This window comes from Rissa tridactyla, chromosome 13, assembly GCF_028500815.1.
Source record: "Rissa tridactyla isolate bRisTri1 chromosome 13, bRisTri1.patW.cur.20221130, whole genome shotgun sequence".
NCBI lineage: Eukaryota > Metazoa > Chordata > Aves > Charadriiformes > Laridae > Rissa > Rissa tridactyla.
Window position 1 is genome coordinate 416,811 of NC_071478.1, and position 144,179 is coordinate 560,989.

The window sequence follows — 144,179 nt, forward strand, 5'->3', positions numbered from 1 at the left end:
CATGTAGAGCCCAATGGGCATTAATGATTAATTGTGCAAAAACACCTGATAACCCATCCCTTGCAAATGCACCCTTACCCTCTAGGCCTCTATCATCTGTTCTCTCTACTAGAAGTGTGGACTGCATCCTTATGCAGGAAATGAAAGAAACTCCATCTCCGAGGAACAAAGGGAATTCGTCTCTTCATCTTGTGGAACATTTAAAAGATGTTAAGAGTAGCAACAGCCTCACACCTGTGGCATACCAGATGAGTGCTAGCGGACACACGTGGGGAGGTCATTTCAATGTGTGCCCTTAAAAAGGCTACAGAGAATAAATCAGAGCGTGGCGGTGTCTGTCAGCACTCGGAACGAGGACTCCAAACATTTGTGCTTCTACTTGGTTCAGTTTCTCTTAGTCCTGTGTATTAGCTCCGTCCTGCAGGGATGCTGGCCAGCCTGGTGTGGACTTCAGGAAAACTCTCAAAGCGCCAGAAGAGGAAGGTGTGAGCCATCCATGACAAATTCATTGATCAGTTCAGTGATCTTGTTTCCAGAAGTGACCTTTGTGGGAGTTCCCAAGGAAAACTCCAAAATCAATGAGGCTAACAAGGTACCTTGTAAGGCAGTAACTGCTCTTGAGTTTTGAGGACAGGAGAGGTACCAGCAGCATTGCACGTTTTTGCCTGGCTGATGGAGTGCTCTAAAGATCTAATGAACAAATGATCGAAAGATGCTATCTTTAATAAAATTTCTTTAATCCTTAAAAACCCCAAATTTAGTAAGCTATTCAGTCCTCTCTTGCAAAGTGGGATTAGAGGTAAATTGGATGTGTTAATTAAACATGGAGTAAAAAATAATGACCTTTGTCAATTTTAAGCGTTTTGCCTTTGGAATTCCACTGACCCTAAGGGAATGTATATCTTGCTATGCTGTTCTGCCTGAGTGATCAGCTCTTGCTTGAACATACATGGAACTTTCCAATTTGCTTTAAAGCTTTAGATGAGGGAAAATATGGGCAGGTACCCTAGCTAAATGCCACAGATTAAGAAAAAAAAAACCACACCCAAGAAATGCAGTAGCTGTGTGCTCTTGACTCTTTTGTCCGTTACAAATTCTGATGGCATGAAGCATAACAGTGGGCATTCACAGGTAGGTAAAGCTGTGTCTTTAGCTTTAGCCAGGCTCCTTAGTGAGGGAAATATATTTTGATTTAAGCCTGATAAGTAGCTTCTTCATCCTGGAATTTATAGCTGCAGATTCTTGGCTGCTCTAGGGGTGCAGTGCAGTGGCCCCTGTCATACCCTGCTACCCAGAGATTGGCAGAGCTCTGTATATAGCTACTGCCACATCCACTATGCCAAGGGCAGTCAGAGGGAATGAAAAAATGCCAAATGGATTGCTTTGGTGGTGTTAGGAGACTCCCTGACATCTGGTTAAGTCATCTCTGCAGTCTCTTTACCCCTGGAGCAATACAAAGTTACCCTAGATAGGATCAGAGTTGGCTCATGAGCAGTGTGTAAGCTGTTCTGCCCAACTGCCTTCCTTGCACGCTCATTGCACCCAGCAGGTCTCTCAGTTCATCTAATCAGTATCTACTGCAGACTACCAGCAGCACCATCTACACTAGCAGGACATCTCAGAAGAGCAAAGAAACAAAGATTTTGTGGTTCTTTAAGAATTAGCTAGTACTGAAGAGAAATACATCTTCTCTGCATTGCTGGGAATGTTGACAGAGACAGTAATGAAGCTGTGTCCATCTTTTGCGACTAACTGTAATGCTCATCAGCAACTGTGTTGAGGGTATCGTGTGTTCTTTGAGGCTTACTCCCAAAATGAAGCTGAGCACAGTGTTACTGGTAGGAAACAGGGCTACTGTTAGCACTTGATCTGAGTTCAGGTTCCGATGCCCAAGAGATACGTCCTTACTACTGAGATGTGTTGAGTTTATACAGCATTTTGCAGCACGAGTGCACACTGGGTAGAACTAGTTAAGTCAGGCAGTGACCTACTTGAATTGATGCATCACAGACAAGAAACTAGTACAAGCTCTCCTTGTCTGGAGTGGATAAATTCAGGTGGTAGCTACTGCAACCACTGCCTTTCTTTAGCAAGCCTGTTAGCAGCTGAGGCACGAAGAGTAGGGGATTAAAGCAGAACTGGTGGCTTGTTTCCTTGAACGGTGAGCTTTTGAAATCTAGGATGAGTTTGCATGTCAGGCAGAAGCCGTGGGTGCCTGACACAGCCTTTCCTGTGGTCTCATGGAGAGTCTGGGTCTGGAAAGCTGGGCCTGCAGCTTTAAAAAGTGCTCATCCGTGTAATTTGATGATGTGTTTTGCTTCTACAGTCAGGAGGGATGTCTTTGCCATCTCTTGATCCTTATCCTAATGATAAGCCTGACCTGGACCACAGGTGTCACCCAGCATTCAGTTTCTCAGTTCTGACCGAATCCACGTTGGGTGGGATGACTGAACAGCTCTGCTTTTACATGCAGAAGTATTTGCCATGGCAGAGAATCTTGCGGGTGTGAGTGTGTGTATTTATAGGGAGGCAGATGTAAACCACATTTGTCCTGTGTTTCTGGCAAAGAGAGAGCGTGAAATATTTGTGACCCGAGTCATTGGCTTTCCTGCCATTTGTATAAAAATTTCCAGATGTGATTGTTGATGCCTCACCTGGGACCAATTAAAGAAAGAAGGAATATCCAGAACCAACTGTGTTCATGTGGATACTTGACTTGTTTGTGTGTGTGCGTGTGTGTGCGCATCTCTGTTGGATTGTGTGTGTTTTAAAGGAAAGCAGAATTTCAGTTCAAAGCACTTCTGTCCTTCCAGGGCCTTCCTTTTGTCTACGTTATTCTTTCCTCCTCAGATTGTCCCTGTCTCACAAAGCATTAGCAATTTGGATTTTTTAGACACTTTCTCTCCTCATATTCATCCTCACACCCTTTCTGTTATACATCCTAATAGCTGCTTGTGGCTCACCTCGATCCCAGGGCTCTTCCATGCAGGCACGGCGAGGTTACTGGAGAAGGTTTCTGAATGCTATAAACTTCTAGAAAGACAGTGTGAAATCCCTAGTAACACAACAGCAAGTAACCAGAACAGGGTGCAGCACAATGCTTGCACTGCTGACCACCAAGTGAGCCCTGATGTCCGGTCTGCCTCCTGCCCTCACTTTTCTCATCTATTACTTCAGCTGTCAGTCTACTACGTCCATATTAGACTGTGCCTGGACATTAAAGTCCTGGCTCTCCCTTTCCAGGCTGTTTCCAGAAAACCTTTCTCCTGATTGCCCGTTTTGTCTCCATTTTCTTCACTGTGCTCATGACTGGAAACTTCTATCCCTCTTGCTTGTTTTCTGTTGAGTTTCTCTGTACTTTTTTGTCCCTACCCATGGTCCTCCCTGAGTATATTTACCAAGCTACCTCCCTGCCTTAGTCATACTCTGCTGGAAAGCAAATGTGAAGTCATCCAGTCTTCTTTCCTTCTTTTGTTGTTGTTTTTGCAAGGGGAGTTCAAACAAATAAACACCACCCCCACCCCCCCCAACATCTGGTGCCTTTCAGGAGCCTTAAACTCATGGCCAGAATGAGCATGTGGAAGGATAGGATGGGATTCCAGCTAGCTTGCAAAAACTAGGCATGGACCCAAAGACACAGATGTATTCTAATTTAAAGTAACCAAGAACAAAATTAGTACTTTTCTGCTTATCAGTCATCCCCTTCAGCCATGATCAAACCCATTTTCTGTACTTCCCTCCATGCCTGCTGGTGTCACCCACTTTGTTGTGTAGGCACAAGGCCTTCCCTGTGCAAGCATTTATTCTAAAAAGGGAGGAATGCAGGGTCCTCTCTGCATCAGGATTCATTGAACAAAAGGTCTGGAACCAGAACAGTTGCTGGAGAGGCTGTTCCTGTGTAACCTCAAACCCAGCGTGGCAAGTATCAGGCCCAAAGTGAATTCTGCTTTCTTCTGTCTCATTTTTTAGTGTTCCCCAAGTAGAATTGGATACGTTTATGCTTCTTTTCAACACGGAGGATAATTAAAATACAATTGTGAATGTTAGTGTATGTTTTACACAGTCATTTGTTCATTAACAAGACGTTTCCAGGGTAGTTATGTTTTAGCACTGGACTTTCAGGTAGGGTTTTTTTTCCTCTAGCAACAAATATTCATAGCTAGACTAGAATTGACAGTCTTATTAGATGACATGTTAAAACAGGACTACAGCTCAAGTGTAGATTTAACTTTTCTGTGTCTGTTGGGGAGATATATACACGTGCTCTAAACAGCTGATTATAGTATTTCTGAAAGGTTATTTTTGTTTCCATGGAATATAGTGAAGGGAAATTATTCAGTGTATTGTTGTTCCATGGAAAGTGTCTTTAACAGTTAAAATTGTTCTGCCTCATTTTTTATGGTTTCAAAAGGGACAATCATTCAGAAAATAAGGACGTGGCATTTACACAGTGAAGCTTTTAGGTGTCTGTATGTATTTGAAGTGGTATTGTTCTCTTCTCAAAGTTCTAGCTGGCACGGGTGTAAACCTCTCAGACTTTGCCCATAGCTTTATGCTGGCACCCCAAACCCTTAACACAGTCAATTTTCTGCAGCATGGATAGCTGTATTTTAACTTCGTTGTGATACTGTGGGTGTCAGGCGCTCCAGCTGCGCAGTATTGAGTCTCTCACTCTCCTTCTGTGTTGAAATCAAGTAAAAAAATAAATGTGGTGCTATGTTATTACGCTATCTGCTCTGTTTCCTTGCACACATTCCGGCTGCCCTGGGCTTTATACCATGCTGTGCCATGGGGTATGCTGCATACAGCTAGTCCTGGAGAGGAAGGGTAAAGATAAACTGGAGCAGTGAGTTTAGCAATGCATCAGCCAGGTTATCTCAGCTTCCTGCCTGGTGCCAAAGCTTCCCTGAGTTGGCTCTTTGATGCTTGGCCTCTTTGTCTAGGAAGACCAGAGTGGTGGTTTTCACCCTTCCATGTGCTATGAGCCATAGGCCTCTCAAAGGAGGGGGTGAGACGACAGGCCCAAAGGGCAAGTGTAGGAGGAATGAAGGTGGGCAGCTGGAAGCCAGGGGGATGGGACACCAGCGGCTCCTGGTGCAGTGAGCACTGTGATGGCCCTGCGGCAATGTAGGAAGACTGGGGTTAGAGTGAAAGGTCTAAAAAAGATCAAATGGAAGATAGAAGTGCATGAAGAAGATTCATGGCTATATTAGAGCAGCAGACCAAAGTGCTAATACACTGGTAGCATGATCGGGTATCTGGCAGGGTTTGTTTGCAGTGAGGCCAAGCTGAATATTCTGCTGCAGAAATGATTCGTTGCTTTGCAGGGGAGTTTCTGCCAAGTCCCTTCCTCTTCTGGCTCCCAGGTCTGGGTGTCTTGCTCAAGTTGTGGGGCTTCCAACCAATTTCCTGGCCACTGCAGACTAAGGTGGTGCCAGTACTTCTAAAAACAGCCTGGGCGCTCTCCTCCTCCTCCTCTTCCTCTTCACTCTGGTGAATTCCTGCCTCCTCCCTTCCAAGCAATGCTTATTCAGCTTTCCTTGCTAGATTCTCACCCGCTCTGGACCATGCTGAGCCCTGACCTGAGGAGTGGAGTAGGTAATGCAGGAGGGGCAATTTTAGGAAATATTCAGCCTTCCCTGCTATTACGAGACAGGTCTGACTACTTTGAGCTGCTTTCCACATTCAGCATTTGCTTGTTTGTGCCAGCAATGCTTAAATGAACTCTTTTAAAGCTTTGGTTTCTCCCCCTCCTCCATCTGAAGGGAAAATTGTATTGATCTGTTGAGGATCTGTCCCAGTTCCTGTGTACAGTCAACACTTGGCTGTGCTTTAAACTGGAAGGACTGGGGGGCAAAGACTCCCGCAGGTCCGTAGCACCCACTGATGGGTGCTGGTATGGAGGGTGCTAGGAAAAGGGAACCTCAATGGTGGCTGCAAGCTGGGAAGGGCTCATGCCCCACTGCAGCAGGGCCACGGGCAGCCTCTCTCCCGCCACGTGAGCAGAGCTATTGCACTGGTGCAGCAAAGGTCGCAGGAGCCCTCCAGGCTGGTGGGAGGAAGGGGCTTCGCTTCACCCTCCCGGGGCTGGGGGCTGCTGCGTGCCTGAACAGAGGTGGGTGACGGCCCGGAGCAGGGCCCGGGGCCGGGCTGCCTTCGGAGGCAGGGATGGCGCCGTGGGGCTGGCGTGAGCTCTTCCAGCAAGGCGGCGCCCGTGTGGGTCGGGGGGAGGCCTGTGGGCGAGGAGGAGAGGCGAGGGGTGCCTAAGGCAAGCTGCTGTCCGCCTTGTCTTGTGTGTCAGACTTGATTAGATTTGGCTGTGGCGAAGGCCTCCGCGCTGCGAGGGGTGGGGTCTGGCTGGAGGGGCAGGCCCAGGCCCTCCTTTTATGTGCTGCTGAAAAGTGGCCTTTGTTGTGGGGTTTGCAGGCTTTGTCCCCTCCTGGAAGCAGTGCCCCTTTCTCCCGGCTTCAGCCCCCGGCAGAGGTGAGCAACCCTGTCTTTTTGTGTCAGAGCTGAGCTCTGCCTTGTGCCTTTGCTTGGGTGTCACACTGACCCCCCGGGGGCCGAGAGAAGCATTTTTCCTGCTAGTTTGGAGTTGTTAATTTGAAACTGTATTTGGCGAGGATCCAGCAAGGTGTTAAGCTACTTTCAGTCGGGACTTCCCCCCAAGTCCCTCCCCTGTTTCTTCAACCATTTGTGAAAGGTTTAGAAGAAAACTGGAGATAGAAACGCAAATCGAATGTGCTGGTCCAGGCCTTTCTACAAACATGTCCCCCTCAGCCTGAGTGATCTGCAGTCAGCAATTTCCCATAGGGGTTTCCATCTTGAGGTTTTGGTGTGATAGTATTAATTTTAAGCAACATAATAGACTGGGGTAAGCAGCCCTTAGTTGACTTTACAGATCCCTGAGCTCAGGGATGGGTAATTGTCCAGCCCCTACAAACTACCTAACAAAATCTTCCCATGTCAGACAACCGCAAGATATATACCCCACAAACCAGAGAGCTTGGTGAGCGGGAAGGCAAAAGGTGGGTGTTCCAGGGAGTGATTTTCAGATTGTGGGTCCCAAGGGTCTTGCCTCTCTGCTGTGGGATAGAGCTGGACTGGACATGCAGCTGTGTCCAAGGGCGGTGCAGTCCTGTTGCTGAACTGCTTCCCAGTACGGAAGGCTTGGGTTGCCCAGCTGTCCTTGTACCACTACAGTCCCCTTGCTGTAAGTCATCTGAGCTACATGTGAACTGCTTTTGGGGTGCGTGCTGCTCAGAAGTGCCACAGTTTACCTGCTTATGCTCCAGTGTATATGCTGCTGCGTGCTGTGGGTGCTTTATTTTCAAAGCTGTGTAGAAAATACGGCCCTTCAGATCACTTCCTGGACATAACCTGCATGATGGCTAACCAAACGTTGGGTCTCAAGGCTGAAGCGGGGAACCCTTCCTCAGGCTCCCCACACTGGCCATCCATACTCACCAGGGCAGCCCCAGAAGAGCTACTTCGGCTTCTGGAGAGGAGTGGGTAGGTTGCCATCTTCTTGCCCGTTGCACCTGCAACACATGGGTCCCTATTCTGTGCTCTTCAAAGGGTTTTCAAGCATTATTTTAGCTTGTCCAAGGCCAGGTAGCAGAAAGGCAACGAAACCATTTCAGATGACATTGGTTTTATGATATTTACTATGTGTTTTCATTACTTTGGTTAAAATAATTTTCAGAGTGGAGTAGCTGGAATGCTGGCTATCTGTCTTTAGGCAATGGATCTTTAATATGACACGTCCCTCCTGTGGTGCCTTTGGGAATGATGATTGACCTAAAGATTTCTTCTCTGCAGACTAATGCTCTTATTGCCCTGGGCATGCATAAAAGTTTGGCACTGCAGGGGTTAAATAGCTCAGGAAGGGTGGAGGATTCTTCAGCCAAACCCAAACTGATTGCACCTGGTTTGCTCAACCTGTGTGTAAATGACACCATGGTCTTCCCACCCCCACCCCAGCAAATGCCACAGGGGCTGCCAAGGAATACGTGCAGGTAGGGCTGTGGGAGCAGGTGTGGGGCCTGCAGCGGTAGGAGGCTCCTCGCCCCGATGGGGAGCAGCCGTGCCAGTCACACGCACACAGGAGCTGTGTAAGCTGCAATCGCCATAAGCCACTGAAATGACAGCAAGCCAAAGTGAAAACTTCCCTTTGTTAAAATTTGCAGCCTCCTGTTAAACATACGTGTCAGTTACTGACAGGGTGCAGTAGGTCTGTTCCCCCTGAGCAGGCAAAGTGCACGTTTTGGAAAGCATGGGTCAGGCAGCCTGCTCAGCCCTTGGGTGGCTCTGTCGGGGCAGTGCACGTGGCTCCGAGACCCCCGCCAGGCTGGTCTATGGCAAGACCCGCTCCTGTCCCTCTGGGACAGCGCTAGCTGAATGTGCAGAGGAATTGGAAGCAGGGAGGTTGCTTATGCATGTGAGTTGCTTTGCTGTCCTTGGGGAGGTAATGAAGGGTTTGGGGCCATAGACTTGGGACTCAGAATTTAGAGTCTTTGGGACATCTAGAGTCTTTGGGAATTGCTAAGGAGGCAATGAATTTCTTGCAGGAAAGTTGTCTGGAAGTGTGTTCTGGGAAACTATGCTTCTTTTAGTGTGGGTGCCTCGTGCAGCTCTGAAAATTATCACTGTCATGCAGCAGAGAGGATGAAATTATTCACATTTATTCTCTCTTCCTTCACCCAGACTTGAGGCAGTGCCGTTCATTCCTTTTCCAGTCCACGCACAGAGATGATCATCACTGGGTCATCCTGCTCTGCAGTAGCGCATGCTTTTTTACATGTCAAGCAAGATATTGTTAATTTCTTGCTTCTATGTCCACCATCAAGACCCGCCTAAATCTGTGGGTGTAAACAATGCCGTTCTGCTGATTTCAGTAAAGTTCTACCCAGCTTCAGTGCAGGGAATTTGTCCCAGAGCTCCAAGGCTGACCTGCATATGGGTTTTCTTTGGCATTGTATAAAGGCTCTGAGGTGAGTGCTATGGGATGGGGAGGTTCCGTGTTGTGGCCCAGCTGGCGTGTGCAGCCACAAATAATAATTAATTGGCTCTTTAAGAAGTCTTGCAAACTCTTTTTTTTTTTTTTTTGTCTGTCTGTCTTAAGCTCCTTTTAATTAACTTCAGTCATGTCCCAACACATCATCTTGGCTGAATCATAGACCTCACTGTGCCAGTTTTTCACATTCCTGAAATACACAGGCCGCCAGTGTTGCGAATGCAGCTCGGAGGCAGCAGCTCTGAGGAAGTCAGGCAGCTCTCCTGGAACTCAGAAATTTTCAGGAACTGTTGTGAAATTGAGAGGCTAAGCAGACCAGCCTTTTTGCTTCAAACTCCTGTGCTGCCCAATTCCCAACAGTGTTGCTGTCTTGCACTTTACCACTGACTCCAGGAGCAGCAATTGTAGCAGGCACCTGTGTAAGAGCATCTTTGTTCCTTTAGAAAGCACCTTATTTGGGTTACAGTGCTTGGGGCATACGGCCTTTTTTTTCCCTATTCAAGAGCTTGTTTCTTTGTCACACTTCTTACTGCAAAGGGTCAGCTTTCGAGATGGTAGGGCATGTTAACAAGATACTCAGGCATACTTAGTCACCAAACAAAGTCTGTGTGGCAACAGGACAAACTTTTGTGTCTCTTCACTAGAAAGCTTCAAGCCTGGTCTAAGTACCATTGTCCTTCTTTAGAGGAATTTGGGGTTCAGGAGTGTCTGTATTGCATTATAACCTAGCTGTGCTCTCACCAGTGCTGGTGGAAATAATCCCAGTGTTTCCATTGACTCGAAGCTGTATCAACACTTATCCCTTGGTCGGTGTGTTTTGAGTTGGAGACTTTTGCATTTGATAACTCAGAATCAATTTTAGCACCCCATTTAGCAGTATGTTTAATGTACTGAAAAGAGGGGAGGTCTTATTGTAATCTCTTGTTTAGAGAGTGCAGCTTTGATAATGGAGTTGTCCAACTAGGTAAAAAAAAAAAAGGTGTTAGTATTCAGTGGTTAAAAGCTGGAGCTCAGTAAATTTAGGTGAGAAAGAGGGTGCAGCATTACAATGGTGAGAATCTTCATCCATTTGAATATTGTACCACTATATTCTTCATTCCTAACCATTTTTGAAGTCAAGTTTGGAAATAGTCTCCAAAAGAAATTAACGTATTGGAGAAAAAAAAAGGGAATTTATTCAGGGTACTTCTGTGCTCTATGCTGAGGAATAAAGGATTGCAGTTTACCTTCTGCCCTTAATGAGATAGGAAACAGGGCATTGGGATAGGAGCTTCAGGTGGCGTGCCTCCAGGCTGCAGGTGAGGAGCCCTGAGTTGCCCAGAAAACTCTTCCAGCAATGCTTGTGTTTCCATAGCAGCTCAGAGATTGTTGCTGTGACACAGTGGTGGCATGTTGGATTGCTATGGTGGTGAATTTCGAATAGGTGTGACGAAAACATATATGGTAGCTGAGGAAAAAGTGCCTCAGCCTTTTGGGAAAAGGGTAGGAAAACCAGGAAAGGTAATTACAAGCAAGCACCAGGTTGGAGCATGGGAGCAACACCTGGATTGCTGGGGACTGTACGGAAACTCTTAAGACATAGGGACATTTCAAATGGATAAGAAGCAGGAGCATGCCGGTTCTCTGAGTAGGGGCAAGGCTTCAGAAGATCACTGAGGAGCGTGCTTAAATCATATCGTGATGTAATATTTTCAGCTATGAATTTCTTTCAACAGACTGCTTTTGCCTAGGAAAACGTCAAGTGTTGATAGTAAGACTGTTTATTCTGAGGACCCGGTGTCATGCATCTGTTTATAAGTAAAAATATATGCACATTTGTCGCAGCTTTTACACTGCTCATCATTGCTTTTTTGAAGCGATACTACTTTTTCTAAGTGAAGGAGTTAATATAGCTCTCTTTCACACCAGGTGAAGACCCCATGCCTCTCAGTGATGCAGGAAGAGAAAAAGATCCTTGTACAGAAGTTTGGGATTACATAATGTGAAAAGTAACCAGTGGTAGGGAAAAAAGAAAACAGCTCAGATAGCAGCACTCAGAACTGTGGTCTGCTGACTAGCCACTAGTTGCCTTGGAGAGCTGACAGGGCGGCTACAGGCTTGCTGACCTCTTCCAGTGAGCCTCTTCCATAAAAAAATTAGCTTTGCTTCCCTGTGTTTGCTATGGCTGTAGCTCCCGTAGGGATTCCCCAGCCCTGTGTGTGCATGATGTGCTTCACAGTACAAAGGCAGCTGGGAAGCTCTGCTTCCCAATGTTACTCTCTCTGCTTCCATCTCGGGAGGGTGGTTCTCAGATGTTCTGCATGGTTGCGTATCAGGCTTTTTCAGCCTACGTTTCCAGTTCCAACAGATTTCAAAAGAGGAAGATACTCCCATTAATGTTTTGCATGATAACGAGTTAGGCAAGCATCATTTTTGGATGCAGTTGATGGAAGACTGGTTACTGCCCGTGCCAAGTGGGCGTCTTAGTTGAGACTATCAAATTATGTCTGTTGTATTAAATGCTTTGTTGGATTTCCTGCTTGGAAAGTGATGTATGTGCCAGCCAGACAGAGTTTTCTATTTTGGCATTAAAGCAATCTTGGCACCCAGTGCAAACTGTTTACTTTAAAAGCTTAATTTTAAATATAGTTTTGGAACACAATTGGAAATGTCTGCAAATCATCCGTAACAGAGAGGAAACTAGAGCATCATGTCCTTATCTCCTGTGTCTTTTTGAAATACCTTAGTCTACTCTGCTTTATGCGAGCCCCTTCTGGTTTGTGCATGATTTATTCACGCATTGTCTTGTGCTGAATTGGACAGTAGCTGAAAGACAGGTAGGAACTGAGAACACAAAAGAACATAATGCACAGCAACATTTAAAGTCCTTTTAGTATCGTTTAACCCTTTCTTGTGATTTACCACTGGTGGAAGGAGAACATACTCCATCTTGCTGAGCAGTCAACAGAAGTAGCCTGTGTTAGGATCTTGAAGGGCACTCTCCAGTCTGCTGCAAAGCCAGTGGACATGCTGACATGCAGTGCCATTAATTTCCACCAGAAAGGTTCTTTAGAGTGCCAAGCGTGACGCCAGAATACAAAACACTTCATTCATCAAAGCCGTAAGTAAGAAACTCTGTGTTTTTGGTTTTAGAAGTAACTTTTGTACATTTATGACTTTTTCCACATTAAACATCATTTATGGTTTGGAAATTGTTCAGGCAAGAGGCATGTGGTTTCTGCTCCTGAATATCAGCAGCAGTTTTGCTAGGTTTAGTCTCTATTTTATGTTGACATTTTTTTGGCTTTTCATTTATCTTTTGGGTGGACCTCTTTGGAGCAAGTTGCCTCAAGGAGAGCCCATAACCTTCTTTCTAAATGAAGACTAAGTGATCTGCTTAAGGTGAAGAAGATGACATTGGTATAGGGAATTTGGGTTTGGAGCCAGACTTCTGCATAGTACCTGGTGAAGAAATACCTTTACTGCAATGTTCCCTCATCAGAGCAATTGCTGGAACAAATTGAGAAATAGGAATTTCACACCTGGACTTTGAGACATGAGTTGATAGGTTTTTCCATAGGCAATGTGAGAAGTTATGGAGTAGCTGTTGAATTTTCAGTTAATTCTATTTGTGCTGAATAAATGGTAAAGGGCTGATGCAAGATCTTGGTTTATGACCTAGGAAATTTTACAAATTTTGCTGAGATTTCAAGAGCCTCCTTTTGCAGGCCTTTCTGTGCATAAGTGCCACATTTCAAGTGAGGGTGGATGGAATTGCATAAATATGTTCCCTGTGTGTATTGAAACAGAGGAGACTGTGTGGGTCAGATGTACTTTCGTTCCTGCAGCATTTTGGATTCTGGTGCTAATTCTTTCTTTAGCTGACCAGGCAGGACAGGATTTAGAAACGACCACCAGTTTTTGCCTTTCTATATTCAGTGCACTGTACAAGAAGAGCAACATTTCTTTCCCCTGTCTAAACGCTCTGCGAGGGCCCAGTTCTGCTCCATGCCGAGTCCAGTTACTCCACTGACTTACTCTTGACAAATAAATGCTATGGGGTGCTATGCCGCTCTAGTGGGCTGGTTCTGTCCAACCAAGGGGTTTGTCTCTGGCAGCGGTAGCAGGAGATGCTATTTCAAGCCTGGCCACTGTCAGGGCTACGGTCACCATAGACTCCCCAGACGGTGACTCACGTCTGCTCCTGTTGTCCTCTCCCTAGAATCTCTGCTTTGGAGCTCTGTGCCCCACCTGCTCCTGAGGATTAGAGCCCCCTTTTCTGTGAGGAAACCAGTGCCATTGTGTGGGATCCATCCTGCAGAACTAGCAGTGGTAGAGGGAATCCCTGCTGTCTCTCCTGAGGAGTGTTACCAAGAAAAATAGCACTGAATCTTATTTTCTTTCCCTGCTCCTGCCTGAATAGGGAATGAATAAAGACATGTCCTGGGATGTGTTAGGGAAGTTTCTTTCACTCTTTGCCCCTTTGCTTCACGGCCCAGCCACCTTTGGTGCTGGGTATCTCTGTCTGTCCTCTGGCAGAATGATCGTTGAGACTGGCATTTGCAAAAGTTCTCTCCAGCAATAGCCCATGTAAAGTTGCCTGGAGCACAGCAAATGGTGCCTAGCGCCTCTAGAATTTGGCATAGAAACCTGCTTGGAGGGGAAGGGTGTTGCAGCTATATTTTTACATTTGTTTCCTCTTTAAAGTTTGATTGTATTCTTCCAATTTCTGACCATGTTTATCCATCTGTCTGTATTGAGGAAACAGCAGTGCTATATTTCAAGGAGAGAAAACAAAATTTTTGTTTTGTTTCCCTCACTCGGCCAAAGTTTTTGTGTGCGCCTACTTTGTATGCCAGCTGTTTCTGCAAGTCTAACATGCCCCAATTTCTAAACCCAGTTTCTCCTTCCTGGTGCCCTGGGGTAGGGGCTTGGAGCGTTTATCTCTGGCCTTCCATAGCAGAACCGCCTGTAACAGTGGAGTTCCATCCCTGTCCTCCCTGGGTCAGGACTACAAGCCTACACGTGGTGGTGCAAGCTCTCCTAGCTTAGTCTGCGTCTTGATTTGTGATTGTTTCCCAATAATGGGAAGAGGTGATGAAAGCAAAGAAAGATGCACAGATGGAGAAAGATATCTCAGGGCTGCCAGGGCAGCTGATTGAGATCTCTGAATCAGATGGAGACAGCACTTCACCACCCTCAGCTTCCCCACCCTCAAACAAGCCATCTCCCATGTGTAAAAGCAAAACCAGCCCCACCCCAGCCGTGCCATTTTAGCTAATGGCCAAGTTAATAAATGGCAAGTTGCAAGGGTAATCCTGTCAGTGTCTTCCTGACATCCCCATTGACAATATTAACCACAAAGTGCTCCCCTGCTCATCTGATTAATACCAGAAGAATTCTACTTGATTAGATCATTGCTGAGGGGAAATGTAGGAAGACAAATATTCCAGGGAAAAATCAGGCTTTAGACAAGGGGAAAGGTCACAAGTTCTGTAAAGTTTTTTCACCTGGTGGAGAGGGGAATGGTTTGTGATTGATTGTCTTCTGCCCTGTGACAGCCCTTGCAAGAGTACGTGTGTCCCAGCCTTTCTTCTTTGCCTGTAGCTTATTCATATCATGTTGATATAAGCCAAGCAAGTACATACATCTTTGAAGGGTTGGAGACTTTGAATGTAAAGTCCCAAGGGCAGAGACCTATGTAATTGTTACCTTGAAAAGTCTGGCAGGATCAAATTAGTGCAATTTGGGATCTTGTCATACCACTGAGAGGGGAGGGAGGAGCAGAGTTCTCTATCTCCACCCTACTGTACTCTTTCCCTGGAAAATCTGGGATAGTAGTTTGGAGGCTGGGTAAGAAATCCAGTATTTTACGAAAGATACTGGGCTGCTGCTCTCTTATCCTTTCTTATCCTTTCCGCACTGTGGTTCTTAGTTATCTTGAGGTAAGTGACACCTATTCATGCTTCTCAGGCTGCCTGCAGATTCAGGTAGGCATCACAAGATTCCTTACACATGGGCTTTTAAGTATTTATCACTTCGCAGACACAGGGAGTAGAGCAGTTCTTCATCCCTTTCTTCTGATGCTGGCTTTGATACCTATGGTGCCTGCATCCTTGTTTCTTCGTCACAAGGTTTGGTCATGTACATATGATCAGAACAGGAGCAGACAAACACTTGGGCACACCTGAGCGGTTGTTAGCAGTGTGTGTCACCCTGGCAGCTCCCTAAAACCGGAATCTGCTTTACTGACCAGAGCAAGTATTAATGGGAAAAAGATGTTTGGAGGAGAGAAAAGAGCAGGTGTTTGGAGTTGGGTATGATTAGTTGATGTGTATAAATACTTGATGGGAGGGAATAAAGAGGATGGAGCCAGACTCTTCTTAGTTATTTCTACTGTAAGGGTGTTTGAACATAGGAACAGGTTGTCCAGGGAGGCTGTGGAGTCTCCATCCTCAGAGATAATTCAAAAGCCAACTGGACATGTCCTGGGCAACCTGCTACACTTGACTCCACCTTGAGCAAGGGGGTTGGACTAGACGATCTCCAGAGGTGCCTCCAACCTCAGCGATTTTGTGATTCTGTAACTAAACTTGCAAAATACCCGTTAGAGGGTAGTTGTGATAAACTGGCTTGGGAGGTGAAATTAGCTTCAGAAGTTCTCACAGATCCCTGGAAATATCCCAGTTAAAACCAGCTCTCCATATTTTTTTAAAAAGGTGGTTTTTTCCAGGCTGTGTTGGAACATAGCCTGCAGACTAATAGACAATCACAACTGGGGAAAGGGGTGAACTGTAGTACCATAGCAAAGCCAGTGGAAAGAAGACATTTTTAAGCTGGCTCAGTATTAGACAATCTGGTGTGTAGCTACACTTCAGTCCCTGCCCCCCAAGTGTGGGGCTGTGCCATTCTCTGCTAAGACAGCAAACTTGGCATTTGCCTTAAGGTATGAGAATAGGATCTAGGAGGTCTAGAAGAGGAGAGATGAGAGACCCTGCGGCTCGTAAACAAGAAGAATGGAGAAACGTGATAACATCATGAAGTAGTAAAGGGCTGAAGGGACAATACAAGTAATACAAGTAATACAAGGAGAATGGGTATAATTTGTTCTCCATATCTAGGGCACATAGGACAAAATGTCAAGGTTCTTAACTACAGCAAGACATTTTCCCACTCTGCTCAGTGCCTCTCAGGCCACACCTGGAACACTGTGCAGTTTTGGTTCCTGCTATACAAAAAAGATGTGGAGAGGCTGGAGAGAGCCTACAGAAGGGTCACAAAGATGATCAAAGGACTGGGAAGCCTGCCATATGAGGAAAGGCTGAGTGAACTAGGTTTATTCAGCCTTGAGAAAATAAGGCTTTGGGGAGACCTTATCACCATGTTCCAGTGGCTACAAAGAAGATGGAGACTCCCTTTTTACAAGGAGTCACATGGAAAGACAAGGGGTAACAGGTATGAATTACTACTGGGGAGATTCCAATTGGACACAAGAGGAAAATTTTTCACAATGAGATCAATCAGCCATTGAAATAATCTCTCCAGGGAAGTGGTGGATTCCCCAACATTGGACACTTTTAAGATTTGTCTGGACAGGGTGCTGGGCCATCTTGTCTAGATGTCTGTGCTTTTGTCAAGAAAGGTTGGACCAGATGATCCTTCAGCTCCCTTTCAAGCTGGTATTCTATGATTAGGAAAAAATCTTTATAGCACTAAAGCTAATGAAGCCCTGGAATAAAGTGCAGAGGTGGCTGCAGGGTCTATGAAGGAAATATTTAAAACATAGTGTAAAAATTTCAGTCGAGGATGGTAGTCTGAGCTGACCTGCCTTGGAGAAAGCAGACAGATGGAGCAGAAGGGTCCTTTCTGTTCTCAGTTTCTGACTCCCTGGACAATGGGAGTTAATATGCATCTGAGAGCTTGTCTGTAGGAAGAGGCTCCTCTTACTTTCCCTCAATTAAACTAAAACTCACAGGGGAGAACAACAGGGATCCATTTTACCCTGTGGTTTAAGATTTACCCTTGGACCTTCTCAGAACATGAGATGCACCAGCTTGTGTGGCTTTTCACATTTGCTGATGTCACCAAGTTCAGAGGTAGTCATGAGTCCAGCTCCCCTCTTTGCAGAAAAGCTCAATACTAGAATTGGCCTTTTTGTTGTGCTGAGAGCTTTCCAGTCAATCGCCTTTCTAGAAGACCTGTGCACTGAATAGTTTAAAGACTAGCACTCATATAACTTGCTGCCAATGTCAATGTGTGTAAAAACGTCGTTATACCCTATGGTGGCGCCTAACATGGAGCAATTCCTTAGGAGAGGGAGTGGGGTGGAAAGGCAAGCAATCTAGCTGGACTGAGAGACAACGACCACTGCTTGTCAACTGATCTTGTCGGAGGAGGGGAAGTAAGCTGATAAAAATAATAAAAGGTCGTAATGCACAGTAATTTGGCAATCAGTTCTTGTACAAGAAACATCTCTAATCCAGTGAAGGACCTTCAATCCTGATTTTACACATCCACAGGGAATTCCCCACCAAATACGTCTTATTCCCTTCTTACGTGCACCCTCCCACAGCCCGTCCCAGACCACAGAGAATGTTTTTTAGGCATGCTCTGAGTAAGCACAAGGGACTGGATCCCACTGGTAAAGCAGGCTGTTGGGGAGATGAAGTTTCTTGCTTTGAAACGTCTTCTCCAGAACCTTCCTGGCTTCAAAATTGGCGTTGGGAATTCACTGGCAGCCGAGCAGGGTTTTTCTGGCTTTCGCTGGGTTCTAAAGAAACTGAAATCCCTGAAGAAAAGAATTGTCCAAGTCCCTCTGAGGCTCCAGTCATAGTACCTTTTCAGACTGTCTTCCATTTGTCCCTTCAGTGGAAGGCACTGGCCTCAGCTGTCTTCTGCTTTTTTGCAGCCTGTGCTTTAGAGGGGGCTTCTCAAGACAGCATGGGTTAGGGTCACGCTGCCCTGAAGAGTGAAAAGCCTGTAACGTGCTGAGAGAGCACACTCTCCAGTCCTGGCATTTCTTTCTATTCCAGCTCACAGCCATTCCCTTTCTGAGAAACCTAACCACTTTGTCTCCTTTATTCCCTCCCTCTCAGCTCCCTGGACGCATCTACTGCCATGAGATGTCTCAGCCAAGGATTTTAAGCCAAGATATGAAGGAAATGGTTTAACCAGATGTGTACCCGTGCCTGTGACATTGAACTTTGAGATGCTGATATTTAAAAAGCTTGCCATCTCCCCTGCCTCATAGCAGCAAGGTAAGTAATGGGTGGGACAGCAGCATATCCAGAAAAACACCTCTTTTTCAACGGGAAGGAGAGGAGGTTATAATTCGACTGTAAAAATTTGCTCCAGGCTGAAACCTTGTCAGACAAAAGCTTTAGGAGTGATTTAAAAGGAAACAACAGAAAAGCATAAAATAAATCAGGGCAGTCATTTTGGGTGGAGATGAGGGTCCAGAGCTTAAAGATCATTCTGTAGTGGGGGAGAAGGAATGGCTCAAGACAGAGTTGCATTTGGCTCTTAGCCCTACTATAACTAAGCTTTTCAAAGCCAGGAGAATAAACTGAATACATGTCCAGTCCCTTGCCTCTCCCTTCACCCATTTGTCAGAGGAAAGCAAGGCCCTATGTACTCTTTAAAGCAGAGTGGATGCAGTGGTGGCATTAGCTGAATTCCTCCTATTGCCGCTTTCTAAATACGGATTTCCGTGTACCTTAAATTGTAAAAGCACATAAAGTTCTCAGAACAGGCCTTCTTTGAAGGGCAGCACAGCTTAAACCCCTCTGGATTTTCTAACAGACTTCGTAGTTTGCTCGCACATATTTTTGTGTGTATTCACAGATCCTCCCTTCAAGCACCTCAAGGTTGTCTGAAGAACTTAGTGCTCTCCAGCAGCAGATAGTGCAAGGCTTTGCTTCATATAAAAGAAAAGCACTTTTAATTCTATCCTTTCTCCAGGGCTTAGCGAGACAGGTAGAACCAGCCAATACAGAAACTTTTAGGACTAGATCTTTCTGTTAAGAAGGCTTGGAGAAGCTTTGCTTTGTGCTTCTGGAACCGTTCTTGCAGTATTAAGAGATCTCTTACCTATATTGGTATACTGCATAATTTGAGATCAGGTTGTCAAAACATCACTTTTCTGAATATCTCAGTAGAGTCACCTCTACTGAGATGTGGAGGGGGGCTGTTCAAGAGATCTTGTTAAGGGGAAAGAAGCCCCGTCTTTTAGTCTGCTCTTATGTTTCAGTGCTCCCACTTTAGTGTATTGTATTTCTAGGGAAGACTGAAGCCACTGAGCATGGAATCCGGCCCATCTTCTATGTCCCCATGTGCAGTAAAACCATTTGTGGACTGATCTTCTACAGCTCCTCTCAAGCACTAGAATTTCCAGGTGTATATGTTTTCAGGGCACAAGCAACCCCAGGAAAGCTGCTTTTCAAAAGGTATGTCATCTCTTGTTTAGACTAAAAAAACTGAAAAAGAAAAGGGGGAAAAAGAAATTTTAAAAAATTACCTTTGGCATCAAAACAAAGCAAGTCTTTCTTTTCCCTAAGCTTCTTTAACTGTGCCTCATACAAAAGAACACGAAACTGTAAAAATGACTTTACAAAGTGGGGTTGTCCTTACAGACAAGATACTGGCATTGGAGATAAAGTTAAATCAGAGGCCATCAGAAAAAGCATGGCAGTGGAAGAAGTTTAACAAGTTCATTTTATGTGCCACCGTGTCATGCATCCCATTGTTGCTCAAGAATGTTGCTTCACTGGTTCCTAGGGTGTGAAGGGGCCATGCTTCTGGGAGGATGTGCCCCACAGACCATGCATCAGCCACTGTTGGGCTACCTGATGCTGACGGAAAGGGTGATCCATCTGAAAATTGTCGGTTTACTTGTATTACAGTTTTGCAATGGACCAGGAACTGGTCTGGACTTTGTGGTCAGAGGTCTTCTGTAGTATGATAGTTTGCAGAACAGTACTATGCAGGGCCAAAGTGTGAGAGTAGGTAGGCCCTCCAGCCAAATCAAGGGAAGTTAATAGGTCTCTGCAGAAAGTATTCATAGTGGTCGGGAGGTTTGGAAGATGCCCATCGTTCAGGAGTTCGGGAGATTAAGCAAAATGCTCTCTAAAATAATGGACATCCCCTCTCGCCTTTGCTGCCTTCAAAGCAAAGAGGCAGGACAAAGCACTCATAGACTGTGTTGTGTGTACACATATAAAGCAAAGCTCATGAGGAGCCTGACAGACCTTGTCGGGAAGGGTAGAGTACACTGTGAGTGTGTGACAAGCCCTGGCATATATACACCTCACCACTGCGGTCAGTGGCGTGAAGCCAGGCTAGGTCAGAGTTTACACCAAGGACTGACATCTCTCCCTCCTGCCTGTGTATGTACACATCCTAAACTGCTATTGCACAATCTGGTATGAGTGGCATGCTCTGCTCAGAAGAGACCTGAGACTGGAAGAGCAAGCTACATCTGTCTGTTGGGCAGGACTGCAATGCACTGCTAGGGACATCTGAGCCTGATTGCTTTCCTTCCTCTCCTCCAGTTCCCACTTGCACCCCCAGCCCTGGAACAAAGACTCCCACTAAAAGTGAAGAAGTAGCTATAGCAGAAGATTCCCTAGTTGCTGACCATGTGTCAACTGCTGCTGCAGGCTGCGGCTTGTGCGATGACAGCAATGATTCCGTTAAGTGATTTTTGAATCCTTCCTATTATGGCAGTAAGTCCTTTGTGTAGACACTCTTAAACCAGTTAGAGTGGCGAGGAACTGATCAAGTGTAAATTTGTAAAAGAAAAGAAGGCAGAACTCTGACTCCTCTTTTTCTGTCTGTTGCCTCTCTCTACCTACATGCACAGCCAGGCAGTTTGGGGAGGGTGTCCTGCTGCTTTTCAGCTCTGCCCCTATGGGAGAAAAACCCAAACAGAAAAAGTGATCAGCCCCCTTCATTTCTTCTGCTCTTGGTGATCTCAAAGCCTGCTCTGGAGCACATCTTTGTGAGCTCCAAGGCCATTTATCATAACTGCCCCTTCTACCCATTCCAGCCTAAAAGACCATTTACAGGCCTTTGCTCTAAAGGACCACACTTCACACGTAAAGGACTCGGAAACGCCAAGGTATGACTCCTGTAACAGCTGTAACTCAGACCTTATTGCACACATACTATTTTATTTAATTTAGATGGTGTTAACATTAATGCCCGCATGCTTGAGGAAGCTAGCTAATTTCCAGGTTGATATGACCAGGGACCTGGCTAATTTCCAGTGTTTTGGGGTGAGAGCCAAGAAGTGCAATGCCAGGGTGTTTTTGGCTGCTGGTGTTCCTGAGTGGAGCACATCCGGGTCTGCACTTTATCCTGGGGTTCCACCCACTGTCTGCCACCCCACTGTCTGCCACCCCATCATCCTCTGCTTGCACTGTGGGCTGTGTGTCTTTAATGGCAGGGCTACAAGTTACTGAGCTGCAGCTGCGTGTCATGATACCATCAACCAAAACACCTGGAAGGGGACAAACTAGTAGCTTATTAACCTAGCCATACAAAACTGGTGGCTTAAGAAGAGACAGCCACATTGGTCTAGGGGTTTTGTGTAAGATACAGCAAAAAAGTGGCACCATCACCCGTGCACTCGCAGTTGTTACTGAAATGTGAATCTAACCAGGAAAAGACCGTGGCAAGTGGGCAGGAGAGGAAAAGGAAGGGGGGATTTCAAACACCACAGCCCAGAGAAATCCCTGCGTTTGTGCTTGCGTCAGTAGCCTGTCTGTGTGCTGACCCCAGGCTCACCTGAGCCTTGGCAAAGCTCCCCTTTGTTCTGTGTTGGCGTTCAGAATCCAGAGTTATCCCACAGCCACTTTGTGACCTGTTCCACCCAGACAGCCTGCCCATGATTGCTTCATAAAGCAAGACCCAGGAATCAAAACCAGGGCATGTTTCCTGAGCAGAGATGGAAAACAGCTGTGCTGGAAAAAAGGAGGGGTTTGCTGGCTGAGCAGTGGAAAATACAGATCAAGGCCTCGTAGTGCAATCTTCCCTGGCTGGCCTTTGCCTGCTATTGTGGCAAAGGGACCAGCTGGAGTTGGCAGGAGGCTGCTGCCAGGCTATGCCCTGGGTAGCAAGAGCCTCCGATGACAAGGCTAGAAACCCAGAGCTTAGTTCTGTACGTTTTACAGATGCCTGGGAGGCTAAGTGACATCTGGCGCTGCTCCCTCTCCACTGTCCTGTGGTCAGATCTGTCCAGCCAGTTCGAGATGGCGTTTGAATGGCCAGGCTCATGACTGCGAAGGCACACAGATCTGTAGGACTACAGCATCATCTTGCCCACATGTGGAGCCACGTTCCTGTCTAGTGCTCATAAAGTGCTTGCTGTGCGGCTGCAGCCAGGGGATGTGGTTGTGTAGTCTGGCCAGGTTCCTGCGTCTGAGTCCTCAGTGCCCGTACTGGGGAGTAGGTGCACACCCTACAACTAGGCAGCGCACACATGTGCTGTGCAGGGAAGCTGACCAAAAAACCTCAGCATCTGCTTTGCCGCTGCTGTCCTCTGAAATCAAGGGAAGGCTATGTCATGTTTTTACTAGCCTTAAGTGCTGCTTGCTTCAGGTTGGGCTTCTGGACGAGTTCTTGATTTTTATACAATTCAAAATCTAAGCACTAAGTAAATGAACTGTCTGAGTCTGAATCCAGAGGCAAGGGGTGCAGGATTCTGTCTGTTCTTTTAAAATGTAATTATTGTGTACAAGGAGAGGATGGACAAGAACAGAGAGGGAGAATTAGGCCTCTGCTTCAGAGCCAAATTAGCAAAAAAAAGTACCCTCCCCTGCTGAGAGAGCCCCACAACATCTCTCCTCTCCCAGTGCTCTCGGTAACTAAGCAAGAAACTAAGGTAAGGGGCAAAATGGTGAGAAGGCAGAAAGCAAAGGAGGTAGGCAGGACCATCAATCACCTCCTAGGCTGATACATACCAGCTACGTTGGCCTCTCTTCTTAGCACCTGGAACAACAGAAGACAGTATGATGAATGTTTTTCACTCTATAGTATTGGAGCGATGGATGCACGGTAATTGCAGGGAGATTGTACTTTCTTATGACTGGCTCAGCGTACCAAGCTGAAACATATGGATTCAGACCTTGCTCTGCAGCAGCTTCCAATAGTGCTTATCACTAAGACAGCACAGCTGCAGAGAAAATACCCCAACAAACCCTGTCACTGATACAAAGCCCATGAAGGGAAAGAAGGAAGATGTGGTGTGGTGACCTGTTGGAGGGAGGAAACTGCAGAATTGAGGCAAGAGCAGCACCAACAAGAGTTGTACAGGGAAGCATTTTTGGTCTACATAGCAAACTCTCGAGTATTTTTGGCCCTCTGTGCCAGGTTTTGTAATCCAGGTACCTCAAGATGAGGGGTAGGATGGGTGTCGGCTTCAGATGCTGGAAGAACAGTCTTAATGAAATTAACATCAAGAAACTATGTGTTACTAGCAGCACGGCCTGACCTGAGACAAACAGTAATATGCAGAGATGGATGAAAGCAGCATTACGTTTGCAGTCTAGGGGCTAGGCTCCCAGCTGGATGCAACCAGGGCATTATTTGCATCTTAGGGAGTTTGTTTCCTGCTGTAAAGGATCCCATAGTCCTGAGTTGGGACCTGAAGACTATATATACACCACAGGGAAGGAGTGAGGAACTTAATGGCTCTGCTGACAGCAGCGTCTCCTGTGGGAACCCCTTCAGTGGGATTCTCAAGGTGCAGCTTCCGCGGGGGCTGCAGGAGGTGGCTCCCACTGCGCAAGAAAAGAACAGGACAAAGAACGATGAGTTTTGCTAAGGCAAATGCACTAGCTTTAGCTATTACTGGTTTAAGCCAGGTCACGCTGAACTTGATACACAGCAGGCTTTGCACAAGTGCACACAAAATCAGTTTGTTTAAACCCGGGCAACTTTATAGTGCATCCAGACAAACAAACCCCAGATAGATGCACAAAATTAATAGCTGGTAACAGCGTCAGCATTTTTAGAGTTTTTGAAAATTTGGCATTACTTGCAGATAAAATCTCCAGTGCTTTGAAGTTTATTTTCAATACAAAACAGGATGAAGGCATATTTTAGAAATAATTTGCAAAGTGAGGTGCTTGTGTTTTGGCTTTTACTGACCTGATATATATATTTTTTTTTAAAACTGTCCTGCCCTTTTAAGTTCTTAATGCGATATCAGTCATCAGAGTTCTCGTGAAACAAACAGACATTCTGCAACTGTGTCTACTATGCAGGGTCCAAATGGGACCTCAACAGTGGCTGAAACAAAATTTCATTTAAAAAAAATTACAAGTTTTGTTCCCATAGAAAAGTTCCAATTTTGATGAAATTATATTTCCTGCAGAAAAGCAAAAACCAAACCTGTCATTCAAAGGTTTGACCTGATGTCTGTTTGCCCCTCAAGAGGGAGAAGGGTAGTGGAGAAAAAGCAAGTGTGGTTTTGAGAGAAAAGAAGTTCTACCAATAAATGGGGTCAATGAAAGCAGAGGGAAGAAAATACAAATTCCCAGGCATTCCAGACATATCTGGTATCCTTTACATCCTGTGCTCGGCACTTCAGTTGTACATATTTCAGTGTTCCACCACAGAGGCAGCTGCGTTTCGGTTGTGAGTTATTATATGAAGAGTTTTGTATAGTTGTCACAGACTCTTAAGAGATAAAAAGGAGCTGACCACGACAAAGAAAGTAAAACAGAACGTGCATTCTATTAACTATGCTGAAACCACTTATGCCACAGAGAAATGGGTGCCAGGAAGCAAAAACTTCCAGAAGAAATTAGAAATAAAGGGAAAAAAAAAAGGAAAAGTCAAGTCACCGGTAGCTAGGAGAAGAGTACAGGCTCATTAGCACATCTGAGCTGTTGAAAAACAGCCTCTGGTTTTCTGTGGCTCTTCATCTGTTTTTCTGTTCATTTTTGTCCTTCTCTTTAACCTTGCTGGGTAAAACACATCTCCAAGGACAAATAAAAATTATTTTCTTACCAGTGCTGCTGACTTAGCAACCTGTCAGAAAACTGACTAAACTTGAAGCTCCTTCAGTCAGTCACTTTAAAATATAGTCAGCATTGTGTTTAAAAAAAAAAAAAGGGGGAGAAGCAGAAGAAAAAAGAAATATATGAATTCAACGCCAGGATTACTCTGCTGCATATTAAGGCATTCCAGCAGGCTCTGGGAGAAACAACAAAACTGTGATGATGAGTAGTGGGAAGGGTTGCAAAATATTAGGCTTGGCTCTTGCATTATGGAGAAGATGCTTAATTTGTCTTCATTAAATAGGTATTTTATTGAAGGATCCTTAGATGCAAAAAGCTGGCCTGGGAACCAGGAAACACCATTAAGAACCCAGGCCAAGGGTATGTTAATTAGTTTTGCTAGGGTCACACTTCAACGGCCCAAGGAAAAATGTCTGGATCTTAACCTTTGAGAGGTTGAAATCTGCAGTGTGTGCTTTTGTCATTACAGCCATCTTCCCTGGAAGCATTTCTCCTTTTTACCTGCACCACAGGTGGATGGAGAACGATAATTTCTTTTAGGAAACTTTTCTCTGCTCCTCAGAGATGTGCCCAAGGAGCCAGACTTAGAGCCCAAATAGACTGAAGGGATTTATGGATCAGCAGGTCCATCTACCATCTACTGTCTCTGACAAACACTGCTCTCAAACTGTGGTTAGGACAAAGCAGGGGTAACTTTCCAAAACCAGCCTCAATTTGCTCAGGGTGACAACAAAAAATGTGAAATTATGATTCCTCCATTATTCATTGCCTGCACGTTTACTGTATGCCACCCTGGCCCGTGCAATTCATCCTTTCTTATATTCTAACGAGTGTCAGATCTTGGCTTATAAGCAAAGTGCATAGGGGCATAAAATGAGAAATTGTGTGTGGCTCTTCAGGCTGTGTGAGGGTCTGCTTCGTGAAGTAGCTGGTTCAGATGCCTGGGCAAGAGTAAAGGAAGGAGGAGAAAACATGGAGTCAGCCAGCTATAGAAAAAAGGTGAACTCTAGAGCAAGAGCTATAATTTTTCAATCAAGCTTTTAATGAAAAGATCATAAAATAACAGTTTCTCATCACTGTACATTAAGACTGCAAATTTCTGAATGCTGAGATCATATTATAATTTCTGTATCTTCTTATATGACACTTGAGTTGAAGCCACAACTATGTGTGGCTCTGACCTGAATTCAAGCTCTTCAAGGAAATGAACAGAACATTGCAGCAGGAATGTTGGCCTTTCCCTTGCCCTCCCCTCCTCTCCCCCTCCCCAGGAAACATCCAGGGCTCCTAGACTGACTGATAAGTTAAGGCTTAAAATTAAAAAAAAAAAGAGAGATTCAATATCCCTTTTTCAGCTGTATTTAAAATACTAAAATAAAAAGGGGAAAAATACCCAGCCAGCCAGAACAAGATCCTCTCCTCATAGAAAAGTTATCCCCAGCCAGTCAAAGCTCCCATGGAAGTCAGAGCAACAGTCGTGCTAGGTGCTTCGATTGGTAACTTGTAAATGAGAAAGTTTAAAATCGTCCCACTCCTCAGGAAAGCAAGCGCTATGAAGTGTGTCCCCTAACTGCCAACGATAGTAGCATGAAGTATTCTGTTTTAGACCTTCCCTGTTGCATCCCACAGGGTCTGCTCTGGTCAAAAAACACTGATCCATCTATCCCTGCGTGTTCAACACTGGGCTTCAAATGCTTAGGAAAATTGGGGAAGGAGGGGAAGAAAAGGATGGTGATAGCCAACTGAGCAAAAAACGCATTTCTAGCTCTAAACTTATGTTTCAGTATTTTTGAGTCCAGTTAGTTACAACAAGGAAAGCAGAATAACTAGCAATTCTGCTGTGGCACAGAGATGAACTAGGGCTGAAATGAAGAAGCCTTTCTGACCAGGAAGTCCAGCTATGAGTCTTACAGCAGAGCTGGAACTGCCTCACAAGGGATCCCAAATCTTTTCCTTTTACAAGGAAGGCAGCAAATTTAGTGAGTCTAATGGCAAATCATCAAAGGTGAAACTTCTTACCCCACTCTGAAAAAATGCAAAATACGAGGAGTGGAAGGGGGCTGAGAATCAGCTACTGCTTGGCTGCTTTAAAATCCAGACAATAAAGTACCACGGAACTTAAAACATTGCAACAAGCTACTTACAGCTATTGAAAGCAATCCCCAAATTTTCTTTCTCAAGAAGATGGCCAGTTGTGGAGTGCAAGAGTAAGCTTATGAATAGAAAGGGAGAGTACTCTCTCCAATAGGGAGATTAGAATAGAAAGGGGGGTATCTCTCCAGTAAATGAAGAGATTTTGCTGATGTTGAGCAAATCGTTAAGTTTAAACACAAACTACAAAAAAATGCTGGAAGTCTATTTAATTGTTCCAGAATTACAGCTCAGAGCTCATTTAGATTTTAAACCCTTGCTTAAACAAATTTTTATTCAAACATGCCATCTCAGTGATGAGCATTTCTGCTGTTGGGGGTGAGCTAGATGTTTACTGTCTAGAGCCTCTCAAACCATTTAAAATGTAGGGAGGTTTTGTCTCTCTGGTTTTTATTCGCTTTTCCCTTAACTCCAGCACAGCTGATTGCAAAGCTTTCTAAATTTGGCAAATATCCAGAAATCAAGAAACATCCTTTCTTCATGCTAATTTTTAAGGCTGTAGTAGGTCCATAACTGCTAACGCCACCAATACTGGGACAAGAGGCTTTGTAACGTACAGCTTTTCCCAGGGACTCAAACCAACTTACACTATCGGGAATCTGATGCTTCAGTGGTTTGCAAGGCCCATCACAAGATGGCACAGAGGCTGTTGGGTTTGGCACAAAGCTCCCTCTGCCTGTCTCAGGCATCGTCTCCCCACTTCTGAGATCCTTATTGCTACCACAGTAAACGGTAATTGAGGGATGAGGGGGCTTTAGGAAAGGAGCTACATCCTGTCCTTCAGGCAGGGCAGTAGCCTTGTCTCAGTCACAAGCTGCAGTCGGAAGCACACAACCATTCCTCTGATGACTTTCACCTTCTCTGGATTTTGCCAGCAGTCACCTCAGAATTCGTTTTGTTTCACAGAGTGCGCTGGATGTTTCCCTGGTCAAGACCCATACTCCTGCTTTTCAGAACTGAAGCAACATGGTAAAATACTGCTAACCCAGACTTTGAACCTGCACTGTTTGAAAACAGTGCTTTCCACACACACGAGAGAGAGAGGAAAAAAAACACAAAAACCAAAACAGGAATCTTAAAAGAGTGACACTGTAAATGGAAACATTTAAATACAGCAAAACATAAATTCCTCTTCTATGCAAAGCTACAAAAGTCCAGTCTTTGTATTGTCTTCACAGGTTATGGTTTATGGCTATGCTGAGAGTCTCTGAGATTCTTTTTTTTTTTAATATATTTTTTTCATTTTTTTGAAATCCTGTAGAGAAGACCCTGCGGACACATCTTTGTGTTTGCAACTTTCTGAATTACATTGCAAAACTGTGCATACAGAATCTGAGAAATAAATACATTCATTACTGCACATACATATTGATACAAAAACAACACTGTCAAATAGTGTTTGCACCATCTTTGTTAGATATTAAGACCAGGCAAAATTAATATTTCATTTTCCATCAGCCCTCCCCTCAAATGTTTGAGGTGGCTTTGGTGTAGAAGGTAAAAGCTACAAAGGGGCAAGACCAATGATGGGGAGCTTTTTTAATTTTTTTTTTTTTTTTTTTTTTGGCTTCAGCGGTATTTTAGCAAACCATCTTCATTGGTCATCTTTAGACTGTTCTAACATGCAAATCAAGCGTAGGTTTCCACCTAGGTAGGTTTGCACATGACTGTAAGGTCTGGAGTGACTCAGTCCAGCTGTTCAAATTAAAAGGTGGCTCAGTCGGCCCGAGCAGTGCAGCTCCGGCCGCAGCACAGCTCTGAGCAGGGGGAGGCAGCTGGGCGCCTGCGCTCTCGCCCCCACACCAGACCATTAAAGCCACCCGAGCAGCCCCTGCCCAGTGCAGAGGGGGTTCAGGGTTGTGCGTATTCGTCCACGTCAGCAGCCGCAAAGCCCCACAGAAGCTGCGTGTCAATAGCTCTTTGGTGTCTTCTGTGATCGTTGTGGCTCCTGCTAACTCCCCCAAATGCACAGAGCTAGGCTTTTGGTTTTCTTTTTTTTTTTTTTGCCAGGCATTTGGTTTTGGAGGTTTTGCAGTAATGGACTGGAAAAGAGCTTAGCCCAGCTCCCCATGGCCAACATTAAGGAGATGTGCTGGGTACAGCAGCTCCCACTGTCTGCTGACAACATTGTTCTCTATCTCTAGAGCTTCTTGCATCTCTCTCATCCCTCTTGGTACCCTCAGATGCCTCTGAGGAAGAGGTAGGCTGAAATGCCTTTGCAATAGTGCCTAGGTCTCATTCCCAGCAACATCTCTCATGGGTTAAAGAATTAAAAATAAATCTACGTGCCATATTTCTAATTGCCCACTCTCTCCCCCCCCACCCCTCAGCCCCGAGCAGAGCAGTGCTGGAATGCAGGCTGGGACACGGCTCTCCCCTCCCAAGCTGGGAAACGCTGCGTAGCCCTCAGAGACAAACCAATGGAAAAAGCAAAGATTAATTTTGACTGGCCCCTAGATCTGTTGAGGTCTGAAACTGTAAAGTTTATGTAAACAATGAGATAAATATATTAGTACTTTTCTGAGCCAAGTGAGGTTCCATACTCATTCAAATGTGCTTTGGTTTAAAAAATAGTTTTGTGAATTTGGGTATGAGCTTCTTTATTCTTTTATACAACTTTTGCTATTTTATCTTTTTTTTTTCCTGTTATTCCGAAAACATTCTGGAACTAAGTGACTAAAGCATATATTTAAGCTGCCTGGCCTCTTTTTTTTTTTCTTTTTGTTTTTTTTTTTTTATGTTTGTTTTTAAATTGTTTTATTCCTCTTGAGGCTCTTTGTGTATTAAAAAAAAAAATTTAAAATAAAAAAAAAAAACCAAACTCCCTCCCCCCCACCCTAAAACTCTTAAAATCTTAAATATGAAACTAGTGTTTTGCTTTCTCATTAAAATACAGAAAAATGTTTGATACAATACTATGTCGTACAAATGCAGTTGAGTGTTTAGGCCCCAAGCAGGCCTGAAACAGTCCCTGAAGTTTTGAGTATTATTAGCTATTAATTATTACTGTCACAATTTGGAAAATGTTGTTTATACTCAATCTATGGAACACAACTTTACACAGCTACTTGAAAAAAAGAACAGACTTTCCTTTTGTACAATACTCTTGCTGTACACAGACTTTATGTCGTATTGTTTAAGTGCTGGGGAGGGGATAAAGTGAAAAAAAAAAAAAAAGCTCCAAAAATTTTTTTTAAAAAAGTAGCATTGGGTCCTGAAACTTCAACATGATTCTCAAGGCTTAAGAAGCAAATGAGGGGGGGTCTGGGGCGTGAGGCTACATCACCCACATACATGCTTGTAAAAATGGAATTAAGTGAGGGGGAGCAGGTTATTCGCCTGCTGAGGAGCTCACTGCTTCTGTGCGCTTTGGGCTGCTCCGTGGCTTGGCCAAGTCAGTCACAGCTTGAGCTGCTGTCCCCAGGGTGGCTTCTGCAGAGACACCCACCTGCTGTCCCCATCACCAGCTGGGAGCCACAGCGGTGCAGACCCATCTTGGCAAACAGCAGGGCCACAAATGAACAGGGGAAACCCGCATCCAAAACCCGCAGCAGGGGACAGGGCAAATCCCAGGATGTAGCCTTCTCACAAGGGAGCTAAAAATTGTTTTGAAAATGTGGACTTGACCGGTCCTTGGCCGGCCGGCAGCAAGGGGAGCCTGCTTTGGCTGCAGCCTGAGCCAGCCCGGGGTTCAGCTCGACTCTGGGATGGTCAGGGGGAAGGTAAAGGCAGGGTGGAAGTGCCTAGGACTGATCGTGCACAGCTGTCCCTGGGCCCTGCTGAGGCTTGCTCTGAGAAAAAGGTAGATGGCAAGGCCTTCCCTGTCCTCCCCAAAGACTATCTGGGGACATTCTCAGGGGGGTTGGCAAGGAATCAAGGAGAAACGAATTCAATATATCTGTTCAAAATGTGGAAGTGCTAAAGACACTAAAAACCCACTTAACCCCCCAAAAGAAAACAGCGCATCTCAGCACAATTAGAGAAGAGCAAAAGTCCACGCTCCCCTCTCACACTCCACAGCTCGCAGGTGTCTGGGAGCAAGCAGACAATAGCACTGGGAGAACTGGGAGAAGCACACTGGAGCGCTGGGGTGAGAGGGGCGAGCGTGTTCCCTGTAAGATGAGACACCAGGCCAAGGCTCAGCGCCTTTGGGTTGTCTATTGCTTGGAGCCTGGGTTCCAGTTTCCTCAGTTCATTCAATTGACCCAATAACTTCTTATGGACTAGTCTACCTTAACAAAAAAAAAAACAAACCCAAAACAAACAAAAAACCCCCAACAGAAAACGAAGCTTATATTTCTTTGTTTTAGTCAAACATGCTCACTATTTTCTTTTTTTTTCTTTTTTTGGTCAAAACTTAAAAAAATTGGTTTTGTTTTTTTTAAAAAAGACAAAATGTGAGGTTTGGTAAACCTTACGCATAGAGCCTATACTGGTTTGAGTGGGGGGAAAAAAAAAAAAAAGAAAAAAAACAAGTGTAAACCTTACTCAATTCAGAAGGGATGATTCTACTGGCTGTGAATTTTTACCACCACAGTCACGGGAGGCTTGAAATAAGCCATAGCTTTCCACAAGGTCACGCCAACAAAGTCAAGGGGGCCAAGAATTGGTGGGCTAGGTTCTCTGTCTTCTCTCCTAAACCAATAGCAGCTGTTGGCTGTGATGTCTTATGCAGATGTTGCAAGAACATTTTGTTTCTTTTTCTTTTCATTTTTCTTTTTTTTTTTTGTGTGTGCGTGTTTAAATTGTCTAAAAGGGAGGATATGAAACACTTTGGTTTGCTTTTTCCTCCTCTCCCCCACCTTATTGCACTCTGGATTCTAGTAAATTATAGGCTGCTATGCCCTCACCCTCTGTCCTGCCAGGTGTTTACAGACTGACCCAGATGTGCTGGGGGAGTGGAAGATGAGGGGGACATTTTCCCCTCCCCATAGTATCCAGATTCAATAAACAAAGCTGGAAAGGGCCCAAAAAGCTCAGAGAAGTTTTCTTCTTTTAGATAAAAGTGACTACAAACAGCCAAGAGACTGCAAATGAGCCAGTCCAAGCAGCCAGCACAGCCTGTGGCTCAGCGTATTTTTTTGCTTTGTCTTTGGCCAAGCTTTGCTTTAACATTTCTCTAGCTGACTTTCGATGGAAGGACGGGGTGGTAAAAATCCCTTAACTTTAATTTAGCTTCTACTTTTATACATTAATTACTTACAATAAGAGAAAAAAAAAAAGCCTAATTTCCACTAACCATCTTATTGTTCTCATGAATTCAAGAGGTAGCAAAGGTAACAAGTCTGTCCACACAGACTTGCTCTTTAGTGAGGGAGGAAAGCTAAAAACATACACACACACAAAAAATAAAATAAAAAAATAATAAAAAAGTACCTAAGGAACTTGTAGCAAGTCCAGCCTACATCAAAACCCCTCCCCACCCACCCACCCTAGAATTAACCTCAGACCTTCCAGTTCAAACATTCACATAAACGTTACAATGGTTTTTCCTTTAATAAAACAAGTACCTCTAAGCAAAGAATATTCATACGAAAACTACTAGAAAAGTAAAGACGACCCCCTGCTCACTGAAAGAAATTCCCAGGGCATCCAGTCCCTGTTCAGTCATGGGTAAGGCAGAAGAGGTTTGTACGTGTTGTGGGAAAAGGCGGCATGTAGTTATGCGTGGCAAGGATAAAGATCAAAACCAGAAGAGGGAGGGATGGTGAGGGAGGCATTGCCATTTCTTTAAGTGAAGAACTCAGGCTGGCGCACACCTAGGTAGACTGCTGTCCCCACCATCGCCAGCCCGGTCGAGGGTGGTGGGTTCCACCACCGCTCTGGCTTTCCCACAGTATCTGAAGGGGCTGCCAACCCTGCGAGATGGTCCACAGACAAAGCTTCTGCGCTTGTGAATGCAATGCTATGTTATTTCACAGCTCCTCAGGCCGCTGAAAAGGTGTACTTTTTTTTCTTTTTAATGGCAAGAAATGCCCCTACTGAGTTTGGTTTTAAGAGACGAGGTGACAGCAACACGAAGGAAAGAGGCAGGGAGGGCGGAGCCAGCAGAGGCTGAAAGTCCTCCGTTGGTCCCCCTCCCTGCTCCAGATAATCAATATGGCAATGAAGCCGATGTGTGCAAAAAGAAGTGGTATTTCTTGCCAGATCACCAAGATTTGGAGGGAGAGTTGGACTAAATGCATCAGCTTGGCTGTGGACCTTTCTTTTTTTAAAAAAAGGGAAAAAATGAACTTTTTTTTTAAAAATGTTAAAGCTACATTTGTTTAGGCCTCCCATGACTGAACAGAGTATGGGGAGTTGCCCCCTTTTTTGTTTGTTTTTTTCTTTTTTCTTTTTTTTTTTTTAAGCAGCAAGTCTACAGAGAAAGGTAAATCACTGCGGATGGGCGTGAAGCTCATTCTGGAGTCTTTGGCTTATGTGGGAGAGGTATGCATTCGCAGGTGGCTGATCAGATTGCGCTGCTGGGTGAATTTCCCACCACACAGTTGACATTCGTAAGGTTTTTCTCCTGAGTGGACACGCATATGCTCTGTCAGTCGGTACTGCCGGGTAAAGCGCATCCCGCATTCCTCACAAGCAAAGGGCTTGAGCCCTAAGTGGCTGCGCATGTGCCGTGTCATGGTGCCCCGCTGTGTGAACATCTTGCCGCAGATGTTGCAAGGGAAGGGCCGCGTCAGCCAGTGAGTCTTCTCGTGCTGCCGCAGCGTGGCTGGATCCTTGTAGCTCTTCTCACACACTGAACACTTGAAGGGTCGGGACTCCGCGGCATAGGACTGGTTGGGGTTGGACAAATCCTCGGCTTCGTCCTTGCCGCCGTACGTGCCTTCTTCCTTGATGTAAAGGTCTTCCTCAGTATGCGTCTCCACATGGGCATTGAGCTGCTCGGAGCTGGGGAAGCCTTTGCCACAGGGGATACAGACATACAAGTTGTCACCATAGGCCACTGGCTCAAACCCCTCCTGCCGGTAGACATAGTTGGCACTAGTATGCCCGCCGCTCTCGCTCTCACCACTGTCATCACTGTTCTCCTTACCGTTTTCCACCTCCTCCTTACACGGGTAGGGTAGGTCTGTGCCGTAGGCCCCAGCCAGGCTCCGCTCCACAGACTTGGACAAGGGCCCCAGGAGGATACCGTTGGGTAGCCCTTCACCTTCGTCCCTGTCTTTGCCCCCCTCCTTTCGGTCAAAGGCATTGTCTTTCTTCATCCACTCTTTCTTGCGGGACGAGTGCCGGAGGCCCTTGCGCTGGCTGCTCTCTGTCAATGAGTGGTGGCACTCTTCGCTCAGATCCATCTCCATGGGGTCGCTGCTGTCTGCCATGCTGTGAGGGGCTCCGACTCCAGACTCGTCGAACGATGAGGCACTGTTGGCTGCGGGGGCTGAGGCAGATTGGGGAGAGCCATGCTGGCTTTCGCTGTGCTGCGTGTCATCATGGGAGGCTGCAACAGGGAGTGACGGGCTTTTTTTGGACAGGTCGAGCCCTAGCTCCTGGTCGCCAGTGCTCCCATTTGCACTGCTGCCCCCACCACCATTGTTACTGGCTCCCCTGCTTAAGGAATGACAATTCTCTTGGTTGGAGCTGCTGATGAAGACCTCGTCATCGGAGAGCTTTCCCTTTGACAGCTCCTTTGAGTGCGAGCCCTTCAACCCCTCATTTGACCCTGAATAGCGAGCTTGGATGACCGAAGCGGTGGAAAGTCTCTGACTCCTGGCAGATCTCCCGACACCAAGGCCACCGGCCTTGCCAGCAAAGGACTTGCTGTTCCGCTTCAGCTTCTTTCTGCAGAGAGCTGCCAGGTCGTGCAGTTGGAGGTAGCTTGCTGCGGTGAGGAGAGCATTAAAGTTCTGTTCACCGGGCTGGTCAGTCGTTAAGAGCTTACCAGTATAAATAAAGTCCAAGATCTGCCGGAACACGGTGGGGTTCACCATGTCCGTGTCTAGGTTAATCAGGTTGTCATGCAGGACAAGGGATTTGAAATACATGCTGCTGGCTGCCAGGATATTCTTATGGGCACGAAACAGGGCATTTTCTACCACAATGATCACATCACAGAGGAAACCTTTGGCTCGTTGCTGGTTCAGCTGCAGTAGCAGTTGTTTGGCATGATTTGGCAGTTCCATCTCCACCTTCTCTTCCTTTCACCTTCACCTTACCACCTGCAAAACAGGAGAACGAGAGATATGAACCTGCTGTTTCCACTCAAACGGTGGCTTAAAACAGTGCTAACAGGGTGCAGTCTGCGTTCAGCTTGACACTGACTAAGGAGCTCTGGGTCCATTCAGCCCTGCAAGCTGTGATCCTGCTTGGAGTACAGAGAGAAGTATTTCTCATGCTAAGATTTGAGTAAAGTCTTTAAAAAATCAGATTTGTAAGTATCTTTTTACAAAAGCAATCTTTGTTGGCTGGAATTACTATCCAAAAGATAACAGCAGGAAAACAACAGTTAAGTATAGGGGAAAGCCATTTTCCCTCTCGTGACAGAAATCTCTTCAGAGGAACAAGAATAGAAGGAAGAAAAAAGAGGCATCTACTTCACTGCCATTTGCATATCTGAGCATGTAAAATAATTAGCATAAGCTGCAGCTTCCCTACTTTAACATGTAGTTTGTTTATTGGCTCTTACATGTTGAAATCTTACAACACCCGGCTGCTCTGGGGTTGAGAAAATGACACGTAGCAACTACATCCATTGAAGATGGAATTAATCACGCTGAGGTGTGAACGGGAAATCTCCTTAAGACTATGAAAGGCTGCTTTAAAAACTGCCCCCCTGGCAATGTCCGTATCCCAATTCATTGACATGAAGAGCTAGAATCAACCCTAAACTGGCCGAAATTCAGGATGTTGAGCTAGGTAAATGCCACCAAATGTCTTCAACAACCTGAAAGCGTTTTCTGAAGTTGATTCTGCCCTGCCTTTAGTTTTGAAGGATTTTTGTTTAAACTGAGAGAGTCAAGTAACCTATCTCAAGTCACAGTCTCTCTGCCCTGAAGTACTGGGAAGAGAGGAAAATTGTGGTTGCCTCTGTGTAGTTCATGTATTTCAAAACCAGTATTCACTATATTTTTTAGTTTAGATATTTATATTGGCTTTCCCAGTAGTATGGACTGTACGAAATACCTAGTTTGAGGCATATCAAAACTAATTGCAATTGCACATTTGATAGATACTACAATGCATTAAAAAATGGAAATCAAATCTGGGGCTGCATTCAGGAATCCAAGATCAATTTTTAAACTTTTTTTTCCACGAGTTGTTTTTTGTTTGAAATTGCCAACGACTACTCATAATGGGCATTTATCTGTTAAGGTTGATTTAAAATAGTTTCTGAGGTTCAAATGATAGGAATTAAATACCAGCCACCTTTAGCCTTCCACTTCCTTTCTTCTTTTCCCAGTTCATCGTATTATTGAAACAGATTCCTCTTATTGAAGGAGCAAGCCATAAGTCCATAGGAATGAAGAGCTTAAATTTTCTCTTAAAATCACCATCAGTTAATGGTTAATGTTTTTATTGCTTGTGAGTCCCATTACCACGTTCTGTCCCATCAAATTTCAAATGATGAAGCATTAGACTGCATTATCATTCCTCTGTGTAAAGTACGTGTACACAAGAAAATGAAATAAGGAGCGATACTGTCAATATTAAAAATAACTTCCGTCAAATCTGATTCTCACTAACTGGTGATAAATAGAAAGATTTAATTTGGCAGAAAGGTGGTAAGTTTACATCGTCCATTTCTGCACACCAAAAAGATTTTGCTTTATGAAAAAAGTTATCAAAAAATAGATGAATGCAATTTTTTCTCCAGTGTCTGACTAGTCTGGTACTTTTACCAATGGATCTGCCAAGTAAGTGCCTCCCTTCTTCCACAGGACGCATTTTTCGCTCAGTTAGCTGGTCAGCCTGGTACTTGGTTACACATTTGGTAGAATTTTGCAGCCCCTGTTCCGTGCACCAGCACCTAGTTCAGTATCTGCACAGACGTTAGTGGCTCCTCACCTTGGCCCACAGCTAAAACAGCTGCTCTACTTTTCTGTTCTATATTGTCTCAGCAACAGATGGGAACCCAAGAAGATGGTGGATTCACCGCTGTGCACACTAATGTTGTTCCCAAGGGTGGCTGGCTTTAGAGTGGATGGCAACCAAAAAGGGGAAATACAGGCTTGCCACCGTGGTGCTAGCCAGTTATTTCTTCTCCATCTATAGTGTTTCTCTTTCTGAAACTCGTGCTGCAGCATCACAAAAATGCGATAGAGACAGGGATTACCACCACTGAGCAGTGTTGAGCACTTTAAAAACAAAGTTTTGCTGTAATTAGTTACATCAGAGTTGCAGCATGCAGGCAACGCGTCTGGTTCTAGTGGCTTGCTTCCAGAATTGCTGATTAAGAGGAAGAAGCAACAGCACAGAGGCACCAAATACCCACTTTTATCTAGCCAGGCCAGTAAAAGCACTTACTTCTGGGTCACTGAGATACATTGATAGGGAAGGACAAAAACATGGCTTGCAACATAACACAGTGTTTATATATATAAAAATGCATCCTGCTCAAGAATAGCAAGAGACAGCCTACTACTACACTTATTTTCACTACAGACATAATGGTGCGGTGCTTTTCCATGCATATAACAAACAAAATCCCTGGATATGAATTTTAAGTGTTCCATAAAGGACAAATATGGGAAAGGAAAGGAAACAGCACAGACAATATTTTTTGTCTAAACAGACTAATTTAAAAAAAAAAAAAAGCAAGCTTATTTCCCATTCATGTGGCACTTGAAGTAGAGGTCTAGAAATCTCTATATATGTGTTTGTCTAAGCCTTTGCAAAGAGCCAAGGCTTGCTGTGCTACCGAATGGAAATATTTTTAGATTTTCTTTCTTTCTTTTTTTTTTTTCTTTCTGCCTTAAATGATACTGAAGCCAGGTAATGAGCCTGCAGGGAAAGCCCTGGAAACGGGTACAATTATAGTTCTGCTTTCTACTGACCTTCATGAGGAAGATAGTATTATTATTAAACCTCAGTATGTTCTGCAGCATAAAAATTAGCATAGTACAAGTTGTTTAAATTACCCCTGTTTACCTCACATGTCGAATTTTACAGAAGTATTCATGTTCAGTAGGACATAAGTATGAGGTAGGTTCCTTTAGTAGATTTTAAAAGCAGTGGTCAGGTTTAAGCACTGTAACACTGCCTATCAAATCTGAGTTTGTTAGCTGAAGTCAACATGGATTTAGCAACCCCAACAGAATGAATGTTATGAAACAAGGCAGCAAAACCTTCAACCAAGTTGAGAACCCCATGTTTAAAATTTTGCCAGAATTTCCCACCAAGGGCTTTTACCAGGACAGCAACATGGGTCAGAGAACACACCTCTGACTGACGTACCTTTGTTACCAAAAGCTTCACAGCATCAGCCTGGCTTGTGTATCTTGTGCAGTCCTGAACAAAAATAAGTCCATTCCAGATATTTTCCAGAGCTGACCAGTTGCAAACCCTTCTTTAGCAATGATGAATTTCAGATGTGGGGAAAAGAGGTTGGAAAAGTGTGTTGGAAAACTTGTTAGCCAAAGAGAAGCGGGCATTATTCCTTAATCTGTGGCATTCCTAAAATCTCACTTCTGTCTGAAAGCATGGGACCAAAGGCAACTACGCAGTTAAATCCAGTATAAAAGGTAGCAGATCTTCCCAAACAAATGGCAGGTGTAGCCTTAGGACGACCTTGCTATCCATTAGTTTGCAGAGACTGGCTCTTAACAATCCCTGAACATTTGGATAACATCACCACCACCACCACAACAAAAGCCCCAAAGCGCCCTGAAAAATTAAGAAAAAAAAAACCACCCCCCTGACCTCAGGAATATGTAGATGTCCATCTAGGGCCACAGTCTTTTATTGTTGAATTTGGTGTGCAAAATTTCACTCCTTTGCATTTAAAACAGGATCACAGAAGGCTTTGGACAAATAGCAGTAGAGATGGTCTTTTTTCAGATTCGGGTTGCTTTCTAGTCATTCAAGACAGACAGTTTTCAGAGCAATGAACCTGCTCAAATATTCTTGTGCAAGTAGGGAATGAAGCAAGACTGAGGATCCTCACTGCCTCCACCATATCCATGACACTGAGACACAGTACATGCAAAGACATGAAAAATACAGGGCACAAATCACAGAATACAGTAATGCTGCAAGCAGATGCCACACATCAAACAAAGGTTCGCAAGCCAAGAGCCGATAGCATCTTCATAAGCAATACTGCCCGAGAGGCCAGGTAACTGCGAGCTGCTGTGCCCAGCCTGGGGCTCACCGTGATCCCGCGGGCAGACTGCAGAACACACAGGCTGCCCCAGGAGCTGTGCTGCTCTCGCTGCAAAGCAGGAAAAACATTTTTTTCTCAATTTCCACAAAGACTCTGGACATGACACAAAATTAGATTGCCAAAGTACAGGAGAACAGGAATTCCTTCACCCCTTTAAATAGTATAAAATCTAAATATTCATTACAGATTTAGTTCTCTTTAATATTACTAAGTCTCTTCCTAAAAGTAATTGCCGAATGAATGCTCAATGTGTTATCTTAGCAACCTCTGGCAGGAGATGCTGTTTTGTTTCATCTCTGAGTTACAGATGGCAGCGTATGAATATTGTTTACCTTTTAAGAAGCAACACCAGTGAAGCAAAGAATCAATCAAAAACAGATCTAAGGAATCACTCATTTCATGTAGAGGATTTGTGGATGGATGAGAAGCTAGACACTGAGCACCTGAACAGTGAACTAACAGTACTGCAGATAAAGACCAACAAATAGATTAGATGTGATGTATCAAATTAGATGCTGCTAAGCGTTATCCTACTGTGCATGTTATAATATACCTAGGAAAGACAGTGGCTTGCCTGCTTGCTTATTTCTCCATCTTTGCAAGCAGTTGTGCTGCACTGAGCAGACACTGCAGCAGTGAGCACGGGGAAGAACAAAATAAATCGTTTCCTACATTGCTCTCTGCCACCAATTTACTTCTGACATTAAAAATGCTGTGTCTAGCTGCTACTGGATCTGGGTGAAACTGAAACAGATGACTTCTGCACCCTTCAGTTTCAGATGAACTAACTTTTTTAGAGCACTTGAAGCCCCCACTGGGAAGAGAGCTTTCCTGTTGCTCACTGGCTTGTCTGATCTTCCTCTCCCCACATCCCAGCAGAACATATTTCCAGGACTCTTCTGAGGTACCAGTGAAGTGGACGTCATGGCCACTAACCTTCCCCCCAGGAGCTGCAGCTGGCAGGTCATTGTCCCATGCCTTCTAAAGGTATTCACATTCCAGAGCAGCGGAGGCATAGGGAGGAATGCAGGAACTGTGTTAGCCTACATGGTTCCCTATCCCCAGCCCTTGTGAGCAGGCAAGACAGCAGAACTCGGAAGCAGAGGCAAGAACATGCATTTTCATCATTGGCAGCAGAGCAGCAAAAACTCTGTAAGATCATCTGAAGCAGAAAACAGGATACAGCACCCTTGTTTCTCTCACAGGAATACTTCCCACTTCAAAATAGGTGAGACCAACACGTCAGGGTACTCGGGGAAAGGTCTGCAGAGCTGGGGAAGAGAGAGAAAGCGACATGCAGGACAGAGCAGGATGTGCAGCTGATGTTGCAGGTGTGGACATGGAAAGGAGAAGGAGAATGGAGGATCATTTTGCAGAGGATACCGCCTCAGCAAACTTAAAGTGGCTCGTTTAGTTTGTTACGTTCCAATTAGGGCCAGTCAGAACTGCCCTCTTGGCTCCCTGAAGCAGCTCTTGCAGGACCCCCGCAGAAATGGTATAGCTTTGCATATGGACACAAGCACCTGTTTGGTACCTCTGTACGGCAACATTTGGACATTAGGTATGTGGGCAATACATGCTCAGCTGCTACCAGCTCCTGGCCCAAAAAGGAGAGAAGAAAAAGAGTCAGATGATTTCCCAGTCCCTTCTATTTCCTGTTCTTGAATACCAAGGAGAGCCTGACATGGCTCGGCCCTTCTCTACTGCATGGCAAACTGCCCAGGGAAGGGGAATCTCCATGGGTGAAAAGGGTAGGGGCCCTGTGTGCATGAAAGCACTAACATCAGGAGAGCAAAGTGATTTCTAGTTAGTGCAAGGCTGCAGCAAAGCAGGAACACTTTGCTATACAAGCTGAGACTACAAGCAGTAGAATGCAGATTAACCACTTGGTTGCCGCTTACCATGCCAGGTACATTGGGCTAAAGGCACCTCCATCCAGTGCTGCCCGACGTGCCAGGTACATCCCATGATGTTCCATTGAAATCACAACAGGCCATCAATAGAACGTGGCTGCACGGATGCAGAATGGAGAACCAGCAGGGACGCTGTTAAATGCAATTAAAAAACTGCAATCAAAATTGAAATGTACATTTTAAAACGGCCACCTGCCTTAAATATGTAACTACTAGAACAACCTCCCCTCCACCCATCTCCCCAGAACTGCGGCGGAAACAGAGCAGAAGGCCTCTGCAAGTTTCTTGATCACTCTGGCCACTTTCATTCAGGACTCCCAACGGCACTGAGCTTCAGGGGAACCAGTGCATATATATCGAAGAACAGCAGATCCCAGGATGTCTGCACCAGCCTCCTTCTGCCCAGAAATTCAGGCAACTAAATATCACCATTTAGAAACGCTTCTATGGCAAGAAAAGCCTGGTGCCAGAGATTCATGGTCTTGTTCCTCACACCATACAGGCAATGGAAGAAACACTTAAATGTTGATCCTCTGTGTTGTCCCCATTTCCCTGCCCCGCTTCCAAACCCTTTGAAATCCTGCGCTTGTAGAGATGTTATGGCATTGAGCCAGGGGGTCCTTTGGCTTTTGTTAAATCTGTGGTGCAAGATGGGAAACGAAAATACTGTATGCCCTCTCCTATTTATAATGATGCTTTACTGGTAATTTAATCTATGTTCTTGGAGACTGGAGATGAAGTTGATGCATGGTGAACTGCAGCTGGTACGAGAGTCGCCAAACTTAAGATCTATAATTGCACCCTTCCCTGCCCAAAGGAAAAAGCAATCGCATCTTTTCCATGTCAGGGAAAGGCATATTCCACAGATACAATCAGCTTGTCAAGCCTAGGGTATGTGTATCCCCTGCAGTGCGTATCCTCCTTCCCCTAGAGTTCCTGTAATAAGCTCCAGCAGGATTATGAAGGAGGACAGCCTTAGGGTAGATGCTCAGCACAGGTCCCTCTCTACAAGTGGTGATGCTGCCCTAGTGGAGGGAAAAAAATCCAACCAAACAACAAAAACAACCAAACCAAAAAACCCAGAAATAATCCTGCAGCCTTGCAGGGATTCAAAGTAGGTTTTTAGATCCTCATGGCGAAGTGAAACTTCTGCATAGCTCTTGTCACATTGATGGCTGCGTGTCTCCAGCTGTGCTGCTGGAGATAGAAATCTTACATTTAAAAAGTTAGACGAATACTGATTACCATTTCAACCTTGAAAGATAAAAGGCCCAATGAAAAAGACTTACAATAATTAATGTAGTTGGATCAGAGAGGAGGAGGAGGACACTAGCCTGGGAAATAGAAAATGTCTTCATGAAAAGGACACTGAATGTAAGGAGATAGTTCTTCGTTCTTCCTGGACATCTGCTGGACTCCGGCCCAGGATAGTGTTCCCATCATTCGCACTGTATTCATGTCCCCACAGTTCTGGAATTAAATCCCTTTCACACTGAACTAATAGGTCTTTTGTATTCAGATTGCCCTGTTTTGACTGCTATAGACTGAAGATGTTTAAATCTCAATACTAGGAAGAAGTGAAACACAAGTGTTTGCTTACTGACCTGGGCTGTGCTGAGCCAAGAGCATTTGCTGAACTAGTGTGAACTGACCACTGCCAACATGAACAGCCCAACCCACATTTAAATAGCATGAAACTTTAAGTATATCAGGCAAGAGCCCCAGGGATTTGGAGCTCCCCCCTCTCCGAGAGATCGCACACTCTAGACTGCGTACAAGCAGTACCACTACTGGCTGCATCTGCCAGCATCAGGACTCTGCAAAACACTCAGCAATACCAGCAATACTCAGCTTAAGAAAGGCTGAATGTTGCATAAAGGTATTTCTTGGACAGTAGCTCAAATGCAGATTTACACCCAGATTACAGCAATTTGCTCCTGTGAAGCAAGAAGCTCTTCTCCATAGTTGTATTTCCCCTCTAGGGCAGAGAGTAGCAGAGAACTGCCTAAACCAAAGCTGTTTCCTACTGTTAGAACATCACACTGCAGTCAGAAAAGAAGCTTCCTGCCAATTCCTGAACAGAGCCCTTGTATATTGTACATTTATTTTCAAAGCTGACATGAAGGAGCCTAGGAATACCCAAACCTTTTAGTGGGAGGAGAAGACGAGAGGCATGGACGTTGCAGATCTTGTCAAGCAGAGCCAGGCACTAAAAATTCCTGCATATCTGCAGAGCACCGTTGATCTCAGGAACACAGCAGTGGCACAAAACAAACAAAGCCTCAGAAACTAGCGAGCAGCAATAGATGTTGGGCTGTTCTGCAGCCCTGCAACAACCCAGCAAGCTCAGTTCCAACTGTATCTGCATTGCAAGTAGTAAAGGCAGCTCTGATGTCCCATGCTAATCAAATGACTCCTCATTGCTCTAAAATACCCTATATTCAGTGGAGTAGCTCAGCCCACAAGAGAGGAAGGATACCCTCTACCCATCCACCAGTTAAGGCCGCTTTGGTATGCAAAATCCCTCTGTTTCCCAGCTACCTTTGAGCCTTGATGTACAGAATTCTCCCTTTACAATGCAAGAATTTAGGACATGACTAAAGGATTGTTGCTAATCCTAGAGTGTTAGGCAGAATCAACAACCCTATGAATTATATGGAGTGAGAAGACGCTCCTGGTCCTAGAAAGCTTGGTCCCTGTCCTTCGGTATGGTAGGCCACAGTTGGCGGGGAGTGCAGAGAGCAGCAGCTTCGTGCTGAGCACTGCTCTGGGGGCAGGAGCACACAGCACAGTGGAGAAGGAACGTCATGACCCTTTTCCAGCCAAGACTGTCTTATGGCTCTGCTTTAGGGCTCTGAGTCACCACAGGTACAAGCTGATAGCCGAGTTGTGAAATGCAGCAATACTGGAGCAAATTCCTGGCCCTTTCAACTGTCCCTGCAACTGGGGAGGGATCTCCAGGACAGGCATGAGGCAGACAGCTGGGAGTGTTAAATCCACTAGTGACTGTGACGCAGACCCCTTCATTACAGGGTTTGTTAGAGCAAACAAGGCCTCGGAGTACTGGGAGAAACAGGAGAGCGTTTGATACAAAGATACTCCCAATTGGCCTGCTTATTTTTATTTCTTGTGTGGACTCGGCAAACTTTTCTGCAGAGGAGCACTCTGCACAGGAGCACCTGCATAGATTACTGCTAATACGAACTTGTTGCAATAGGTAACACTAAGCTCCATGCTGAGGGGTGCAGGAAGGACATGGGTAGTTGCCTTGGACCAAAATGTCATCTCTCTCACCACATAGCAGATACCAGCGAGCACAGAAAAAAACCTGCTGTCTCATTTTCTTCTATAAGACCAAATGTCATTCCCTTATCTCATCTGTACCTACAGATGCAGCACCAACAGTTCTCCTCAACATAAATAAACAATGCCTTAAGTACAGCACCTTTTGCACTTTATCTACCTTTTTTTCCCCCGCGCCCCCAAGAACTGACCATGTACTCAGCCCTGTACTTCCCAGAGAAATCTTTGTCTCTATGCTTCACTTCAGTGAAGTCTTTCAAGCAAACCACTGTTTAAGAACCGGTCCTGGCAGTATCAAGACTGTACTGCCTGCCAAAAATCCGTCCAAATCAGATGCTTAACTCATCACCCTGAACCCTCATATATTTGGTTCTTTGCAACCACCAAAAAGCGTTTCTGAAACTCTGAGCCTGGCAAATGAGAGGATGCCAGAAAGCCACTATTGCTTGTAGAAGCAGAAGGCCAAACAACTCAAAATTTTGCAAACTGTCTGCATTGTATCCAAATCTGAAGATAACGTGAGGGGAAGGCAGGGATTACTCATTTTCAGAATTCTTCGTTTCTTTGGCTGCCTCCACTAAATGACTTCTCATTTTCACTGTTTTATTCCCCTGCCTTCTTCGCTTGAGACTTCAGACATACTTTAAATTCAGCTCATAGGCTGCAAGGAGGTCACTCCACATAGGCTTCCAAAACCCACCTCTTCCCAGCAAGGCTCCCATCTTGCCATCTTTATCCTGCAGCACTGCACAGCAGTGGTCCAGGGCTGCAGAAGTCTCATGCGCATTTGGCCAGCCTTCTCTGGCAGTTTCTCAGCTTTGGGGGTTACAGCCTGAGGCGCATTACGAAAGGCAGCCCAGCAAGGTCATGGGGTGTTGCAAACTTTGCTACAGCATCTTCCTCCTTTCCTTCCCAACACACTGTTCTTGTCAAGGTCAAGGATTTTTTGGCAGTACTCAAAACACACAAGTTACAGGCTCTTGTCATGAGTCAAGATTTAAAGCATCTCTCCATTTAAAAAAAGCAGAAGGAGAAGAGCAAGGCAGAGGGGAAGGTACTTTTGCCCGAGATTTGGTTTTGAAAGGGGATTGACAGCCTATGCATGTGCTTTACCCTCTAATCTGAAAGCTCCTCAGGACAGGACCCTTAGAAGCATTTTATACCAACATAACACCCCAGAGCCAAAGAGCCAGCGGCTCCCCGCATCCATTCCAGTCTGCTCAGCTTCTCCTAAATCAACACTGCCAGAAGGCAAGACAGCACTATAACAAATTAGCACCGCTCACAATTTGTTGAAGTTGCTGCTCCATTGTTTGTTTATTTAAATCACGCGTGTGCACACACACACACAAACCTCCCAAGCTTGCTCTCTGCTGCCATCACCCAAACTCCAGATTTGTAGTCTCAGAGAGAGAGGCGAGCAAAGGCGGTGGATTAAACCCATGCAGAGCAACAGTCACTGCACTGGGACGCTGCTTGGGTTTTGCACTTTCACTACAGGCAGAACAAAAGAATGGCCACACTGTTCCAGCCTGGAAGATCAAGGTGTTAAAATTCTTATTTCGGCACTTGACTAGGAAAGTGTTGTTAAAGAAAAAGAAAGAGCCACAGGCTTGAAAGGAGCCAGCACCAATAAAACTCTTAGTGCTAATACTATTTATGAACATCCAAGGGATAATCTGCACCCCTTATCAGCCCACAAGATTATAAGATCTTTAAAATAGGAAACATGTCTTACTTCATAAAGCACTGTATAAGTTTACAAAGGACAATATTAGTGGCAATAAATAATTGTCAAAGTCGAGCAAAGAGGGTGTCTGTAAAAGCTGAAACAGTACCACCCTTCCCATTTCATTCTGAGCTCTGGGGAGTAATACTGTAGGTTGACTGGTTGTTCTGAATGGGTTTACTCTTATGCACCAATCTGTTTTTACTCTAAGAGATTATTTGGGAAATGTGCTATGCTTTTATTTACACTGGAGAAATTAATGTTTTATCATGAGGTGATCACAACAAGGGTGATTTTAAAGAGCTGTAGTAGATTCTTATCCTTCCGCCAAATAGAGTCTAATTTGCCAGCATGCATCAGTGTGCCAGCAATGATTCCTTTACACAGCATTTCTATCCGTAGGCACTTACTGCGCACAGAGCACCCTGCTATCTGAGCAGTTGCTCAGCGGTTGCATCATGTAGCCTGTAGAGACAGCTTCTCTTTCATTTCTTTCGGTTTATATGACATTAAGCTCTGTGTTGCTGCAGGCATAGTTTAAAGGACAGTAAACTCAGCATCATCACCTCAAACCCTTATATGCTTTCATTTAGGTTTTGTTTTGTTTTGTTTTAGAGAAATTTTTCTGATTTATGAATGCTCTAAGTGTTTGCGTCTTCTGGCTGCTGTACCATGTGCTGAGAGATAGCTGCATCACCCAAAGCATCTCTACTAGCCTGGGTTGAGCACGGTTTTGGTTGCTAGAGAGGTGAACTCTAGATACCACAGTTACCTCCACCAGCCTAACATCAATTAAAGAAATTACTAGATTTTTATACTCAGATTGAGACCTTTGCATGGAATTCTGTGGGTGCCAAAAGAATTACAGTTTTATTCTTCAGATAATACATGGTTTATCAAATGTTTTAAATACTCAAGTATTTCAAAAGCTACTCGCTTTACATTTGTCACTGAAGGAAATTGCTAAGCAATTTGTGTATTTATTTCCCATCAGAAAAAAGCCTCAAAGAGCACAGCAGAATGGATCACCCTCCTCCTTTCGGCACTATTAAAACCACCTCATTGGTAATTATTCTCCTCAGGATGGGTGTGAGGGAGTGAAAAGCTGGAGCAGATTCTATTTATAGAAGATAACCTTGGGAAAAACAGGAGGTACCAGAGAAACAGGCATGAGGGGTGAAGTTGTGACAGTACTGAAACTAGCAGGTGTACCAGGTGTCTGTGCCAGAGAGCTCTGGGAACACAAATGTGGCCGCGCCTCCTGCAAGATTTAGGCTTGGCTGGCAAGTTTCATAGACACTCAGATGAGAATTCACAGAGACAATTCACGTATTTAAAAGCTTGAGCAAGAGTTAAAAAAAACCAACAAAAACCAACCCACACTAAAAGGCTATTTTAAAAGTTTGCTGGATCGCTTCCCTTAGAGCTCTCCCCTCTCAGCAAGGAAAGTGGTTGAAGAAGAAAACAAAACACCAACCAGAACCAAAACAGAAAAACCAAAACAGCCCGAGAGACTGAAACCTCCGTTACACAGATGAAACAACTCAGCAGTTTTATAGCTACATAAATAGGATCAGAATCTGGCCAAAGGAGTGATACATGTACAAACTACTGCTAACAGCCGCAGCAAACATTGATACTACTCCTTGGACTGGAAGGTAAAAAATAAAATTCTTACATCATTACCACTTCCAGCAGAGCCCACTCATGTAACAGCATCAGTAGACTCCCAGAGGATGCAAAAAGTATGTTTAGTGAGGATACGTGTGGACTAAAACCTCTCTGTCTTGGCATTGTGCATTCCCAAACACCTGTATCTAGCTGTTTTCAGTCCCTGGCCTTCGGCTCCACGTTCTTCAGCCACACGCAGTTCTGTCGTGGAGAAGGGCTGAATAAATTGTGGCGTTGTTATGCCACAGCGCAGGTGCTCCAGAACACGCACGTCCTGAGGCTCATGAACTTGAGGAGAGATATGCCTCATCAGCCATAGCGATGTTCTGATGCCATCCAGCTTTCTCTGACCTATCAAGTCAGTCCATCTAGGGTTAATGTGCTTCCTTCTCCAGGCATTTTTCTTGGCAGGCACCACCTCACTCAAATAATATGTTTTAACAGCAGGAAAACTACCCCAAAATCCAAGCTCAAACAACAGTCAGCTCCTGTAAAGAACCTGAAAAAGTGGCATCATTCTTATCGTAAGGTATCCTCCATCATGGATGCTAACATGGCTTTCACACACGTTTCTCTGCTACCTCTGTGTAAGAAGCCTGATGATAATCCTAAATCCCCAGAGCCTTCCACAACCAGTCATTGCACACACAGACCCATTCCAGACAATTAAAGTCTTATAACAGGGTACATAATGTAAAAGCCCATTTAATCTTGTACAGGCAAGAAATAGCAGGGACTTGCCTGTAGAAAAATTAAAAGTATATAGTAATTCATCAAATTGATTTAATACAGCCAGCTGCATGTGAGAATGCTAGCCCAGGCAGAAATAGTCCCAATAGTATGCATTTGCTTACAAGTAAGCAAGGTGCTTTGGCACAGCTACTACATCCTTCGAAAAAGTTGGTTTTGACATGTTGGGAAAGGAATTGGATCTTCCAGCTGCTCTCTAAGCAGGAGGCAATTCAGCAAATGCACCCAAGACCTGCAGCAGACACCACTCTAAAATTTGTCTTCATTATGTTCTAATTTTCACATAACTTTCTATTATTTGCAACAGCCGGGAAAGAAGTACTGATTAAATTTTTCATGTTTCTAAAAACAGACGAAAGGTCAGGAAAGCACTGTTACGCATAATTTGTTCTTTCTCTAGCAGTAGCCATTGAGAGTGCTGGGCCATGGTTTACGGTTCACATTTTCCCTGTTATTCTTGAGCCACCAAATCAAATAGACATGTCAAGTTTGGTAGCTTTCAAAACAAAAGGTGTACTGGAAGGGTGATTATTCTGTTTTGTAGTTTGTGTTTTTTGGTGGTTTTTTTTTTTTTTAAAGACACTTATTCATAACAAAGAGTGAAATTGCTGAGAAAATCAATTCTGCTTTGCCACTTTGCAAATATTACTTCTTCCCCCAGGAAGAGACTGGGTCCCTGAGATCTGCAAAACTTCAGATAGGACAAAAAACTGTGCTGAAATTTACTGAGGTGCCCAAAAATGACCAATGAGTTTGGGTCTTTCGACAGGATGAATGGCACAGTAGAAATTCTTAGTCATGCTAACTTTCTTCATATGTATTTTTTAATTATTATCTGTGTAAAACCTTCATTATAAAAGACAAAAGTATGGTTATTAGAAGACATGTAAAGCACACCAGAACTTCAGAGGGGAGCCCCAACTCTGTCTGCCTTTCATGTGAAAGAACGGATGATTATTACAATCCACTTTTTTCTTTAACTTAATTTTTATTTTTCTGGGAAGTGTGAAAAAGCTTTTTTGTTCATTTGGTTTCTAGTTTATCATATTATTTAAAGGACTTAACAGGGAATCTAAAAATCCGCATAATAAGTGTTTGTTTCCAGGGGGAGGGGGGCGGGATTAGAAAGAGAAAAGCCTCATAAAAACAACCCCAGCCCCTCCAAACACAGGTTTTTTCCTCTGCTGCACACACTCACTAATGACCTTTTGCCTCCCCATGAGAGAAACAGATCCAAAAGCTCTGGCATAAAAGGCCTGGAAGACACTGCACTAAGTTGGACACATGGTGGAGTGATGCTGGGAAGCAAAGCAGCAGCTGCAATTATATGGGAATAACAACAACATTCACAGAAGTTCCCTTTGGATACATGTCAGCATGTGGGAATGATGGATTAAGATTGAGTATTTGCATTTCCCAGTCAGATGCCAAGATATCAAAGCTGGCACGCTAAGGTGTTCTGGCCTTCCTTGAAGGGAGTCTCCAGCCATCAACACTGCATGTGTACAGAGCTCTTCTGCTTGCAAGTATTTCTCTCTCTTTCTCTCTCTCTCTAATAGTGCGTGCATTTTTAATTTTTTTAAATATGTGATCTAGGTTAGTGCTCATAAAAATTAAGGATTAACAGCTACGGCGTAGCACAGGCAGCTGGGCAAGCTCTGCTGACGGATCCCTGCCAACACAATCAACCCCCAATTAATCCTGCACTGTGCTTCCACCCACACACAGCAAGCAGGTAGTGCCACGGTGCCAACTTCTTCAGTCAACATGTAGAAGCAAAGAAGTGCCATGTTATTACCTCTTCTTCTAAAGGCCACTTTTTATTGATCTTTGCATACAATAGGCCCATAGACGTGTGAACAATTAAAAGTGCAGAACTGAATCCTCTGTCAGACATGGTTTTTAAAATAAGATGTAGCACTTCTGCATCATTGCCCTCTACAACAGACTTCAGTGCTTTCGTGTTTCTGCCTTTTTTTTTTTTTAAAGCCAGCATTAACATTGCCAGGGGTACATTGTCTTCCCAGCTGGAAGAAAAAAAAAAAAACAAAAAAAACCCCAAACAACAAACCAAACTAAACAAGAAACAAAAACAAAACAAAACAAAAAAAAACCGCAGAGAAATAGATCCATCATTACAGATGATGAGGCATCATGATCTGTTTTAACCCGTCCAAGTCAGGGCCACCAATGAAGAGACTAGGTCTTGCCCTCTTCCTGCATCAGCCCTGGTGTGGCTCAGCCTTAAAGCCTCATGGTCTTCAGGGGTAATGCAGCAGAGCAGGCAGGAAAGCACAGCGAAGGACCGGGAACACTCAGCAGCAACGCTCTCTGCGAAGCCAAATCCCATGTGTCAGAGGTCACAGTAGTAACTGAGGATTGTGCTTCAAACTCCTAAATATCCTCCAGTACCCAGGAAGGGCTGCTGGCAATAGGTGAAAGATGGTAGTGAGACAGAGGAATAATGAAGAAAAGAAAGTTCTTGCAAATTATTGCTGGCACTGCGTGGTGCGTGTGCAATGAGAAGATGGAGCAGAGCAGCACTTGGACCAGGAGGAGCTTCTCTCCCATAGAGGGAGGGACAGAGGGCAATACTCCTCCTGCCTTTGGGCCTGAAATCCTCCTCTCCGACACCCCAGTTTGCGTAGTCACAAGAGAGATCAATGCCTAACTACACAAGATGCTGCCACTTGCAATGATCTTCATTTCTGGATGCTTAATAGTTGTTGACTTCCTCCCTTGGAATTTTGTAACAAACCAGCAAGAATGAAAGTTCAGAGGTCCTCCTGAAAGTCCCCAAAACACATCAGAAACTGGAATCTGCTGCAGGGCTGCAGTACATTGTCTTAGTAGATTCAGTCAGTAACGAGGTCTTCTAAAACTAAGCGTAGTAAGTGTTTCTGCCTGGACTTGCCAGAAGACCTTAACGAAAATACAACTCCAGGAAAATTAGGGTGGACTGTAGTGACTGCCTCCCCCTCAGGGTTGTTTTTTTTTTTTTCTTCAATCCTGATGAAATTCATTACAGTTGCATTTAAACTGAGGTTGTGATTTAAATTTTCCAAAGCAGGCAGGGCAGGTTTGAAAGCCTGATATATCAGAGTTTATGTGCTTCCTGAAGAACGAGGGTGGTTGCAGAGCCTTCCCCAGGGGGTGCCTGGTTGGTCCCTCACCCCCTTGCCATGTTTGCTGTCACACAGGCCACTGGATTCCTGGCAGGTCGAGCAGGCTTGCGCCTTACAGCCGAGCAGCCTCCCATTCACACATGCCAGTACTTTCCTTGAAGGTATTTACAGTTAGCTTTTTAGTGCTACTTTAAGTTCAAAGGGGCTAGTAAAGCCCCATTAAGCCATTTACATCAAACTGGTTAGTTAATTATCCTGTTGCAGGCTTTAAATTAGCAATTTATAACCCCTTCCCTAGAGATGCCAGTATTTGGAAACAACTCGGCAGGGACATTTTGCAGGGTGCAGTTATGGAACAACCCCCCCCCCCCCCCCAAATCCAACCACCCCCCTAGAAAACCCTGCAGAATAAATCTTCTCAGTTTTAGGTTGGGAATCGATTAACGCTGGGCGAAGCCAGTAGGGGCAGGGGTGGGAGAGCACCCACCATTACCAGCTAGCAAGGGCACTGAACCGTGTCTGCCTTACGCTGTACCTGTGCGGCAAAACGCAGTGACGTGCAGATACACAAAGCGAGCCTGGGAGGCACCACAGCTAGATGAGGGTGATGTGTCCCTCACAATGAGATATTCTGCTTCTTAGTGTCATAATCAAAGGTAGTTTCGCATTCATACGTACCAAAATGTGTCTGCCCACAAATTTGAGGCTTTGGGGCTGGTCAAGCTGTGAATGCTAGCACAGGGACTCAAGAGCACTGCGGGTTTTGGTGGGCGCCTCTGCTCACCCAAGGAGGCTCTTGCCACCCTGCAGCCATCTTTCAGGTTAGGGTTAACAAGACTCAGATTTATAACCCTTTGCCAAAAGGGTCAGTGACCTGCTCACAGTGAGCCTACCCGGTGAGACAGGTGAGGTTGGAGCCGAGGAGTCTCCATGCCCAGATCCTCTCCCCTACCAGCAGCATTTCATTTCTGAAAAGGAGAATCTGTTGTCCCCTCAGGGTCGTCTTATTCTGGTCCACCCCATCAGAATTCAGAGCTGCTATAGAAGGGAATAATAACCACTTTCCCCCCCTAAATACCCAACTGCCCAAACTGACCAGGTCCTAGAGTAAAACATGCCTCTCACCCCTCTCTTCCTTATTTCCACCAGCCATTATTAGTTCTACAGATAGTTGGCATACTGTATATTTATTGTCAAATTCTATTTAAAATAAAGATGGGAGGGAAAGACTGTCCAGTTCTTACTATTTTCACACAACAATCTATCGGGTACGGGAGAAATCTTGGCCCCAGTCCTGGTAGCCGTCCCAAACCAATAAGCACTTAAAACCTCACCAAGGGCAGGAATCCATGGAAAGATGGGGCATATGGAGTGAGACCAAGGCAAACTAGGAAATTCCACATTAACATAAAAAAAGGCACATAAAAAAGGAGTTTGAGAGAAAATTTCCATTCTACTTGAAAGACAAGACAGACGGAATCAAGCCATATGACAGACTGACATTTTTTTCCCTCCATCTTAATATATCCCCATTTCAATGGCAAAAAAATTTATCTTCTGCCAAACAAGTGTCAGATTACCTTAAAACAGAGATAAAAATCTTAGCAAGTTAATTTCTTTATACTATGCAACCACAAGATTTTGCATTTGTTTGCTTTTTCTTCCATATGGAAAGTAGCCATTTCACAACAATTTTTGGGATGGGGGGCAGATGGGAAAGAGAGGGAAATCCACTCAGAGATTTCAAACTAAAGGGACAAAATATTTTTGTACAAAATTTGGTAAGATGATACCACTTTTATGTAATTCACTGCCCCAAATTGCAAGACAGGGACCTTATAATAAAAGTACAGGTAAACACAACATAAAATCTAAACTATCTAAAGGACTGAAAAACCCAGCCCCGCACATAGATGACATTCTCCGAATTCTCTGCCCTTTCTTGGGAGCAGTTACACCCAAACCATCACTCAGCCCAGAAGCTGTTCTCTCCTGCTAATCACTTTGGAATCACACACTAAGGTAAAAAAAGTTCAAATGCAAACGCTAGCCTGGCCTTTGAAACAGCCCGGTGCTAGCAGGCCACAGGATTGCATAATATTAGGAAATTATAAAATAATGTGAATCCAGGGAGAAAGAAGAAAGCAAAGCCCTCCTGTGGATGAAATGGGAGTCTTTCCTGCTCCACAAAAACCTCCCATTTCCGAGGCATGCAGTACCCGGGGCTGTGCCCAGAACAGGTGTGTCTCCTTAAATACCTCGCATGTCACACTTGCGCCGCACGGACACAGTCCTGCGGGATTATATTAGTACCAGCGCAGGCCAGCTGTAGCTACCCCCAGCGGTATCCTGTAACTCCCTGGACGGGGGGAGCTGCTCTCCGCAGCGTGCGGAGCCCCTTGCCACATGGCTTTCTGGAGACAGACAGCCACCCTGCCACTGCAGGCTCCGAGCATTTGTGCTCCGGGGGCCGACTGAAGCCAGCACCGAGCAAAAGACTCCTCCAAGAGCAGGAACCAGGCGCTGCCAAGAGAAAGTGAATGAAGGGCTCCAATATTCCTTTCTTTCCCCCCTCTGCACTTACTACCAGCAAATTCTCAACTGATTTATGCCAAATAGACACTCTGAAGATCTCCTTTAAATAAAAAGAGATGCACAGCTAACAGAGCAAAGTCCACTCAGCCGTTCCCAAGCAGAAAACGCTGACAGGGCACAAGGCAGATATGGCTAGTGCAGGATGAAGGAAGGACAAAGGAGAGTGAGCCTCATACATCCCTAAGTCAGCGCAGGGAGAGAGACCCCTTGGCAATTTCAACCTAATTCTTCCCTAAGCCTTGGAGGATACTACCTGCTGGCCTAAGCAGCTGAAAGAGACAAGAAATTTTTTAGGGCAGCAAATGCATTAACGGCATTTTCTGTGTCATATCTTCATGAGTGGCACAAATAATAAAAAGATAAGAGCTACTTGCTTGAGGTACACAAATAATAAAAAGAGAAGAGCTACTTGCTTGAGGTATAGTTCTGCATCACAACAGAAAGGTGCTCTTCAGCATGAATAAGAACTGCCCCCATGCCACCCATCTCATGAAAAGCATCCTGTAGAACTTAACACGGAGCTGGAGCACCGACAGATGTGAGAAGCTGCCGACCAGCATGCATTGCCTCAGAGGTGGAAGACCACAGGGCCCTGTAGGATCCTCCCTTCTTATTCCTCCTTAACAGCACAAGTGCTCTCATTTTCCAGTGATCAGCCCTTCCATTCGGGCAACAGCTTTTAGGAGAGATTGTTCACGAGCAAGAATGCACGCACCGATCTTGATGAAAAGCCTGATTTATGAGGAATCCGCCACATCCATAAGTTATTCCGCTGGTTAATTAATTCAGATTTCCAGGTTTGAGCACATACCAGGTTTGTCTGCTCATCCCTCTGGCAGACGGCCCCAGGCATCATGAGCAGCACTCAGGGATGAAGGCAGTGCCAAGCTGAACTTCTTCTGAAGCGGCACAGTTAGAACTTTTTCAGTCCACCTCTGCTGTATAGCCCCTTGAGGGCTGGGTGATGCAGTGAGTTCAATGAACCCAACTCATCGGTCCCATGCAGGTCGAAAGCAAAGCTAAATTCTCACACTTTACATCCCAGTCATCTCTTCATCTCACTGGCCATCTCTGTTCAAATGAATCCAGAATAGGGCCATTCCTTGATACTTCATTCTCAAAAAAATGACAGGACCGCAAAATCCATCTACCCCTAGAAACATGTACGCTTCTTACTACTGGTATTTCTCGTTTTCAAGAGGTCGCAGGTCCATAGCCATAAAAATCAGCATTAACTGCCAGGTGAACTCTCACTCTTTAACCAACTGGGTCTGTTGATTATCGGGCAAACATCTGTTGCAGATGCCACCCTATGTTCTCAGACACCAGGAGTTTAAATGTTAAGCAGTTTCCCATACCCAAGATTTAGCATCTCTATGTTTTCTTTATTCTTTGCCAGCCACAGTGTTAGTGACTTCCTGGCCAGTTAGCCGTCAGCCTGGTAAGAGCACTTAACGTTACACATTTGTCATGAGATCGTAGAATATACACTGTCATGTCTTTCGTGAGCAACTTGAAACCAAATCACAAGAGCAGATCTGTGTCCCCAACAGACAAATGGAGGCCCAGCTGTATTTCATAACTGTGAATGTGCACTTCCAGAAACCTTCATACCAAGTAATGCATCTAATGCAGAAACAATTGTTTAAGAAGCCATTAAAGAAAACCCCCACATTCAGTGTAGGAGTTCAATCATTCACTTCATTTTTCCACAAACAAAATTTTCAGACTTTGGGAAAACGAGGTCTTCTTACGAGCAACCTCTGCGTATACGCAGATGGAGCGGTGTGTTCCCATAGGGAGATAATGGCATGTGCATTTTCTTTGAAGACTCGGAAAGTCTGAATTTCTTGTCCATGAGCCTCTGTACAGGCCTCCATCCGAATGCTCAACTCCCATTTAATGCAGCAGAGGTTCTTCCAACCTACAGCTATTTTGTGACATGCCTGTCTTGGGACATAGAATCCTAGACAGCATCCCCTTAAACCAAATGCATTTGTTATATAATTGAAGTTTTGTGGGGGAAAATGGCAAAAATCCTACTGTTATTAAGAAGAAAATTAGTGATCTAGTGCATAGCAATGATTAACCAGCTAGCTGTCCTTTTTTATTGAGGAACCAGACTCATAACTAAGGTGTTTTTTTCTTAAGATAATAATATATAACAAATTATTGGAGAGTTTTGCACAATTTTAACCAGTAGAATTTCAGAGTTCAAATGAATTACAAGCTATTTCACTGTTGGACTGTATGCCTCTAAGGTCGTAATTAATTTTAGTTTTTGGACGTTACAATACCAAACATGTGACCAGGAGTAAAATAAGAAAGAACTCTTCAAGGTTCTCTTTCAGCTTGTATCAAACATACAGAAGACAGGAAAATAGGAAGCCAGGTGCACTTATCTTCAGAGGCACCTCACACACCTTGAAAAGTATGTAAAACATGACAAATTCATAATTCACTTGCCCATTTCAATTTTGGGGGAGGGTATTGGAGGTGAGAGACAGAGGACAGGGAGGAAAAAAAAAGCAAGTGTTACGTTAGTGACTTCATATATGAACACACAGAGGGAGTTTCCCTTGTCTGTGTATCACATCATAGAAAATACCATACCAAAAAAGCCATGGCAATGCCATGCCACCAGCTAAATGTGCTTTTACTTATTTATTTATTCTAATAGCAACGGTAGAGGAAGGGTGGATTTGAATGAAAGTAATTTAAAGCTACCAATTTTAATCTTGTTTTACATAAAGGATGATCAGTGGCTGCTAACTACTAAGCCATATTGATTTGCAACTAAATATAGTCTGCTCTGAATTTGGTGTTATTTTTTGCTAAACAGAGAGCTGCACTATCCCCAGTTGAAACATTTATTCTATTTTACAGGTATTTATCCAGCTGACATTTTTCCTCCTTTTATTATTTTAATAAACAGCCAATTAGTTTCATTAGACATTTTATTTTTCTCGTTTGAATTTGCTGCCTGAAAATCTAAAAAGTAACCATCCATCGAGAATTTTCTGATTGCATTTTTCTTATCAAGCATACTAGACATTTAAGTCCAACACGTTTAACATTTAAAACAAACCCTGTATTAAAGAGAATGTTGTATTAAAGAGAATGCTGTAGCTCACTGACGGTTTAAAACTGAATTCTTCTTGCCTTGTCCTTAAAAATCTAGAGCTATCAGATATTTCCCTCAAGCTACCAGGTATTTGCCTCCTATTCTATCTCTTATTCACCAGCTTCGAAAAGGGAAACAAGCATCCTAAGATTCTTAAGCTTTCATTGTTTCTCAACCAAAATCCCTTACTGCATTAAATAAACTAAAAAAAAAAAAAAAAAAAAAAAATTGCTGCAAAAGCAGCCTCAAGGTCTCCCTGCAAAAGCAACTACATCTGTCAAAAGCCCAGTACTTTCTTACAAACTCATGCTCCTCATACTTAGGGACAGACTTTCTGCAGTTCAGCGTTCTGTCTTTCCTTAAACCTTTGGCAGAAGACGAGTATTGCCAGAATAAAGACGGAGCCAATCTCACTAAGAGCCATGAAAATTGTTTAAGGCAGCTATTGTAACTTCAAGCAAGTAATTTTTCCTACTTATTAAGAAGATTGTTCAGTTCAGTAGCTTTTAGCCACTACATCTACGATGCACTTGACTTTTGCTCAATATCCCACAAATTCCTAACATAAAGACTACTAAAACACAAACTGAAGTAAACAATGATGGGGAAAGAGAAACACTTGCACGCCATGAAAGCAAAAGGTACCTATCAATTTCCTGCAGTACGCATTGTGCTTCCCCTGGTGTGGCACACGTACTGAGAGGCTGTGATTCTGTCTGTCCACGTTTTGTTTAGCAATTTATGCTAGAGAGAAATCTTTTTCCCCAAAAAAATCTCAATACACATGCCAAATGTAAAAAGATAAAGCTTAATTTGCTATCAGGAAGATGGCAGAGGAACAGGAGACAGACCTTCACCTGGATCAGCCACATTGTTATGTGAAAAGCGCAGAAGAAACAGGTATTCATGAAACACTCTCATGCTACTTACAAATTCGTGTGTGTCTTCACAATCCATGACATTTCGCAGACCATTTCTGCACTAAGTTCCTTATTTGTTTATTCCTTCCTAAGGTAGCACTTCCATTTATAAAATTCACACCTTCATCGCTAGCATAGACCTGCCTGCCTGTCAAGCTTAGGAAACCTGAAATGAAGTCTTTCCTTTCGCCTGCTGCGGCTCAGACCTGGGCAACCCGCTACTGCTTCTGCAGCCCCCGCAGAAGGTCCGTGTTATTTCTTGAAAGCAAACACTTCATTAAGTGATGAGACACAGCTATGAGCTCGCATGCTGCCTTCTTGCAATAATGTGTGTACACTTACATGAAAGAGTAAAAAGCAATAAAAAGTCAATACATTTACTGTGGCTGCATGAAGGTCAAAGCAAAATGAACCATTTGTTCTTAAAGTCAGGAGACGCTCATCCTGTGAGGAGGTCTGCCTAACAGTTTTCAGTACGTAAAACAAATGCAAATTTCACCTGATTATCCAATGGTTGCTAGCAGGCTAACGGTGACTCATATTGCCACCGACAGAACACACCTCAGTTACATTTAGAGCAAGACCTGTTGCGCTTCAGCCAATCTAACCGCAGTCTTAACCTGCAGGGGTGCACCATGCATGTAGCTACTGGTTTCTAAATGGTGGAGGATCCTCTTCAAGCTCAGCCATGACTGCTGGTTAACCATCCAGTAATCCGTCTGACGTGATTACAACGGGAGAAGTAGTAGTAGTGTATGAGACGCAGCGTCCTGGTCCTACGTCGTGCTGGACAACTTTCATATGTGTAACTTGGACATTGAGAGAATCTCCCTGGATAATTTACCAGTATTGGTGGATTTCAAGTTGTGGATAGATAGCAAACATGCAGAACGAATTGCTGCATTCTTACAGGTTTTTAAAAAAAGAAAGTCTGGATGCATTGAAGGGATAAAGCCAATAAAACCTTTTTGCTCCTTGCTATAAACGTCAGATGTTTTGCTGGTGTGAGGGGAGAAGCAAGTAGGGGAAGTACAACTACACCTCCCTCTTTTAAAAGGAAGATGACTTGGTACATCAGAAATAGCCTAATAATAACACTACTTCCCTTACCTAATAAAGTTCCTTGCCCAGTATTAGGACAGTAATCTTTCAGTAGCGTTTCAGCCACGTCAAAAGGCAATTTGAAAAAATAATGTAGGGTCTTGATGTTTAAACAAGCTTTTCCAGCAATTACTTGCTAATAGCGTCCAGAGGCTCCAAGTAAGAAGCATGACCCATCATCCCAAGCAATTTATAGTAGCAATACGTAGAGCGAGGCAGAGGATTTGAAGGGAGGGAAAACACTGGGCGCAGGGAGAGGGAAAAGAGTTAAAAACCACAAGTAAGATTGCTAAGTATATCCAACATCTGAAAACTGGAATAAAAGCCAATGCCATGCAACCAAAGCTCTCTGGAATACAAACTTTTAAAAAAAAAAAAGAAAAAGAAAAAAGTCATTACATCCTTGTTTGCCCAATCAGATCAGACCCCACAGCTTCCCTGCAGCCTGTGCTTTAGAGAGCTCCAGCCTTTTGCTACCCCTTTGGCAGCCTTGTGCCCTGGCGTACTGAGGTGTGCCGTGCAGTGACAGCTGACAGGCACAAGCTCATTTGCCCCAGGGCTGCCTGGCACATGAACTCAGAAGGGCTCTGAGCCGGAAATCTCCCAAGCGAAGAAGGAAACTCTCACTATTTTGCCTAGAAAACCCTCTTGTAGCCTTCCTCCAGGGAGCAGAGCCACGTTGTTTGTAAGGTGCGTTATTCGCACTTGTGCTGCAGCCCATGCTCCTCCTCAGGGCAGGGGAATGCCACGCTGCAGCGAGCGAGCTCCCAGGTTCACGTGGAAGCATTCCAAGCTACTCAGCTTCTGACAGCTCTCCAACTGCTCTTCCACACTGTATTGCTTTATGTTACATTGCTTTCCCTGCCAGGAGGCACTGCTGTATTACAATACAATTGTCTAGCAAAACGTAAAACTGATTTTTTCACCTCCCAAATACCAACTGACTGTTGCAGTCACAACTATAAGCCCCGCTCTGTAGTAGACTTTCCTGCTTTTGTGGATATACAAGAGATTTTAGTATCTTGCCTCCTTTTCAGCCTCCTTCCCAAAGCTCTTCCCTCCCTCTCATCCTCTCCAGTCCTTTCCGTGGAGGGCAGCCACCCTCAGCTTCCAGCCCAAGGTGTCACTACTACTCAAATTAAAATGCCTAAGCCAGCTTGTTAGGTGCATTATCAGGCAACCTGACTGACTGCGGCCAAACACAGAAAGTGAGAAAAATAACTAGAAACATTGTAGTGACTCACAGCTTCATTAACAATCTCAGCTTTTTGTTAAGTCAGAATTTTAACAAAGAAAGAGGCATTTTATAACACATTTTTAAGGTATTAGGAGGCATTTGGCTTCTAATTCTCTTGATTTCAGTGTGCTTTACATTACTTGTGGGCTGCAAGGCAAAACTAGTTCCCTGCGCTGTAGCTAATTTCCTTTCTTTTTGAACTATAAAAATAGCTGTATTATAAAAACAAAGGTCTAGCTCTCTGTCTGTTCTTCAGGAGTAGCCAGAATACGGAGGAAAAGCAGTGAAATAGAGTACAGTCTCACAGTCTTTTCCTTTCTTATACTCTTTGCAATTGTTAAAGATCTCCTGATCCAGAGGTTGCAACCAGGCCATCATTTTTAACAAGAACTTATCTGTCCTTCATCGATTTTTCAATCTGTTTAGACTTCTGCTATCCATAACACCATTCAGCAATGAATTTCACATGGTAAGTGCTGCTCGACAGAGTGCCTCCTCTCTGCCTGCTTTGAGTCAATTTAGTTAACACAGGAACCATGAAGAATCACTCCCTACTCTGCTTCCACACCCCATTCATGACAGTACAAAACACCTGCAATTTTTGTGATAGTCATCTCTTCTCCACAGCAAAGAGAGCAATCATGTTGACTGAGACCCATCTTTGGTGGTCTTCTCTGGACCTTCCCTAGTCCTCCACTACCTTCAAAAGGTGGTAATCAGAACTGCACAGTGGTTAAGATACTGGCGCACCATGAATTTACATAGCAGCATACTGATGGTTTCTATTCGGTTTACCAGCTTGGGTAAACATCCAGAGAGTTTGCTGGTTCTTCAGGGAGCGTAGTGTTTCTTCCCAGTTGGCCATTAGTCTCTCTGCAAGAACTTTTTGGGGACTCACTTCAGATAGTGCTCTTAAGTAGTCTGCTGAGGCAACAGGTGAAATTTTTCCTCTCCCAACAACTGCTGCCACAGATCTCTCAATTTTTTTGACCCAATTCAAGGCAGTCAAACTCTCACATTTCAAATCCCTGCCATTTCCACTCCCCCCTCCAAAGACTTCCCAAGAGCACGGCAGCTGGCAGCCGCTCAAAGCTGACGGACACTTCCTTTCACCCGTACACCCAGTGAGAAGTCCCACAAACCAGAGAAGCAGAAAGTACATGATTCTCCCCAGCAAGACAGGAGAAGCATTATTGCATTAAAATCTATACCAACCAACCCAGAAAACTTTCTTAAGCCTACCCTGGCGAATATCCCAGTCTTAAGAAATTTCCTAGACGTCCCCATGTGAGTGACTGTCCTGAAGGATCAGTCAGGCTCAGCACCGTGGTACACAATTCACTGCCTCATGAGCCCCTGCTAGTCCCAAGAGACACGCTTCACCAAATAGAGCTGCTCCATATAATTGCTTGGCTTGTCTCCCCTCTCTTAGCTGAGCTACCGTGGTTCCAAAAGCCCTTAAAATAAATGACAGGTATGCTTGCAGATTAAAATCCATCTACCTGGGTAATGCGATGTGCATCACTTGTCCAGCACTGCCAGTCACAGTGCTCAGCTGCAGCTTCTCGATGCTTTTTAGCAGCCACTCAAATACTGCCGAATTAGCAAACGGTGGGAGAAACAGAAGTTTGATTGACCCCAATTTCAGAATTTCTGGGAAGCAGCTGTAACGCACCATAAGAAAGATAACACGAAAAAAAGTTATGAGCTGAAACACTATCTCGGCACACCTGACCAGAAAACTGAGCAGGCAATTTGGGCACAGGCTCCTGTGAACATGCAGTTAACAAAAGTAGCTGAAGAGAGTTTACCAAAGTAATAGCACAGACACATTTCACTTCCATAGTTACAAGCCTCTGAATTTGAATGAGCAAACTATAGAAATAACAACCTTTGAACGTCAACAAAACTCTACTACTACCCATGAGCGTAAGATGGCATGCAAAAGCTGGGCGAATAATGTAAGCCGGTTGAAAACCTAAAGCATATTGAAATCTAAACCTTCCTTCTGGATATCTCATTTTCTGAACATTTTTGCATACAGTGCCTGCAAAAATAACACTGGGTGTGTTAAGTACTGAGGAGAAGAGTCCCTTTCCTTCTGTTTCCTAAGGAAAATAACGCGGGATAGAACATCACTTTTACTCAATAGGATGAGAAATTCCACGAAATCCCTTGCTGGAGCTCTGACATAAAGGCAATTCAGAAAGTCAGCCAGAGACTTGTCCGCATCCATCGCCATTGCTTTCCAAGACTAGAATGAGAAAAAGTCGCGTTTAAATTCTGCACTCAGCCTCAAACATTAGTCACCTCAATTCTCTCTTTTGAAATATACACGCACTACGTACACACACACCACGTATTTATACACACACACACATAAATCACTTCTGGTGTTTCTTCTGAAATACCTAGTCTGACTCTTCTTGAAGTGCTGCATCTAACAGATGGCTTCCGCAGTTATTTTACCCCCTGTATTGTAAAATCCTGCCCTCCAACGAGAGATCAGAACCAGCTAGGAGCTTGAATACAGAAAACACAACAGTCTGCTCACGATGAGCAGAAGAATTATCATTGTAACGCAGTTTACAAAAAGCATCTTAAACACTATTACAAGAAGGTGGCAGCCTGTACAGAGCTACGCCGGTCAGGAAAAAAGTTTGAGTCCCAGGGCTAGTTACGTGCTGCTCTTGGGGCAGGTGTGCGCACACAGGTAAGGAAGCAGTTAGTATCTCTGCCACGCACTGGACTCCTGTCCAGGCCTTGTGCTACAAAAAGTCAACATGTACTGTTTGCTCACATCCCCTTTCTTTGGTAACCAATTGAGAACATGTTACTTAGCTTTAGCATGAGCCAAGAAAACGCATTTCTTCGTAGTCTAAAAACATCTAGTTCCAACTCAACTGGTTTCAGAGAAGATTTAGCCAAGAAGAATGAGAATGCCCTCCTCCAGATAGATGTTCTGGGCTCTTGTGGGCATAACTCTCCCAGCAGGACTTGACAATTGATAATGTTACTGTAGAAAATGCATTTAAGCCCAGTTCTGTTAATATGGTCCTCTCCCAGTTGAGACCAGAGGATCTTTGTACACGTGGTATCCTCGGCATTTATCCTGCCGTCGTTCCAGAAGCAGAACTATTACTGCTGAGGAAAAGTTACCCAAAGTAAGGGAATGGGCTCTTCTTCTAAGCCACATAAAGAGGACAATGGGTGAATTTACTTTGCAATTTGAGAAGAGTACTTCTTATCATCTGGGACATTTGCATAAAACAGCTTCCTCAGCTTTTGGTTTAATGAATAAAGGAATCAAATCTTCCAGTGCATATTCCAAGTAACCACAAAGATTTGCCACGTGAAACAGCTATACCTGGCGCTCTCTCCATACCCGCCACCTACAATAAACATTTCTCAAGTGATCATCTGGGAGAGCTGAACGTGGGCAGAGCTCAATGCCTAGACAAGTTGACTCTTCAAGGAGAAATTCGGACAACACGGCGCTGAAAGTCTTGGAGATACTTTACAGTCACTTCACTATGTTCATTTTTTCCTCACACCAATGTTCTTAAGATTTTGCTAGCAAGCTGGTAATTTTTCTGCTGTATCAAATTTCTTGATACCTACCTTGGGAGAAAATTGAGTTAATACAATAACATTTGCATGGCACATTTCTTCGTGCTGTGCAAAAAGTCAAGTGAAGAAACTTGCCCCAAAGTCACAATGGCAGCTGCAGAGCTGAGGGGGGATCCCCATCTTCACGCCCGTAACTCCTTGTCATTTTGCAACTAAAGAAAAGCACAGCCAACAGATGAATGACAAACCTGCACAGCAATCTGGCTTCAACTGCTTGACCTAAAGCTACTCCTTACAGTCAGTGGCAGAATCACGTCCATCTCCTCTGGGGTCAAGCCGAGAGCCACCCAGCATCATACCCTGGTGACAGCTACAACCCATGATCTATCCACGGCGTTAGGCAGAAAGTGGTATCCAAGGTACCTATCGTGGCAACATCTAAATGCAAGTATCAGAGCCCTTTACAGACAAAAAGGTCTTTGCCCCAGGCTGTTTAAAATTTGCATGTTCCTGTGTAGCACCGAAGATAGCAGCAATGGTGATTCATTAAGATAATGATTTAAGTAGGAGGCTTAAGAAAGTCAGGGTGGATTAACATCCAAAGGGCTGCAGTTGAAGCTTCTCCACGCCAGGATGGCACCTCCCCTGCCTCCAAAAATCTGGAGAACTATGAATTAACCACAACTATTACCACAACTACAATGCATTAAAGCCCAAGAGCACCATCTCTACTCCAGCCCATCCTTCTTGGCAAGGTTGAGCACAAAATGTTATGCTGCGGGAAAATTTTCATGGCATTATAAATTATCGGCTATCCCTTTATTTGATTAGTTTGTTAGCGTAGGTTCTCCTCAAAAAAAGATTGTGCATATTTATTTTCAACTAATTTTCTGTCCACCTTAGAAACAATACAAGTTTTCCTGCAACCAATTGTCTTTTCCCACTATTGAATAATCGGATGGGTTTGATAAATTGATTGCTTCCCACGTAATAATGTAAATATACATATTGAAAAAAAAGCACACAAGTCCTTTCCACACCCCAAGATTTAATCAAATTGTAATTAGTTACAAGTCGAAACATGCATTCTGTCCATAACACAGGGTTAATGCTCAGACAGTAACAGGCAGCTCATACTTCATCCCTGCTGAAAAAAAGAGGCCTTTGTATCGCGATTTTGATATAATACTCCGGCTGCCTGCACACCTCTAGAAGGCAACAGTTCTGCTATGCCTCTGCTCACTCATGACAGTTGCAGTAGGGCACCCCGGCGTATATCGCCCCACTGACCACTGGCTGCACTTGGTCTGAACACGCTCTAGGCACCCTGTCCCATGGTGACTCAGTACAGAATAGCCTCCCGGAATGCAATGACAGAAAGGAAGGGTTTGTCTTGAAAAGGCATTATTCCAGAACAGCTATTCCTTCATAACTATTCCCAATCGCCTCTTTGTTAGGATGATGAAGTTAATTGGGAATAGCTCTTCCACTCAGATCTGTAACTTACCTTGGTCTGAATCAATGGCCCTGTTCAGATGAGCCCTTAGCACAGTGTCATACAATCATAGCAATAGCTTCATCAATAAAAACAGACGCATAGTTGCAATGAAAGTAGAGCTGCTGCATGGACACATCTCAGCCGAGTTTGTTGTAAGCTGGGCAGATAACAGGATCAAGAAATACGCAAAAAAAACCCCAAACTCGTTCCTATAATGTTAGATGTTCTGAGTACTGCATGTGACATTTTGTACTTCACAAGTCTCTGGATCTGCTTTGTTCAAACTTGGTTTATTCCTTAGATATATGGAGACCTTAACAGCAGGGAAATTTTGAGTTCTGTAGCTTCTTTGTTTATTAAGTTCTTAGCTTGCAAGATTTCTCATCCAAAAAGGGCTGAGAAAGTACCTGGCACATCTTGGATTCTTATTGAATACATTATATAAATCAAACGTTTTATGATAAAATTCCACTCCCCCACACCAAACAGATGTAGGTGCAAGTCAAAGAGCCTTGAAAAATTGCACTAAAATTGATTTTGCTCCAGTTTTCCCCAAAGGAAAAAAAACTGTGTGGGGGTTGAGATGAAAACATGGAAAGTTTCAGCTATCATGAACAACTGAAAAGAGAAATGGAGGAAAGACAGAAGCCAAAACTGAACTTCACATTCAGAGTGCATCATTTATATTCTCTACAGTGTTCTAGATTATGGGCGTTCCTGGACTTGCACATACAGTGGAAGTCTTTTCCTTGGGCTCATCGCACTTCTAGAGAAAAATGCCAGGCAGCTTAATGCTGGAGCCTCCTCGCCTGCTCAGGGGAAACCACAGAGCAGAGGGAAGGTTCTTTGCTTCATTTCAGATTCCGAGAGGCTAGAAAAGATAGGACCCAACATAGCTGAGGACGTCTGTCACAAAAGTGGGGGGAAAAGTTACTTACAGACACTTATCAAGTCCCGCAGCACAAAAATCTGAGAAAAATCTTGAACACCTACAACTTAAAACTATATACAAAGCCATCTCGTTTTGCATGTATTAGAGGGAGGGAACAGAAACAAACCATAGTTTAAGGTTGCTTCTAGGCTGTTAGAATATGGCTTGATCTGCTATACCCGACTCTTAAACATCATCATCTGCATGGTTTTCCACAGCTGAGGTCTGTGCCCAGGCAGCTGGGTTCTGGTGAGGGGCACAGGGCAGAGAGTTTCAGTGGACAGTTCGGTCATTTCCAAGGACGGTACTGGCATCTCAGAGGAGCTCTCTGACAAAGACAGCACAGAACTCAGTATATTGGGGCAGCATTCAATGGCCAGACCCACAAGACCATTTCTTGTGTCCTTGCAATTCCTTATTCACACCACACCTCCCACGTTCACACTGACAAAGCTGGTTCATCCCGTACACGGAGTGAATCAGGGATCCTGTGTCAGAAACAGCAGGTGATCCAGCTTGCCATTACCTGATCGCAGTATCTGTGTAACTATCGGTCTTCCTTTGCATATATAGCAATCTTAGTCCACGTATGTAATATTTTATAAGCAACTTCTTTGGGTTCTTTCCACCATAGGAGAGAAAGTTAAGAGAGACAAGACAGAAAGGGGAAAGGGCAATTATAAATATATGCAAGTCAAATAAGGCAAGAAAAATAAAAAAGAAACAAACCACTTCCAGTCTCTCTCTCCAACAAATTCCACACTCTCGTGGTCTCTGGCACCACTTCACAGTAACCCCAGAAGATGTTCACCTGCTCCCACAGCACTAAGAAACAAACAGTGAAACAGGAACAAAGAAGCTCCCACCTAGGCTGACCAGCGTAATGCCCTGACAGTGCATCACGGAGGGAAAACCTTATCATTAAAGCAGAAGAAAAACAAACGAATGCACACACACACAGAGCTCTACTGCTGTGCGCTATTAGCATCTTCCCCATTTTCTATACGCATCTAATATCAGGAGATTTATATTCAGGCCAAAAGCTCATGCTGGCAGGAGAGGAAAGTACTTCGGAGAAGAGAGGGGAAGGAAAAAAAAAAAAGCCTACAGTTTCTTGGCTTGTGATCAGCAGGCTGGATGCATTCTGTGGAACTAGGCCAAAGTGTTAGTTATTATATTCAAGAGAACATCTGAATCCCAGCTCAAGGGAGCAGAGTTTGCGGCTCTCATTTATGCTGTATATCAATTGAATATCAAACCACATTTTCCGCCTTCTGAATAATAAAGCTTAATAGTTTGGGACTCCCATATGGTCTATTGTTAAAATATTTCCAAACACTGGCTGCTGTTTTATTTCTGAAGGAAAGATTCTCTTTCGTCTTCAAGCTTTACTTATTTAAAAGATGCTTGTAGCAAAAACTAAATATATTCATCTTTTAAATATTTCCAGAGTTTTAAGAAGGGATGAAAAATGAGGGGATAAGGAAAAGCGAATAAATTTTGAAATTGGCTTTTTTTAATGTCACATGCAAATGTTTGTTCCAGGCAGAAGCAGCTGGTGCCACCAGGCTCTGCTGTTCAGAACAGGGGGTGCAGAAGCTTTCAGAAACCATGAGCTGCCCTAACAAAGGAGGACCACACAGACTCAAACCATTCACAAAAGGACCCAGGCCGATTATTTGACTATTACTTACAAGGAAGCTTGGCCAGTAACATAGGCAATAAATACTGGAGAAACCTGTTCTGCGCATAACACAGGTTTGTCTTTTCACAAGTCCTGCTCTCTAATTAGCTACTCATTCCTGGAGGGCATTGCTGATGGATGGAGTGTATCAATTTGGTATATTTAAAAAAAAAAAAAGTTAAGAAACCTGTTAAATAATAAAAGCATCAGCATAATAAACAGTCACTAGCGCTCCTTCACAGTAAAACCAGAAAAGAGTATTCCTGTTCTTTCTACATTGAGACAAAGAGTTAGCGGCAGAGAGATTCTCTGCCTTCCTAGCGCTGCAGCGCCCTGCTCAAAGCCCGAGCAGGAACTGAGAAATGCTCCTCTTTTGGTCCTGCGTTCACCCCCGTCTGACCAGCACAGAAGGACCCAGCTGCTCAGCGAGCAGAAGTGAAACACACCGCGCTGCCCGGTTGTGCGCTGGTGTGAACGTCACCCGGCTCTTGCCCTCCCCATGAAGTGCTGCAGGCTCTGACAGCAGCCGGCTGCGGCACCAGCTCGGTCCCCTGGTCACGCAGAAAGCGGGAGGTGCTGAGCGAGACGCAGCCACCAGCACAACACGGCACAGAAACGTAGCAGTTCCTACGGCCCAGGGAGCTGAGCAGAAGCTTCTGCTCTCTCCTCACTCTTCTGCTCTAGCCCTCATTGCTGCTTCCGATTCCCTCTCCTACCTCCCTCCTCCTGCCTGGGCGATCCCCTCCCCTCCATCACCCATCTGCCCCACCATGGCCTGCTCTGCCCCAGCGTATAGGTTTTCAGAGTCAGCTCTCCTAACCCTGAAACTGGTTGCTCAAACTCATCAGATGCCTTCTCCCCAGAAAGGAAGAAATTCCAGTATTTCAACATTCGCTTTCATCCCAATTCAGGGAGAAAAAACTGAAATTGCAGACTCTTTGTAGAACGGAAGTTCACAAGTTTAAAAAAAAAAAGAAAAGAGAACCCTATTTGTGAACACCAGTGCATTGTGTGTCATTTGAAATGGAATATTTTTACCTTACTGAAACCAAAGTTGGTTCATTTTGGTTTGGTGACCTGACCCGACAAATTTTGTTCTGAGTCAGTACAGTATTGAACTGACTTTATTCCCACAATGCTGCACTGCCGCAGACCCTGCAGTCTGGCAGCTTGATAACCCTGGTCTCGCTTCTGGGTCAGGCTCCTGGCTGGAAGGCAGTTCCCACAGCACGCACCGAGGCGTCCCGTGGCACCGCACGGTCTCCAGGAGAGCTGTAGGGTCATATGGGAAGGCCAAGGCCCTTGGGGTCCAGCAGAAGAGGACGGGTACATCAGCCAACAGCTCTCTGAGCACCAAGGACTGCCCGGAACCCAAGACAATGTTTTGAAGCAATTCTGAGTGAAGCCTTTCAGACCAGTTAAAGAAAAGCAAAACAAAGAGGTACTCTCATTCAGATAATGTAGATGGGTTAATGTAATATTTCTGGTAAAAAGCTAGTTTATTAATTTTACAAGTGATCAGAAATCTAGAATTGGGCTTTTCTAGAAAAAAAAAAAAGTCTCTATTTTAAAGAAACTGTATTCTTCCCTGAAAAAGCCACTCCAAAAAAAAAACCTCAAATCAGTCTCTTAACTGACCACAGCGGCATTCTTACAAACTATCTTAAAAATAACACAGTGAACAAAGCTCACTCTTACAGAAAGTTCCCCAGCAGGGAACATGTAGCAATATTGTCACCCCTCTGCCTCCCACATAGCTGCTGCTGTGACCCAAGGACTGTAGAATTAAGGTCATCAGCCAAGTATAAGGACTAGTTTAGAGTCTGAAAGTACTGAACGAGGGGTTTTGCAACAGATGTCTGAATGGTCCGTCCCGCGCTGCTTCTGGCCAAGGCACCAACACAGCTTTTATGACAGTTGGGTAGAAGCAAGTGCTGGTGGAGCAGGTGAAGGCTCCACGTTCTGCCCCAAACATTAGGGATGCCACCAAATCATGCTGAGGAAACAGCTCTTAAAACAAGTAGAGAGGACGCAGTGGGAGGATTAGCGTGCATTCGCAGAAAGCTATTTTAGCAGTTTTCCTGTAGGCTCTATAATGCTTCTCTGGTAACGTGTATTCTTACCCGTAGGTCTGTGTATGTGAGAGAAGGTGGAGAGCGTGTGCCTGTATGGTTTTGATTTACTTCAGAAAAAAAGAAAAAGGAGAAACACTTAGGCTGTAGTTTCAGTGTTGGAAACTGCAATAAACCTCTCTTTTTAAACCCCATAACCTTGTGACTGTTTTATAGTTATAAGGAATCATAACCAGAGAAAGATTTAGCCTAACAGTGATCTGCCCTGAAAAACATTAATCTGTCACGTCTAATAGAGGGGGAATAAGGAGACGAACCTTTCCTCTCAAGTAATTCAAACAGATGGCGCATGGCTTTGGTGGGAACTTAACTGTAAGTTGCCCCTGTAACAAGGGTAAATTTGGCAATGCTGCACACCCAAAGACGCTGTTTACGAGTCAGTGTGAAAAATACCTCTGCATGATTTCCTTGTGTTTTAAAACCTGAATTCTCTATGATCATATCTCACCACTTTTGTGGTTGACACATCCAACCAGCTTTTCACCCGCTTTTTCACCCCCCTTATGCCAGTAAGATTCATTCTTTTTGTTTGCTATTTTTTCCTCTTCTCAAAGTAATTCTTTACTTTTGAAGGATCAGCAGAAGATAATCAAGTGCGTCATGCCAACATGTTAAAGCACAGGTTTCTATCAGTATTTCAAATACAGCTTTGTTTGTCTGGGCTCCTAGTAGCTTCTTTCTTACCCCGAAAAGCAGACAGAAGTCTTCAGGTTAGTTTCTCTTTTCTTTCCTTCTCCTTGCCTTATATGGGAAATAAACGGTTTATTTTCTTTCCTTTCCTTCTCTCTTCTTCGTCTAAACCTCAATCCTCAACTTCTAGTTTTATCATGCAAGTTCTCTCCCTCCTTCTATTATCCACTGTGTTTCTCCAGACACACAGTAAAAAGCATTTCTGTATCGCCTTGCTCTGGATTCCTTCCTCTCCTCCAGAGAAGCAACAAATGGCTCCTGGGACACTTTGCTCCGTTTCTTCTCTTGGAAGAAAGCCAAAGCTTGCTCAACTCTCTTTTTCTCAGGTCTGCCATTCAGCCCACTAACCTATCCCCATCTTCCACCCACACTGAACAAGCCGTAAGGCTTCCAAACTTGTCTGAAGAGCTTAATCCTAAATTCAGCTTGATGTCCTATAAGAGACCAGACATGAAACCAATACCAATGCTTAAGAGTTCTCATGATATCCCAAAGCAGGTGAAGACCATTATTGTCGGATTCCTAGCGTGCATCAAGGCCGACAGGGAGCACTGAAAGATACGGTGCAGCAAGAGACCAAATTCACATGCAGTGGGAGTCCCAGCAGAGTACACTGAATTCAGAGGAGCAGTAAACTTAGACACTGGTTTTCCAGACCGGTCAGGGGAGGACTGGTATTAGAAGACCCGAGGGTAACCCCCAGATTACCCTTCAACACGCTCACAGGGAGCAAATGTCACTTTGCATGGTGAAGCACGCCAGCCAGGGAGCATGCTTTATGTTTCATGTTAATGAGTATTAGCATGGAACCTCACTTCCTTCCCCTCCCTGCTTTTGATATAATTAAGGACTAGAATGAGCATTTTGTTTCAGTCTACAACAGCAACAGACTGCAGCACAGCGGAATAACAGGGAAGGGAGAGAATGACAAAAAAAAATACCCAGGTGGCAGACACTTACTGCTCTGACCACTGCACGAAATGAAGGCTCGAGTGCACATTTTTGCCTGATTGCATAGCTGTCTCTGCTACCCATCTAATCTGCTTAGAAAACTGGTTTTGAAGGATATGCTTCAGACATACCACTCGCATGGGGGGGCGGTGGGGGGAGTGATGAGGGGGGAAAAAAGTGCTGCAGCTGCAAAAGATAAAATAGAGACAACTAATTTTCTCAGAGGTTGCAACACAACCTCTCCCCCTCCTCCACATGCAGTTACTGCACTGGCAGGATGAGCTGGAGATTCTCCAGCGTAAGCAAGAAGGCACAATGAGGTGTGCAGGCCCTTCTCCACCCCGATACCCACAGCCCTTGGGGGTACCACAGAGAGCAAAGGCTGACAGCCCAGCCGCTCGAAGGGCGGTGGTGACATTCCTCCGCCTGCTCATTTCAGTTGCATTACCACTTTTCAGAGGGGGACGTGAGAAACGCACATTGTTAGATGTCATGCGAAGACAATAATGAGCGTAAGGGAGTCGCAGACTCCTGCTGTACCAATTGGTGGCTGGTTTCTGAACTCTCATTGTGTGATCCGATTTCTCCTGTCATCCAAGCCATTTTGCAAACTCCAAGCATACGTTCATTTAAGCCATGTGTCCCGAAATCTAAACAGCTGAAGGTGATGGGAGGGGTAGGGAGAGAGGAGAACCTCTGGATTTCTGGTGACAGTGGCTAAAATACGCATTTGCACAAGGAAGTCTCACTTTAGACAGTCACTTAGCAAAACAACTACAGCTGCTGACAGGCCAGAGGTACAGTTTCAAGTGACCATCAGACATAAAATAGGCCAAATAAATTACTGCAGTCTAAAGGGAGTAGGTGGGTGTGCTCCCACAAATGTAACAGAGATAACAAATGGATTACCAATGGGTGCCCCGACGTCAAGATTCCGAGTCCTCATTTCAGTTACGCCGTGGCAGGGACATTACCTAAGTTCTAGCACAAGTCAAACGGAAATCAGAGTCTGACCCAGGACGTCAGGGCGGCAGCTGCTTTAGTTTTTTCATGCCTACAATTTCAACCCAGTTTGCTTTGTTTCAGGAGTCTAAGCTGCCTTTGGCAGAGGGGCTAGCAGCCTCTGCCAGCTGCCACGTGATCTGCAGGAATGTTTTCTAAATGGAAGTGGGGTTTTATTGAGGTGGTGATGGGGGAGAAGAGGTGGGGGTTGTTTGTGATGAAGGCAGACAGCACAAGAAGTATATTGGCATTTTTTTGTCCCTACCCTCAAAGGTGTATTTTCCTTTATTTCCATTCCCTGCCCACATGTACACTTACCCTCTCCTCTGTGCTCTCCTACACATAGACCCATCTCTTCTTTGAAATTATCAAGAATGCCAGTTCTGGTCTTTGTGGGGTCTTTGAGGAGACATTGCGCGAGTGCTTATTCCCCGACCGAAGTAAAACGCAAGGGTTTTTTACACGTATGTAAATAATTTTTAAGCTTTCCAAATATTAATTGCTTACGGAAATTAAACATCTGCTAACAATAAACTCCCCATACAAATGAGAAGACAGTTTCAGTCTGACTAAAATGCTTTCCCTTGCTAATTTCTAGGAATACTATTTTCTTGTCTTTTACAATGGCAATTTCATTAATTCTCCAATTATCAAAATATTTCAGTCCTTTCTCTTTCATGACAAAGGAGAAGGTCCAATTCCCATCTCCAACTGAACCTTCAGGGTCCTGCAAGACCAAGTGAGAAACTGGCAGTTATGACCAGCCACAAGAAGTCCTTGGGCACAGACCGACTATGTGGGCTGCAGAGTCCACCTACAGACCTTCTCTCCCCCATGAGTCTGCCGAATTTTCACAAGTGTTATATTACAGAATACATCCGACTGTGGCAACTAGGTACTGCAAATGCAAAGAGGAGCTGAAATGCTGATAACGTGAGAATGCTTAGAATAACTTGATGCCACGGGGAGACAAGGGGGCCACCGGCTGCATCTGCGTCACACAGGAGGTCAGTCGGTTGGGTAAAAGCCCCCATATGGCTGCTTGGGAGCACAGAGCTAAAAGGGCTTTCACTGCCTGGAGAACTGCGGATCTCCTCCAGCTTCTCATCTCATTCTGTGCAACTTGGTGCAGAAACATAATGAAAAAATTCCAAAACCCCACAGTATTTTATTATATAGGAAAAGCAACTAGTCCTTTGCATGAGTATGTTTTCTGCACTCAGCAATCTTAAAGCATATAGCTACAGTATTTGCCCTCTACCCACTTAAGGGCTGAAAGGCCAGGCCTAGCTCACTCTAGGTCAAATAGCAAGTTCAGCAGCAAAAGATGACCAGGACTTGGTTACATCCAAATCCCATTCAACCCTTCCACGCATTAGACTGAAGAGATGCTAAACACCCTCATGCCATCAAGAATGACTAACGCCCTCCCAGGTCATCCCGCGATAGAGAACTGTGAACTCGCATATCTCCTTCCTCTGCCTCCCACTCCAGTGTTGTTCCAAAGCCCACTTGATGACATTTTCCTAATCAGCAATTAAACGGTTAATGCTTACATTACAGCAGATGGAACAGGAGTTGCTGCAGGGAAGGTATGCGGAGGGAAGCAGTAGAAGAGACAGCAAGGAGGAAAACGAAGGCAGAGAAACAATCCTGAAGGAAAGCAGTTTTCCCACTAAAAGGGGTGATTAGTTGACTAAACAACATAACCCTTAAGACTTTGTCTAGACTAGGATAAAATGCTATATTGTTGAAGGCGTTTGAGAGGCATAGCGTAGGTAAGGCTTGTGGCCTTTGAGCATGTGGTAGCCAAGGTAGAGACTAATTAGGACATGTTTGCTAACGTGTCTTAATGTTCTACTTTCAAATCGTTGCCCAAGAACTCAAAGCTATGCAAAGCAAAGGTCTCTGATGGTTATAAAAGCAAAGCTACAACACAGTGCAAAGAAATCAGAATGTCGAGGAATCGCTGGAGTCTCACATCCAGCATTTTTCATGCGCTCATTCAATGCCTATGAACGTTTGCATCTTAAAATATTCACCAGCATTTTGCTGGACAACCTGCTATGACATTTTTCTTCTAAAAATCTAATCAAAGCTCCAGATGCCAATAGGCAAAGAGACTACAGGCTAACAGCCTACACTCTTGTGAAACTTTTCCTTTTGCTCCTGTGTTTGCTCAGGGAGATTTGAGAAGGAGGGGGTATGGGGAAAAGCCAAGAGGACGAAGAAAAGTGTGCCCAAGGCCGTAGCAACACCATCATTTTGATAATCCATTACCAGATTTGTAATTAAAATCAAGTCCCACCTCACTAGGCAGCCAGATGCATCCACAGAGAACTTGTTCACAGAGTTGTTACAATAAATACCAGGAGAATTACGAATGTTGTAGCTTCTTCTTAACCCTTCCAGCAGTGTTTCAGAGAACTACCTGTCAATTTGGAAGACTGATCGTTTTGCTCTCAGCTTGTTGCAGGCTCTAGGTGTGCCCCTAACCAAATAGGCTTACCACTTAAAAGCTTAATTGCACCTGTGGCTTAAACCTTATCCCAGACAGCACTTGGGAGCATTTGGATTTGGGCATTTCAGGTGTGGGACTGGGGCCTGCACTCACAAAGAGAGCTCGGCGAGTCAGAGTAGGAGCCCCTGGTAAAGCAGACTCTCTACGCCAGGGAGCAAGGGATGAGGACGAAAGAAGTGCTTTTTCCATTTTGATCACATTTATCTGTATTTACATTTCCACAGTCAGGTTTGAGTAATGTCCACCTCCTTGTTTGTGACTAAGGGCAGGTTTCACAGTCTCAGATTTCTTTTCCACAACAAAAAGATCAAAGTTTGAGCCACTTGTGCAACTTAGGTGTTTACAGTGAACTGGTCTAATCGCATGGCAAGCCCTCCCTCCCGTTATCAGTCTCACACTGAGCGAACCTCCTTCATTCCATGTGCACCAGGAAGGGCCGAGAAGAAAGAGCCCACGTCTGGTATGGATTAGAACCCACCATCCCTTCTGTCTGCTCTTACGCAGAAACTAAAATACAGCATGCTAGGGAAGGGTTTGACATGTTCAAGCCAAGATTCATGCAGGCTCTTTTCTGCAGGGCTGACAAGCTGTTTCCAGGTTGTATTTTTAAAGAGGCTTTCTAAAGAGCAAGTAAAGGCTGTGTGAAGAACCACAATGAAAGAGTAGGTTCCCTTCACTCATCTTCTCAGTACTGCCTAGGTAGTACGGGCTCATGGTGCATCTTATTGCCGAGGGAAATCTGTGCTGTCTTTCCAAAAGGTACTGGTGAAGGAAAGATAAAGAAATATGGCGTAATAGGAGTCCACGCCTGCAAGCTTCCACATTCCTAATCCCATTCTGTCTCATGCAAGGACACACAAACTTTCTCGGTCTCAGTTCTGTAAGCTATGAAGTGGAGCTAAATTTTAGGGTTTTGTGAAATTGTTTTAATTAATAATTGCAAAGGGCGCATCTTCAGATGGAAGGTATCATATAAATATTAATGAGCTCTGACTACTGGCAGTACGTGTGTCTCTAAGGAATCATAAGCACCATGGATGGATCAAAGAGGGCATGTACCTCTAAGAGACAGAGTGGTGGGAGTTGGCTCTGTGTTTAACTATATTTTAAAGTAGATTCTCAAGACTGTTGTGGATATTCCCTATCAAGTTACAGCAGCTTTCAATTAAAACTACGCTTTTTCCTTAGGCAAAATTCCACAGTGTACCTTTTAATATTAGCCGGGCACATTTTCACACATGTAGATCTTTCTTCTACATACATGCATTACTAGATCTTCATAAACAGGGGCCAAACCAGCTGGGAAATAAGGATTTTCACTTCGTTCTCATCTAAATAAATGCCCCTTACCTAGTTACATTACCAAACAGCTTCCTGCTGTACTGGTGATGGCGTGGCAAGAAGTGGGACGAGGGCACAGCAGCTGTTTGCTTCGCCGTGGTCATAGGGCAGATGAGCCTGGCAGCACTTCAGACACGGAGCCATCCTTTGTCCTTTGAATGAATGCGGCAGAAAACGCCACTTCCGTTTTCCCGAGCAGCCGTCTCCCGAGCAAGAGCAGCACAAAGCCTGGCCACGGAGAGGCCCGCGAGAGGCCGGGGGCCCCGCGGGCCGTGAGCGGGTATCCAGGGCAGGGCAGGGGGCAGCTCCACGGCCCCCGCAGCCCCCACCCCTCGGGAACGCGGGAGCGCTCCCAAAGAGGTGCTCACATTTTTTTCTCTGAGGGCCCAGCAAACCTGTGCTGCTTTGTTGTTGGGGGTGGTGTTGCTTTGTTAGGTGTTTTTAAAAAACATTAGAAGACGACAGGGGTCATGGACCAAAGGTTTTTTCTTTCCTTGAGGAAAACTCAGTCTCATCAGCTGCCTTCTTGCCTCTCTCAAGCTGTAATACCCCATGGACAGCTTTCTGCCCGTTCCTCGGTGCTTCGTGAGCCAGACGCGGGCCAGCCAGGGGGACCCCGGTGACCCAGCTCCTTCCTGGGGCTGCGTCGCGTTTCCTCAGCAGAGCCAGACTGACGGCCCTCTGTCCCGCTCACCTCAGGCACGGCTCCAGAAGCTCTGCTTTCTGCAGCTGCTGCCAAGGCAGCGCTGTAGCTGCCTCCGGCTTTGTCTGCACTGGGGCAACTGGGACTGATCGCTTAGCGCTGGCAGCAAGAGCAAAAATCCAATGGTGTAGGCATACTCAGTGCGGCCGCAATGGCGTCTCTGAGCTGCTCGGAGGGAGTACAGCAAAGAGATGGCATTGAGAATCCTTACCACTTCTTTGTCAAAAGAGGAAGACATTTGGAAGACCTTGATAGCTAGGAAAAAAAATAATTTCCTCCTGGGGTGCCAATAAGAGAAGGGATGTTCACAACATATGGTGAGTGGTGGCCAAAACAATGGTCTAATAGCTTGGATCTACTTGCTGTGTTCAGCGTTAAAAGCTTAAGACAGAAAACATGGCTTTGTTTTGATACTAAATAACATAAATCTGGCCACAGTGGCAACAATTTTTAGGCAAGGAACCATGAACCCAAACTAGAGGGATGGGAGGTTAATTTCTTCCCCCGGCCACACCAGGGAATTTTACACCTCTCTCTGAATAATGTTTTTATAGCAAACCCAGGCATCAGTCCTAGCAAATACCTCTCTGTAAACTCTAGCCCAAAAGAATCACTTTGGAAAAGGTCATACCACCTCCTGTTCCCAGAATTAAGTTAATTAGCACTTCTCCCTCTCTGTATAAGGTCAGGGATCCTCCCACAAAGGAGGTACACAACCAGATTGTTAAAAGATGTATGTATGCCCTCTTAAGCAAACAGGCTTCTTTGTAGTATCACTAAGATTCCCTCTGGTCATCCCTGTAGAAGAACTCTCCATTGGAAGGGAAGCAGACGGGGAGATTAGCATAACCACTGCTTTGCCAGGTACAAGGCGACAGTACAGGTCAACAGGCGTGCTGGTATTTCAGTACCAGGTAGCGATCTCTCTCCATCTGGATGATTTTTATCAGGTTCAGCGTCAGTCTTTCATGCAGAATGAAATATTTGTACTATGGAAATGTTTTCGTATTGAATTTGAAAGATTTGCAGTGCTTTTTCCCCTCTGACACGCTTTGTTTCTTCTTATTCCATCCAGGCGTTTGTGCTACATGTATTATTGAAGTATTTCACTTCCCCTCCATGTGACCAGCTGCGCGCATTGAGAGAAAGTAAATCCAGGTAAGACCTGCTATCAGTTACATCTAGGTGCAACTGAAGTTTGATCAGCAATGAAAGTCAACGTGCGGTTCTGTATTTTCTGTCCGCAAAAAAGTTACGCGGTTCACTTACTCAAAGAAGGAAGAAACAGCCTAGCCCATACAGGTCTTGGGCACAGAAACAGGTTGCCTGACACAGTACTTACTACTGGTTTACAACAGTAGTTTAAAAACAGAAACCCAAACCCAAGTGTTTAATTACAGACACGTCCATCCTAATCTAACTCTAACATAGCATAAACTCTGTCGGATGCTAAACCCTACTTCTTAAGCTAGGAGCCGTTCTGACAGCCAGCCGTGACGGCGTGCTCTGCGCACAGCCCTGAACCTGCTGAGCAAGAAAGGATTACACGGAGGAGGACAGGCTCCGGCTCCCCAGGCAGAACACTGCTTTGCAGGCCCATAAAAAAGGGTCCAGAGACTCTTTGTGTCAACTCCCTAAACCACAAACCACAGCTAGCCCTCCCTCTGAAGCACTTGCATGCTGCTCCTTGCAAAGCTGGAGCGAGATATTTTGGCATCCAGATCGCCGCCTTCAGGGGCCCACCCACCCCTTTTGGTCTCTCTCCATGCCTTATCACAGACTTGCAGACCCTCTCCCTGGGCAGCAGCAGAAACCGGGGCACATTTGCCTCCGGGTTCAGCACCCTCCTGTTTTACCGTCACCCTGTTCTTCTGACCCAGGGCGCAGTTTACCCACCCTTGCTGGATTACACTGATACCAAGAGTGGGGTAATATGTAGAGAATCACACGTAAGAAATGCGAAACGGGCAACTCTGGCATTTGAAACAGAACGGGAATTCAGGATGCACTTGGCGTTTCAGTTTTAAACTTTAAAATAAACAAGGCAAAACTGAACTGTAGTAAAGGAATGGCTTATGGGCAGCTCAGACTTGTCCTAGACTTTCAAGCCAGTCATTTCCCAGAAATACTCATAATTTTAAACATAAGAAAGGGGGAGAAGAGACAAAACAAACTGAGTCAACTGCTTACTGCCTTTCTGATTCAGAGTCCTCAGCAGATGCAAGACAGAAAATTATTCTAGGAAAAAGTTCCTTTTTATGTATCTGGGACAGCCCCCAAAATTTTTACCAGAGGGGAAGAAGAGGACAAGAACTAAACTGCGAACTTGTCCGCACCCTAGCAGGAATTCACCCATTTTTCACCTCCCACAGGTATCATTAGCATGCTACTGAGAGCAGAAAAAAACGTAGCAAAGATCAAACACAAGCTAGTAACAAAGCTCTTCCTCTTGTGATCCTGTGATGGGCCAGAATTTCTGGCTGCAGCTAGTCCTTTACTGGAAGGCTGGGTTAGTTCAGAGTCCCTTTTAAAAGAAGTGCCACACTCCGAACGTGCTACAGCTGCGACACAGAGCGTGCAGAAGGCAGGAAGTCTGACGTTCACACCAACCTCAGCCCCTTCACTCACACCTCTTTTCAAATAGCTTTAGCACATGGAGCCCACATTTTCACATTCTCAGAACTAGCTTTATCTATCACACTGCAAGTTTAAGAGAATTTTTTGAAATTGTACAAGTCCCTCTTTCTACATTCAAAGACTCCCTCTGCTGAGAGTAATTTTTAAATTGTTTTTATGAACTGTTCTCCTCCGAGTTTCGCAATAAATTGCTGCGCTCCCTTTTAAAACAATCTATATAATTTTTAAAAACTAAAATACAGATTGAAACACCATACCAACTGTTGTCACAGTCCAGAAATGTCCGGATTTTCAAACTTAAATCCACCCCTGTATGAAAGGGCCACACACATGTAGGTGTCAATCAGAGTCGGTGGCAAAACAGAGGGACCCAGGCTGAGATTTCAGAATGGCACAGACTTTCCTGGACAGAAAGAAAATGCCAGTCCTCACCCATCTGGAATAATTTCTGCATTTTTCAATGCAGACTTTTGAAATTTGACCTCAAGAAGCCAGGTGCTTGATTTCTGCATCTCCTGCTTTCCAGTGTTTGGTGATACAAGCAGGAAGAGAGGGAAACAAATAAAAATGTATAATTTATAAGGCTACACCATAATTATACCTCATGTTATCATTGCGACTGTTTTTGCAGGCAACTCAAGAAGTCTGTTCTGTGCCCAGAAATTCTGTAGCTGATCCTGTGCGTTTTTATTCCATTCTTTTAAAGAAACATTATCTCCAATTCCCTCCTCTCAGCACCAGGTTTAAAATAAAATAACATTCAAAGTATTTGTGGGAAATGGCAAACAAATGGTAGTAAAGCCTGGAGATTGCATGGCAGCAGAAAGCCACATGCAGAAATTAGCTATGGCAAGTAGCTGAGTGAGGACAACAAAACCCAGCATTGTCCAGCGTTTGGACGCTCATTTGAAGACTGATGACTGAGTGGAAAGAGCCAACGCCACATGATACTGCAAGGTCTCAAGTACTATTTCGAATGAGGAAAACTAGTATCTCCTGTACCTGTTCCAAAACACACAGTAATACATACTCTCTGTTCCTACTAAGTCTGCTGGCTGCTCAAAAAGTAGCATCTATCTTGGAGAAGATCTTGCATTTTCTACTGGTCTCTGAAAAAGGATCCCAAACAAGTGGCAGAGACACACCGTTTGGGAAGCCCTTGCACATTTATCTTTACTGATAAGCCTGCAATCTTTGCTGCGAGCACATCAGCATGTGTCTGCAGCAAAACCTTATTCCACTCAATGCCTGCCTTGGAACAGGCTTCCTCAGAACTGGTCCACGTGTTTTAACCCCTCAGCAGCCAATCTAAAGAGGCCTTGGTGTAGAAGACTTATTTTTCCTACTCAAAGACACATCATGTTTTCATACATCTTTAAAAAACAAGCAAGCAAGCAAGCCAGCCCTGCTTTAGACAGCAGCAGTGCAGATTATGTACCTAAACGGATACGTCAGGGGATTTTACCCTAAGAGAGCTCCATCTCTCCAAGCAGCCTCTAGTTCTGTGCAGATCAAAAGTATTGTCCATTTAAAATAAAGGGATACAGCTACCTAAATTGCAGATTGAACGCATGAAAATTCATTAAGAGGACTTGTTGAAATTATTGGAGACTGTCAGCAGGATCTATTTGGATTCCTGGAACTGGAGAATCAACCATAATTCCAAGATATCTGATCTTTTTTCTAGTAGGTTGACTAAACCTGCTCATGCAGCTTTGTTAATACTTGCATTCTCAGTTCACGCACACATATGCATGCCAAGGGCAAATATCCAGAAAGTCACTAGGGATCTCCCAAAGCTGACATGCCAAGAGCTTGGACAGCCTGAAAATTACAAACAAGTGGCTTTTCTCTGACAGCACGTTCCACTTGCTCTTTCCCCATCTGCTTCCTACACCCCTGAGTCAACCTTCACCAGGCAAGTTTCAGTTAAGCCTGTGCTTTGCCAGAGGTGTTTTTAAATTATGTTTTTTAAAGTTTATTTATAGTACACATGCACAGTGCATGACGCTTTCAGGGCTTCTGAAGACTTCAGCATGTCAGACATGACTTTGCCAGGTGGAAGGAACATGAATGCCTCAACTGATCCACAGAAAACCCACCTCCCCTCTGTTTGCCTACCTCTGTACTCCAACTCAAAGTTGGAGCTTTCACTCCATAATTTTTGCTCGGTTATCTCCTACCCATTATTTATAACATGATCAAGGTACTGGAAATTCCAACTGAAAAATTTTAGAGGACGCCAACTGAACCTCCCCAACTGACTTTTTGGCAAAACCAGCAGCCCATGAGACAACACAACGATTCTATGAATAATTTCCCATTAGGACAAGAGTCAGAAATTGAGTCTAATAAACAGAACTGGGTGAAACTTGCAGTCAAAGTTCGCGTGGTCCAGCACTCCTTGCATGTGGCACGCAGCAAGTTTCATTAGGCCGTGTTTGTCCTAAATGGTTATATTTGACCCATGTGACCAGTTTCTCCTTTCAGAAGGAAAGTGTAACATGACCGTAAGATCATTTCCAAGCAGAAAAGCGTGTATTTCCAGAAGCAAATCTCTGAGCTTAAGTTCCAACCCAAAAGATAGTTGTGCTAATGGTTTGGCTTTTCTGTCTACATGCAACACAAGTCGGGTTTTATTGCGTAAAACTTTGCTATTGTAGAGAGATTCCACGTCCTGCATCCTGCTCCACATCTGGCCTGGGCAGTGAACGTCCACTGGACAGGCCTTTCAAATCAAAGGGTATGTTCAGGGCTGGATTTAGGATGCGTTTTGACTTCCCTCGTTCTGAAATGATGTAAGTTGCTGAAATACTGTTTTCTCAGCTGCACAGCAAATAAAAACAAAGCAAGTACTCAAAGTAGTGGCTCAGAAACCTCAATATTAGAAGGTGGCACAGAGGCGTTCTGGGAGGAGAAGAAAAGGATGTGGTAGACAATTTGCTAATGCCCAGAAACTCTCTGAAAAAGCTAGCTGCATGCCAGAATGCCTCAGGACAGGGCTGAGTCCATTGCTCTTCCACAAGAGCAGCTTTTTCTAAATGAAGAGGTCTTTACACGCAGGACTTGGGAAACTTGATTCAGATTAACTGAAGTTGTGAATTTAAAGTGAATTAGCTAAACCACATTATATTTCTGTACAGACACACTCATTCAGTATTAAAAGGGACTTTAATTTGGTTTATCTCATTTTACTGAATTAAGAGCATTTTAATTTGAAGAGTGCCCATGCAGGGATTAGTGAGTTGAACGACGGATGAAGTTACATGCTATGCTGGAGCTGAATGTGGCATAGTGTCCCCACTTCCATGCTAAAGAATGTTCATTTCCCCACTTAAAAATAAGCTAACTAAAATTAGAAATTAAATTTTTCTAAGTATCCATGCCTGCAAATCTCAAGCTGCATTTAAAAAACCCTACCCCTGGCTCTGCATTTGCCTTTTCTTTCAACCTACCGGAGCATATGTGTTGTTTAAGAATGAAAATATCAGAACGAAAAAGGACATTGATATCATAAAAAATGGGAAAAGACAACAGCACATAAGAAGCATTCATGGCATTACTTCACATACAGAAAAGACAGACACCAGACCCCAGCGACATCTGCACAACAGTCCGCTTATGGACCTGCATCTAGATTTGGCCTCCACCGTTTCCATGAGCTACTAGTCTCACCACCCACCAGAGAGGACAGTTCTCAAGTTTTAGAAGCGAGATGGTTGTGCTGTTTGTAAGCAGCTGGGTGTGTTTCCAGCTCACCTAAGCAGTACAGACCTCTTAGGGCTTCATCAAGGGCCATACAGCACCACAATTCAGCTAGTTGCACAGACAACGTTTTTTCATCAAAAGGGCTCAGCAAAAGTAATTTCACAGAGGAGAAATGGCAAGTAATGGTAAACTTCTAGCTGCTGTTCAGGAAAAGAGACTTAACCTCTTTGCTTCGGTTTACCTAGGGTTGCTGGGAAAAACTTGCTGCAAATCAGAACCATAGACTATAGAAGTCCAGTGAGCACAAGGGAGACCGACCAACTGATTGAAGTGAGAGTGGTCTAGTAACTGTGGTTACTAAATAGACTGAACCCAAAAGATCTTTCCCCACGGAATACATGCTACTTTCCATGCCACTGCTTTTTGAGTAGGAGAGGAAGGAAAAAAAGGACAAAGAATTTTTATTATTGATACTAAGTAACAACACTCTGACTCCATTGCAATCTTCCACAAGAAGGAAAACCAACTTCTCAAGCAAGTCAAGATTGTTAAACAGGAGACAGATGAAAGCATTGCCTCAGAACGCAAGGAAATCCCAGGCTGGCTGGCTGGGAAAGAATTAGCAATACATAATTAAAAAAGCACTCTCGCCTTCCTTGTCCCCAAGGTGAACACAGGTCCTGCATAATATCGACTTCTACATCAGCACCAGAGAATGAAGCTATCGCTTCAGGTCTGTCTTATTTCCAGCCAGGCCTCTCTCCCTCTTGTTTTCAGTTGCTGGAGGCTATTTCACAGCAGTTACCAGCGCTGTTCCTATGCAGCAGGACATGCTGTTCCTACGTGCAGCTTGTGATGAAAGATTTAGCCACTGGAGAACACCAGGAGGGAAGGAACTAGATAGTAGTTCTTGACTCGCAATAGAGTTTCAGTGGTCCGTTACTGGTGGCCTTGATTGAGCACCAATGGAGCCAACCCTTCTGCTCTTGTGTTTAGAAGGGAGGAGTAGGGAAGAGCTCAGATCATACTTTACTGAACAGATTAAATCCTGTCATTTGGTAATATCGCCTGAACACAGTCTTCCAGGATCCTCTCCAGCAAGAGCTACTGGAAGACCAGGAACGTCTAGTATATTCATCAGGCCTAACACACAAGTAAGACTTGAGACGCCGCACAAAGCCGTATACAGCGTAGAAAGACTTCTGTACAGGTAGAGGTAGAAGGGACCAAGAGCAGAGGATAGAGGCATGCAAAACGGAGCACTACAGAAAAAGCACACAGGCAAACACAATTCATGCCTTTAGCACAAGAGGCAGGGGCTGCTGACAACAGGCAATCGAGAAAAGCCAGCAGACAATCAAAACTAGCAAATAAAATAGAGAGATGTGAATGACAGCTGCCCAGAGCGATCGCTGGTCTACAGGCAACGGTACCAGTGACACACGACGGAGCAATATCACACCTTGCTATCCCTGTGCCTCCAAAAGTTCGAGCCTGGGGACCACTCAAACACAGCGTGCAGTGGTGCAGCTGACCTGTGGGTCCCCAATTCAAAGAGGCAGCGAGTCGGCAAGTGCAAGTATGTTGTATGTGATGGAGAATGCCCAGCTACACCGAACACTCCTGTAAAGGCTAGAAACTCTCTTGCCTTAGGGCATAAGCCAACCACTAACTTCCTCTATAGGCAAGTTATTCCATAGTTGTTTGTTTTAAGGAGTTCTTGCACCTTTCCCTCAAGCATCCGGTGTTTGCCTCTCTTGGAGAAAGGATGCCAGACTAGACAGACAGATCATGGCTTCTTTCTGGTACGGCAATTACTGCATTCCACCCTGGAAGGGGGAGAACACACCGGGGAAAGCAAGGAATGTTAGATGGCAAGTTCCCATAACACATGGCCTTCTGTCTATATCTGGCCCTGCACAGTCATGCCAGCAGCACGCCAGGAACACACAGCAGCACAACGTGGCCCTGTGCATTCTCAGAGGGTCCTGTGTTCCACTGCAGAATTTGGGAACGAAGCTGAGCAGGGCTCTACTCTCACCCTGCAAGTCCTCACGCGTTCAAGAAACGAGATGTTCCCATGCAAGTAAATGTGTTACAAAACCAGGGGACAGAGCAGAATGGTGGTCAGCAGCTCAATTTAATACAAAATGCAATATTAAAAAAAATCCAAACAGATCTCAATAGGTCCCTCAGCATCAGGCTAAATCAGTCATTGTCCTATAGGACCTGTGCCTCCAAGAGCTAAAAGAAACCAAAACACATCAAAGTTTACCTAAAAAACCAATTCTCTGCAACCTTTCAGTAAGTCAACCCACTTCCAGCAGGATAGTAAATACCGGTATCAGCCTATGAACTAGGGGCTTGGGATAGCGTTTATACTTGAAATGGGCATTCGGCAAGGCCTCTTTCCTCCTTCTCTGGAGCCAAACAGCTCCCAAGCTCCCCAAGACAGCTCTAATCTGGGGAAACTTAGACCTGCCTTTCTACCTGAGAATTCTTCTCTCTGTTGACTTTGGCTTTGTGCCAGTTTAGCCTTCAATGCCAAGTCTCCCAATCTGTGTGTCAGCAGAAATTGCTAGTAGATATCCATCCAGATTAGCCACTCAGACACCATTGTGACCTGCTTCATGGACACCCTTCTTGGAAGCAGCTGCCACTGCTGCATTTATCCACTGGAGCCCTCGTTTCCTTACGGCCCATCTGCTGCAGGGGAGGCAGAGCCACGCAGACAAGACACAAATGACTGACAGGGAAGACCCTGCCACACCAAACGATAAAAGCCAGGAAATCCAAAGCCTACACCTACCTCGTGTGTTTGTGCTGGTTTCTAAAAGCAGCAGAATAATGTGGATAAGCAAACACAGATACAGTTGAATGACTTCTCTAAGTTTAGACAAGCAGTATCCAAATAACGCTGTTTTAACTTATTACTGTAAAAAATACAAGAATTGATTTGTTGGCTTTGTACGGTAGAGGTCTGCATCAATGGACCAAGACACTAATTCTATTACCTTATCAAATCAGTGTATAATAATAGAACTTTTCCATGCATTGATGGAAGTAGGCTTAGCTTTGCATCGGAAAATAAACCGTGAAAGACAGTCAATGAGAGAGTATAGAGCAGGAACTCCCTGTGACTGGGTACACAGTTGTTATTTTCTTTCCTTTTCAAAATATTACTAAGTATTATCCTCAAGGTATTGCATGACAAGAAATTTCCTCTGATAATCTTTTATTGCTTGTTATTTAATCTCCCTCTATCTTTCTGAGAGGTAGTCAGTATAATTCTCCAAAAGACTTAAGTAAAAGGGAAAGAACTACTGGTGCATATGCAGATCCGTTAATTGTAAGCCTACAATAAAGCTTTTTCCATCAAGGTACAAGCAAAATGACTTGCTGACATTAACTGGCAAGTATTTTGCATTCGTATGGTATCTTTCATCTACAGACTTCAAAGCATCTGACAGGAGGCAGGCAAGCGTTTCTTCATCCATCCAAGGAAGAGACTGAAGCACAAAGTGGCAAGGTGTCCCAGAGAAGGTAAAACCATTAGCAGAAATCTAAATTAACTGATTCTCAGTCCTTAAAAATGAACTAATTTGCTGCCGGTGCAAATTACATGTGCACCAGAGAGCAGAACCACCGCTCATCCACACCCCTCTGAGACTTGCTAGGGATTCTTTAAGAATTTAAATTTCATTCATGAGAAACTAAACAAACATAGAACACAAGAATACTCTTCTACACACAGGGAAATGATGTGGATCTGAAACCAATCCAAATCTTAAGTTCTGTAGTGCTCTGAGGAGGAGCGCTCCTTGAGCGAACCTGCAGAAGCACAGGTCTTCATTCATGAGGAGCGGAAGGGAAATCCTGCTACATAATCTAGCAAGTGTTTAAATAAACCTGTTCAGACGAAGATCTCTCCTCTCCATAGAAAAACTAGGACTGTAAGGAAGGTTATGGAAATAATTTTTAAAATTCCATCTTAAAGAGAGTAAGCCTTGTTTCCAGTCTTCACCTTGTTCTTACAGCTGAAGACATGCTGACTGCCTAGAGCACTCAAATGGTCAGCAGAAACTCCTTTTAAACATAAATAGGGGAAGAAGATGCCTTCACAATTCTGTTTTAAAAGAAACATATGGATTCCTGTAAGTTTGAAAACAACAAACAAAAAATGATGCTGAGGCAATCTCTGGAGCAAACAGTCTTTCAGCATTAGTCAAAAAGACTGCAATAGAAACATCTGAAAGTGCACTCTCTAGTTATGAGATATCTCACGGCCTGTGGAGGCGGATAATATTAGAGGCCACTAACTCCTAAAGTTTATTTTTCTTAAAGTTTTCACTTCAAATAAAGCTTTGTTTTAAAATGTATGGGGCCAACTGTTAGAGCATTGAAGTCCTGGTTATTAGCCAGCTAGAGCCCATGAATTATGTTTAGTGAGAAGTTTATTGGCTCAGTAAACACCGTTCCAGTTCCCCTCACCCCTGAACTGTGGAGGCCAAACCAAGAGATATTCAATGCCATGTTACCACCAGCACCAGAGCAACCATTATCTGATTACAGGCATTTTATTTTTTATAAGGAATTTGCTATTGCATCATTTAATACACGGAAGTCTTTAAATTTACCAAGGCAACACACAAAGAGTAAGTAACTGTTTGGTCCTGTTTACCATCTTCTTGAGCAGGAATATTTGTTTCCATCTCGGAGCTTTCTGAGTCCAAGCACTACAGAAATGCAGTCCCTCAAACTCTGAGTAAGGCAAGCTAACGAGATTAGAGTGGGCAACCACAGAGCTTTCTGATAAAACCACCCTATGGAGCCAGGGCAGAGTACAGGGCAGTAAGAAGTTGCATTCGTTTCCTCTTACTGCCACTTTGTCTTAAGGAGACTCATAAAAATGGAGTCCGTTCTGTGTTCCGAGAGTAGGTGGCCAGAGCTCAGACTAAGTCTGGTTGGATTTGGATGCTGTTCTTTTAAAGTTACACAGTCAAGAGCAACTCACACCATTATGACCTAATGGGAGAGCCGGATACAGCTCGGACACGGTCCGGGTAAGATGCACGTGCCCAAAACGGCGCAGAATGACGTGGCACTAGCACTGCCCAGCCTCACGCCGCCTGTGCACAGCGCCAGGAACCCAGAGAGCGAAAGAGAAGGTGGGCATCTCCAGAACTAGCAAGACTGATGTGTAGCTGTGCAAATCCAGAAGCGACTTCTGCCTGTGTGTCTGGTTTTGGCCTGTGCACAAAGGTGTTTCATCTGTTACCTCTCACTGCCATGAGCTAAAGCCTCACATACAGAGTGAGGCAATGATCAGTCAGTGGGCAGTAACTTGTTTGTGTGCTTCTTGTTCCAATTCTCTGCAAGAGCTAAAATACACCAGAAGACCATACAGGAACTGTGTCAGTGCTCGAGGCAAGGAAAGTCAATTTAGTTGGAAGAGTAAGGATGCAAAAAAGAGTGCTATAATAACAGTAGTCTGTTCTGGTAGCAAAGTAAACTGGAACTGAAGGAATTTAGGTTCTCCTCCTAGTTCTCTCCATCTGTCACACCGCCTTGGCTGAATAATGCTTCTCTTCGTGTCTCTGCTTCCTTTCTCACCTTTTGCCTGTGCTGTCCATTTAGATGGTGACATTCCTCAGGGAAGAGATTGTGCTTGTCCAGAACGCAGTGACAGCCTTAGGGCTCTGCAGTCCCTAAGCCAAACAATGCTTTTGTATAAGGACTTTGCTATAGACCAATTTACATAACATCAACTATGAAATCTCTTATTCTCATGTAAATGCTTCTTCTGATTCCTGAGAATCACAATGCCAGAATCTGGCCATACAACAAGGAAGAACCTTGGCAGTACGGATCCTTAATGTCCAGTCTATCCCACAAGGACGTGCCAAGGCCATATCATCACACCCATAACAAAGCACCTCTAGGGAGCAAGCACAGTTAAAATCTTTCCACCCCAGTAGTGGTGAAAGACAAGATACCCTTTTCTTTAAACTTAACCCTCTCCCTTCCAAAGAATGCCTGGAATTTCTACTATTTCCCAGCAGAGACTGGAAGGCAAAGACTTGGCATGGGGCAAGCCAGATAAGAGCAGTTGCCTTCTCTAGGTTTTGTTAACTCCGCATAATTGCTTAGGGCATGTGATGGTTAGAGAGAGAGACACACACACGTCTGTCAGAGACAGACTACAAATCACTAGCATAATTCCAAGCAAACAAAATCTAGTTTACAATGTGGCTGCGGTATATAAAACACCTCTGTAAAACTACAGTATAATTCAACTGCTGCAGGTTTAATTTACAAAGTAATGATATAGTTTTCCCTCTCAAAGACTGCTATTTAGGGTCACTAAGACGTTGAATAAAGTCTTTGCTGTCTTCTGGGACACATGGCGAAGGCTGATTGTTGTTGAAAGCCTCTCTAAGCAAGCTACATTTAAATACCATGTTTTGCAAAAGGGCCCATATTATCTTGCATGCGAATTCCAGTTCCTTTACCAGTTTAAAATCTGGGTCAGAGCAATTTGCTTACATTTGGAGTCCTTTTCCAAAATTAATGGTATGTGGGATTTAGAGTTGTAGATATAAGACAACCAGATAAACTGCTATTATCTGCTCTGCATCATGCACGTACCATCTACGGTTTTCCTGCTAAGCTTTGTTCACATCTACGACCCACTTCTTCAGCAGTTGCACATTCAGCATACTAATGATATTATTCTTGGCCATCCTGTTAAACTCACAGTGTAAGTTAAATGCACAGTAGGGGGCCCTGCTGGATTCTCAACAGTTTTTAGATGGCTACAGATTATAGCTGGCCAAGGGTGGAAGTTTTGATAAGCAGTCATGAAGCTGAGAGCTCTTCTATTCAAATAGGATGTTGACTAGTGCTGACTCCCTCTCTGCCACTTCTCTGGCGATAACTAGATTACCCGAATGTACTGCACTTCGGGCTACATCAGACCACCGCTTGGAAGCTCCAGTTAGTGCTCCATACAGCTGCCAAATTGCTGAGCTAAATTTCACACAGGGATCACACAGAACAACTGTGACGGCTAATGTCCTGTTTGTTTCACATTGCCATTCAAGGGGGTACTTTTGGATTACTAATACCTTGTATGACTTGGGTGCTGGCTATTTGAGAGATTATTTATTTCATTGTGTCCTGACGGGCGGTTGTTAGCCGGAAGCCAAGCCCTCTGCACACATGTTTAAGTCTCTCTGATCTGGAAATTTGGGTGGCATAATATCTGCTCAGGAGTCCCACCCAGAGCTAGGATCCTGCCCACATTTATTTTGGTGCTTCTTGAAAGAAGACAGACAGAAAGGAAGGAAAAAAGAAAGAAGCCCAAAACCACAACACAAGTTTGCAAGTTAAACTTACTGACAGAACTGACCTGCGAAGTGCAAAACAATAACAGAGAATTATGACATTCAGAGTTTCCCATAATATTCCTCCAGGTATGGAATATTGTATTTTCTTAATGCAAGCCACTTTGGAGTGACAGTCAACGAAAGAACATTAAGTACAATAAAAATATTGGGTTTAGGATAAAAATGTGGTTCCCACCTATGGGCTTGTAAAGGAAAACTCGGCAGAGTCTTACACTTCTCACAGGTAAATTCTGAATTTTCATCCCCTTGTTCATGAGCCAGGCAGAATAAAAATATCCACCTACACTAAACCAAAGGGAGCCACTCGTAACCCAGACACAACCACAACAGACATTCTCGACAGTCCTTGGCTTAATAGAACACTGCTTTGTGGTTATACCCACCACTAGGATTTCAGCTTGCAAGTTCCAGCACGTTTAATTTATTCCAGGTCATACATCAAATATAATATTAAAATTTAAGATGGCATTTGAGATTGAGACTTTCTTTTGCAGTGTGAGTAGAAAGAACACGGTTGGGACTGCGGGCACATGAGCATATTAATACATAAACACAAACTCGTAGCCATCACTCAACAAAAACAACCGGTCTTTAAGAGGGGAAAAAAAGTTGTAAAAAGAATCAATTCCATTAAATAGCTCTATAAATCAATTCCACCAAAAATCAATGGGAAACTACATCCACAAGGTGCCAAGTAACTCCCACACATCAGGTGCAAGTGTCCGTGCCGGTGGCCATGCAGCAGCTCTGCCTGCCGGGTATTCAGACAGCCAAGGGCTGGGGCAAGAACCCCTTCGGTGCCCACGCTGCCCTCCAGCTCCCTCCTACAGTGCTTTCTGCCCGCTCGCTCAGGGCAAGCTGCATGCTGAGGCCTCCAGGGAAAGCAGAAACATCACTCCCTTCCAAAGCTTGCGTATCTGCACGGTGGAGCCAAAACCAGGAGCAGACTCCGGCTGCTCCTCACACGGGCCGCGCAGACCCTTGCCTCCAGGCAGTCCCTCTTAAAAGACAGCGGAGGAAAACTTGCGTAACTTGTGTGAGCCAGGCATCCCACATGCCCACGTCTGAAATGAAGCATGACTTTGGGATTTTCTGGCAGGCTTTGTGCCACATCAGGTGTCCTTCCCCTCCCAAAGGGGAGCTGACTTATGCACAGAAACAGAGAAGGTGGTAGAGGAACATTCGGGATGTGGGGCCCAGCAGCCACCAGCATGCAGTAAGTCACATACTGTTTAAACTAATTACCTGTTTGGGCACAAGTTCACGAGTTCCACATTGTGTCAGTCTTGACTGTTCAGTGACTCCCCAGTGACAGTGCCAGGCCACTGTCCTCTTACTTTCAAAGTGCAGCTCAGTTGCATTTTCACATTTATAGGCTGTGGATGCCCCTTCGATGACTGGATAAACCCTTGGGGCTTTCATTTTGTGCTGGCAGCTCTCAGATGACTTTAGAAACAAATCCCCTGGGGCTTTTGTTCTTTGTGGCAGAGGAGAGAGAGGGCACAGAAGATTCTGGCTTTGTTAAAACCTGCAGAAAAATTCATGTCCTGTGTCTTCCCCTTCATGTGCTCCACATGTGCTGTCGTGTCTCTGGGCCTATTATAGACACACACTATTTAAGAAATTCAGACACAGCATTTTTGCAACAGAAAAACTTTATGAGTTGGCCTCTGCTATTCAGCACTAAGTACCAAACCCCATTTTTTCCTATTGTAACTGAACGCCAAGTGTAACTGAATTCAGTTATTCCACACAGGAACACTCATGTCTGGTATTATTCACATATATTTAAATTAGAGAAAGAGTGCATATGTGTGTGTGTATAATAAATAATGATCGATTTAATGACAAGGCTCAAGACCTTCTCAATTCCATGGCAGGGAATGAGACTATATACTGCTTCCCTCCAAGGCTCTGTGACCCAACTGCAGGAAGAATTTGATCTGCAAATTGCATCTTAGCTGCTGGGCCTGATCTTAGCGATGAGCACCTTCAACCTACTGATTTCAACAGGATTTGAGAGCATTTGATAGCAAACCTTCCACCAGTCACAAGTTTTCCCTAGACATAGGGGCATGCAGTTCTGCAAAGCAAGACTTTGACATAGGCTGGAGGTTTGAGGTTAAGAACAAGTGGGAATTGTACAACCAGAGGCTTCAATCTAACCACTGGTATCTAGCAAGACAAAGCAGCAACACATTCAAGCTTGTCTCTTTTGGAATATTCCTTAGAACTTTATCATATGACTCTTCTGCTCCAGAAGAATTAACCAAACATTAAGAAGTATACTAAGGGAAGCAGAAGAACATTGTCAGTAGAACAGCCAGAAGATTTTCCTGCAAGTCACAGTAGATGTTCCTCTTTTTCCCTGTCCCTAAAAGCAGCCACAATGATACTTTCTTATTTACTGGGATATCAGTTCATACAAGTCAGGGGAAAAACAGATTTGTGCCAAGTGATCTTCAACTATTGTAATAGGAAGGACGTTTGCAGAGAGTTTTGAAACACAGATCTTACTCTAAAAAGAGTCTTCATGCACAAACAAATGCTACACCAACACTTGCATGGAAGTAACCCTATTCGGTGACTCTCTGAAGTTCCTGAGTAGCTTGAAGTGAAGAAATTACTCTTACATTGGTGCAGGACAGCCCAAAACATGGTGCGAAGTTTGTGCAGAAGGAGACAGAGAAAACAGATAGGAATAAGTACAGCCCAGAGAATGAAGAGACTACAGCGATAGGGTAGATATGTAGAAATGGTTGGAAAAGGCAAGTATGTGCACAACGGAGGATTCTGGAGGAAGCAGAACCCAACAGCTTAGATAACCAAAGCATAAATAAGCAGACACTACGGACCAAGAGTTGAAGCCAGCACAGGGATCTGAAGTGTCAGTTTGCATTTAAAGACTATTGTGGTTAAAACCATACACCAATAATAGACAAATGAGATTAACTGAAAAATTAGTCTGTGGAAATAGACTCAGAGAGAGGATTGCAAGGATTTTTTTTTTTTTTTAAATCCTGCTCCTAAACTCTTCTATACTCAAGAAAAAAAATGTTAAATCCCATTTCGTGACACTATAGGACTAAAAACTTAACACCATATTTCATAGTGGTTAACATGAAACAGGATTACTGTGTTGACTTGTTCTTAAAGAGCAAATACATTCTAAAAACTAGATTGAGAATGAGGTATTTTTCTTTCTGCCAAATCCTCTGACAAGTAGGAGGAGGAGGGAGAAAACGTATTTTTCTTTAAGACTTCTGGGGATGAACAGAATTAAAAAGTCTGTTGCCCTCAGCAGAACTGATGTACTCTTCCAGTTGGACCTTTTTTGTTCAGTCATTCACTGTAGAGGCTGACTTCATATGAATAATCGTGCTTTTCTTTCCTTCCGTGCTTTTCAGATGAAGCGCTTACACTCTTTTCAACGAAAGCAAAAGAAACGCTTTGTTTATCCCTTAAGATAAGACCAGACCCATAAGACCCCTAAGACCAGAAAGGTCCTATGAAGAAGATCCGATGACCCATGAGAAGGAATAACTTCTTAATCTCAGCCAACGAACTGCCTCCTAAGAAAAAGAAAGATGGAATGCCCTACCCACGCAGACATCCCAACCAGAGCCTTCTCTGGCACGGTGGTGCCACAGTCTGTCTGGGACTTCACCGTGTTACAGCCTTTTGCACGGAGAGCACCGCGGCAGTGAGCACCTGACACACATCCAGCGAGACTCGTAATGCCTTGCCTGTTTTCTCTTGAGCCTCTGAACTGCGACCTCAAAGCAAATGAATCTGAGAAGAAAATACATTAATCAGGCATTCACTCAGCCAGGCTCAGGATTTTAAAACCAGGGATCTGAATCAGCTCTATCACCTCCCACTTCTTTCCTGACACAATTAGTCAGCATCTGCCCCAGCAGCCAACCCACTGCCTCTCAGAGCGGGGACAAGCAGCTGCAACTCCCTTGCCCGCTGCCTGCCTCCTAACGGGCTGCAGAACGCGGGGAATGGCTTACGGAACTCTGCCCAGCGAAGGTCAGCATCCCTCCCCTGCGCTCAGAGGAATGAGAGGAGCTGGGAACAGCTACCGCTCACAGCCTCTTCGATTCCGCGCTGCAGCCCAAGCACAGGTTCAGACGTGTCCCAGACACACCTCTCCCCACCTTGGACCAAGGCCGTGCCAGCTCCACACACCTGTTGGAGGCTTCCCCACATTTTGAGGGAATCCCCAGAAGGGGATTTGCAGGTGCTCCGCTCCCTTCAAAGAGTTCAGGCAACAGATCAGCCTGGGAAATTGGACCCGTAGGATTGGATGTGGTCCTCTGAACTTTTCCAAGGTGTTCTGAGCCCACCAGGCTGGCAGGACTGAACTTCATAGCTAAGCATTTTGAAAAAAGCATGTGCTTTTACATTCCGGTTGAATTTTTGCTAGGGAAACTTTGCAAAGGCATCACTAGCGTATCCACAGGAGTTTTGCAATTCTAGGTTACAGGTGATTACAGCAAATAAACAAGCACGCAAGTCGGGGTCGGAAGTGGGCTTTTACTTAAGGCCTGACTCACCAGGCACTTGAAAAATAAATAAAACCCCCGAGCAGTTCTGCTTTACCCAACAGCCACAAGGCCCCAGCCCCACTCCTCAGGCTGGATTGTGAAAGCTCTTACCCCAGCAGTCACACCGAGTTCAAGCAAAGCGCCTGAGTAAGCGTTTGCAGAATCTGACCCCCCCCAGTCGGTTCTCTACACTGCACCTATTTGTGCCTTGCATTGCAAGCTCCTTAGCCAGGGACATGGTCTGGAAGTATATTGTCAGCTGCAATGTGCTTTATCTCTATGTATGGCATTAAATCTAATTTTTTGTGCCAAGTGCAGCATTACCCTTACAATGACACCTATTAGAGACAGTTTCCTCTGAAGACTGTGATCTGACCAACAACCAGTTAGCGCTGTTCATTTTTTTCTTTTATTGCAAAACCACCGTGTTCATAGTGCCTCTCCACTTTAATTTCAAGCTTTTTGTTAAAAAATAGTAAGACAGGCACTGAATTACAGAAACCCAACATCCTGGCATTACACTGACTTCTCTTGAGATGCTGCCATCCTTTCTTCCCTGAAGATTTAAAAAACTGGGAACCGAAAACAAAATTAAAGCAACAAACTTGACTGATTGGTCTCCAGCAATGTGTAAGCTGAGCGGAGGCAGATTTGCTTTCCCTGTGCCAGTGCGAGCGTTCCTGATGGGCACCCAGCCCCTTCCCCCTCCCGAGGCACAGAAGAGGGAGGGGTGGGACTGCAACATGGCACAGCACGGAGCAGTTCTTACGGAAAAAAAACCTGCAGGTTCCCCTGAAATGCCGCGTCCCGCATGCCACAAAGGACAGCTGCTACCTTCTCACTTACAAAAACGTGACCCCGGCCGGTCAACGGACACAGCTAATGCTGTCAGATGCCCTCCCACTCACCACTTTTGATGGTCAAAGCCATTGTAACAAAGCAGCTTCTCCCCCATCTCAAAAGGGGACGTGCTTTGCTTTTGCTCCAAGAAGGCTTGGGGGGCTGTGGGGGTGTGCTTTGGGGTTGTTTTTTTGCTTTTTGGTGGGTGTGCAACCCACAGTGTTTTATACAAACACAGAGGTAGCATGGGTCCATGAGTAACCGCAGAGGAAGCAAGCACAAATAGGCAAATATTCTGAGTAATGGCAGAGTGAATAATGCACATGGAAACTTGCCTGGACTCACCAGGACTCCTTTCCCCCTTTCTTGTCCAACCAGTTCACGGATGGGGAACATCCCAAGCCTCTGGCATTCGGTATTAGCTGCTCTGGGTATTAGGTAGAAAACTACTGATAAGTCTTTTGAAACGGTACAGCTGGCGTCATGTAGTCCACGTCCCATTTCATATGAACCTCTCAAAATTTGGAAGGGAGAGGGAGATTTTGTTTATTTATTACAAGTGAAAGAGAGAAACTGGGATGCTTAATCAGTCATTTGCATCTGCTGGGAGTTGAAGCTGGTCTGTTTGGCCATGGCCATGGGTTCTGTTTGTTAGGGAAGAACCCTTGTGCAGCTTTCAGAAAATCATAGAAACATCTCAAAAAAGGCTATATGAAGATGCCAGAGACACAGCTGTAAGTCACAGATTACTAATTATTAAAGCATTTTGAGATCCTTGGGTGGAAAGGATCTCTTTGCTGGATAGGCAAATATTTTAATTCCGTACTCCAATGATCATTGTTCCAGCAGGACCCTTAAAATATATGTTGCTTGCATGACTGTCCTCTGTAGTTACATCTCCATGCAGCTTTAAATAACAGCATGATTTCCAGCACTACAGCACTACCCAATGTACTGGTTTTCTCTGCATTTGATTCCACTTAGAAGACACTGAATTATTAGTACAGCGTTCAGTTTGAAATCTTTTTGCACCATTAACAGAGTGAAGTATTAGACAATAGTGGCTACTACTGTTATTTATTGTTCATTAAATGCTAATGGAAATTCAGCCCATCTTCAAAATGTCATGCCCTTACACACGTAGAGATAGAGAGGTACAAGCAGATTACAGGATTCTTCCAGCATCAAACAACAAATTGGTGGCAAACAAATTCTCATACTCAACTCTTTGTTCTAGCCACCAAAATAGAGACTGTCATTAGGATAATGGCTTATAGTCCTCTCCACACTCAGGTCACTTTTTCCCTCACTCGGGAGCTAAGGAATATCACTACAGCAATTAAACCCATCAGTTAGGAGTAGCAACCCGAAACTGGGAGACCCAGCACAACTGGGATAAGCCAGCTGACTACAACTGCTAAAAAGAGGTCCACGCTTGGGGAAATACTCGAGACATTCCTTCTCCAGAGGTGCCACCCATAACAACAGACCAGCGGTCTCAAACACCTCTGCATCTCGGATGGGTATGCAGAACCGCATACATTAAACTACTTTTCTTGGAGTTCAGTTACAAATGCTGCCAGCTTGTAAACAGCAGAGTCAGTTTTGCTGCCAACACGGTTTTTACCTGGAGCAAACGGAAGTGCTTTTCCAAGAATTTCCAAGACTGTTGTGTCATGCGCTACGCTGGCACCGCACCACGCAGCCCAGGGAGGAAAGGGCAAAAAATACAAGCTGCTGCTCTGCGCATCCTGAAAGGGATTATTTAAAGGCATTTATTTATTCCCGGGAAGAGACTGGCAGTGCAAAACAGACCTTCCAAAAAACGCCAGTGTTCACTGCAGGGGAATATAGTCTTGTTAATATTTTCAGTGCTGTAGCAAAAAGTGAATAATTTTTATAGCTGGCATGTTTCAATTTTTGTTACAATTTTGAAAGCTTTGTTTGATAAAGTACAGTAGAGACCAAGAAACGTAACATTTCTGAAGGAGTGGAGAGCAATCTTCTCTAGTCTTCCTCCCCCGCCGTGGGTTTTGCATAACGCTATAGCGTTAGTCCTTTGGCAACTTTACCATTTTGAAGCTTTACTAGAATTATGTGTCTGATGACAGCATTTACAGGCCCCTGTTAAGGTCAGGGTCCCATTGAGCAAACATTTAAATATGATGAGCATTTATAAGATAAATACACAAGATAAACCAAGGACATTGTATTCTCCACACATTAAAGATGAAGAAAACTTAAGTTGCTTAACTTCCTTCATGACCCTAGCATGGAAAACTTAAATCAGCAACAGCAACTGAACCCGGACTTCCCTAGACGGCGAGCTCATCCAGAAGAACTGAATGCATGCATACACTCGACCACTGCACCAGTTCATAAGAGTAAGCACTTCCAACCGAGTTTTCTGGGTAAAACTTTTTGAGTTTTAAGCTGCGTTACTTTTAAAACACGCTCAGCCAAACATCCGTCTGCTGGCATCTGAAGAATTACAAGACAACTCTCACTCTCATGCCAGAATTTCCTTTACTGAGCATGTTGGTACTACAGTTCTGGCTATGTACACTTCATAGATATGCACGCACATTTATTGATTTTAGTGGACTCCCTGCCATCTACAACTTTGGTAGACCTTTTTCCTGCCTAGGAGGACACCCACATTTTTCTTTGCAGACTGGGCATAATCGTGTCACTAATATCACATTATCAAAGAGCATCTGAACAGCCTAGAAAATGAACAAAGAGCCTTTTTCAAGGACTCAGGATGTGCAAAAAGTTCCACACGAGGACCATTCTGAACACTTTATGGGGGTAAACAGAAACTAGGAATAACAAAGCACCTCACCCTTCCTGGTGTAGGGGAAACAACATTAAATAAAACCAGCACAACTTCAAGTCTCACTATACACTGGCATAATTGCGAAGCCTCTTTTAAATAGGTCTTTTTTTAAAAAAAAAAATCAGTCTTCAATTGTATGTGTTTGCTAGTGAAGTCCCTAAACAGAGAAAGCCTCTACTTTATTGTTTCATCCAGTCCTGGGCAGTTAACTAACATTCTGCATCAGGAGCCTCTTGTAAAGGGACAGAGAGGATGTTTTTTTCAGTTTTAGTTCGATAACTAGTTCTTTCAGACTGGAGAAAGCAATTCAGATTTGGAGAGAAGCGGAAGGGCAGGAAAGCTTACTTCCCTCCAAATTAAACCTAGGTGTTAAAGACTAATATCTACCAGTTCTGAACTCATAAAAGAGCAGCGTAACTAGAAAATAATCTATTCTCTTTCGCCCAAAGAACATTTCCTTTGCTTTGCATTTAAAATGGAGCTGAATAAGATTCACAGAGTAAGTCACACTGGAAGGGACCTCAGGAGGCCATCAGAAAGTATTTTGATAAGAAAATATTTTCCAAATATTTTTATTTAACACTTCAAAATACTCAGGTTTAGCATTTCATTGAATTTAAGTTTATTTAAGAAGCTGTCTGATACATTTCTCAGAAACAGTAACATAGCAAATTAATTTTGTTTCTGATTTGCATGTTAAATCATAGCTTGAATGTGTTAAACCCTGTCCGCCTGCCTAAGAGAAAATAATACCAAACCTACTTTAAAGTTATTTTTAGTTGCACATCAGCATGTTCTAATAGGTACAAACCAGTGAGATCCAGTCTTTCCACTGGAGAGTTACTACCACACAGACAAACAAGCAAGCTTTAAAATAAGGTTTCTTGTCGGCTGATTTCAATTCTCAGTTAAAATTGGCAATGCAAATTACTCTGTTCTGCTCTTTATCGGACAAGAGAAAAGATTTCCAAACTGTCAAACTGGCTGGTGGCATCTTGACAGCAGACGGAATCGCAGTAAGTGGAGTCCTACATGGCAGCGTCTTTATGGGACTCCTGGAAAACTGAATCCGCACGCTGAATGGCCCTTTATACAACGGGAAACGAGCACACATTTGGGGGAAGGAATCTGCTGTACACCCCTGTCATCGTAAACCCGTCCAGGAATGAATGGGACCAGCCCAGCACGAGGAGCGGAGCAAGGTTGTTTACCACATGAGGCTGCCCCCCCGGCCAGTCAGGCGTGTATCTCTCTTAAAACTCATGGCAAAAGACTGATTTGAAGACGATTTTATCTTGCGTAGTGTTTGGTTCAGTGGGGGGAGGGAGTGGATAGGGCAGACTGATGTATTATTGAAAGCAACCCCCTCTTCCTTGGCCCAAGAGACAGAAGGACGGCGAATGCCTCAGGCCAGCGTACTGACGTGGAACGCCCTCCGCCTCCCCCCCAGAACCCGGGCCAGGACAACATCGCAAGTTCTCCATCCAGTAGCTAAAGCTGGAAGAACAAGAGGGAGTTGGTTCCTTGTTCCTGCATCCATCTCTCAGAACATTTAGCAACAGAAGCAAGAAAACGCCCTGTTTTCAGGGCCATTTTTACTGGGACAACAGCCCCTGATGACAGTTTTGAGCAGGAGGCTCCCTGCACTTCTCTAAACTCTTCAGCAGACTATGACCCTTCCTCTCCCGGCTTAGCTGTCAGTGTGTCAAAGCGTGTCTTCGGACACTTTCTGGAGGAGAACTGGGCGGTTTTGTCTTTTCTACATGAGCAAGAGAGCCAGCGCTGAAGGAAGTTTCCCACAACAGGTCCATTTCCAAACACCTGCTGGAGGTTTTCAGTTTAAAAGATCTCTCTTCAGCCCCTCTAAATCTGCATCGTGCACATCAGAATATGTGATACAGTACACATGTAATCCTGGATAAACTAGATTCCCCACCCCTTTCCATTAAGTAAAATCAGTAACTACAATCCCTGTTTGGGATTTGTGATTACAAGGATCACCCTCCGCCCTGCCCCGGTCAAACAATACGGGCTCTAGGACAGCATGAGAGCCATCACGTCAATAATGCAAAACCCTGTTGCTTCCACTCCAGAACAGCTGACCTGAAGTGCACGCTAGGCTGTGCTTATTAACAAAATGAGAAACCTGATATATAGAAAGAAAACACTATGTGAGGATTAATCCTGGATTGCAGTTTGTGGCCAGCGCTGGGCTGTCATCCAAACAGAGATGAAAAAGAACAAAATTTCTCCCACCTGTCACTTACAGCAGGTACAGCTCTTGCAGTGCCGTCGTCTCCTCCTTGCAATCCCTTTTATATCAGCTTAAAATTCAGGACTGACCTCACTGTTTCATTTCTTCCTTGTTTTGTGGGAACCAGCACCAGAGGGTGAATTTTCTTTCCAGGAATTACAAACAAGAATCGTGAGTAACTTACAAGTTTGGACAGCTAGCTTGTAATACGTGTGCACTTCAAGGAACGAAACCCAGCTTAAAATTGGCGTCCTGTTGGAACCTGGAGATGCTAACTGAACAAAAAAATACAACTCTCAGGAGCACTTTTTTTTTAATGTTGCTTCATCTGCTTTTGAGAGGGGTAAGCACACCGTCACAGCTGATTAAAAAACCCTCAACAAACCGATGCAGTTGCTTTGCCAATGAGCTACAGCACAGCAGACTGAACTCTGCATTGCAATGTATTGTCCGTGCTTTCGATACTACAGCAAGATAAAAACCAATTTAAGCAGCCCTACTGGTTTAATCGCTGGTGTTCAATCCACGCCAGGCCAAAGGAGAAGTCATCTTTATTTTTTAAAAGATATTCTCCTGCTTATGGCTGGGTCGACACTCTGATGTTGCAGTCCCACAGCTGAGCCCTGTTAATTTTTCTCCCAGCCCAGCAGGGCAGGCATGTCCGCTGATGCTGAAACGGTCCCCCTTCCCATGGAGCTTTGCCTGTCACAACACAGCCAATGGCACGGCTATGTCGCAGATGCGATTTCTGCCTTCTCCCATTCCGAGACCACATCTGCTGCTGCACTGAAATGCCACTTCTGGCAACGTTCTTCCCCGGATGCTGTCAGAAACTGCAGTTTTGTTCATACACTTTATCAGTCAAATTTGCTTAGGAGATGGGAAACTTGGTGTTCTGTAGAGAAGACGTGACAAGCCCGTCATACCACCTTCTGCCTATCAAGCTCCAGTACGTTCACCAGACTGGACAAGAGGGTAAAACGCTGCAGTCAGCACAAACAGGAGTTCTGATATGAAGGCAAAAGCACCTCCATTTTCAAACATTATCCTATTTCCCTACAGCTACCATCAAAGAAGGTGGCAGGAGCTCAAAGAACAGCCACATACTATTTTCTGTACAAGGTCAAAGGAATGCACAACATACAGTTTATGTCTGACAGTTCTTCATTACTGCGGGCTGTAAAGATGCTAGAAAATGAGAACTTCCATTGCAAGGTCTGCTGTTCACAACTTCAGATTTCATGCTGTGACCACCAATTTTGGGATGTGGTGGCTGTTTCAGGGAGTTTCAATCCATTACACTGCCAAAGGGATTAGCATTAGGTTGTGTTCTAGTTGCTTTAAATGACTAATCAACACAAATGGAACACGTACCCTCCTGGAATAAGGCCTCCAACCTCCTCTTTCTCTCCTTCTCTCTCCCCCACCCCTTGTCACACATTGGCTTCTGCCAAACAATTCCGCACTGACACCACAGCGTATCATGTGAGAGCAAGTGCTTCAAGCATCTTGCGATACTTATTACTATCTACACATGCATAAGTCATTCTGCCCAGCAACGTATGTGAATACTAACGTGAGCTATTTCTTTATGCATTAAAGATTTAGAGCTCTCCCAGATCCGTCCTTGGAAGAGGCTTTTCCCCCAAACACTGAAAAATCATCCCTTTTATGTATATGCATCTCGTCTGCATTTCACGAAGATTAGGAAGCATGACATAAGAAAAACCTGCTATATCCACGGATTCTCCCCTTCCTCCTGCTTACACCCCTGCGGCCACACGAGTCTGCCATGATCAGGCAATGGATTTTAGCCGCAAAAGAACAAGGCACATATGCGGGGTTTCCTTACCCATGTTAGAATGGAAAGTAACAAATGTAAGAGGTTGCTTATTCTTAATCCTGATCTCCTCCAGAGCTAAAATGATATGTCAGTAGCAGGTGGCAAGTTTGAAGACCCCTCCTGTTTTTTTTTTATTTAAAATAAATATAACAGAGGGCACGCAGATTTGACCTAACGGGTCAACCACCAAAAGTTAAACTGATTTAAATAATTAGACCTAGAATGTGAGGCACCACTGCAAACAATTGCTCCTAATGCTTTTAGGATTAGATTGCTAATGAAAAGGAGCAAAAAGAAGGCCACTTGCAGTTGTGGAAACAAATCAATTTTCTTTCCACGTGCCATTTTCTCCATGTAGATTTGCTGTGAAATCCTAAGGAGTCATTTACACCTTTCTCTCCAGAGCTGCTGTAGTAGATACAATAGTTCTAAGTCGTAAAAAATAGTAATAAGTCATCTTGAAATACTTCTTGTTTATACACTGTATTTATCAAGCACAGCAAACATCTGCTCATAGTTCTGACATTTTCCAATGAAAGTGACTATTGCATATTGTTTCCCCCTTTAATTTGTGGAAAAACATGGGAGCCATTCAAATATAAACAGCATTCCGCAACAAATTTAAACCAGTTTTGGTCAAAGGACAGTTTATTAGCAGAATGTAATTTTGATGCTCTTCCTAACTGGTTTCTGTCTGCTCTCTCGGATTTATTCTAGCAGCTGAGTAGCATCCAGGGTGATTTCGGTAACACCGGCTTTCACATCGAACTCACCCATTCGGCTGAAGGCGGCCCCCCGCCCGCAGCCCGCACCGGCCCGGCTTCGCGGAGGCGGAAAGTTGGGAGCCGCGGGCGGCCGGCGCGGACACGCGGGCGCGGGGCCGGGCGGAGCGCGGCTGGCGGCCGCGATAACGGGGGCGGGGGGGGGACGCCGGGAGCCCCGGGCCGGGCCGGGCCGGCTGAAGTCAATAATTGACTTCTCCCGCGGCTCCCGCCCCGTACAAAAGGGGCCGGGAGCGGGCAGGGCGCTGCGGGCACGGCACCGCACCGCGCGGGGGGCCGCGCACACCGCCCACCCCCCCCTCCCCCGCCGGCTCGGCTTTTAAATGCAACCAGATAAACAAAAAAGCCCGGCTGCCCCCGCCGCCCGGCCGGCACCGGCACCGTCGCGCCTGGGGACGAGGAGCCCGGCCCGGCTCGGCGGCGCCGCTCGCCCGGCACCGGGAGCCGCGGGCGGCGATCAGCCCCGCCGGCTCCCGGCGCTGCAGCGGTGCGCGGCTCGGCGGCAGCGCTGCCAGCCGGCACGGACAATCGCGTTATTTCTTTTTTCGGCGGGTGGACAGCTCTGCGCCGGGCGGCGCGGCCGGGGAGCGCGCATTTCCTGCGGGGGCACAAAGCCGGGCGGGCAGGGTCCGGCGAGCCCCCGGCCGCGGGAGGGGGCGCGATCCTGCGCTCCTTCCATCGCATCCCAGACCGTGCCGTAACAAAAGCCAGAGCCCCGCGGCGACGGGCAGGGCGAGCGGAGCCGGCGGGTCCTTCCCTCCGCCATCCCGAACGGCCGAGGGGGGCGGCGGGGAACGGGGCGGCGGGGGAGGCCCGGGGCAAAAGTTCACCGCGGTCCCCGTAGGGCAGGGGGTGCCCGGTGGGGCAGGGGCCGGCGCTGGGGCGGGGGGATGCCGGCCTGGCTCGTCGCCTTGCAGCCCCGCGGATGGACTGCGGGGGGCAAGGAGGCGATGCACGTCCCGGGAGCCCCTTCCCTGCCCGCTCCTCCACAATGCGGCCGGATCCCCTGCACGAACACGCCCCCCCGGCACCCCGAGGCTCGGCTCCCTCCTTTCGGGGGAGAAAAAAGAAATATAAAAAAAATTCGTCTGACTTGCAGGGGCGAGCGGGGACGGGGAGAAGGCTGCTGCGCCGGGTCTGCCCGCCCGCCCCGCCGGTCGCCACCACGCCGCCGGCCCCGGCGGCAGCAGCTGCGGCCCCCGGCCCGACCCCGCCGCCGCCGGGAACGGGCACGCACAGCCCCGGCGCACACAAACGGCACGGGAGGAGGGGGAAAGTTTCCAGCCGCTTCAACCAAATAGCCAACGTCTGCAATCCCCAGGCAGGCACGGTGGCGAATGCACCCTGTGCACGCCCCGGCCCCGAAGGCAAGGGGGCAGCGCGCCGGGCGAGCGAGGGGAGGGGGCCCGGGGCACGGAGAGAGGGGGGCAAGAGGGAAAGGAAAACGATCCCTGTTTTTTTCAATGGAACCGCCGCCGGTGCCGGGCACGGCTGCCCAGGGCAGGGAACAAGGGGACACCCCCGCCCCCCCGGCGGCTCTGCCGAGCGGACCCGCACCGAGGGGCAGATGACCGGGGCTGCGCATAAAGAGCGGGGCAGCGGGGTGGGCTCCCGGCAGCGCCCGGCCGCCCCGCGGGACCCGCGCCCCCGCCCGCGCCGCGTTACCTTCTTAGTGCATCTGGAGCAGCAGCTTTTCTTCCCCTTCCCCTCTCCTCCTCCTCCTCTCCCTCTCCTGTCCTCTCGGTTTATACCAGCCTGTTCCTCATCTCACAGCCTTCCTCCCAGCGCCATCTTGCAAGCTTGTGACGTTGGGAGCCGCTCACCCCTGACCCACATTTGAATAGAAGCCAAAATGAAAAAAAGAAGAGGCGAGAGAGGGAGAGAGGAGAGAAAGAGGGGGAAGAAGAAGAAGAAAGAGCGGAACAAGGAGAGGCAGGCGAAGCCGCAGCTAAGCAAGTGCTGTGCCAGTGTGGAACAGCATCGGCTCCCGCTCCCTTGCCAGCTAGTTTAGTAATAAGCAATTTCCTGCTTTTGCAATAAATGTTGCCGCGGCGGGGCTGGGAGAGGGACGGGGAGCTGGGTAATTCCCACCGAGGGACCAGGGCTTCCCCCACCCCCAGCCGCCCCCCCTCCCCTCCCACCCACACCCCGAAACCCAGCCCGGAGCCCGACCACCGCCTCCGGCCACCCCGGCGCTGCTGCTCCCCCCCGGGGTGGGCAAGGAAAAGGGCGTTCGTGAGGATTGTTTCTCCCATCGCTGGTGAGGTCTCAAGCGTGTGCTGAGGGAAATTATATAGATTATAGCTCGTACGCGTATTGGAATCCGAAATGAGCTTTATACACAAATTAAGAAAACATCCTCGTGTATAATGCAATTTGCATATTAGCTTGTTATCACTCCTGTCTGTTTTTTAAAGACAGACACCGCATTTTGCACCATCAAAGGCAGATGGAGACATGGCCTTTGTAGAAATCTGAAGTTTAGTTTTGTGCATTTATTATTTTTTTTTTAGTTATTTACCTACTGGAAGTATACCGAGGGGAAAAGTTATTTGTGTTTTGCATCCCGGGTCCTGCAAAGACTTTCATGCATGCTTAACTTTAAGCACATCAGTAATCACACTGAGCAAGCAGGGGCTATTCAGATTCTTACACTAAGCATGTGCACAGTCTGCAAGCTCAAGCTATTATTTTGTGAAATGTTACGTGGACTGATATCATCTTAATTTTGCTGACCATTGCCACAAAGCACAACTGTGCAGAAATCTGAATTATACCTTTGTAGCACTTTCTCCCTTCGGTAGCTAATTAATCTGTAATAACAGGAGCAATGCATATAAACATTTTTATTGTAATCGTGCAGGGGAGTTCTTCCACTATCCCAAGTAGGAATCACTGTATTAGCTGCAAGTGTGAGATGACATTTTCTTTTCTTCTATGCTCTCAAAGACACCCATAACCAAAACTCTCTGTAGCCCGAGCGAGGCGATTCATTAGTGAAGCTGAGTCTACCATTTAACCCATCTCTACGAATTCCCGAACAGCCTCAACACCAGCGACTCTCTCAGCAGCTTCCTGTGCAGGTCCCTGCCGTTCGCATGCGCTTCAGCTGGAGCCCAGCTGCAGCCTAAGCCCTTCTTCCCTGATAATAAAGGTATTTTCTAGTTGCTCATCCAGAGTTCAAAGTTTCTGCAGGAGATGGTTTCTTCAGCCCTACCAAAGTGGCTTGAGGAGCAAATAAAGATAAGACAAATCACAACAGCCATATCAGAAAGGTCTGGACTGGTGGTTTGTTCACAGTACACCCAGTAAAGAGCAGAACACTTCAGCAGTGGTGAGAACAGCAAACCTGACTGTCAGCACAAGACCCAGTGAAGTAGATAAGGATCAATTCAAGACTCTTCCCCCACCGGGAAGGTTAATTTAAGATTGGTGGTGCTGCTCTTAGCTGTATTTTAAAACTAAGTGGCCTTGCAAATCGCCAGGGAGGTGTAGGTAGCCATTTGCTTCATGCTGTGCCAGAGGAATTGGTAGGCAAATACACAGAAATTCTTGTGCTATGTTATCTAAACAGGGGAAAAATGCATCCTGGAGTTATTTCAGGGAGGTTTAGACATTTGGGTTTAGAAAGACCCGCTTTCGTGAATCGCCGTGTGGCATCTCAAGACCTCAACAATGCCACCGTCTGCCCTCAATCTTCCTTCCTTCCGCTGGAGCTTACCGCCCCAGAAGCGGTCGGAAGAACCGTCTGTCTGCCCCTGCCAGTTCACAGACAAGCATCTTCCTTCAAACCCGCTTTTCCTCAGACATTTGACCAAAGGTGCCAGGCTTCGCACAGGAATGGCTTGAAGCACGAGCATTTCAGTCTGTCTGCCAACTTTGCTAGGCAGAGTGAAGGGAGTGAAGGAGGTTGGGAAGACGGGGAGAAACATCCCAAAAGGCCACCACAAGATTTAGTCTGCAAAAAGCTTTACTTATATTTGAATCTTCTCCAGGTTTGGGGACAATCAGTTCCGAGCATCCCTAAGGAAATGGAGAGAGAGACACATTCTCAGTGGAGACAAAAAAAGATAGAAATTAGGTGTCTGGCACCTAGAAATGATATGGTAGGATGTAACACTGCATGCAGCTTCATATATACATGATAATTATAAGGTTGAAAGAGAATTAATGAGAAAGCTAGACCTGGTGCTGTCACTACAACCATGGACATCTGTGGAGAATCTGATGAGCCAAGAAGAAGTATGACCACACCTACCTGGGAAACATCTACAGGCATGCAAGGCAGATACCACGATACCCATAATGTCTCCAAGCAACCACAACCGGGGAACTTGCCATCCAAACAGAGGGTACACCCTCAAGTTCCAAGAAATCACACCCACTGTGGTCACGTCTGTCACTGGGTGAAACGTGTCCGTGTACGAGAAAAGCAAATGCATTTCTGAGGTACAGAGCACAGCGTTCTCAGGTGAAAGGCTGGACTGGAAGGGTGATGGTGGCACTCTCCTTACAAAAGCTGTGGCACAATGAGCATATTCTGAGGGATGGTTTGGGCTAGTGGATGCTTTGAAGAAAGAGGCTCTTCTATTTCCAGCCAGATACTTGTGGTTAAGTTTGTTTTCTAGTTTTGTTTGACTGTGGGGTTTTAAAGATTTATTTTGAAAAGCGCACATGCAGGACAGCAGACGTGGATTGTGCTGGGTGCTTTGCAGACACAAATGAAAGCTTCAACTTCATCCTCAGTGTGGTGATGAATACGTTGAATACAACCCATCCAAGGTAGCTGTGACAAACAGATTTTTGTCCCAACAGTACACAAACAATTCAGAACAGAATTCAAACAACAAGCAGATTTGATACCATCCTTGTATAATAACCCTTAGTATCTGTTCACCGATAGCTCTGTAATGTTGCTTTCAGGCAGTAAAGTTTAATTAATTGTATCCCCCTGAAATTAAAGATATTGTTTGCCAAATACTTAGACTCACATCAAGTCAGTGGCTGAAACCCACTGGAATTTCAGGGCTTCAGTTTGTTTTCAGTCATTTTCGGTGGGTTCAGAAGCAGCTCCAGTCCTTTGTAGTGGTGCTAATGGTAAGGTTATACTCATCGTAAAGCAGGAAGAGCACATGGGTAGAATTGTTATAGTGGCAAACCAGTGCTGCGGGTGAGCAATGAAGTAATCTGAGCAAAGAAAATGCCATTGCAGAAAGTAAATAGAGTAACGACCAAAGGGTGGCCATGTGCCCTTGCAGCTCTTCAGTGCCACCTGCCTTCAGGCCCGGCGCTAGCGGGTGTCCAGTGCCACCTAGCAGGCAAACCAGTTGTTTACAGTAGTAAACTGATGGATAAAGCTGGGCGGAAAAGTTGAAGCGAGAAGCAAAAACCTGTCATTCGAGCAACCAAGCCAAACATACAGGGCCGAGAACGCCAGTGTAGGGCGTATGTCTGAACGCAAAGTGAATGCGAGGGCTAGCCAGCCTGCTTCTCCAGAATCAATACGGGTTTAGCCCTGAGAACACGGGCAGTTCCTCAACAGAGGTCTGCAGCCATCGCCCCTCCGGTGGGGTAGTCCTGTCAGTGCCACGAAAAATGCTGAGGACCAGAACATCAGACTGGAGCCGAAACGGGCACCCTCTGAGGCATTGCAGCGACCCAGGGAAATCGTGCCTGAGTGGTGGCACAACAGCCGACGATAGCTCAGGAAATTAAAGAGTTATTTTACTGTCCCCTTGATAGACGTATCCCTCTACAGTCAGACATATGCGTCTGGAAGGTCTTTTCCAACAGACTTGGAAGTGTTCATGGAGGAGACACCAATTTTATGCTGAGATGGGTTTTGAAAATCCTTTCTCTCTCAGCTGCAAATGCTCGATGTAGGAATATAGTGTTCTTGGTAAAGCTCCTTTGTAATTCTCTGGATTAGTTGGTTTCCCCACTGCTGTCTCTGGTCTTTTGCCTGCAGTTGGTGGATGGACACAGAGAGTGTTACGTTTTGACCTTTGTATAACGATACTTTAATTTCTCATATGCATTCCTATTTTTGCTAATTCAAAAGAGCTTCTACAAATAATTTTTCCACAGCTTAAAAGGAAAATACAGTCTTTTAGGAAACTCATATGTAATCTAGGAAAATCAGAAACTGTAAATGTAATCTGAATTTTTAGTATCAAAAATAGCCACAAGGGCCACCAGTTCGAAGCTAGTTTTATGCTGCAGCTGGTCACAGACTCACTCAGCTCTTCCTTGGTTTGCGTTGTAAGGGTTCTGTGCAAAATCATGGGCTCAGAAACCCAATTCAAGACAAACCCCAAACCAGCAGAAGGTAGCAGTTTGAAAAATCAGGCTAGTCGTTTAGTGCTTGTACAAGGTACTGTTTTGTACGCTTCTGCTTCCGTTATATTCTTAGTGATAGAAAGTTTTAATTTCCTTGGAAGAGAAGAAACATACAATATTTTTATTGCTACAAGCTGAAGCTTTTTGCTAGGCATTCTGGCACACGCAGGGCTGATGCAAGGGGTTTTGTGACTCTCATCAGATAAAAACATTGCTTCCATTATAACAAGATCTTTGATTTCTGTTGGCCTGTGAATTTCATTGCTAATATGTTCGCTCTGTACCTATCTACAAAACATCTGTGTTTAACTATGTCTGCCCTGTTAGTTAATATAGTCTGTGCAATGGCATAATTTCACTGGACTATGGGAGAGCAATAAAAAGTAAGGAAAACAACTGATGAACAAAACCACTACCTATGTGTGTTAATAATAAAATGAAATTTGCTGGAAATAACTATGAAATAGATGTCAGAAGGAAATTAAAACAAAAGGGAAACATTTCTTCAGCCATGTAAATAAACAGGGAACAAGAAGAGAACTGGTGCTACTAGGAACAAGTACCAGACTGATGGCAAGAATTTGAAATAAATTGTTGAGTTGAAGGTTGTTCTTGCATTATTTGAAAATAGTAGATGTAATACTTTTATTTTTAAAATCATTTAGAAGTTATCTAAGTAGCCACCGAGCTCATTGACTTTGAGACCATTTCAGGCTTTCAGAAGAGTTTTAAATAAAAATACAATTAACGCCAAAAAAAAGAGAGAGAGCGAAAAAGAAGATAAATGTGATAAAATGCATCCGTAATACTGATTTTGATGAGTATCCCAAGCTATTTCTTTGCTGAGATGACTGATTTTCTAAGCAAGGGGAAATGTAGTAGATCTAATCTATATGGATTTTAGTCAAGCATTTGATATGATGCCACGTGGGAAGTTATTAATTAAGATGGAGAAGATGAGGATTAGTACAAGAACAGTAAAATGCGTAAGGAATTGTCTGAAGGAGAGGTGCCAATAGATTACTATTGGGATAGAGAGATTACTGGTGAATCAAGACTGAACGTGTTTCATATTCGCTATAATGATCTATTGTCACTTAAGCTGGGGTCTGCTAAAAAAAATTCTGATGAAACAATCAAGAGGCACTGTCATGAACAGGATCCGAGTATCACGGCTGGCAAGCTGGAAGACAGTGAAAGCGATGAGCAATGGAAGTGGGATTTGATTCCATGCAAAAGCCGCATACATTTGGGATGTGCTTCACCATTAGCTGTGGAAAATGAGATGTTTTCTTCAAGCTGATCATCAGGGCTTCTTCTGCAGGCAATGGAAACAGGAAGGTACCTCCGTAATGGACATCTATCCTGCCTCTTTTGGATTCTTAATTTAGGATAAGAGGAACTGCTCTGTGGATGCGTGTGTCTCTCTATTAACTATACAGAACCCTGTGCAGAAGGATGAAGAAAAAGAAATTCTCTTGACGGACGAAAACTGACTACAACAACAACAAACCTCCCAAACCTGGATGCACTAGTCTGTCAGTGAATGGCTGTGAACCGTCAAAACAAGAGGCAGTAACAGGAATGACAAACGTGATCCTCAACGAGGTTGTTCCAGTAACACGAGGAACGCCCTGCTGGACTCTCGTGCCTGCGTTGTGCAGGGTCTCGTCACAGCTATTAGGAGGGGTATTAGTCTACCAGGATGCCCAGGGCAGTCGTAAGAGACACTGGCTTTCCAAAAAGAGCAGAGAGATGAAAACTCCAACTGCTTTAGAGACAAATGCTGACCCATGGCTATGAGATGGACGATATGTCGCTGGTAGTGGCTGGGAATTTCTGAGGTTCCAGGATCTCTGCCAGTCTTACGTTTCCTAATGTTACAGATAGAAAAGTGTTAATCACCAGCAGCATGTGTATACGTTGACTAGGTTTTTTGGGTTCTGTTTTTATTTTTTTGGTTGCATGTAAGTACATACGTGTGTGTACACAAACACAAACACACACATCCATCCATCCATAAATGCACTTTTAAGTGAAGTTTTGCTTCTATTGCTTATTGGGTAGCATAGAGATACTGAGCTCTATTGGGTACTGTCTGTAACAGCACAGAGAGCCAGCCAGGATTCGTTAAAATGCTACATTTCTGGGAATTTGTGGTGTTGACTTTCAAGTTATAGGAAACATAAAAGTCTCCTCTTCCCCTCAGATTAGGTAAAAATAATATGAAAAAGCCCAGCAAATTCAGCTGCGCATAAAATCCTTTTGCTGCCTTTGTGTATGCATACTTTGAGTGGCGGTGTGTACAGTATGCATAAGTAATTAATGTTGCAAGCTGAAAGAATGAATTATTGTCAGATGGAGGTAAAGCACACAATATGGCGAAGTAAGCAGTTCCAATAATAGCTGTGCTTATAGAAGCAGAATGTAATAGAGGGCAAACTCTACAGGTTGCCAGATCGGTGTCGATGTGGAGCTTTGCTGCCAGTTGGTGACCGGGGGACAGCAGAAGGATTGGTTTTAGCTGAATGCTTTTAAGCTTACGTGTTTACCACACGTAATGAGATTGCTTCTCAGGCAGTGGCACCGAGGCAAAGGGCATAGGCAACTTTAGCTTGATTTAGTTGGTGGAGGTCTAACTAAAAGCCACCTTTTGTGCCCTCCCCCGCTTGGCATTTTCTCAGTGAGTTACACGTAGGTGAATGGGAGCCGTGCACTGGCATCGCTGGGACGTGCCTTTCCAGCTGGGAACTTCGCTGAAAAGAATGGAACTGTGGCAGAGCAACTGGGCTACGCAAACTGCCCAAAGCTGTCACTGCCCTGGGTGCAGTACAGACCGAGGGAGTACTACAGGTTTGGTCAGGTTACAGCAGTGGTTTTAATTGACGTGTCAGAGAAGGTAATCACAAGATACAAGGACAATAAAAAGGCTCATTTCCATACGGAGTGGACACCAGAATATTGGGGTGTGTTGTAGCCTAGTTGAAAACTGCCCTTTAAAGCCAATGGCCGTGCAAATATCAGGTTTTATACCGTGTAAGAGAAAGAAAGTGCAGTTCCCATGATTACGTGCACCTACATAGGTGTCTCTTAACTGAGTATCAGTGGCCCCAGAATCAGTGTCATGCCCGGGGGCACGGGCACAGCATGCACGCACAGACCGGGGGCACAGTGCCGCCGGGGTTTCTGCCTGCCTCTTCCCAAACAAGCAGGTTCATCCTCAAACTGCCCAGGATACAAAGCAGATAAAGACTGGCATGGAAGCGCCCAGGGGCAGCTCGGCAGTCCTCTGCAGTTGCTGGTATCAAAGGTCACTGAATGCTAAAAAATAAATATGTTCCAGTGCCAGCAGGGCACTGGTGATCAAAGATAAATGTTTCTCTACCGCCAGAGAGAGACATTTTCTTGTGTGGTACCAACATGGACTGTATTTACCGTGATTTTTCAAGTCCTAGGGAAAATATATGGGTGTGAAACATGTTTTGCTTTAAGCTGTCAGGGGATCTGCCGCAAATGCCAGCCTCTCTCGCTCCAGCATACGCTATGCTGTTTTCATGGAAAGTGGGTTTTGTGTGCACCTGAGCTGCAAAGAAAAGAGGTTCACTGGGTTCTGATACTTTTCATTCTTTTTATTTTTCAAAAATGATGTTGTTTTTTCCTGTCCTAAAAGTGCCTTTCTGTTTGAGTCTGACTTCACTGGTGCTGGTGTAAACGCAAAATGACTACACCGGAGCCACTGGCATGACCTGGGCGAAGGGAGAGGAGACTCCAGCCCAGCGCCTGACGTTGTTAAACAGGGTTATAAACACCACTGGTCAGTTCATATTCATCTTCCGTGACTCATGCCAATGACAATGGGAAGCCTGCCTAGTCATTTCATGCCATGCAATGCAAGGTGACTATAGTTCAGAAGACAAAGAACAAGAAATTGGGATTTTTTTCAGGAGCAGACAGAGGACTAGTTATGAGTGTTTGGGGCGATTTAGTTTCATTGTTTTCTCTGTCAGCACCAAGGGCCGAGTGGTGCTTTCTTGCAGATTTCTAGATGTAGTACCAGTTTAGGGGTTATCCATGGCAATGTAGACCCTCTGCTTCTCCTGCCTCTTTTTTATATTTGCATTCTTCTTTTCCTTTTGTTTCTCTGGAGGCACAACATCTCTGGCAATGTCCTCACACTGTTATATCTTAAGGACGATGCACGTAAAAAGCAACATATTAGAAACCCAGATGCTGGTCCCTGGTGCTCTTCTATTGCCCCTGGGCCAGAGCAGGGGCATTTATGGCAGCTTTTAGGCTGCTTTGAGCAATGATGGGTGTCAGGGTAGTGCAGGGACAGGGAACTACAGATGTCATTGAACACCAAAGACACCACAGTGGCCACCCGGTACCACACAGGTAGCGTTCGCAGGCTAAGGAGGTCCATAGCAGGACTCTGGGCCACATCGCAGCAAAATATTTCCAACCTTTGCTTCACTTCTGATGAGAAATTTGATGTTCTAAATTGTGATGTTAGCCCTATTCCTTGGTGTAACATTTGCAAACAGTGACGTGTTGCCAGGTAATAGTCTACTTATCCAAAATGTCTACTAAAGGTAGAACTTGATAATATTTATCATCAACAATATTTGCTGAGAAATACCTTTAGCTTGCCAGCAAAAATGCAGCTTTTAGGAGATTACATTTTTCAGTTGCTTTACAAACACTAGAGAAGGATACAGAGCAGTAAATTTTACACTCGTAATTGTGCAAATAGAGAAATGAATCTTTCTATCTTTCAAGTGCTCAGGCAAGCAAGGTCCAAAGGAAAATTCTGTAGTAGTGAAGGACCAGAAGTATGTGGTTGTGAGAGGTGAACGTCATCGCTGCCCTTTTCATCCAGCACAACAGATAACGCTGCATCTGCTCTGCCAGAGGCGGGAGGCAAAGGATGGCTCCTGAAGAAAATCGTCGCACCTTCTTCCCATCGAGCAGCTCGGCAGTGCTTGCTCGGAGGTGCTGGATGGGGGGAGCTGGATACACAGAAGGAAGGGGAGCTGGAGTGGAAGAGCCGGGCACTTCTGCAAGCTCTCCTCGTTCTCCCGGAATCTTTAACAGCACATCTAAAAATGCTCGGGATTTGCTTTAGGAATTGAGAACTTGCCCAGAGGCTGAGAAACAAGATGACGTGCCTTGGGCTGCAGGAGTCCGTGTCAGAAACTGGTTAGAGCACAAGCTTTTCTGCATCCCACTCCTCTGCTTAGATGAGCAACCCACGCCTCTGTAAATCACCCAGGAGGGACTCGTGTTACTGGGCTGTACGTGCATGCGGTAAATCGCAGAGGCTGCAGGGGGTGAGACCCATCCGCCTGCCGGCCGCCGCGGGCACGGAGGCAGTGCTGACTCTGGCGGTGGTGGCTGAGTTGCCACCGTGCCCTTACTGTATTTTTAAATAGGGCACAGAGTCTCCTGGTGCAAAAAAAGCATTGCTTCTTCCTCATCTGTTCTTAAACGTGCATTCCAGCTATCATTCGATCTGTGATGAAACACTTGTCTTAGGATAAGATCACTGAGGAAGCTGTGGCAAGACAACCCTGACAATTTCTGGATGCTGCAGATCTTCTTGGCACTTATCTCTTTGATTACGGTCCTGAATATGCAATAGAAACTACATTTTCCCACTCCTCTATAGTTCCTGCAGTTTCCTTGGTGAGTGTTCCCAGCCCCTGAAACTCCTGTCTCCTTCATTATCAAACTTATTCCGAAGTGCTGCTGACTGCTCTGTTCTTTATCTTCCCCGTCCCAGTCTCTTTGCAGGGCCACAGTGGTCTGTATCCAGAAACAGCTTATTGTTGCCATATAAGACACTGCAAAACTTTTTGATGCCCTCGGTTCTCTACAGGGCAGTCAGGTGAGACGTGACTTGTGGTGGCTTCAGTAAGGGGTGAGACCCCATTTCTGGCAGTAATGCTGTTTGTGTGAATCATGTCAATCTATTTCCTGAGTGAAGCATCTCACAAGAAATTGATCCCACTGCCTTCCACTTGGCTTGGAACAGAGAATATTGGCTTTGTTCTCTGTAACCACGACCGCTTTGAGACTTGCCTAACTGAGACGCTGTATCTCCTCTTCTGTGAGGATTTCGGCAAAAGAGATCAACAGAGGCAATCTTGAATTAAAACGGGCGTATTGTTGTCTCTCCACTTTGGAAATTACTTTGCCCAAAAGGGCCAAGACTTGTTGGCTCTCAGAACGTGAAACCGTGAGCAGTGGGAGAGGTCTCGGGGGGAGAGCCAGGCATTTGCTTGTTTTGTTACTGTGATCGTGTGCCTGGATTTTTATGAGTTGTGATGTCTTTCCTGGCTCTCCGTAGAACTAAGTGTGAATGGTAGGGACAAGAATGCTTCTGGGGCAGTGGAGAGCCACGTTTATGGCCGTCTTAAAATTATAATAAACGTAAATAATCTATTACTTTTATTTTTCTGCTAAAAAAGCAAGAATGGGATAAAATATTAAAGCAGAAAAAGTTGGGTTTTTTAAGATGGGCTGAAAACCTGTTAAAAATGTGTGGATGTATATTGTTGCTGCTGCTTTTGCTGCTTTAAACAAGAGGCTATATTTTATTCTTAATTAAGAATTAAAGGGTTTCTATGCATGTGTCTACAGTGGAGACCCCCGCGTGGTTCCGAGATGAGGGTAAACTGGAGGCGTTTTTCAGCTAGTCAGATTGAAATGACTTCCCACTTGAAGAGCATCTGCAACAGTGTAAGGCGCGGAAGCAATTTTTCTTTTGTAAGAAGATGAAAAAGAAATAAAAAAGGAGTCAAAGAGTAAGCAGGCTGAATGGGCCATTAGCACCAAACTCTAAAGATGTAGAAGTCAAATGGGATAGAAAGGCCCCATAAATTTTTACAACTCCTTGGAGAAAAACACTGTGATTATTAAAACATGAAACCTTGCTTTCCTAAAATGCTTAAAAGATTAATATAGAAATGTCATACTGTGGCTGCTGGAGGGATTATCCTTAATGGGAATGTTAGAAGTTATTTTAATGTAAAGCAAACATAGCCACCGAAGAAAGATCAAAAGTGGAACAAATTCAAGGCTCTTAGTTTCAGGAAAATGAAGTTTGTCAAGAAACTATTTCTACTCTGCTAATTAGAATGAGCAAATTCTCCATAAATACTGTACATATATGACATAGAAAGTGATGACCTCATCTAATTAGTCATTACCTAATCCAATCATTAGCACAAGAGCAAGGCTTAGGTCTCTTTTTTGAAAAATTTTGTTTGCTTTTTGGCTTGAGAAAAAGTATATTTTTGCTATTGCACATTTTTGTGAGGTCATGTGCGTTTGTCCAAATAGTTCTGACGATAATCCACCATCCACGGGCAGGGGAAGGTCGGTCACATGGGGCAGCGGCAAACGCTCCCAGAGCTTGTGGTCTTTTCCATGCAAGAGCAAATTCCCTGACTTTTTGTTTTCTTTTCAATCTAGCATTGTTACTTTTTTAAATGTAAGCTGACCACAGAGCGACGTGCTGCTTCGGTCTCTATGTAAGCCTTTGAAGTCTGAATAAAATCTTCAGTGTTGCTGATTTAGAGCAAAAATGTAGCATTTTCTTTGCTGTTCGGGGCAGCGCTTGGTTTGCTGTGAGTCCTTGTTTGGCGGGTGCCGCAGTCAGACACCGGATTCCGTCAGAGCCCCAGTTCGCAGCTCGGCACCGCCAGCTCCAGAAGCAGTAATTGGTTTACAAATTGTACTGCTGTCAACTTGTTTTCTCCGCCAACATGAGGCACAAAACCACACTACGCCATGTAGCGGTCCTCACACATTGCTGTCCTTGTTTCCCGATGAAAGGGGTGGACTTACAGAACACAGGTTCTTTTAACATTTATTTCTAAAAAGATCCATCATGCCAGTACTCAGCCTGAGTCTCCTGGTTTTGCTAAAAAACTTTCCCAGAAAGTAAGAAAGTGCTAAATCGTTCTACCCAGTGAGAAAATTCACTTATTCAAATGTTTAGTGTCATACATGACAGCAAGATATTACTGGGTAATGAGAATACTTTTCTTTAAAATAATTGCAAATATTTATAGGCAAGTTTTGTCCAGCTGTCCGAATCTGCTGCCTCTGTCCCTTGTCTTATCCTGGACACAGCAATAAACTTAACTGAAATTAATGTCATTTCCTACCTGCTTGCAGCCCTGCGAGTAGTCAGCTCTCCGTTTTTGGTTCAGACAAGGCACCATCACCATGTAGTTACCAGTCACCAGACATTTTGCTTCAAGCTGGAATCCATTATTTAAGAGCTCCGCAAGCAAACGCCCGTCCTGACGACAAGGTAGAGCGGTGCCTGAGATGTGCAGCACAACGCGCCGGGGACTCGGCCCAGTGGAAGGAAGGTCTTAGTTGAAATAGAGGAATTTAGTTAGTTGCCAGGATTATTAAGATTTAATCTTTATTCCTTGGGTCTGTAAAAAAATTTAAATTTACCAAACTCCAGGCAGTTTTTTTGGAAGAATCTAAAACATATCCCAGAACATAAACTGCAGACCTGGCGAACTGAGGGTATTTAAAGGATAAAATACTTCATTTATAGCAGAAAACAAATCCACATTAGATTATGCTCCAGAACTGTACCTGGCAATCCTTGTTAGCAGTATGTTACTTTCTTACAATTCTTTCTAAAATACAAGAGAATGCCAGTTGGTATCTAGCAACTTTTCTCTGTGTTGTTCTGGGAGAAGCACCGTTGAGATAAAACGCAAGTGCCATAGTTTCCTGACGTACACTTACTCTAAGATGCCAGACACATTAGTGCGTTCTTCACCAGTCTGGTGTCACAATGCCGAAACCAATGCCGTCCGGTTTTTTGTTATGAGCCATGGGCTACAAAGCAAATCAGAGCAATGAAGTGGCTGTGACAAAGCAGTCAGGCAAGCGTGTGCCACCCCTGAATCAGGCAGAGGGCTGCAGTTCTTGCTTCCCTGCTGTCCCTTTAATTTGCAGTAGTATAGAATAACACAAGAAAAAGAATGTGCATGCTCTACTCCCTCATTAAAATATGATTATTTGATTATGGTATCAAATGCAGGCTAAGAGCCATTGCACAGAAGCTCAGAATTCACAGCCTTGTCCTGCAGAGCTTGTATTCCTTCTTACACCTGTGCTCAGCCCAGAATCCATCGCTACTGTAGCAGGTTGAGCAGAGAACGTGATTTACAGGGTTGTAGGGTCGTACCTGTAAACATCCTCCTTCCCCTTCCCCACTTGCATTCAGTGCTCATCACTCATTAATTTCCTGCCTTCTCTCATCCCCATGCTGTATTTCCAAAGGAACTCATTTTCATAACTGACGTGCTGGCTGGTCACTAGGTCGACGGAGCTGAAAACAGAAATTTTCTAGTTACAAGGTGCCGAATGCAGAGTGACAATGCAAGTGTCCAGGGCTGCTCCACAACGAGCTTCAGGCTGACAGAGAGGGCAAGCGTGTGGGGGACAGGACGGTTCAGGTTCTGTGCTCAGAAAGAATCATAATGCTGTTGAAATAAATCCTAGGAGTGGAGCTCTGCGAGTGGCAGCCACGGAGCCTGTGTGTCACCCTTCTTACCTGCTTAATCCTCGTTCAACCTGCTGACGCTGACAGAAAGACGAGGTACCATCTGTGCTTGTATTTTGTTTGAACATAAACTCGGTGGTTTTCATGTCATTTCACATAGCGACTCAAAATCTGTGGGATGAAAATGTCCAGTCGCTAGCGGACCGAACGTTGCAGGGTCCAGTGCGTACCCTGGATGCCAGCCCAGTGCTTTGCCGGCGGGTACCTCGCTCCGTTTCTGCGCCACCGCCACATCCCGGCAGCGACCCTTCCTGAAACTGGAGCGAGACGGGCTGGTCTGTCTGTTCTATTTCTTGATGTTGCTCTGGCAAATTAGCTGTCACCCTAACGATGTTAATACTCCTCATTTTTCTCTAGTGTCTTCTGATTTTCTTAGACCTGAGCATGACACCCAAGACCTCTGCGTGCAGATGCCAATTGACATCAGAAGAGAGACTTCACTGCATCTGTCCGGTGCCCAGAAGCTCAAGGACTAGGACACAGGAGCAAGATAGGATGGTTGAACAGGATGGAGTACCTGCTCGACCAGAGCTGCTAGCCCAGAGACTCAGAAAACTGTTTTTCATATTTTAATAACAGTAGCAGACAATTGCAGTGTTTTCTAAATCTTTTTACACCACCTTGAAAAAGTAACCCAAAAAGCAGTTGTATGACACGGGTGATGTGATGTTGAGGCAAAGGTCAGCCCCTCGCTGCACAGACCCCTCACAGAACAGCGGGTCTCAGGAAGGGTGGCAACACGCGGCACATTTGCCTTCACAGCAGCTTCCAGGTACTCGGTGCCCCTCACTCGGCCTTTCGCGGCACCGCGGTGCTGCCGCCTGACGCAGCCCAGCAGGTCTCACTGAGACAGCCTGGGGTGAGGTGCTGTGACCGCCTGGGAAAGCAGACACAACATATACCCGAAAGTATCTTAAAACTGAAATAGCGTAAAGCAATTGAGCTTGTGCAGCATTTTCCATATAGGTAGATACACTTTAGAGTGTGCAAAAATAAGGGACTGTCTCTTCCCTGCAGGTCAGTGGCGCGTGTTTCTGTTTGCCCCTGCAGGCAGAGAGGGATCAGAGTCACCCATTCAGAGGAGAGATGGTATGAAAATAACAACGAAGTAAAGAACTGGGCCCCGAAATTCCCACTTTGGTTTGTACATGGTGCAGATCTTGGCCACACATATCCTCTGCTTACACCAGTTTTGCACTTGGAAAAAATTACTTCTCCATAAAAGAGTTTCATTCTGCAAGTACAGGCAAGTAAGTGGCAGCGTGTCGGTGTGAGAGGGAGAGGGATGCAGCAGGTTTCCTTGGGACACCGTTTTGGTTTTGGTGTGACAGCAGCAACGAAATGGGGGCCACTTGGACAGGGCTCCACCGACCCATCAGACTGGATCTGAAAAAGTATTTTACAGACCAGACTGGGTCTGAAGAAATATTTTAAGGTGCCGTTTCCCAGCAATCATGCACACCCCAAATCCCACCTGCTGGAACTGAACCGCGTGGAGCAGCCATTGCTGCTTCAGAAACATGCACAGCTGTGCTCTGGCTGCTCGACCTGCAAAAACCAGCACGGGGTGTACTTTAAGTGTGGGAAGAGGGTTTATTCCACCAGCAGGTTCCTGCAGGATTTGTGCATGGCACACGGTTAGCGTCTGGCAATTAGAGCATGCGCTAGAGAGTGCATGCAGTGAAATGCATCTTATAAACATCCCTTATGTTAAAGATATAACACAATGTGTTTGGATGCAAGTCTGGGCACAGTTCTGTGTAAGATCTTGTTTACCCTTTTAGCATGAGTGTTCTTGCGAACGGCTTTTTTCTCACATATGACTAGTTTTCAGTTTTACACTGGGGGGAGTGAGTGTAAGGTGGGTTTCTGAAAAGAAGGAGGTGAATCAGTGACCTCATAGTATGCTGTAACTGCCAAGGACCCTGTGGAGAATACAAACACAATTAGCCAGATGAAGTGAGATATAATAGAATAAGCTGCATGTAGATATACAGCAAGGGAGCTAGCAAGCTGTAAAATAGGGACTTGGGAAAAGCTATCAAAAGGGAGAGAATTCTTCCTTTTCTCGCTCACACCTTTTCATCAAGAAGTGGATGGGCACGGGAAGGAGGCAGGACAGCACAGCGCAGAGGTGAGCCTGAAAGGTGATGGCACCGCAGCAGCAGCAGAGCAGCATCACAGCAGCATCACAGCACCGCAGCAGCAGAGCAGCATCGCAGCACCGCAGCATCACAGCAGCATCACAGCACCGCAGCAGCAGAGCAGCATCACAGCAGCAGAGCAGTGTCGCAGCACCGCAGCATCACAGCAGCATCACAGCACCGCAGCAGCAGAGCAGCATCACAGCAGCATCGCAGCACCGCAGCAGCAGAGCCGGATCGCAGCAGCATCGCAGCACCACAGCATCACAGCACCAGAGCAGTATCACAGCAGCATCACAGCACTGCAGCAGCAGAGCAGTGTCGCAGCAGCATCACAGCACCACAGCAGCATCACAGCAGCATCACAGCACCACAGCAGCAGAGCAGCATCACAGCACCGCAGCATCACAGCATCACAGCAGCATCACAGCACCGCGACAGCACCGCAGCAGCACCGCAGCAGTCTCCTGACATCTTGTGGCTCCGCTGCAGAGCACAGCGATCCCTCCCCGCAGCCCGCGGTGTCAGCGGGACTGACCTTGGCATTAACCGCAGGGGCTGCAGAGCCTGGTGTACAGCCACCTTCCTCTCACAAAAGCAAGGCCACTTCTTTTTCCCTCCTGTGCCAGAATGAATGTGCTTGGGTGAGCCTGTGTTTCCACAAGCACTTGTGTATGAGGTTTACTCTGATTTACACCAAAGAGGCACCTAAATCTGCGTTGAATATAGATGAATTCTGCCCAAACTGGATCCCAGATTCTGCATCTGTCATCCTCCCTTTAACTGGGGGAACAAAACCCAGATCCAAATATCCTACGTTTGCTATAATCCCCCCCAGTCCCACCAGCTCACTGATGCTCAGATTGGGGTCTGCTGATCGGGATTGGCCATTTCTTTTGGTTGCAGTGGCCCAGCTTCGATGCTAATCATGCATGATCTCTAGAGGAAAGGACAAAAATTTTAAGTATTTAATAAGGTGTATTTATTTTTAAACACTGATTTCATTTTTAATAATCATGGCTATTAAGAATGGTAAATTTATACACATACAGAAATCCAAGCAATGCAGTCCTAACCGCTGTCATCTAAAAGTGTTTGAAATATTTGTGGAAGAGTCTTGTCTCCTTTAAGTAGCTGAGACTGACTCTGGTATTTGCCTCAGTTACTCAGTTTCAGAATTGGGAAAATGATGAACTACACTGAATTTTGTAAGCAGAGAAACCAAGTCATTTTCCTGCTGTTGGGTCCTGTTGAATCTCCCCCGCGCAGCTCCTCACTCCAGGCTCCTGCTCTGGGCTGAGTTTGCAGTAGGAGGGCAGAGGACAGTCAGGGCTGGAGCCGGAGCCTTCAAACGCCGTGGCTGGGGCTGGCGAGAGCTCAGGCTGAAGTTCTAGAGGTGCTGAGTGATGAGGAAAGAGGAAATGAGCCGCTTGTCCGTTATTTTTTGCAAGTGTATTTCACACATGATGTTCCACAGATTGGCAAAATATGGTGCCAAGGAAAAGACACGCAGCCAGCAGTGACCATTCGTCCGCTGGCAGCCGTGGACCTCCACACCCGGCTCCTTCCCTCTTCGGGAAGAGTGGTTCAAAGGGAGAGGAAATGAGGTGGAAAAGGGGGAGAGGGGGCTCACTGACCGATGGGGAGCGGTTCCCTGAGGGGAAAGCTGCGGCCAGCGTTCGGGCTAGAGAGAGATTATCACTGTTTAAGCTTAGCAGGAAATACATGGAGAAAGTCATATGATCAGTTTGTAAGAGTTCATCACATTCCCATTTTCCTCCCGTTCTTTCACAGCCTGGAAGTTCACCTCTGAGGAGACTGTGCTGCAGGGATGGCAGCGGAAGGAGGCGGAGCAGAGCGGCTGGGAAGCCCTTTGGGGAGCTGAAATTTCGTTTTTCTTCATGTCTGTGGGAATCCCAGCAGATCTGCATGGCAGGGAGGTGGGCAAACTGCTTCGGTTACCGCTGGGCTCTTCTGCTTCCCCGTTCGGGTGCTCGCATCGCCAACAAGGGCTGCTATGGGAAATTCAAAGTATAAAACAATCCAGCTGGGCAGTTTTGGTTTGAAAAAGTATGGAATGGATGAAGTGGCACTAACACATGAGAGGTTTCTCACAGTCCTCACTATTTTTCAATGCACTTAAAGCTTGTAATTTAAGAAACATGCAAAGGAGCAAACTTTCACACACTTCATACGATGTCTTTGAATTTGTCATGGTCTTGGCTGAAAATAGAAGTGGAGCTAATGGATAGATGCTGTATTCTGTGATGAAACTTGCAATAAGGTTTTATGAGATAAATTGGCCCCGACTGCGTTACCAAAATGACGGTTGTGGCTGCTGCAGCAGTGACTGCAGCACAGAGGTACCATTTCCAGTTCAGCTCTGTCAGTCCCTTTGTTAAAGTCTGCTGCAAGTAGACAATTGACTGTTTGTGGCTTGTGGCTACTCTCTCAAGAGAAGTTATAAACTGAAAGTGATACCAAGTGTTATACAAGGGGGAAACAAGGCACAAAACGGAAGGCATTAAAAACCTAAAAAATCCCCTTTTAAATGCATGTAATTATATATAAATGTGTGTGTAAACACACCCATCCACATGCAGAACCACACATATGCGCAAAATGTTTCATTTAACAAAAGAAATGATGTTTTTTAAAACACATAATCAATATTTTGTTGTTGCTGCAAACCAAAGTCATCTGTTTATCTTGAATGCTAACGAGGGTGAAGGCAGCTGCAATTTGAGCTTCTCTGCACCGGCAGCTGGTAGCGTACAGCCAGCAAACGGGGAGGGGGCGGTGAATCATCCCCACTGGTTGGTCTTAGAAGTGGTTGCTGTGCAGGATGGCTTTGGAATCACAAGGGTTATGATTCACATAGATATTTTCTTAAGACGGACCGGTGGCTGGAAGCTCAGCATCAGGTAACCTCCAGCACCGCACACTGACTGAGGGCACCTGCACGGAAACAAACGCATCCCTCACCTTTTCCGTGCTTCCCGTTTGTTTCTCTCAGTTGTCTGTGAGTCACTGTCAAGATGCTGTAAGTGGTATTCACTTACAAACACCAGGAGCGCATCATTGTTAGAAACTGGAAATATCAAGCAGGTCAGGTCCAACTCATAGCTCCAGGTGTCTTTAGCAGGCGCCCTGCGCTCGATGTGTACGTGGAAGAGAGGACGTTACCTTGCTTCGGCAGCTGCGCGTGGACTGGCACGATGGCATGTAAAGGGCTCATTCGAATGGGTAACAAGGAAGAGAAGGGAGAGGGGAACGTGATTTATATCCATTTCATTATTTCCAGCGAGGAAATGCTGCATATAAGCTGGCTACGGCTGGATTTCTGGAGTGATCCCAAACCCCAGTGCCTGCAGCTGCAGGACTGCTGCCTGCGATACCTGTGTGCGAGCCCTCACACGTCGGTGCGCTTCCAGAGTGACGTGCGGCCCGTTTGTCACCACCTCCACTTGGCTGCGATTTCTGTATTCGTCCCTTCTCTGCACCCAGATTTGGTGATTTCCAAGCCACAAGGTAAAAGCTGTACGGCTCTTAACCAGCCATGTGGAAGAGCAATGTTGAATATATACGCATGCGGCGTGCCTGGAAGCATTGCCATATTTTTCTCTGAAGAATTTGTTTAGGTTACATAAAAGAAACAGGCAGGAACCCGTGGGCTTTCATTTGGTGGTTCTCCCTCTGTTCTGCTTGGCTTCTCAGCTTTCAATAGAGCCCAAGGTCAGGCCGTTATTTGTTGCTAGGCCAAAGTGGCAACCTCCCACCCTAACAATGCTGCGATCTTCATATCATCTGAGCTACAGGGGCCGCGTTGTGATGCTTTGGCAGGGTTGCTAGGGAGGTTGCTAGGTTAGATTGATGTCACTATGTGGGTTATAAATTGCCTTTACCCTGCTGGCCCTAACTTGGCCCCTAACACAATGATCTAGTAGATGGCATCGAAGTGTTCAAATGATACAGAGGAGCAGCATCTTCGCACCCTGAACTTGGCAGCGAACGCACGCCGTAGCCATTCAGCAAAGGAACGCACTCGTAACCTAGAGAAGAAAATAAACAATTGCATAAAATGCATTCTCTTGTGTCCAGAAATTAACAAAACTGATGAAAAACACCTAGTTTCTGACCCACATGCATGCACTAAGACCAAGGCTTTCCCTTAACAGAGACTGCGTGTCCTCTATGTACCCGCTGCTGAGAAAAGGAAGTTTTCTAAAAGAAAAGTGAGAGCTGAGGAAACAAGGTAGGTCAACTGAGCGTTTCCCAGCTTTGAGTACTGCGTGTCACAGTCTCACCGCTACTGAAATATACCGCCAAGGCCTTTATTATCACACCCGTTTATTCTAGCACAAAAGTGCCATTCCGCATAGTCAAATTATTTGCATGTTTCTGGTTTGCGATCCCAGGGGACATTTTAATCTTGCCTGTTGCATAAAATAATAATGGCTGAAGAATCTTTTTAATTGATTTTTCAATATATTCATATTTCAAAATTTAGAAATTCTGTCTTGTACAGAATGCTACGGCGTGTGTGCATGTGCGCACGCATGTGTGCATTTAATTTCTTTTGAAAGGAATAAATAAAAACAGATAAACACGCATGCCCTTCAGAGGTGTTCTGGTTTAACAAGTAAATACAGCATTAGACAGGCTTCTCCTTATGCATGATGTCTTGATATGCAGGGCTTTAGCTGCACACCTCTCATTAGCGCTAATGAAATTTATGTGGCTAAATCCCCGTGCATTGTGTTGAATGAACACCTTAGTATATTTGTAATTATTTTTTAAAGACTGCCTTCATTTTAAGGCAGACCAGAACACAGCTCCTACAGTGCCGTGTGAATCCATTGGGTGTATACATATTTATAAATGTTTTTAAAATGCATATTATATTTCGCCCACAGAGCGTAACATCTCTGCTGGCTGGAAACATGTATTAAAGGAGGTAACAAAAATCCAGAGGAAATGTCTTTGAAAAAATAGTTAATACACATGGGCTACAGCTGCCTTTTAAAGATTAATTTCTTGGCCATTTACAATGTGGTTTTTATTATCAAAAGCCAATGGACCATATTACAGAAAATCTTGCTTTGTAAATTCCTTCTGCGCTTCTTGGGCCTGATTCTGTTACACAGAATTCAGGGCTTTTCTTTGCAGATTCGCACTATTGTGTGCTCAAAACTGGGCCCGGGTTGTCCCAGGGTGACCACTTCTCCTCCTCAGCTGTCGCGGGAGCTGCACAAGCAGCGCTCCCTGCGCACGCACGAGTACAACTAAAGGAAGGTAAAAGATGGAGGCGGGAGTCCTCGTTCAAAATGTGGTTTGCAATGCATAATTTTGCAAAGGTAAGCCGTACGCATGGGTGTAGGTATTTGCATGCATTAAATATGTGGAAGAGTTTACAGAGCTGGAATCATATTTTTAAAAATGTGGTCTTATTGAAGCTGCACTAGTTCTGACTGGATTATTTATAATTCCTTTCAGTAGTCGTTTTCCTGTAGCACTTGAAAATGAACTAAAGACTGTCTTGATGACACTTACAGCTGTCCTGTATCCCATTTTTCCCCCTCCTGGCCTTTCCCTTTCTTTTTTCCTCAAGACATACAGGGTTCAGCCTAGTGCCGTGTACCCCTCGGTTTCAATACGGGACCGGACAAAACACAAGCGCACACCCCGCTGCCCGCGCAGCAAATCCTGGCCTGTTTCTGTCTGTAAGCAGCAGAACTTCCGATAGGCAGAGGGTTTGGGGAGCCCCCGCGTGAGCTCTCCGGGCTTCCCCAGGGCAAAACCCAGACATTTCAGGCTCCTCTCAAACCCCTCAAGGGTGGGGGTGGAAGTCGGGGGGAGGCTGGAGCTGGTGCCTGTCAAACCTGCCAAGCAGCAGCCCAGGGAACACGAAGAAACTGCAGGCTCGGAGCTGTATTAAAAGCAATAAATTGCTGTTACTCCTCATGGAACCACGAGGGGATGGAGAATCTGCTGGGGTGGATCCCAGCCATGGGAAGTGCCTCTCCTGGCGCAGCCCTGTCCTCTGCGACCTTGGGCAAATCATTTAACCTCTCTCCGTATCGCTCTTCTGTTTCTGAAATGAAAATAAATGACAGTAACGCGCCAGAAAAGCTAAATGCTCTGGTGATTATGAGGGGCTCAGATGAGGATGAAGGTGAGATAAATATTTTAGACAGATAAAAATAATCCTTCCCCCAATCTTGTGAAACTTTCATATATTAAACTCAGCTTCTTGGTACGAGAAACAGGATGTATCCCTCAATAAACAGGATGGCTTGCATTGTAATTATTGCAGTATAAGTAGATGAGTTTTTTTCAGGGGACTTCTGTGGTTATTCCCGCGTTAGCACCCGGAGTGGTGTGTCCATGTGTGCCGCACTGGAGTGCAGGATGCCCCAAGGTGACATGTCAGCAGAGGACTCACATTCCGACTGGAGCCATTGGTTTAGGTCTTTGTCTGTATGAACAGAGAAATGTTCGTTTCTTGGAAAGTGTTAAAATCTAATACGTAAATGTTGATTTTTTTTAATGTGCTCCTGGGGCTTTTTCATCTATGCCAGAATTAAGTGCAAAGGGAATTTTTACAGCCGACTTGTAAATTCCTGACAAGAGGAGTTTATAATAGAAGTGTTGACATAACCTTAACTACAGTGACAACTGAAGCTGGTTTGTTAGGAAAGCAGCAAATAATTTTCTTGCAGGAAGGCAGGAGTTGGGCAAAGAAGGTGAGGCAGCTAAATTTTTTTCCCTGAGAATCCCCGGAGGCTATTGTGTGAGACAGCACGTGAAATGAAGCTGAAGCAAATCACATAGCAGGCAGAAGAAGAAAAGCTCTGGAATTTGCTCATTTTCATGAAGGAGAAGGTGCAGTTATCCTCTTATAATTTTTTTTACAAGCTGCATGTCTCCCCTCAGAAGTAATCACAAGGGTCTGACAGCAAGTCAGTGCTCGCTTTCGGCCTTACAGCTGGCTCTTACTTCGTTCTTTGTCCCTGAAAACCTAAAGCAGTCAGGAGCGAACTCTGGTGCCTCAACTCCACGCCCTCAACAGGAGAAGGAACCAGCACTTTTTTTGCAGTCCGTCTGTGTCTCTTACAGGCAATAATTTTTTTAAAAGTCACTAGATCAGATTTATTTCTTTGAGTAACCCGCAAGAATTCAAAGCCTGAGAACGTAAAACACCCAGCAATAGTGGAGAAGCCTTTGCGCAGCGAGGCTGAGCCACAGTCTGAGCTACTGGCCCAACAGACATCGCTGTCACTTCAACAAGAACCAAATCTATTGATAGAAAGAAGTGGTTTTAACTGAAATCGGAAGCCAAAGGAGTGTATGTAGAGCTGATTTTTCATACCTTTCTTTCCCCCAGGTTTGTTCCCTACCTGTCACTTCTCTTTCATGGGCGAGGGGAAGGGAAGTTTTTCAGCTCTTCTTGCAGCCACGGGATCACCAAGGGGGAATGGAGACGGCAGCTGCGGCCCCATCCCGCAGCACGGCCCCATCCCGCAGCACGGCCCCACACGGGCGCCAGGACGCCCCTGCTCAGGCTGGGCTCCAGGGGAACTGCCGTCCCGCACCCCCTCCCCTCTGCCGGCTCCGGCTCCCCGGACCTTTGGCATGAACTTCTAGATGGCACCCTATTTCCCAAAACGTTTAACAAAGTCTTTCTTACGTGTCTGTTGCGGTGTTTGCGTGCAGGCAGACAGTTGGCCCGTTGGCAGGCAGCGGGAAGATTTATTGTGAGGGGCATGCGGCGGAGCCAGGGGTGCGGCGCCCGACGTCCCCCTGCCCCAGCAGGTTTGGCACAACCCCGAAGCAACTGTCCTGGGGAGGCGGAAGGTCCAGGGGCTGAGTATTCAGCATAAATAAAATACAGTGTTGAACGCGGAGGAGAGGACAGCTCTGACATGGGGAAGCCAGAACTAAATCCCCTCAGTACCTCCTCATTATTTAGGGGCAGCCGTGGCCCACGGAGCTTGCAATCAAAGTGCACAAGCGATCGATGGGGGACAGCGAGAGTGACTGAGCAGCACTGCTGAATGCTTTCTGCGAGCGCTGATGGGCTTTTAAACCTCCTTCGCACGGTTGTGGTGTGAGTGGGAGGACAGAATGGGCTGGTCTGGCAGGACGGCGGAGCGGGGAAGACCAACCAGTAAGTCACCAGTTTGCACAGAAATGTAAAGGAAAGCAAAGGCTCATTTGGCTTCCCCGTTCCCATTAAATCAAGACTTTTTACCCTTCCCTATATTCTTTCTTTTTAATAAATATTGAAATACAGTCCCTGGCTCTCAGGTCCTGCCAGCAAACCTGGGAGAAGTAATGCAGCGGGAGCCACGGCCACGAGCTGGAGGATGTGGCAAACTGTCACTTTTTCCCCTGGCAAACCAAACACACACCGGGGGAGCAGCGTGCCAGTGAATGTCGCTGCCTTTTTCCCAGAAAGCTCATCTTCTGTCACGATTTCCTCTCTCGCGGAATGCCCCTGCCTGAGCGGAAAGCCAGCAGGACGGTCTGAACTGCAAAGCGCCAGAGCGAGATCCCAGCCCGGCTTCTCCCCGGCTGCCCAGGACACCTTCTCCTGGCGCTTGCGGAGGAGTTCCCAGGGGAGCTGGGAACCACGGCTGCCTTAGCGGCACTGGAGCTGCTGCACAGCTCCGTCAGCCCACTGCCGCACGCCGAGGCCACCGCAGGCTGGAGTGCCTTTGTGCTCTGCGCACCATTATGCTCTTCGCAGGGCTGTTAATGGAGATGGCATTTGGCTGCGTGCTCTTATCTCGCTGTGCTTCAAAATGGAGTAACGCCGCCTCGCTCAGATTCAAGGCTAAGGGATGCGTCTCAGTGGTATTTATATACATTTAGCCTCAGGTCCCTGCCTCTCACAGGATATGCCATGTAGAGTAGATTTATGCCAAAAATGAAATGACACAAGGAGCAGAGGCCACTGGAGATAAGTAGGTATTAGGACTGTGTTTTCCATCTCGTGTTCCTAAACAAGGATGCTGACACAAAGCATTGTCAGCAACAAATTGGCAACCTCCAGCACTGCTGTGTTTTGATCTGTGCTTATGGGGCTATTGGGACTGGCTTCTCCAAATAGTCTTTTAAATTTTGAGAGGGTCTGCCTTTACAGACAGCTGCTGGGTTTTGAAGCAGTTGTCTCGGGATACGGAGCTGATAGCCAGCATTGTTACTCAGAAGTATTTTCCTTTTTCTATTTCCTTTTAAGCTTCTTTGTTTACATTTCTCTAAAACTGACTTCCACACCAAGCTGCCGTGGCAGCAGCGTGCGAGGAAGGCAAAGGCTTAGGGCAGCTCCAGGTTTGCCAGCGGCTGCCAAGGCACCCCCTTGCTAGAGGTTTTCAGGAACAGGTTCAGACTCAAAATTCATTCACTGAGGAAAATGCAGATACATTTGAGTCTAACTCAGAGCAGGATGGGCCACCACACGTCCTCTTCCAGGTCTTTGTTATGAGGCGTAGGGACTTCTTATGGCAAAAGCTTTCATGTTCTGTCCAGACATTCACGTTCATGAAACATGTGGGAACTTAATAACTTTGAAGAAGCGTTCGTTGAAACTGGCCATCCAGTTCAAACGTTACTGGGACAGGGATCAGGCAGACAGCACGACTGCATCACCCTCCTTTTCTTTGGAAGCCAAATACCGAGGGGTCATTGCAGGTTTGATTAAAAGAAGGAAGGAAACTCTGCAGTCTCGTGGCTGAGAGGGTGTCATGTGCCCTGGCATGTTATACCTGCTGGTGGCAGGGAGGAGGGAGTCTGAATGTTCTGGACATTTCCTGGTAATTCTCTGTTAAATTCTGCCATGAGCCTTCTCACAAACTTCAGTTTATGCTCCAGTTTACAGTAAGGCCAGCACAGCCCCGGTCCCCTTCTTCAGTCTGTTCTCTCTTCCCATAAGCCAGACCTGTCTCCGGTTCCTCTCCCCACCTCCACACACGTGTTCACTCCTGTGACCCCCGGAGCCGTTGGGGAGGACATGATGGGAACACTGACCTGGAGAACGGAGCTGCGGGGGCCCGAGAAGGCGTGCGGGTGATGCTGTGGGTACGTGAAGGGATGGAAGTAAGAAAGAGGTGGGAAGGAGGAAGGCGGGTGAAGGGATGTTAAAGAAAATCACAAAAGCAATTGTTTGTGGATTTGACATTTGATCGGAAGGATCAGGCACCACATCTGTAGAGAACATAGCTGGGTGGGGTAGATGTGACAGCTGAGCGGGTCCGTCGGAGGCCGCACTCTTTGGTTGCACAGTGGAAAACAAGAAGTCTGATTTCTGCTTAGACCCGATCACTGATCCCTGGTTTGATTCTTGGTGAGCTGCTTCAGCTTCCCTACGGCACCACTGCCTCGTGTAGCATGAAGACAGTGCAACTACATGGAGAGGAATGGGAGCACGGACTTTTCCAGACCGATGACAAGTCATAGAACCGTAAGGCTGGCAGAGACCTTGAGAGGTTGCCTAGTCTGGCAGTCATCAATTTTTTTAAATCAAAGGACTGCCCTGGAATTTTTTAAAAATCCTGTTCCATTGCACAGTGCCAGCACAACGGTTTGAATCTAACAGTAACCAAAAACTGTTTTATTCTTTAAATTGGAGAAAAGCCCATGCTGAGCAAAAGCATTCAAAATAATTAAAGCCAGATCTACTTATGCTGTAAAATAGGCATAAGTCCCTTTGTTCTGATTAGTTTTATCCTGACATCACTTGTTTTCATAGATGCTTATAAACATTTCCTTTGCCAGTTAGTCCCACTCTGTTGAAACATAGCGGAATCAACGTGTGAAGCAGAATCGCCACATGCCGTGTGTCTCCCGGGCTGCAGGAGCCGTGCTGCAGCGGGGTCATCTCCCAGCGGCAATACCAACGCCATCCTGATTCCAAACGTTGCTTCCTTTATTAATCACCCAAAATATCATGATGTTAGCATCATTTTTTGTTCCGTTTATTTGGAAGGTCATGCAAAGTTCATCCATCTAACCAACACTGCAGTGCAAATAACAATAGCAATTATTGCTCCGTACTTAAAATCATACTGTTATTGGGAGGAGCAGTCGGAAAGAAGTTCTTCTAAGTGAGGCATATAATTACAGAAGAAAATACCAATCGGAGATTGGTAATCTTTTCATAATTAGCTCCTATGTGCCTGAGCAGAGGATTGCGTTCATCTCCCTGCCTTTGGCTCAATGTGTTGAAATGTGCAGTAACACACGGCCACAGCTGCTCCGCAGGCAGCAGAATGCGAATGCAGCTGCGTAATGATGCTGCTATGTGGTCATCTTCTTCACATTAACCGATTCATATCCTGTACATCCAGGAAGCGCCGAGCATTTTATTAGAGCTGATGAATGTATATTGACCACTCAGCCACAGTCTCTTCACAAATGCATGCGTTACTGTGCCTTCACTCTGCTTAAGAGAACCGAGGAAGGCCAAGGGGTAAATAGACGGTATCTCCTGCACATAGGCAGTTTGTGCCACCCTGGATTCTGGTAAAAGATCCGTCTTTAAAACAGTAAATAACTACAGCTTTCTTTTGAATAGAAAAAGACTGGATCCTCCTGTGGAAAAAAAATTAAAAGTTTTATGAATATCAGTTTGTCAAGTGAGCAAGTACTTAATCAAGTTACCAAGTGGTTGTTAATGTTCAGGATTCTAATCTATATTTTAGTCCCACCAAAACTTGAATTTGGTAGTCTGGGAATGACCAAGAGAAGACTGAAAAAAGTGTCAGATAGTTCTGACTTATAGAACGTAAAAATAAACCTGAGTTGTTACTTCGTTTTTATCCTGAGCTTCCCTGATGTACCTCTGTTTACCATACCTGATAGGGCCACACTTCTTGCAAAATGTGACTCCTCGGTATGTTCAATTTGTGACGTGAAGGGAGAGGATTCTCTATAGCTGTTTATATTACAAAGGTGATAAGGTACTCTGCCTCTGGAAACAAATAGAAAAAAGTCCTTGTGCTTTCAGCTTTGCAGGATTGAGTCTTACTGACAAGTAGGATACTGCCGTACCTGGAATAACTCCAGTGATTTAAGTCTGTTACAGCAAAAGGGGAGGATGAGTTTTAAATGGCAGGTGACATTCCTATGATTCATAAATTCACATTTTATCAAGGATTAATAGAAGCTGAGAGGAGTTACTGAAATAATGGTACACGTTTATGGATATGCTCTATTTGCACGTTTCCCCCCTGTTTCCCCATCGAGCAGTGGAAGGCACATCTTCATTGTGGAAACCGCTCGTGCGTTTACCTGGGCTTATCCCCATGTAAAGTACAAGATCCAAAGCCCTGAAGAAGGTGATGGATTGTGAATTGTCTCCCATTTCTGTGCTGTACATGGAAGTTGGGGTGAGTTTCCTCCTCCACAGATCAGTTGCCAGGGAGAAGAGCGGGCTGGAAGGAGAAGTCATGAGTTAGTGGGAAGCTGAGCGATCCTTGTATCCCACATGCCAAAATTCTGAACCTCATCAGGTTGCGCAGGAAAATCAGTTTCTGACTATACTTCTATAATGACTATTTTTTTCTCCTTGAAATGTACATCTGATCCCCCCACCCTCCCCTCTAATTGTATATTGCAAAGAGAGGAAAGCAATAATGTTTTGTCCATACAGACCAGCCACCAATTCCTTCTTGAAAGCTCCAGTTAAGGATGAAGTAGCCTGAGTGCTTCTTAAATCCACTGCCCTAGGTCAAAAAAGATTTACACAAAGATTCATGGATATAATTTATCTGGAAAAAAATATTAAAAGCCTAAACACATCAAACATGCATGTAAGCAAAGCTTCCCTTTGTGTGCTGTCAGAGGGTTTATCCCCCCAACACACGCACACATGCACACGCACCCCCCCGCTGCAAGAGATCCATTTTATAGATTCAAGGACAGCTCTCTCCAAGAGAAGAAGAGACGTTGCCAAGATACCAGATGCGGTTCCATTCAAGACCACTCATAGGAGCAATTCAAGATGAAATCAAATTAGATGTGTTGGTTATACACAGCGCAGCCTGCTCAGGATACTAAATGACAGAGTTTGCCAATAATTAAGTGAAATCTCAGAGATGATGAGTCCCCAGAGCTCTCTAGGTTATGTCGGTCTAATTCTAAGTGTCATCGTTATAGCAGCAGAGCAAAATACTCTGCATAGGCCACAGAGCTGGAATTTTTACTGTGGATATTAGCTTTCCATAGCCAGTGCTACAGGGCAGTGCTGAGCTTCATTACATGTCTTCTGCTATTACACTTGCTTAACCTTTCCCTGTTATAAAGCTCCTGAAACCTGACTCCCACTTAATAATTGATAGTTAGCACTTACTATCCATAGCAGTATTCACATTCAAAGCACTTCACAAAGAGCTTATTAATTTCTTTGAGCCCCCTTCCCCTTGGGGTGTCCAGCACAATTGCCCTAATTTTGCAGAGAAGGAAACTGAGGCAGAAAGGTTGTGACTTAGCCAGGAGCTGCAGGACAGTGTTACAGCTGTCACTAGTGCTCCAGTGTCTCTTTATGGGGGAGACGAACTTCTCTGGTGGTAGGAAGCAGATTGTTCTGACATTCGACGTGGGGACGGAGTTGCCAGGAGCCTCCTCCCGCCCCGCAGAAGCAGCGCAGGGAGATGCTGAGCCCTCCCGTTCCCGCAGGTGGCCAGCAGCCGCCCGGTGCTGCAGCCCGAGCCCGCTGGGGTCTGCCCGCGGGGGTCTGGCAGGGGTCCGGCGCTGGGAGCCGACTGGAAGTGCCCTGAACAGCTGAAAAATGTGCTGCCGCCTCCTGTGTTCTCCTGCAACTTGGGCTTCCCTGGCGGCCTTACTGGAGACCGTCAGGACAGACCGACTCAACACTGCTCGTGTCTTTGCCTAACTTCCCTCCTTACAGGTGGGGCGAGCAGATCTGCCCGGGGAGCGCAGTGGATCCACTTTGCATGAGACAGGCCCGGATCAGACCCAAACGTTTCCTAAACGTGCCCCCGAGGAGGCCACCGTACACAGCAGGACTGAGCCCTGATGCAATCAGGTTTCCAGGAGTTCCAGTGTTTTAATGGTGCCCAGGCCATTATTGCCCCTTGCTGTCCTCCCAGAAAACGAAACGCCACAGCCATGTTCAGAGAGGTAACGACTGCTTCCAGCTTTGCAAGCATTCATTTCAGATCACTTGGAGTTGAAAGTGTTGCACAGAATTTTTGATTTTGGGAGATCACTGTCTGAACAGAAACCCTCCTGAAATGCAGGGCCTGATTTTAAAAAGACATAACCTAAATATTAAAAATAAAGAAGTTAACGGAGGGCAGATATTAAATAAAGTCAGTCCGAAGCTAAGACTTCCAGAAAGGCCTTTCTCAAAGTTTAACACATTTATGTGCGAAGAGAGGGAAAGTCTTGGAGCCTGTGGCACCGACGTTGCTGTCACCCCCAGCAGCGCACAGGAAGGCGACATCTGTGCTCTGTCAGCCCCGGGCTGTAGCACCCAGGGTGGCAAGGGCAGGACCAAGTCCTGATTCAGCAGCTGGCCGCGGTTGCAGACACTTGTCCCATCTCCAGCCGAGCGGCGTCTGCAGCCCTGGCCGCCCTCCCGCTGGCGTGGGGCTGGTGCTCGAGAGGGTCTGCAGAGCTCGGCCGCCATCAGCAACCGAGAGCGACTGTGCGGAGGGATGGGTCTGTGCGCCATGGAGAACAGCATCTTCAAGATAACTGGGAGGAGGTTATAAAATTTATAGAAGGTTCTGATAAAGATCTTGGATAGATATGTTCATATTGCTAAAAGTTTCAAACCGAAGGGGCTTTTAATTAAAGACTGGGGCACTCAGAGCTGTCTTACCAAAGAGGTAATAAAATTATTGACTAAATCACTAAAAAAGGCAACTGAAGCAAGGAGTTTAAATGATTTCCAGAGACTGTTCTCCAAGTGAAGGTTATAGTGAGAGAGCCAGCAGTGCAATTAAACCAAATGAGGTCAAGCATGTTGGGCCTTAAGGCCTCTGCCTGCTCCTCAGATTTCTTTTGTTCTTATAATTCAATTATAAAGACCCCCCCTCAAGAATCATTTAACTGTCTCGTAAACCAGTTTGTAAACTTTTTTATTTTTCTGTAAATTGTCTCCTAAAAGTGGCTTTCAGCGTTTCAGGCAGTGTGGAGCGTACGTGAGCTTCCCGGTGCCTTTTGTTCCCATCTGTGCGTGGCGTGCGCATGGCTGCTGTCAGGGGCCAGAGCGCTGCCGGAGCATCCTCACCCCGCACGAAACACCGTGCCTGGGGGCGGCAGCTGGTAAAAGCTGTGACGGAGAGCTGGAACAACTGTGACCGTTCCGTCTCTCGCTCTCCTTGCTCCCAAGTTGCCTTGGTCCCGTTTCTATGTGAGGCAGAAAGAGGGAAACTTGTGTGTGTGCCTAATTTCCTGCCCACGAGGTCATGTATCCCAACCCTCAGCATCATAAACGAGCAGGAAAGTCTGCTGGCCAGCAGATGCTTATGTAGATCCCTTTATACATAATTACACACTTTTATGGTATAGGAATTCCCCCCCACACATTTTTTTTAAAGAAATATATTTGTAAAACATGATGAGGCAGAACTTAGGGAGCTTCCAAACACAAAACGTTGGCAGACGGCAGTCCTGCTGTTCACAATGTCCACTGACCGCGAGGCAAACCCCCATAATTTGGAGAAGTTGGGAGACTGGGTCGCATGGTGCAATTTTTGCTGTGTAAAGAGGCAAAAACCAGTTATTTACTCCTTTCAAGAAAGAGAACATTTGAAGATTGAAACCATTCCTGATTCACAGTGGCGTTTAAGTACCTATGGGAAGAGGATAGAAGTCCAGAAGGGATTAAAAAAATTTCTAAGCAGTTTAAGCAGAAAACTCCTGTTCGGATCATGACTTTAGAGGCTTAAATGACTCAAGGGTCTTGGATTTCTGTCTGCATCAGGAGGGGCCTTGACACCCTTGTAAATCAGCGCGAAGGTGGCTGTCTTCAAATGAGCCAGGCACGAGAGTCTAAGCCTCATACCTGGAAATGTTCCCTTTCAAAAATGGAGACCCACAAGTGGCAGCGTCCTTTCTGTCCCAGGGAGTTCCAAGTGACAGATCTCTGCTCAGAGATGAATCAAATGCTGGAAGCAAGCGTTGTAGCAGGAAGAGAAATTTTTCTTCTTCTCTATTTCTATTTAATTACAGCTAAGACAATTTGGTTGAGACGTTGGGAGCAGGATTGATCCTCTGCCGTCTCGGGAGGAAAAGGGAAAGCTCTCTCCTTCCCTGGAGACAGCAATACTCACCCTGCGGTAGCAGCGCTGACACGATCGCGGCTGTTGGAGATGCATCAGAACTCACTCTGCCGCGGATCCCTCTCACAAGGTTAACGTCGTCTTTCTCAGTTCGTTAAAATCTTGTGCCTCCTTCCCCAAAGGGAAGAAATGTCAATACCTGAAAGAGGAAGATAAGTTAATGCAACATTCAGGTTGCAGAGCCAGAGATTTTGGAAACGCTGAGGTAAGATGCCTGTATCAGCGCTAACTCAGCCACATCGCGCACAGACAGTATAGCAGCCTTGTTTCACTGGTCACATGCACAGATTAGTGTAATTACCTCTATTAAAATATATCCCACAGTGTTGCCTGTTGCTAATCGGTCACGTTCTAGGTGTGGTCGATGACTGTACCATGGTGGCACGTATAAGGAGTCATGTAGCAGAACGCCCAGGACTGCCGTTCTCTCCGGCCATGGGACCTATAGATTTACTCGTATGCGTCCAGACTAGCTGCGAGCCCAGTGGCACTTGCTGAATGGCAAAGGAGATTTTAGCTGAGAAGGTGCTTTTATTACTGTAAAAAATTAATGCAAAATGTCAACTATTTCACACCCAAGCCAATACTGGCAAAAAGCCAGAAATATTCTGGTTTCGCTTGGGGTGTGAATATTGTAATTCAAAAGCTTTTATTTCAAAGGAAAGAGACAGTGTGTTGCAATAGACTTTGTAGTGATAAATATCAGCTGTGCCACTTCTCTCCCAAAAGGCGTTTCCCACAGTTCTATCGTAATATACAGTTCAAAAGGCCATACTGAGATTTATAGAGCCATATATTCAAAAAATGGCATATGAGTCGCTTTGCTCAGCTAAAGTGGATTTGACTTGCAGCCTTCACAGTTCTGCACGGCTGAAAAAGCAGCCACAGGCCCAGGTGCCAGCAGGGCCGAGTGATTACTGAGCACGTGGCAGTCGGGTCACTCAAATTTGCACAAGCAGTTAATCTAGCAAGTCCTCAGTTGTGCGACTAGATATTCTGGAAGCTTTCAAAAGTACTTGGCCAGGAGATCTGGTCACGCTGGAGTAAAAGAACAGAAATTCATTTAAATCAGGGAGTCAGAGCTGACGACAGCAGTGAATTTGGCCCTCTCCATGCATTTACTGTTATTATAAACTGCTCTTACATGGTCCAAAGAGCATCTCTCTTTCTTCTATTCTATTCTATTCTATTCTATTCTATTCTATTCTATTCTATTCTATTCTATTCTATTCTATTCCGTTCTATTCCGTTCTATTTTAAATCTTACTCCATATAAATCCTCACCCAAGTTCTAACCCATTTGTACAGCAATAGCTTTTGCTCGTGATGTACACTGAATGCCCCAAAATGCTTTCTCTGAAGACAGTAGGAAAATTTCCACTGATTTTATTCGGGACACTGTTGTGGCCTTAATGAAGGGAATTCATACCAAAAGATTCATTCTATAATAACCTTAACAGGTGTGTTTGTGTTTGAAGCCTCTGGATGAAGCACCATCTGTAAAGCACGTCCTGATGCCCTTGCCCAGTTTACGCTCACTCTTTTGGAGATCAGTGGAAGCTTCAACGGAGTATGAACTGGACAAGGACGGCTGGAGTTGGCGTTATGTTGCATTGTTCTAATATACCTGCTCTGCGTTTGAAAATGCAAACCTCGCATTTTCTTGCAAATAAAAAAAAGTTTTCACAACTTTAAAAGCATATGGATATTTTAAAAATATTTCATTAAAATCCATTACTGACCTGAAAGTTATTCTTATTCCTGCATAGTTTAAATCTTTGGTAATGGGGTTTTCTCCTACCAGCAACACCTACTTACAGTGTTACTTTTTACAGGGTTCTGCAAAAATGGAGAAAATTCATATATATAAGAGACATTGATCCATTAGCTCATATCTTCTATTGTTTAAAGATTTACCCTTACAGATAAATGTGGTATCTGTCTGCATCATTTACAGGCTTCCCAGCCAATTTTAACTGCGCGCCCTGAAGGACCTTGAGGTGCAGGAATTTGGGAGCCATGTGGAAATGTTAATTTGTTAAATGGATTGGAATTACTGGCAGTAAGTTTCAATAGCAAATGTGTGAATTCAAGCATCTGTAAACAAAACCATGCACCTAGATTTTCAGTCTGTAGATTTTCAGACATTGGACAACGCGTAGAAGAGCAACAGAAGTTTTGTTATTGAAGAGCTTCTCAAGAATTTCATACATAGAAGACGAGATATAAAACAGGACTGCATAACATCTGATCCATGAGCTTGTGTAGCCTGCCCAGAACTTTCTTTGACCCACCATAATGCTCTAGTAAACAGACTTTCTGGACTGCCTTCTTACACCCACTGTAGTACAGAGCTGGAGTGATGCTGAGCCTGCTTGGGATCAGGACACATGGAGATTTGCTAACTCTCAGCCATGTAATTAACTTAAAAATCAAGAATTAATTTTCCTCTTTGTTACTTGTGGCAATATTTCAGTTCTCCATGAGATCAATGCACAGGAATGTAGTGGATAAGTGGCTGGATGGCATGAAGGGTTGTCATCTCTCACAGAGCACATGTGTCGGCAGAAAGCACAGATGGAAATAGAGAGTGACCATGCTGCTCCGCTTAGCACTCGTGGGACTCGAGCCCCATGGCTGGATCTGGGTCCGGACCCTGCAGTTCGAGACGAGCAGGACTGGAGAGAGAGGCGGCAGGGGAGAGAAAGAGGGAGAGCTAAAGCGATTCAAGATTTAGCAAACATGACCTGGGAGGCAAAGTTGAAAGAACTGTCTTCGTTAAATTTAGAAAAGTAACGAGGGAAGCTACAAGTCTCCAAAAATGTAAATGGTGGGTTTATTTTGTATTTAAAATAAGTCCCTCCTTAGGTTCACTAACACAGAATAAGAGGCAGTTGGCTAATTTACAGCACGGGGTATTAGGTTAAATAGCAGGGCCGCATTTCTGAGCGCGTGGATAGCACACCGAGCAGTGGAGCAGATTGTCGAGGAGGATGTGGAATCCCAGAGAGGGAAGAGTTTTAGACTAAACCAAATGGTCATTTCCCAGGTCTCAGCTAACTGTTATTTTTATTATCCTGTTTCCCCCACTGTCTTTCTCTGTCTGTTTGTAAAAGTAGGTGGGATATGAAAAAACGCCTTCTTGTGTCCCAAGCATCACCACTGATGATAGTTTACAGAGAGCTCAGGTCATCGATATCTTGAGGACCCACACAGCCCTACATTTTCAGAAGTCTTTGAAAAATGCCCAGAGAGAAGTACTTGTGATTCACAGGATGGGATATGTGGAAGAATCAACAGAGGTCTGCAGAAAATTTGCTGATTGTTTGGTACTAAAATAGTTATTTAAATCATACTGTTGGGAAGACTTAAGTTTCATGACCAAATCTTGGCCCCCTAAAATTAAAGGAAAAACTTGGTGAGACTAAGATTTGAATACATATAGCTGCCATTGCTTTTCCACTCAAGAAAGAAGAGAAAAAGCAAAAGTAAATAAACAAACCCAAACTGCTGCCTTGAGCCTGAATTTGGATATAGTCCTTCCTATGATTTGCAGAAGATAAACATGATCTCCTATTTCTGTATATAACTTTGCCTCATGAAACTGATAAGGTCTTGGTGGCTTATTAATGGGCATCCTGAAAGTGGCCTCAGCCTGCGTGGACTGCTCCAAAACAACTAGAAATAGGTTAATCAGATATCCCCAATTGATCTAGAATGAGAACAAATGGCATCAGACACAACAAATATAAATGCCAGTCAGAGTTTCAATATTGAAAATACTTTGGAAATTCAGAGTTTCTGAAGGTAGTTATGATCCACCGCAAATTTAAGTATTTGATGTCAAGAAATAACAAATTAATTGCGTGGGGTTTTTAAAGTTGTTTCACATCATTATAGAATTCCTGTAGAGAGATGTGGGGGATAATAGATAAGTCAGCACACAGAATCACAGAATCACAGACTGGTTGGAGTCGGAAGGGACCTCTGGAGATCATCCTGACCAACCCCCTGCCAGAGCAGGGTCACCCAGAGCAGGTTGCACAAGAACACGTCCAGGCGGGTTTTGAATGTCTCCAGAGATGGAGACTCCACCACCTCTCTGGGCAGCCTGTGCCAGGGCTCTGCCACCCTCAAAGTAAAGAAGTTCCTTCTCATGTTTAGGTGGAACTTCCTATGCTCAAGTTTGTGCCCATTGCCCCCTGTCCTGACGCTAGGCACCACTGAAGAGCTCGGCCCCATCCTCTTGCCCCCCGCCCCTTGGATATTGCTGAGCATTGATGAGGTCCCCTCTCAGCCTTTTCTTCTCCAGGCGGAACAGCCCCGGGGCTCTCAGCCTTTCCTCAGCACAGAGATGCTCCAGGCCCCTGATCCCTGTCCTTCTGGAACCGGGGAGCCCAGAACTGGACACAGCGCTCCAGGTGTGGCCTCCCCAGGGCAGAGCAGAGGGGGAGGATGACCTCCCTTGACCTGCTGGCCACACTCTTCTTGATGCCCCCCAGGAGACCATTGGCCGCCTTGGACACAGGGGCACATTGTTGGCTCATGGGCAACTTGTTGTCCACCAGGACTCCCGGGTCCTTCCCCGCAGAACTGCTTTCCAGCAGGCCGGCCCCCAACCTGTACCAGTGTGTGGGGTTATTCCTCCCTCGGTACAGGACCCTACACTTGCCTTTGTTGACCTTCATTAGGTTCCTCTCTGCCCAACTCTCCATCCTGTCCGCAGCACAGTAAAAACAATTCCAAAGTGTCCAAATTCCAGAGAGAAATGTTTCACATTAGTTTCTCTTTGGTAAACAAATAGTAACACTCTGAATCTACCAGGAATAATGCAGTTAAACTAACTTTTACTTTTTGGCTCTTGGGATTATTAATTTGGTTCTCTGGATTATTTTCAGTTCACATGTGTAGGGCTTGATATCCAGAAAAG

The 144,179-nt window shown here is 45.1% G+C and overlaps 1 protein-coding gene across 10 annotated transcripts; it reads right to left on the minus strand.

Moving 5' to 3' along the window:
* Nucleotides 1–32,608: 32,608 nt before the first annotated feature.
* On the minus strand, nucleotides 32,609–106,935 carry HIC2 (HIC ZBTB transcriptional repressor 2). Of its 10 annotated transcripts, XM_054219232.1 has the most exons (5): nucleotides 106,515–106,935; nucleotides 41,395–41,538; nucleotides 39,031–39,296; nucleotides 38,566–38,674; nucleotides 32,609–35,330 (listed from the first exon to the last, which is right to left on the minus strand). In XM_054219232.1, exon 5 carries the CDS (start codon nucleotides 35,292–35,294, stop codon nucleotides 33,588–33,590), a length of 1,707 nt encoding a protein of 568 aa, XP_054075207.1. In that variant the 5' UTR covers nucleotides 35,295–35,330; nucleotides 38,566–38,674; nucleotides 39,031–39,296; nucleotides 41,395–41,538; nucleotides 106,515–106,935; the 3' UTR covers nucleotides 32,609–33,587. The 10 variants fall into 10 exon arrangements, with proteins under 10 accessions (XP_054075207.1, XP_054075211.1, XP_054075204.1 ...); XM_054219236.1 differs by lacking the exon at nucleotides 39,031–39,296 and having other exon boundaries at nucleotides 38,566–38,619; XM_054219229.1 differs by lacking the exon at nucleotides 39,031–39,296.
* Nucleotides 106,936–144,179: the final 37,244 nt, after the last annotated feature.

Coding starts and splice junctions, on each gene's coding strand:
- HIC2 (XM_054219227.1), bottom strand. CDS start 35,294: ATGGAACTGCCAAATCATGCCAAACAACTGCTACTGCAGCTGAACCAG.